Source organism: Schistocerca americana, chromosome 3 (genome assembly GCF_021461395.2).
Source record: "Schistocerca americana isolate TAMUIC-IGC-003095 chromosome 3, iqSchAmer2.1, whole genome shotgun sequence".
NCBI lineage: Eukaryota > Metazoa > Arthropoda > Insecta > Orthoptera > Acrididae > Schistocerca > Schistocerca americana.
This window is the reverse complement of record NC_060121.1, coordinates 722,257,476-722,401,654: the sequence shown is the minus strand read 5'-3', so window position 1 is coordinate 722,401,654 and position 144,179 is coordinate 722,257,476. Positions and strand designations below refer to the sequence as shown.

Genomic DNA, 144,179 nt, shown 5'->3' with positions numbered 1-144,179 from the left:
TAGTACACCTTCCTAACATCGTGTAGGGCCCCTGTGAACTCACAGAAGTGCTGCAACATGATGTGTCATGGACTCAACCAATGTCTGGAGTAGTGCTGCAGGGAATTGACACCATGAATCCTGCAGGGCTGTCCATAAATCTGTTAAGAGTATGAAGGGGTGGAGACCTCTTCTGAACAGCACATTGCAAGGCATTCCATATATGCTCAATATCGTTCATGTCTAGGGAGTTTGGTGGCCAGAAGAGTGTTCCTGGAGCCACTCTGTAACAATTCTGGGAATGTGGGGTGTCACATTGTCCTACTCGAATTGCCCAAGCCTATCGGAGAGCACAATGGACATGAATGGATGCAGGTGATCAGACAGGATGCTTATGTATGTGTCACCTGTCAGAGTCATATTTAGACTATCAGGGTTCCATACAACTCCAATTGTACATGAGCCACACCATTGCAGAGCCTCCACCAGCTTGAACAGTCCCCTGCTGACATGCAGTGTCCATGGATTTGTGAGGTTGTCTCCATACCCATACATGCCCATCCACTTGATACAGTTTGAAACGAGATTTGTCTGACCAGGCAACATGTTTCCAGTCATCAGCAGTCCAGTGTCAGTGTTGACAGGCCCAGGCAAGGCATAAAGCTTTGTGTCATGTAGTCATTAAGGGTACACAAGTACGCCTTCAGCTCCGAAAGCCCATAACAATGATGTTTTGTTTAAAGTTCACATGGTGACACTTGTTAATGGCCCATCATTGAAATCTGCAGCAATTTTCGGAAGGGTTTGCACTTCTGTCACATTGCACGATTCTCTTCAGTCGTTGTTCCTGTTCTTGCAGGACCTTTGACTAGCCACAGCGATCTTAGAGAGTTGATGTTTTATCGGATTCCCGATATTCACAGTACACTCATGAAATGGTCGTACGGGCAAATCCCTGCTTCATTGCTACCTTGGAGATGCTGTGTCCCATTGCTCATGTGCCAACTATAACACCACTTTTAAACTCACTTAAATCTTGTCAACCTGCCACTGAAGCAGCAGTAAACAATCTAGAAACTGCACCAGACACTTGTTGTTTTTATGTAGGTGTTGCCGACCCCAGTGCCTCTGCCTGTTTACATATCTCTGTATTTGAATACACATGCCTATACCAGTTTCTCTGGCACTTCAGCATAGTATTGTGTCCAAAAGGGACTGTCACACATTCAATATTTACTGTCCAATACTGAGTATTGCACAATAATATTGACTATATGAGTGGTCTTGATGGTTTGCCCAATATATTGAATGAGCTGCAGAGTTTTTAAAGTACTGATAAACGCTCAACGTATTTTGCCATGTAAGGGTAACATTGTGCAATAAATGGCAACTCCTGCCAAGACAAAGAGAAATTCAGTTCATTCCAAATAATTTTTTGATAAGAGCTGAAACAAGTAAATAGCAAAAATTCACAATGTGTGTTGAAGGATGCGTATTAAACCAACATGTTGTATACTTTGAGAAATGAAATTCCTGACTGTTTAGGAAATGCTAGATACGTTGTTGTCCACAATAGCAGAGCAAACTGAGGATCATGGTATCATGGCAGTAAGCAGGAACATTTATTTTACTTGTATCAGTTTTCTGAATTCCCAAATATCAGGCCAGTTGTCTGGTGAGCTTCTCTCTCTCTCTCTCTTTCTCTCTCTCTCTCTCTCAGAGAGAGAGACATAGGATCATGTAAGTTTGTAAGTTTCAATCAGTAATCAGTAAATAATTGGCTTGTTTCATTTACAACAACACAAAATTCAAGCTTTCGCAACAAACTGTTGCCTCATCAGGAAAGAGGGAAGGAGAGGGAAAGACGAAAGGAAGTGGGTTTTAAGGGAGAGGGTAAGGAGTCATTCCAATCCCGGGAGCGGAGCGACTTACCTTAGGGGGAAAAAAGGACAGGTATACACTCGCACACACCCTCATATCCATCCGCACATACAGGCAACAGTTTGTTGCGAAAGCTTGAATTTTGTGTGTATGTTTGTGTTTGTGTGTCTATCGACGTGCCAGCACTTTCGTTTGGTAAGTCACATCATCTTTGTTTTTAGGTGTGTGTGTGTGTGTGTGTATATATATATATATATATATATATATATATATATATATATATATATATATATATATAGAGGGAAACATTCCACATGGGAAAAATATACCTAAAAACAAAGATGATGTGACTTACCAAACGAAAGCGCTGGCACGTCGATAGACACACAAACAAACACAAACATACACACAAAATTCAAGCTTTCGCAACAAACTGTTGCCTCATCAGGAAAGAGGGAAGGAGAGGGAAAGACGAAAGGATGTGGGTTTTAAGGGAGAGGGTAAGGAGTCATTCCAATCCCGGGAGTGGAAAGACTTACCTTAGGGTGAAAAAAGGACAGGTATACACTCGCACACACACTCATATCCATCCGCACATACACAGACACAAGCGGAAATGTCTGTCCCTAAGGTAAGTCTTTCCGCTCCCGGGATTGGAATGACTCCTTACCCTCTCCCTTAAAACCCACATCCTTTCTTCTTTTATTTATTTATTTATTTAATTTATTTATTTATTGTTCCGTGGGACCACATTTAGGAGAAGTCTCCATGGTCATGGAACGAGTCAATACATGAAATTATAACACGATTGTAGAAACAGATAAAATGAAATATAAGAAACATATTCAGGCGACAAGTCGTTAGTTTAAATAAAGAAAATCAAGAATGTAACACTGGAATTTGCTTAATTTTTTTATCTCTTCCAGGAGCTCCTCGACAGAATAGAAGGAGTGAGCCATGAGGAAACTCTTCAGTTTAGACTTAAAAGTGTTTGGGCTACTGCTAAGATTTTTGAGTTCTTGTGGTAGCTTATTGAAAATGGATGCAGCAGAATACTGCACTCCTTTCTGCACAAGAGTCAAGGAAGTGCATTCCACATGCAGATTTGATTTCTGCCTAGTATTAACTGAGTGAAAGCTGCTAACTCTTGGGAATAAGCTAATATTGCTAACAACAAACGACATTAAAGAAAATACATACTGTGAGGGCAATGTCAAAATTCTCAGACTATTGAATAGGGGTCGACAAGAGGTTTTCGAACTTACACCATACATAGCTCGAACAGCCCGTTTTTGAGCCAAAAATACCCTTTTTGAATCGGAAGAATTACCCCAAAAAATAATACCATATGACATAAGCGTATGAAAATATGCGAAGTATACTACTTTTCGTGTTGAAATGTCACTTATTTCAGATACTGTTCTAATGGTAAATAAAGCGGCATTTAGTTTCTGAACAAGATCCTGAACATGGACTTTCCACAACAGCTTACTATCTATCCGTATGCCTAGGAACTTGAACTGTTCCGTCTCGCTTATAACATGCCCATTCTGTCTGATTAAAATGTCAGTTCTTGTTGAATTGTGGGTTAGAAACTGTAAAAACTGAGTCTTACTGTGATTTAGCATCAAATTATTTTCCACAAGCCACGAACTTATATCATGAACTACATTATTTGATAATGTTTCAATATTACACACAAGATCCTTCACTACCAAGGTGGTGTCATCAGCAAACAGAAATATTTTTGAATCACCTGTAATACTAGAAGGCATATCATTTACATAAATAAGGAACAGCAGTGGCCCCAGCACCGACCCTTGGGGAACGCCCCATTTAACAGTGCCCCATTGGGACTGAACATCATTACAACTCTCAATATTGCGGAGGATTACCTTCTGCTTTCTGTTCTTAAAGTAGGAGGCAAACCAATTGTAAGCTACTCCCCTTACTCCATAATGTTCCAACTTCTGCAGTAATATTTTGTGGTCAACACAGTCAAAAGCCTTCGTTAAATCAAAGAAAACACCTAACGTTCGCAACCTTTTATTTAATCCATCCAAAACCTCACAGAGAAAAGAGACTATAGCATTTTCAGTTGTTAAGCCATTTCTAAAGCCAAACTGTACATTTGACAGCAAATTATGTGAATTTAAATGCTGCAGTAACCTTGTATACACAACCCTCTCGATAACTTTAGCAAACACTGATGGCATAGAAATCGGTCTATAATTGTCAACATTATCCCTGTCTCCCTTTTTATAAAGTGGCTTCACTACCGAGTACTTTAATCGGTCGGGAAACCGACCACTCCTAAAGGAAAAGTTACAGATATGGCTAAGTACTGAGCTAACATACGTGGAACAATACTTCAGTATTCTGCTAGATACCCCGTCATATCCATGAGAGTTCTTGGTCTTTAGTGATTTAATTATTAACTCAATCTCCCTCTTGTCAGTATCATGGAGGAGCATTTCAGGTAACAGTCTCAGAACACTTTTTTCTAAGAGCGCTATATGATTCCCTGTTGGGACTAGGTTTCTATTTAGTTCACCTGCTATATTCAGAAAGTGATTATTAAGTACTGTACATATATGCGACTTATCAGTAACACGGACATCCCCACTACGCACTGATTCTATATTCTCGACCTGTCTCTGCAGACCAGCCACTTCCTTTACGACTGACCATATGGTTTTAATTTTATCCTGAGACTTAGCTATTCTATCTGCATACCACATACTTTTTGCCTTCCTAATAACTTTTTTAAGCACCTTACAATACTGTTTGTAATGGGCTGCTGCATTTAGATTTTGACTGTTTCCCTCTCCTTCCCTCTCTCCTGATGAGGCAACAGTTTGTTGTGAAAGCTTGAATTTTGTGTGTATGTTTGTGTTTGTTTGTGTGTCTATCGACGTGCCAGCGCTTTCGTTGGTAATTCACATCATCTTTGTATATATATATATATATATATATATATATATATATAGCACGTTCATTATAAATTACACATTTCACTTGTTTAATTTTGTTACTTTGTTGAAACAGTTTTACACCTGTACAGAGTTATTATAATGTCATTTTTAAATTTAATTTTCAAAATCTTTTGTCTTCTGACTTTGGTTGCTACCTGTGACTGAACAATTGACCCCCACTACTTGGGTCTTGCTTCTGTGTTTGAGGATAGAAGTATTATTTGCCATTTTTTTAAAAGCTGAATTTCTGTTTGATTTTAACTCGTTACATAGTTCTCTCTTTTTCGCACTAGGAATTTTTAGTCTTTGTAGTGTTCAAGTTTACTGCTTACTTTCTTTTGCCATGACCTAGGAGGAAAAGTCATTAAATTTATCAGAAAAACATTTTAAGAATTTGACATAGGTTATGTTACATGAACTGTAGGCATATACTACTTTCCCTGAAATCCCTTTATATATGCACATCTGGAGGTTTTAATTACTCCGCTTTTGGGACATCAGTAAACAGAGCTGAATGATCTGAAATACCTAGGTCTCCTTTGCATTTTCAATTTGGTAGTGACATAGTATTATCAGCGCAGGTCGTTCACCTGCTGTTTGCTCTAGTGCCTTCAGGAATTTCGACTTGAAACCATATTTCTTAATTAAGTTCCAAAATTTTGTGAAATCCACTTAACTCTATAAAGCAACTATCAAACACATTCTCTCCATAAAAAAATTAAAATTTTCTCGTATTTTATAATTTACCGAAGAATCAACAAGAATCCAGGAGTCTCCATGAGATTTGGTACTCCTACAAAAGCTGTTTGTTACCTTAAAATTACTAATACTATTTAACACTTGTAGACAATCTTCTGTTAACCAGTATTTATTCACATGAATTATTTTCATATTTACAGATTCTGAATGCAGAATTTTAAGTTCATCAATTTTAGACTATTTAAGTCAGGTAGGTCTGCTGTAAGCAGTTTATATTCTATTGCATCAATACATAATTTTTGTTTCTGACTGTGATTTTCACTGCATTCTCTTTGGTATACACACTTAATATTTTCAGTTTGTACCTTTGTTTTGTCACCCCTGTCAGAATGTATTGGTCTGTCTTGCTTTTAGAGGTTTCACACATGTCTATAAACATTTTCCTGAAGTTTATAGAGCCTAACATTTTGAGGTTTAGTCTTTCTTCCCCCAGACATTTATCATGTAAAAACTTCTTTCATTCAATGAATACTGCTCCAAGTCAGACGCACTGTTCCCTAATGCAGTTGTTTATTCTGTTGACGTAATTATCACTTGCTGATCTTCTGTGAATTATACCACCAATTACCACTAGAGGTTGTGCACACAGTTTTTGCTGATCTAATCAAGATTCTGTTGTTTTGGGCACTCCTATTGCTTTCTTTACACAGATTGCCTTCACTCTTTCGAGTGTCATTAGGTTTTTCTCTGTAAGGTGTGGTCCAATAATTTGTATGCCGGACATCAGTATTGGGAAGATTTTGGTTCTGAATAACACCATTGCTGTTTCTATGCTAAGGAATCTGATGTATTGTATTTCATGGATTGCCATTATTGCTTGCATTGCTTTCTCTGTTACATGTTTTGCGAAACATTTTGCAGTTGTTTTTATTGTGACCCCTAGGTACTTGAAGTCTGGTTCAATCTTCAGCTTTCTCTTCTGTATGAATATCTCAGCTGATGCAGGTGTTCTTCCTCCATTTCTGAGTACCATCATTTCTGTTTTCACCACATTCATTTTGAGGTCATGTTCACACACCAATCTTCCGTGTTATTTATCACTTCTTGTAACTATGCAGTGCCCTTTGCACCTATTACAATATTGTCTGCATATTCATGAGATTACTCTCTCCCTTTGGGGTATTCTTACAATTTCTTCTGCTGCAATGATAAATAACAGAGGCCCCAGTGAATCTCCCTGTAGTACTCGATTTGATTGGAGTATTGGCTCTGACAGGGAGATATCTGGGGCCCTTATTTTGTTCCATCGCAGTATTGCACTTATGATTCGTGTCCATATGTTGTTTTCTCATAGGGTTCCTCTATTTTTTGGTCAATTTTCTGTTTATAAAGTGAAAGGCTTTCATGAAGCCTATAAATAATAAATAAAACTTTTCTCTGTCTTCAAGGGCTTCCCATACTCTCTTTAGCAGGAGTTCTATTGCAGACAGAGTTTATCTTCCCTTCCAAGAATCCCATTTGGCTTTCGTGGAGGTGTTCGATTGTTTGCTCTATTATTTCTGTTGTTATTTTTGTGAACAATTTGAAAGGTAAGTTTTCTCTGTCTTCAAGGGCTTCTCATACTCTCTTTAGCAGGAGTTCTATTGCAGACAGAGTTGATTTTCCCTTCTAAGAATCCCATTTGGCTGTGTTTGCTAGGGGTCCTTGGGGGTCTCCTTTCCCTTAAATTATGTAGATTGTTTAGGAAGATGGAAATTGAATCATGGGGACTGGAATTGATATTGGAAAGAAAGAGAAGGAAAAATTGTAGGAGAATATAGACTGTGGCTGGGAGGGGGGGTTGGCAGGGGGAATGAACGAGAAAGTCACCTAGGAGAATTCTGCACAGAGTATAAGTTAATCATTGCTACTACTTAGTAAAAGAATCATGTAAGCAACCTGCGTATATGGAAGAGACCTGGGGCACTAGAAGGTATCATATTTATTGTTGTTGTTGTCGTGGTCTTCAGTCCTGAGACTGGTTTGGTGCAGCTCTCCATGCTACTCTATCCTGTGCAAGCTTCTTCATCTCCCAGTACCTACTGCAGCCTACATCCTTCTGAATATGGTTAGTGTATTCATCTCTTGGTCTCCCTCCACAATTTTTACCCTCCATGCTGCCCTCCAATACTAAATTGGTGATACCTCGATGTCTCAGAACATGTCCTACCAACCGATCCCTTCTTCTAGTTAAGTTGTGCTACAAACTCCTCTTCTCTCCAATTCTACTCAATAACTACTCATTAGTTATGTGATCTACCCAGCTAATCTTCAGCATTCTTCTGTAGCACCACGTTTCGAAAGCTTCTATTCTCTTCTTGTCCAAACTATTTGTCGTCAATGTTTCACTTCCATACATGGCTACATTCCATACAAATACTTTCAGAAATGACTTCCTGACACTTAAATCTATACTCGATGTTTAGATTTCTCTTCTTGAGAAACGCTTTCCTTGCCCCTGCCAGTCTACATTTTATATCCTCTCTACTTCAACCATCATCAGTTATTTTGCTCCACAAGTAGCAAAAATCCTTTACTACTTTAAGTGTCTCATTTCCTAATCTAATTCCCTCAGCATCATCCGACTTAATTTGACTACATTCCATTATTTGCTTTTGTTGATGTTCCTCTTATGCTTTTGTTGATGTTCCTCTTATGCTTTTGTTGATGTTCCTCTTATATCGTCCTTTCAAGACACTGTCCATTCCGTTCAGCTGCTCTTCCAAGTCCTTTTCTGTCTCTGACAGATTTACAATGTCATTGGCAAACCTCAAAGTTTTTATTTCTTCTTCATGGATTTTAATACCTACTCCAAATTTTTCTTTTGTTTCCTTTACTGCTTGCTCAATATACAGATTGAATAACATTGGAGAGAGGCTACAACCCTGTCTCACTCCCTTCCCGACCATTGCTTCCCTTTCATGTCCCTTGACTCTTATAACTGCAATCTGGTTTCTGTGCAAATTGTAAATAGCTTTTCACTCCCTGTATTTTACACCTGCCACCCTCAGAATTTGAAAGAGAGTATTCCAGTCAACATTGTCAAAAGCTTTCTCTAAGTCTACAAATGCTAGAAATGTAGGTTTGCCTTTCCTTAATCTAGCTTCTAAGATAAGTCGTAGGGTCAGTATTGCCTCACGTATTCCAATATTTCTACAGAATCTAAACTGATCTTCCCCAAGGCCAGCTTCTACCAGTTTTTCCATTTGTCTGTAAAGAATTCACATTAGTATTTTGCAGCCATGACTTATTAAGGTGATAGTTCGGTAATTTTCACTTCAGTCAACATCTGCTTTCTTTGGGACTGGACTTATTATATTCTTTTTGAAGTTTGCGGTCATACATATTGCTCACCAGATGGTAGAGTTTTGTCAGGACTGGCTCTCCCAAGGCTGTCAGTAGCTCTAATGGAATGTTGGCTACTTCTGAGGCCTTGTTTTGACTTGGGTCTTTCAGTGCTCTGTCAAGTTCTTCATGCAGTATCATATCTCCTCTTCCATTTCCATAATATTGTCCTCAAGTACATCGCCCTTGTATAGACCCTCTATATACTCCTTCCACCTTTCTGCTTTCCCTTCTTTGCTTAGAACTGCGCTTCCATCTGAGCTCTTGATATTCATACAAGTGGTTCTATTTTCTCCAAAGGTCTCTTTAATTTTCCTGTAGGCAGTATCTATCTTACCCCTAGTGAAATAATCCTCTACACCCTTACATTTGTCATCTAGCATCCCTGCTTAGCCATTTTTCACTTCCTGTTGATCTCATTTTTGAGACGTTTGTATTCCTTTTTGGCTGCTTTTTATATTTTCTCCTTTCATCAATTAAATTCAATATTTCTTCTGTTACCCAAGGATTTCTACTAGCCCTCGTCTTTTTTCCTACTTGATCCTCTGCTGTCTTCACTACTTCATCCCTCAAAGCTACCCATTCTTCTTCTGCTGTATTTCTTTCCCCCATTCCTGTCAATTGTTCCCTTATGCTCTCCCTGAAACTCTGCACAACCTCTGGTTTAGTCAGTTTATTCAGGTCCCATCTCCTTAAATTCCCACCTTTTTGCAGTTTCTTCAGTTTTAACCTACAGTTCATAACTAATAGATTGTGGTCAGAATCCACATCTGCCCCTGGAAATGTCTTACAATTTAAAACCTGGTTCCTAAATCTCTGTCTTACCATTATATAATCTGTCTGATACCCTCTAGTATCTCCAGGCTTCTTCCATGTATACAACCTTCTTTCATGGTTCTTGAACCAAGTGTTAACTATGAAAAAGTTATGCTCTGTGCAAAATTCTACCAGGCAGCTTCCTCTTTCATTTCTTACCCCCATTCCATATTCACCTACTACGTTTCCTTCTCTTCCTTTGCCTACTATCGAAGTCCAGTCACCCATGACTATTAAATTTTTGTCTCCCTTCACTATCTGAATAATTTCTTTTATCTCATTATACATTTCATCAATTTCTTCGTCATCTGCAGAGCTAGTTGGCATATAAACTGTGGTCGAGTGGGAGGTCGCCCCGGGGCGAAGCAGGTGGCGAAAGCCTTCCAAAGCGGCCGCACGTAAGGCCTCTCCAGTTTGTCTGACAAACAGGTTGTCTGTGGCTGACACTGTCGCCTGTCCTGTTTCAGAGGAAAACACTCAGCCTGCAAGATCCGGGCAGTTGCAGAGGTTGGGACTATTGGTGGATGGGAGCTCCAACGTTAGGCATGTTATGGGGCCCCTTAGGGACTTGGCTGACAAGGAGGGTAAGAAAACCAATGTGCACTCTGTGTGCATACTGGGTGGAGTCATTTCAGATGTGGAAAGGGTCCTCCTGGATGCCATGAAGAGCACAAGGTGCAGCCAACTGCAGGTGGTTGCTCACGTCGGTACCAATAATGCGTGTAGCTTTGGATCAGAGAGATTCTCTCTGGTTTTGAGTGGCTACGGCAGCCAGTCTTACTTGCAAGATGAAAGCAGAGCTGACCATTTGCAGCATAGTCGACAGGACCCATTGCGGACCTCTGGTACAGAGCCAAGTGGAGGGTCTGAATCAGAGGCTCAGACGGTTCTGCGACCGTGTACACTGCAGATTCCTCGACTTGGGGATGGGTTTCGGGTTCCGCTGAATAGGTCAGGTGTCCACTATACACAGGAAGTGGCTACACAGGTAGCACGGGCTGTGTGGCATGGATTGGTGGTTTTTTAGGTTAGAGGGTCTCGGGAAAACACAAGATGGGCTTCAGTCACAAAGGGTGCAGGCTTAACACAGGAAGAACATAGATACAGGAACCATTGGTATAACAGTTGTAAATTGTCGTAGCTGTGTTGGGAAAGTACCAGAGATCCAAACGCTAATAGAAAGCACTGATGCTCAAATCGTTATAGGCACTGAAAGCTGGCTAAAGCCAGATATAAGCTCAGCCGAAATTTTTGCGAAGAACCTAACAGTGTTCTGAAAAGATAGGCTAAACATGGTTGGCGGTGGCGTGTTTGTTGCTGTTAGAAATAGTTTAACTTGTCGCAAAATTGAAGTAGATACTTACTGTGAGTTAGTATGGGCAGAGGTCATTGTTGGCAACCGGAATAAAATAATAATTGGGTCCTTTTACCGACCTCCCAGTTCAGATGATGCAGTTGCTCTAAGGTTAAAAGAAAACTTGAGTTTGATTTCAAACACATACCCGACTCATACGATAATAGCTGGTGGTGACTTTAATTTACCCTCAGTATGTTGGCGAAAATACGTATTTAATGCCTGAGGTACGCATAAAATATCATCCGAAATTGTGCTAAACGCATTCTCTGAAAATTATTTCAAGCAGTTAGTTCACGAGCCCACGCGAATAGTAAACAGTTGTGAAAACACACTTGACCTCTTAGCAACAAATAATCCTAAGTTAATAACCAGCATCAAAACCGATATAGGGATTAGTGAACACAGCGTTGTCGTAGCAAGACTGAATATTGTAATCCCCAAATCCTCGAAAAATAAGCGAAAAATATACCTATTTAAAAAAGCAGATAAAAATTCACTTGACGCCTCCCTGAGAGACAATCTCCACTCATTCCAAGTTAATAATATAAGTGTAGACAAGATGTGGCTTGAATTCAAAGAAATAGTATCGGCACCATATGAGAGGTTTGTACCAAATAAACTAACAAACGACGGAGCTGATCCTCCTTGGTAAACAAAACAGGTTAGAACACTGTCGCAGAAGCAATGAAACAAACATGCCAAATTTAAACAGATGCAAAATCCCCAAGATTGGCGATCCTTTACAGAAGCTTGAAACTTTGCGCGGACTTCAATGCAAGACGCCTATAACAGTTTCCACAATGAAACTTTGTCTCGAAACCTGGCAGAAAATCCGAAGAGATTCTAGTTGTATGTGAAGTACATTAGCGGCAAGAAACAATCAATGCCTTCTCTGCAGTGTTGCCAACTCTAAAAAACCCGAGTCACTAGATTCAATATCAAAAGTCGCTAGAAAGTCGCTAAAACTGATTTTACTAGGGGTGTACTGAAAATTTCGTGCTGTGAATGGTGCAATAAGCCAGTGGGGGAGGGGGGGGGGGGGGGGGAATAAAATATTAATAAAAACTCTCATACGTAATTGCTATATTGTCTTAAATAAATGACGCATCGCTTGCAACAACATATATATAAAATACGCTAACGTTTAATTAAACTTGTTATCATAATTGACGCAACACATAAATTGTTGTTTCAACCACAGTAGTCAAATATACTATAAATATACAACTATATTTCTAACAAAAGAAAGCAAGAAAACAAATTAAGTTACAAAATATATAAATACCGGTATGTCAGCTATTCATCGTCGTCACTCAGAAGATCGAATAACTCTTCTGTTTCATGCTCTGACAGAACTGTAGTTGATGTAGAGGGTTGAACGTCGCTCAACAGATGATGCAGTTCGACTGGTTTTGTCGCAAAAGGGTAACTTTTGTTCGTTCCAACAAGGTCCGATACGTCTGACGGTATGTCAAAAGATGCACAATCTTTATTTTGTTTCTTCAGCTGGTCTCTCAATATGATCAAAGCATTAATTATCTTTAACTATAATCTGTTACGTTGTTCAGTTTTTATAATGTTCATAGAACTGAATATTCTTTCCATTTCTGCATTTTAATGCGGTAGTCATAGAACAGTCATTGCTAGCTGTGAAATCAAAGAAAAAGGATTCTCCCCTGTGGTATTTTCATACTGCAAAACCTCACTCCAAAATAAAACAGTGTTAGTAGTGTTATTCCACCTAATGAAGTTGATATTATGCCATTCTTGCAGCATACCGTCTATGAAATCGCTACTAAAACCCAGTTCTTTGGCTACATCCGCTACAGCATTATTTTTATTCACTTTTAGTGTTTCTTCAACATTCAGCATTGACATTTTTTTCAGGATCGTAACTTTACTTGGCAGTCTTTGTTGAATTTCTTTTATGAGTTTTAGGCTAAACTGAATGCATCTCTTCTTCAAGTAAACTTTATTTTCTTCAGACAAACTTGACTCAGACAATTTCTATAGTTAAAATCTTAGTTTTGTTAATGAAAATACTGGCCCAAAATTGTTTTGAGTCGTCAGTACTCCAAAAGTCGCCAGATAAGTCGCTAAATAATTTTTGTCGCTAAAATGTTTTTTTTGTCGCTAAGACGAAGGCAAAAGTCGCCATTTCTAGCGACAAAGTCGCTAAATTGGCAACGCTGCTTCTCTGCGTGAATGCAATGGATATACTATCGAAGACAGTGCTGCCAAAGCAGATTTACTAAACACAGCCTTCCGAAATGCCTTCACAAAAGAAGACGAAGTAAATATTCCAGAATTCGAATTGAGAACAGCTGCCAACATGAGTAACGTAGAAGTAAATATCCTCGGAGTAGTGAAGCATCTCAAATCATTTAATAAAAGCAAGTCTTCTGGTCCAGACTGTATACAAATTAGGTTCCTTTCGGAGTATGCTGATGCATTAGCTCGTTACTTAACAATCATATACAACCGTTCGATCGAAAAAAGATCCTTACCTAAAGACTGGAAAGTTGCACAGGTCACACCAGTATTCAAGAAATGTAGAAGGAGTAATCCACTAAATTACAGGCCTGTATCATTAATGTTGATATGCAGCAGGATCTTAGAACATATATTGTGTTCGAACATTATGAATTACCTCAAAGGAAACGGTCTATTTGTTGTGACTTGGCAAGACAGCCAAGTCACAATGAGAGGAAGCCGAAAGGCACGCGTTTAAGCTCACGCAGGCTGGCGTGAGGTCTGGAACATTACAAGGAAATGAGAACTTAGAAAAATGGACGCAGTTGCTGTAATACTTAACTTTAATCCATAATTGTAGAACATCTCTCTTGATGGTACATGTTATAACCACAATATAAAATAATATCAAATGCTATGGCGCCTTGCTAGGTCGTAGCAAATGACGTAGCTGAAGGCTATGCTAACTATCGTCTCGGCAAATGAGAGCGTAGTTGTCAGTGATCCATCTCTGGCTAAGTCGGCTGTACAACTGGGGCGAGTGCTAGTAAGTCTCTCTAGACCTGCCGTGTGGTGGCGCTCGGTCTGCAATCACTGACAGTGGCGACACGCGGGTCCGACGTTTACTAATGGACCGCGGCCGATTTAAAGGCTACCACCTAGCAAGTGTGGTGTCTGGCGGTGACACCACACTATTGACACACAGTCAACATGGGTTTAGAAAACATCGTTCCTGTGAAACACGACTAGCTCTTTATTCACATGAAGTGCTGAGTTCTATTGACAAGGGATTTCAGATCGATTCCATATTCCTGGATTTCCAGAAGGCACTGTAACACACAAGTGGCTCTAGTAAAATTGTATGCTTATGGAATATTGTCTCGGTTATGTGATTGGATTTGCGATTTCCTGTCAGAAAGGTCACAGTTCGTAGTAATTGATGGAAAGTCATCGAGTAAAACAGAAGCGATTTCAGGCGTTCCACAAGGTAGTGTTATAGGCCCTTTGCTGTTCCTTATCTATATAAACGATTTGGGAGACAATCTGAGCAGCCGTCTTCGGTTGTTTGCAGATGACACTGTCATGTATTGACTAATAAAGTCATCAGAAGATGAAAACAAACTGCAAAACGATTTAGAAAAAATATCTGAAGGGTGCAAAAAGTGGCAGTTGACACTAAATAATGAAAAGTGTGATGGCATCCACATCAGTACTGAAAGGAACTTGTTAAACTTCGGTTACATGATAAATCAGTCTAATCTAAAAGCCGTAAATTCAACTAAATACCTAGGTATTACAATTACAAACAACTTAAACTGGAAAGAACACATAGAAAACGTTGTGGCAAAGGCTAACCAAAGACTGCATTTTATTCGCAGGACACTTAGAAAATGTAACAGACCTGCTAAGGAGACTGCCTACACTACGCTTGTCTGTCCTCTTTTAGAATAATGCTGCATGGTGTGGGATCCTTACCAGGTAGGACTGATGGAGTACATCAAAAAAGTTCAAAGAAAGGCAGCATGTTTTGTATTATCGTGAAATATGGGAGAGAGTGTCACAGAAATGATACAGGATTTGGGCTGGAAATCATTAAAAGAAAGGCGTTTTTCGTTGCGACAGAATCTTCTCAAGAAATTCCAATCACCAACTTTCTCCTCCGAATGCTAAAATATTTTGTTGACACCGACCTACATAGGGCAGAACTATCACCACGATAAAATAAGGGAAATCAGAGTTCGTACGGAAAGGTATAGCTGTTCATTCTTTCTGCGCGCTATATGAGATTGGAATAATAGAGAATTGTGAAGGTGGTTCGATGAACCCTCTGCCATGCACTTACATGTGATTTGCAGAGTATCCATGTAGATGTAGATGTAAACTTGTACTACTGTAGTAGGCATGGGCTTCGTGCCTATCTTGGCCACAATAATGCATTCACTATGCTGTTTGTAGTAGCTTACCAGCACTCCTATTTTTTTTATTCATTATTAAGCCTACTGATGCATTCCCCTACTTGATTTTGTATTTCCAATCCTGTATTCACCTGACCAAAAGTCTACATCTACATCTACATCCATACTCCGCAATCCACCTGACGGTGTGTGCAAGTCTTGTTCCTCCTGCCATCGAACTTCAATAATTCCCACTATATCTGACTTTAACCTATCCATTTCCCTTTTTAAATTTTCTAACCTACCTGCCTGATTAAGGGATCTGACATTCCACACTCCGATCCGTAGAAAGCCGGTTTTCCTTCTCCTGATAACGACGTCCTCTTGAGCAGTCCCCACCTGGACATCTGAATGGGGGACTATTTTACCTCCGGAATATTTTACCCAGGAGGACGCCATCATCATTTAACCATACAGTAAAGCTGCATGCCCTCGGGAAAAATTATGGCTGTAGTTTCCCCTTGCTTTCAGCCGTTCGCAGTACCAGCGCAGCAAGGCCGTTTTGGTTAGTGTTACAAGGCCAGATCAGTTGATCATCCAGACTGTTGCCCCTGCAACTACTGAAAAGGCTGCTGCCCCTCTTCAGGAACCACATGTTTGTCTGGCCTCTCAACAGATACCCCTCTGTTGTGGTTGCACCTGTGGTACAGCTATCTGTATCACTGAGGCAGGCAAGCCTCCCAACCAACAGCAAGGTCCATGGTTCATGGGGGAGGGGGGGTCACATTTATTATACAGTTATAAGAAAGATATTCCAAAACTAGATTTTAAACTATGAGATATTTCCAAGGGTGGATGTGGACTCTGCCCATAATTTATTGGTTATGAACTGCAGATTAAAACTGAAGAAACTGTGAAAAAGTAGGAAATAAAAGAGATGGTATTTGGATAAATTGGAAGAACCAGAAGTTGTTGATAGTTTGAGAGGGGACACGAGGCAACAATTGCCTGAAAAAGAAAAAGGGATACAAGAAAAGATGAATAGGTAACTTTGAGATGTGAAATGGTGAAAGTAGCAGAACAGCAAGTACTGTAGGTAAAATGACATGGCCTAGTAAAAACCCTTACATAACACAGAGGGTATTGAATTAAATTGATGAAAGGAAAAAAATATAAAAATGCCAAAAATAAAGCATGCAGAAAATGAAATGCAGAGGTATAAAAAATGATATTCACGCAAAGTGTAAAATGATAAGTAGTAATGACTACAGAATACATGCAAGGCTGTAATAGCAAATGTAAGTAGGGGAATGATTGATGCCACATATAGAAAAATTAGACAGACCTTTGGAGGAAAGAGAAACAGTTTTATGAATGTAAGGAGCTCTGATAGCAGGTCAGTGTGAAGCGAAGAAGGGAAGGTACAAGAGGGGGCTATACAAGGGAGATGAACTTTGAGACACTACTTTTGAAAGGGAAGAGGAAGTAGATGATGATGAGATGGGAGATGTGATACTGTGAAAAGTATTTGACAGGGCACTGAAAGACCTAAGTCAAAACAAGGCCCCTTGATCAGAGGATGTTCCCTCAGAATCACTGAGTCCTTGGGAGAGCCAACCATAATAAAATTATTCTACCTGTTGTGGAACATAGAGGAGGCAGGTGAAATACTCTCAGACTTCACAAACAATGTAATAATTCCAATTCCAAAGAGGGCGGGTGCTGAATGAAGTGGGTATTACTAAAGCATCAATTTTAAAGCCATGGTTGCAGAATACTGGCACCAAGTATTTGCAGAAGAATGGAAAAAATGACAGAAATGAACCTTGGGGAACATCAGTTTGCGTTCCAGAGAAAGACAGGGATATGTGAAGCAGTACTGACCCTACCACTTATCTTAGCAGACAGGTTAAAGAAAGGCAAATATATGTTTATAGTATTTGAAGATTTAGGGAAAGTTCTAGACAACGGTGCCTAAACTATGCTCTGCCAAATTTTGAACGTACATGGACAAAATACAAAACAAAAGGTTATTCACAACTTGTACAGAAATCAAATTGCAGTTATAAGAGTCAAGGACACGAAAAGGTTGCAGTGATCAAGGTGAAAGGGAGACAGCGTTGTTGAGTATCCTTGATGTTATTCAGTTAGTACATTGAGAAAGTAGTAAAGGAAACTCAGGATGAATTTGGATAAGGAATTAAAGCCCAGGGAGAAGAAATAAGAACATTGAGGTTTACAGATGACACTAATTTTATCAGAAACAACAAAGAGCTTGCAAGGGCAACTAGATGGAATGAATAGCATCTTGAAAAAAGGTTAGAAATTGAACAACAAAAGTAAAATTAGGATAATGAAATTTAGCAGTATGATTTTGTTCTAAAATATTACTTTTATTGTGTTAACCGGTTTTTGGCTTACAATACCATCTTCAGACATTTACTGAGTATTATCACCAAAGAAGTTACAATGTTTGCAAACAACATTGGAAGAGAAGTAACACATCTAGACTGCAGCAGAAACATACAGCAAGTTACATTGCTTGTAATTCAATAAAAAAGGAAAAAATTGAACAGTAAATAAATAAAAATGGAGTAGACAGGAAAAACTTTATCACAAAATAGGAACAGCATGCCTACATAATAGTTTCTATTAATAAAATGAAATAAAATTAGTACTTGACAAGGCTTCACTTAGCAAACAAAGGCCATAGACTCAACCTGCTGGAAGCCCTGGAAATTAACAAACATCTTGCTCACAGTCCAGATCTAATCCTAAATGATTAGACACAGCTCAACACTACCCCTCTCCTAAATTTCATATAACCGTCTCTGTTGTTCATTACTTCCAACACTGTCTGTTCCTACATATTCCCATTTTCCTGTATTCATTAAGTTCTTTTGTTTTATTGAAGTTGTCTATGTATTCCATATAGACTGTAGTTTCAATTATTACGGCTTTCTTGTAACTGGTACTTGTATTACTGTCATTTCAATTATTAAGGCTTTCTTGTAACAGGTATTTGTATTACTGTTTATGTTTGACACCTCTTGTAGTTGTCTCATCAAATATTGTTTATATTTTTCTTGGTTGATTTATTTAATGCAAACTGTTACATAGCCACAGTTTTGAATATAATGTTAAAATGCAGTACCACCACACTCTCAAAGATTGTATTTACTGTTATTTTCCCTCAAATGCCTCCATTTTTTTATTTATGTTTATTGTATTGATATTGCTTATTTCCTTATGTATTCTGTAGTTACATTTATAATTGTTTCTTTTAATTTAATTGGTTTGTGTATCACACTCCATGTTTTATACCTCCTGATGTAGCCTTGTCAAGTACTAATTTTATTTCATTTGTTTTCTTTATTAAGAAACTATTATGTAGGCATGCTGATTCTATTTTGTGTTAAAGTTTTTCCTGTCTACTCCATTTTTATTTATTTACTGTTCAATTTTTACTTTTTCATTGAATTACTATCACACTACCAAAGATGTTACTTACTGTATGTTTCTGCTACCGTCTAGACCTGTTACTTCTCTTCCAATGTTGTTTGCAAACATTGTAACTTCTTTGGTGACAATACTCAGTCAATGTCTGAAGATGGCCTTGTGAGCTGAAAACTGTTTACACAATAAAAGTAATATTGTAGAACAAAAGTAAACTGGTGCTTTTCATTTATTATAATGTTATTCTACCAAGAACCAACAGAAGATTCTGTTAACATGATAATGAAATTTAGTCCAATTAAATTAAGTGATGGTGATGGAACTAGATTAGGAAATGTGATACTGAAAGTGTATGAGATTTGCTACCTGGTCATCAACATAACTCAACATGTTAAGTATAACCGTTTCTCCATTCCATCTCTGGTCTGTTCAGCAACAGTGACCCAATTTTTAAATGAAAAGGAATGTCTATGTTGCACATATTTATTTTAAAATTGATGCATTTCACACTAAGGACACATCTTTAGTGTTTCTGTAAATTAACAATAATATGTGCATTCCATAAAGTTGGGACCTTAAGCCTATCTCACTCCTGATAAGTAACTACTGACTTCAGTAAATTATTAGAACAGCTCACCTTAGCTGGTCCCCACCAAGACAGCATAATTCCCATGAGTCATTAAGTTAATGTGAAGTAGAAAGGATATAAAATGCATTCTGGCTATTGCAAGAAAAGCTTTTCTGAAAAAGATATCTGTTAACAACTAATATAAATTTAAGTATTAGGAAGTCTTTTCTGAAGGTATTTGTCTAGAGTGTAGTCTTGTACGGGAGTGAAATGTGGGCAATAAGCAATTCAGACACGAGCAGAATAGAAGCTTTTTAAACGTGGTGCTACAGAAGAATAGTGAAGATTACATGTGTAGATCTGGTAACTAATGATGAAAATTGGAGAAAAAACAAAATTTGTGGCACAGCCTGACTACAAGGAGGTGTCAGTTGATAGGACACATCGTAAAACATCAAGAAATAGTCAGTTAAGTAATGGAGGGGGAGGTGTGTGTATGGGGGGGGGGGGGGGGGGGGGGGAGTAAAAATTGTAAGAGGACACCAAGGGATGACTACAGTAAGAAGTTTCAAGCAAGTATAGGTTACAGCAGTTACAAAGAGATGAAGGGGGCTCACCAGGTTTAGACTAGCATGGAGAGCTGCATCAAACCAATCTTTGGACAGAAGACAATAACGTCACTAACATTAAAAAAGAAGGCAATGGAAACAAGTGCCGGCTTTTGCGTGCTCAATCGGGTGTGGAGTAATGTCTAATGCCAATGCTGAGCAAAATGATCCATTGCTCCTTTAAGAATGTTACCATCCAAACTCATTTTAGGATTCATATAACAAAGGAGTATTTCCTTCAATGTTTAAAGTATCACACCTAAAGCAATACTCACCGTGTGTTTGGAAGTATTTCCAATCTATTTGTTCCTAGTAGCAAATCCAATTGGCTGCATTCTTATGGCTGAAGAGCCATTCTCTCTGACAGCCTGTTTGTACAATCACCTGCTACCCCTATTTATATCTTTTGTTCTGTACTACTTATGAATTTTGACACACATCAATCAATCTTCCACAAGAAATTTAAGTCATGGATATCTAAGTAATCATCAAATAAAAAGGCAGTCTTTGTTGCAGGTATTTATTTTAAAACTGGCATGTATTACATATAGTTGTCACCATGAGCCTCTCCAACACCTGCTAACTATTGACTTAAGTAACTTATAAAAAGAACATGTCTTAGACAGCGCAAACCACATTAGTCAAAAAGTGAACACGAGATGGAGCATAACCACAATCAAATATAAAACTGGAAGCTTGAAAAGCTAAACAAATGTTTTAAAAATTCCTTATGAAACAGGGAACTACTAGAATGGACTTTCTGTATCTATGGGCACAAAGAACCTAACTGGGAATTATTATAGTTCCCAGTTAGGTTTTTCATGCCCAGAGATATGGAAAGACCATTTAGCAGTTATCTATTTTGGAAAGAATCTTTATAAAAATTTATTTAGCTTTTCAGGCTTCTGGTTTTATACACTCCTGGAAATGGAAAAAAGAACACATTGACACCGGTGTGTCAGACCCACCATACTTGCTCCGGACACTGCGAGAGGGCTGTACAAGCAATGATCACACGCACGGCACAGCGGACACACCAGGAACCGCGGTGTTGGCCGTTGAATGGCGCTAGCTGCGCAGCATTTGTGCACCGCCGCCGTCAGTGTCAGCCAGTTTGCCGTGGCATACGGAGCTCCATCGCAGTCTTTAACACTGGTAGCATGCCGCGACAGCGTGGACGTGAACCGTATGTGCAGTTGACGGACTTTGAGCGAGGGCATATAGTGGGCATGCGGGAGGCCGGGTAGACGTACCGCCAAATTGCTCAACACGTGGGGCGTGAGGTCTCCACAGTACATCGATGTTGTCGCCAGTGGTCGGCGGAAGGTGCACGTGCCCGTCGACCTGGGACCGGACCGCAGCGACGCACGGATGCACGCCAAGACCGTATGATCCTACGCAGTGCCGTAGGGGACCGCACCGCCACTTCCCAGCAAATTAGGGACACTGTTGCTCCTGGGGTAACGGCGAGGACCATTCGCAACCGTCTCCATGAAGCTGGGCTACGGTCCCGCACACCGTTAGGCCGTCTTCTGCTCACGCCCCAACATCGTGCAGCCTGCCTCCAGTGGTGTCGCGACAGGCGTGAATGGAGGGACGAATGGAGACGTGTCGTCTTCAGCGATGAGAGTCGCTTCTGCCTTGGTGCCAATGATGGTCGTATGCGTGTTTGGCGCCGTGCAGGTGAGCGCCACAATCAGGACTGCATACGACCGAGGCACACAGGGCCAACATCCGGCATCATGGTGTGGGGAGCGATCTCCTACACTGGCCGTACACCACTGGTGATCGTCGAGGGGACACTGAATAGTGCACGGTACATCCAAACCGTCATCGAACCCAACATTCTACCATTCCTAGACCGGCAAGGGAACTTGCTGTTCCAACAGGACAATGCACGTCCGCATGTATCCCGTGCCACCCAACGTGCTCTAGAAGGTGTAAGTCAACTACCCTGGCCAGCAAGATCTCCGGATCTGTCCCCCATTGAGCATGTTTGGGACTGGATGAAGCGTCGTCTCACGCGGTCTGCACGTCCAGCACGAACGCTGGTCCAGCTGAGGTGCCAGGTGGAAATGGCATGGCAAGCCGTTCCACAGGACTACATCCAGCATCTCTACGATCGTCTCCATGGGAGAATAGCAGCCTGCATTGCTGCGAAAGGTGGATATACACTGTACTAGTGCCGACATTGTGCATGCTCTGTTGCCTGTGTCTATGTGCCTGTGGTTCCGTCAGTGTGATCATGTGATGTATCTGACCCCAGGAATGTGTCTCTAAAGCAAGATGTTCTAATAATTTAGTTAAATCAATAGTTACTTATCAGCAGTCAGATAGGCTCATGCTCACAACTTTAGGGAATGTGATTATTATTGTTAATTTACACAGTTCCTAAAGATGCATTACTAGCGTGAAATGCGTCAATTTTAAAAATAAATACCAGCAACAGAGACATGCTGTTTTATTTGAAAATTGGGATACTGTAGCTGAAACAGGCTGGAAATGGAATGGAGAAACATTTATACTTAATACGTTTCGTTCTCAAGACTCAGTTCCTCCATTGCACTATTTTATATTCCTCCCCATTTGTCTTGATGAATGAGTGGATCCTGTCAGCTGAGAGACAGAAACACACATTCTACACCTTACTTAATAGCCGTATATATATTCCTACGCAAAGTCTCTACAGCTTGATGGGTCTCTTTCTTGACCTTCCACCTTTATGTCTCCCAGTTTTTCCCTCGAAGTCATCAACTATACACCAAAGCTGTCACTGTTTGTATCATCTACCCACAGCTATAGGGGCTGTCAATCATGTGGGACAAGAAACAAAATGTTTCTGTCCATGTCAGTGCATTGTGACACATTGTGAATGGATGTAAGTTATAGTGTGCCTAGCTACTGGCTATGAAAATTCTATGTCCATAGCTACACAAAGAAAAATGTTTCCTCCCCCTTTCAGAAACTCAGATACATGGTGTATCATCAGTTAATGTAACAGAAGCATTAGCAGGCAGGGGCTATATTGGGTAGGCACTGAGTGACATGCTTCAAGCATTACACACGATACTCACAGTATTAGGCATTTCTTTGTGTTGAAGTAATGGTTTTCATGGCTGATTTCGCAAGAGTAGACACACTACGAGAACAGGCTGCACTGCCTTGATAACATGTTGGCTTCAGCAGTCAGCAAGAATTTTTTTAAACTTCTCAAATTTCCCTCTCTTCAGTGAGGTCTGAGCACTATCAGAAGTGTATAATTACAGATGCATTAACACATTACAGTTGGGCAGTCAAGTTTCTGGGTTGTTGTTCTACACATTCCACAGTCTTCAGGATATTTAGATAGAAAGATAATGTGGCATTATTTCTGACATCTGAAACACTGCATAGACTTTAAGGCATATGTTATTTGACTCTAAGTAAAGTTTTCTTCAAAAAGATTCATCAAATTTCACATGACTATCATCTACATGAACTTTGAGTAAATTTTAACACATACCAAAACGAAGTATTCACCTTAGTGCCTCTTGTAAACTGATTGTTGACACAATTGCTGGTAGAGGCCTCCATGGAGCAGCTAATTCACTCCATTACCCACTGAGCATTGTGTTGAGATGGCAATACCCAACAATAAAAGACGTTTCTGCACTCTCCAGTTCAACAGGTGCCATTCAGTTACTATGCAGCATTTTTTGAGTATGGCACGACACTTCCTACACGTTGGCTGTCGTGAGGCTACAGCAGAGCTTTACACCAGAAGCTGTAGCCCAGCTTAGTGGTGAAACCTCGTTCACTATGCATGCAGAAAGCAATTGTTAAGGGGCATACAAAGCTTCCATTGCATCAGTGTCCTCTAAGGTCATTTATCTCACAGTATGTGATGGTTTATATGAGTGGGCTTATGAAAGACCCCAGGGTACATTGAACATTTGTGGATGGTACCTTAAAACTTTGGTCCTAAATATAATTGTACAAAGTACTCCAAGGTCGTGTATGCACCAGATACACCCTTGTAAAATAGAATGGTTCTTTTGAGCACAAAAACTTTGTACTCCTGTGTGTGTCAAAATTTACCTTAAGTTTGTACTCTCATTCGTGACGAAGAAGGTCTTGTGAAATTGCATGAATCTTTTTCAAACACCTTGTAAATTGAAAGCTGAAATAAAAGTGACAGTTTCTTCCATCATGTCATGATTTTTTTTTTCCATTACATCTTTTCTTTTCATTTAAAGTCTGAATTCTTTCTGCAGGGTCACTGAATCTATATTGAAACTGTCGAGTATAGTTTGAACAATTCGGTACTCTTCAGGCTCTTTACTATCGATTAAATTAGTAACAGTATGAATTTTTGCAGTTTAGAAGACTGTACAGGTACCACTTAGTCTCTCAACTGATTACAATGGACCAATCAAAGCCTACAAATATGTTCTCTCATAAATATTTGATAGTTTCTCAAAGTATGGTGCTTCCTTCACATTTTATAACTATCAACACATTCCATACAATGGGAGATATACTGCTCCCATCAGTAAATGAAATCTTGTAAGGAGCTTTTGTGCATTTCAGTTTCAATCAATGACAAATCTATCCCAATCAGAACACTGTTTGTAAATTAAGCACCAGGAGGTTGTCCCCATGAAAAGCTAAGTATTTTACAGCACATCCATGCAGAATCTTACAAGCCTGGGTAAGCCTAAGAGAACTGAGGTAAAGCACATACACCAAAGACTGCTAGCTATTAACTGCTTCATTTGTTTCAATAGATAAACCATTCCGTTTGCACACTTCAAGGGTCAAGTTTTCCGATCTTTGAGACCCACATACCTGGTGTGATGGTATTTCACCCTCACAGCCAGTAATGTTAACTGATGCCCATCTATAAGTGGTGGCGATAAGCATCCTGCACCTAGTGAACCACGGATTCACCAAACCTGAACCGAACCATTGCTGGCAGCAATCTGAAGTGCATATTCTTTAGTATCATCCAGGAAACTAAGAGCATACCAAATACCACAAAATTGTAGGGCACTATCTACTATGAACCCGTCTCCCTCATATGTAATTCTGTTCTCCAAATGAACACTATTTGTAAAATTCTGGGATGTGACATGATAATATACAAAAAGCAGCTCATTCTGGCATGTCTCGAACTTTATGTTACCTTCCATTGTGGTGACTAAGGAAATAGTGTTGACTTATTTCACATACTACCCAACCACTCCCTGCTGCCCGAAAGCTTTTTCTTCTGGGAAAGTGCAGCTAAAGTAATGTAAGCATTAGTCAACAAAAAGAATACGAGCAAGTGGCAATGGCCACTTAAAAGGTCTTTGAAATGTTAACACTCATTTCATAGTACCTTTACTTCATATTCTCACAGCAGAAGCTGAGTAGCAAATGGGGTGAAGTGGATATGATACTTAACTGTTGCATTGAGGGTCCTGAGTACAAAACTCACCTGGACTATACAATTTTAATTTCTATATTCGGTTTGAGTACATTCTAGAAGTATCCACAAATGGCAAGAATCATTGTACTGGAATGTTCTGTAGGTGTATATATATTGTATGTGTTCTGGCCAGAAGCAAGTTTGCTCCGCGCTCTTACACATGCAAGTGCTGAATGAACCTTCGATAAGTGAAGTTAGTGTTCGTCATTCATCTACTTACACCTTCCCCTATGTGAGATTATTCTTGTGGAGGCACTGGGTATTGGAACTTGTAATACCACACATTATTGACAACACTGGCTCCCATCAGGCCACGACAGAGCCTCGTTTACGTGGCTAGAAACCAGAGTTTGAGCCATATTCAACAATCGCAATCTATCAGAGACAGAAGAAGAAGAGGATGTCACAATGACAGCAATGTATGCCACTACATGAGACATCCTTCTGGGTTCTCTGGTGACGATGGCCAAGATCCAAACAAGTGGCTGAAGGTATATGAGCTTATAGATAAATTTAACAAATGGGATGACACTGTGTGTTTGGCTAACGTATTTTTCTACTTGGAGGGCACTGCCAAGCAATGGTATGAGAACAATGAGGAGAAGTTCACAAGCTGGGAAGTATTCCAGGCGGAACTGCGCACGTATTTCTGCGACACACGACAGAAGTGCAAGGCTGAAGATAAATTAAAGTGCAGTGCACAGTGTCCACGAGAAATGACAGCATCCTACATTCAAGACGTCTTGGAGCTGTGTTAAATAGAAGATCCTTGAATGAAGGAGGAAGATAAGGTTGCACATCTCATGAAGGGTGTTGCTGAGGATGTATGTCAAGCCCTACTCCTGAAGGAGGTTTCGACAGCAGATGACTTCATAAAATGGTGCCAGTATATCGAGACAATGCATCAAAAAAGAATTAAATGCAAGAAGTTTGAACGGCTTCCGAACGTCTTATCGATGTCTGTGATGGAGGAAGAAACTGATTTCACAAGTGTTCTTCATCAGATAGTGAGAGAGGAAGTTCAGAAGTCACTTGGATTGCACGGCGAACAGAAAAACCAAGACGCTTCAATAGGCCATAAGGGAGGAAGTGGAACAGACATTGAACCCAATCTCTCGTCCTTCATTTCACTTTAAAATGATTAAAAAAAGTCGAGACACCGACGAAGTTACCTTCCTACAATGCCGCATGAGGAACCTGTTTTGACACCAAGGAAGACTGGTGTCTGGAGGACCTAGGATAACAAACCAGTATGTTTCCACTGCGCCTGACCAGGACATGTGGTGCACTATTGTTGAGAAAGGCAGCGGATATTTGACGACACCCACGCCAGTAGACAGCAGACTGATCTTAGCCGACTCCAACTCCGGGATGATGAAGATGAACAAGAAGATGTGGGTGCAGGACAACATAGGTCACCATCGCCGCAAGCTAGCCACTGGAGAGGACACTCCCCAACACGCCGATCAAGGTATCCATCGCCGTTTAGAAGCTCCAGCCAATCACCTAGCCACAACAACCTGGAAAACTAAAGGGTGCGGTCTTCCTCGGAGGTGAGACCACTGAAGAGAAAAATCCTCCGCCATCGATCACTACAAAAATGATAGGAAACTAGGTCGATGTCATCATGGATGGCCGACCAGCCCAAGCTCTTGTGGACTCTGCAGCATCATATTAAGTCATTTTGGAGAAGTACCGTTGCCAGTTGCAGAAAACCGTATTCGTCAAGAACAAAACATCTCTGCTGAAGGTGGCTAATGGGAAATATGTTAAACCTACAGGAAGACGTGTCACTTGTGTGGGTATAAGTGGCCATACATAGCCCTTAGAATTTATCATCTTACAGGAGTAGTCATGATGTCATTCTCGGATAGGACTTCTTGAAAGCTTCTCAAAGAAATTATAGATTGTGGTCGCATGAAGATTATGCTAGACGAGATGAGATACTGTGGACAGGAAGATGCACATCTGAGTGTGTGGAGACTGTGTGCTGGACGAAATGATCATTCCTGCAGTCAGCACTACATAAGTAGCTGTCATGTGTCATGCCATGCATCAACCCATGGATCTTTTAGTGGAATGTAAGAAAAGCCTACGACTGAAGAATAACTTGGTCATCCCAGCTTCTGTCGTCTCATTTAAGAATGGATTCGGTTAAATGTGGATAGGCAACTGTCGCTGATAACCACAGATCCTTCCGAGGCGCATGTGCCTGCATGAGCCGTAAATTGCAGAACAGCTGAGCATCATAGAAACCTCCCATGCCGGGTCTGTGGGAGAAATTAGTACTACCACTAAAACACGAGATCTTCTAGCTTGACTATCACCAGAGTAACAACAGAAGAAGCTACTTGCCATTCTTTAAGAACTCTCTGAATGCTTCAATCCACAGATGAAGAGCAAATTACACAAACTGACAGTGAAGCACCGGATTAGCACTGGAGACCATCAACCAATAAGCCAGAGCGCATACCGTGTGTCAGCAACGGAATGTCTAATAATTTGCGACTAGGTAGAGAAAATGATGGAGAATGTCATCATTCAGCCTTCGCAGAGCTCATGGTCGTCACCAGTGGTTCTAATCAGGAAGAAGGATGGCAGTTGGCGCTTTTGTGTTTATTACAGGAAGCTTAACAAGATAACTAAAAAGTACGTTTACCCTCTTCCACGAATTGATGATACACTACATTGCCTGAAGGGGCTAAATTTATCTCAACCATGGACATGTACTCGGGACACTGGCAAATCGAAGTAGATGAGGCCGATTGTGAGAACTGCATTCATCACCTGTGAGGGCATGTATGAGTTTAAGGTAATGCCGTTTGGTTTGTGTAATGCACCAGCAACTTTTGAACGAATGATGGATAATCTTCTAAGTCACCTGAAGTGGATGATATGTCTTATTTAGATGACATTATAGTGTTCTCAGAGACATTTGATGAACATATAAAAAGACTGAGGGCTGTTATTAAGTGTCTCCAACAAGGTGGGCTGAAACTTAATCCAAGAAAGTGTCTCTTTGGAGCAAAAGAAATCAAAATATTTGTTCACCTTGTGTCAAACAAAGGTGTGCAGCCAGACCCAGAAAAGGTGAGAGCTATAATGGAATTTCCTATTCCTAAAAGTATTGGAGATGTGAGAAGCTTCCTCAGATTGTGTTCTTATTACCGTCATTTTATCAAAGACTTTTGCATCAAAGCCAGGCCATTTGAAGAGTTGTTAAAGGCCAATGCTAAATTTATCTGGGGGTGGTGCTCAACAAGATACTTTTGATGTGTTGCGAAAAGCTCTGACGATTGACCCTGTACTTGGTCTGTATTATGAGAGAGCACCTACAGAACTACACACAGATGCCAGTGGATATGTGCTCGGTGATGTTCTGGTTTAAATTTCGGATGGAAAAGAGAAGGTTAGAGCCTATGCTTCTAGGACACTTATGCTTCTAGGACACTTACAAAAGCCGAGAGAAACTGCTCAACTACAGAAAGAGAAGGTCTTGCTGTGATCTGGGCCATGTGCAAATTTCGACAGTCTCTCTATGGAAGGCCATTCACAGTTGTTACAGACCATCATTCACTTTGTTGGTTGACAGGTCTTAAGGATCCAACACGATGACTCGCCAGGTGGGCGCTACATCCTCAAGAGTATGACATTACTATAGTGTACAAAAGTGGAAGAAAACACCAAGGTGTCAACTGTCTCTCAAGAAACCCTGTGCAAGACCAAGACTTTGATGAAGATGTGACTATCTTGCTGCACTCAAGGATCTCTCTGCTGAGCAGGAGGATGCCAGGATCTCAAATTATGCTTGCCTTAAATCGGTCAGAGGATGTGAAAGGACGATTTAAGGTAGGTAGTGGATTACTTTGCAAGAAAAACTTTGATCCGTTAGGAAAGAGGTGGCTACCATGATTGCTAAACACATGTGCTTAGACGTTCTACAGAAATTCTATGACACACCTGAGGCCAGACATTTAGGATCTATTAAAACATATGATAGGATCTGCAAGAGATTTTTCTGGCCAGGTTTATTTAAGAGTGTGTCACTATGTGTCGCACTGTCGAGATTGCCAGAGGAGAAAGGCAGTTCCTCAGAAACCACCTGGCCGACTCTTATCAATTCCACCAGCCGAAACGCCTTTCGGGCATGTTGTGATTGACCTTCTCGGATGATTTCCAACGTCTGCTAGTGGCAATAGATGGCATGTCAGATAATCAGTGCAAACAATAAACCTTTACAAAAGCTGTGTAAACAGCTGAAGCATTAGAGGTAGCCAAATTCATCATAGAAGACACTGTATTAAAACACGGTGCCCCAAGGTGGTTAATTATGGATCGAGGGAAAGTTTTTCAATCAAATCTTGTGAAAGAGAAACCGTCGGTACAACGTTACTCATCACATGATGAATGCATACCATCTGCAAACTAGCAGGCTTACTGAACGCCTTAATAAGACCTTGGCCGACATGCTATCAATGTTCGTCAATGTTGAGCAGAGCAACTGGGATGAGGTGCTACCTTTCGTGACGTTTGTCTACAACACCACTAAACATAACACCACAGGATTTACGCTATTTTTCCTGGTGCATGGGCGTGAGGCGACGCACACTGTTTTTGTTACATCCTGATGACGTGGATGACTACTACATTGGCCAGGTCTTAACCAGAGCTGAGGAAACACTCAGCAGTTAGCTCGACTCCGCATGTTGCAGGCTCAAGAAAATGATCGCCGAGGGTATGACGCAAGCCACTGCCCTGTTGTCTACCAGCACGGTGACCTTGCTGGATCTTCACTCCTGTTCGGAAGCTCCTCAGACGCTGCTTTGGACCTTATAAGGTTGTAAAACATGTCTGATGTCACTTATGAAGTTGAAGATTTCGACCTTGACGCAAGACGACGAAAGATCAGAGATACAGTCCATGTCCTTCGAATGAAGCCCTATAAGGATCCTCTAACCCAGGGTACATTTGAAGCTCCAACGACAGGCAACAAGCAGAAAGGTACCGAAGAATGTAGCGGCAAGGGAAGTTCTAAGAAGATCACCACCAGGGCGAACATAAGTCAGCAGGAGTTGGAGTATGCAGGAACGATGACTCATTCCCGGACTATGAGGATGTAACACCAAGATGCTATTTTCTTAAGGAGGGAGCAATGTCACAGAAGAAACTAAGTAGCAAACGTGATGTAGTGCATATGATACTTAACTGTTGCATCGAGGGTCGCAAGTTCAAAACTCACCTGGACTGTACAATTTGAATTTCTATATTCGGTTCAAGTACATTCTAGGAGTATCCGCAAATGGCAAGAATCATTTTACTGGAATGTTCTGTAGCTGTATACATACCGTATGTGTTCTGGCCAGAGGCAGTTCACTCCGCGCTCTTATATGTGCAAGTGTTGAATAAATATCTGTTAAGTGAAGTTAGTGTTCATCATTCATCTACTTACACCTTTCTCTAAGTGACAATATTGTTAATTAGTACTAATAATAATAATCTGTTTCATTGGTGCTATGATTTAAACAACTACAACTACAACACAAGACAAAAATAATTTCCAGGTCTAGTCTATGATTCATCATTGTGTTCCATTTTCTAGTGCAACGGTGTTTACCAAGCTCCCATCTGACAAACTGAACACAGACCTTAGGATTTCTGTAGAAAATTGAAAATGTACCTTATTAGCTGCTCCTACAAATTACCCAATTTCAAGGACTGAAGATTTCTTTTAGCTGCAATGCTCAATGCAAAAGAACATGAAATAACTTTTTGGGCGATAAATGTTGATCATGTAGATATAAATATAGCAGTGCATCCACAACAATTATTTAATAAATGAGAAGCAGCTGCTTTTGTTTCAGTGTCACAAGTTTTCTGTAATTATATTATGAAATATTTAGCCTGTGTTATCACAATGTAGTGGCACAGTATTGTTTGGAATCCACATCTTTTCTCATCCTTTCACCATATTCTTCCGAAAGACTCTAGTAATATTCAGCAAATTAATCAGTAAGAAGGGTATGTTTTGTGTTCCACAAAACTGGCTGTAGCTTTTCTGGCACATGGAATGAACTTTCATCTATGCAGAACCACATTTTCCTATCAAATACTGCTTCATTTCTGGCAGTAAGTGGCAGTCTCAAAACTCATCCTTTAGGTCCATTCAAAACATAACAGCCATTTCCTTACATTTAAATGTTGGCTATTCTACACAAGGAAAAAGAAAAGTTTAGTAAAATTGTTGCTCCCACAAATTTTCAGTGCATGTGCACAAGGTTCTACAGCTGCTCAAATTCAGAGATCTTGTGTTTCTAGTAATGAGTGAAGGAAAAGTTAGAGTTCAATAATAGTGGTAAAAAAAGTGCACATTAAGACAGGTGGCAGACTCAGTATTTAGACTGATGAAATCGTGGAACAAGTACATCTAAAATTTACATCAAATTGGTGATTGTTTTGGCACAGAATATTGTGAAATGACCTTTTCAAAACCCAAAGAAATTCTGGTTGTATGTAAAGGCTGTTAGCAACCAAAAAGTTATAGTGTCCAGTTACTGTCAAATGTGACAGGGACTGAAACTGAGTAGCAAAGCAAAAGCTGAAATGCTTAATTCTACACTCCTGGAAATTGAAATAAGAACACCGTGAATTCATTGTCCCAGGAAGGGGAAACTTTATTGACACATTCCTGGGGTCAGATATATCACATGATCACACTGACAGAACCACAGGCACATAGACACAGGCAACAGAGCATGCACAATGTCGGCACTAGTACGGTGTATATCCACCTTTCGCAGCAATGCAGGCTGCTATTCTCCCATGGAGACGATCGTAGAGATGCTGGATGTAGTCCTGTGGAACGGCTTGCCATGCCATTTCCACCTGGCGCCTCAGTTGGACCAGCGTTCGTGCCGGACGTGCAGACCGCGTGAGACGACGCTTCATCCAGTCCCAAACATGCTCAATGGGGGACAGATCCGGAAATCTTGCTGGCCAGGGTAGTTGACTTACACCTTCTAGAGCACGTTGGGTGGCACGGGATACATGCGGACGTGCATTGTCCTGTTGGAACAGCAAGTTCCCTTGCCGGTCTAGGAATGGTAGAACGATGGGTTCGATGACGGTTTGGATGTACCGTGCACTATTCAGTGTCCCCTCGACAATCACCAGTGGTGTACGGCCAGTGTAGGAGATCGCTCCCCACACCATGATGCCGGGTGTTGGCCCTGTGTGCCTCGGTCGTATGCAGTCCTGATTGTGGCGCTCACCTGCACGGTTTAAACACGCATACGACCATCATTGGCACCAAGGCAGAAGCGACTCATCGCTGAAGACGACACGTCTCCATTCGTCCCTCCATTCACGCCTGTCGCGACACCACTGGAGGTGGGCTGCACGATGTTGGGGCGTGAGCGGAAGACGGCCTAACGGTGTGCGGGACCGTAGCCCAGCTTCATGGAGACGGTTGCGAATGGTCCTCGCCGATACCCCAGGAGCAACAGTGTCCCTAATTTGCTGGGAAGTGGCGGTGCGGTCCCCTACGGCACTGCGTAGGATCCTACGGTCTTGGCGTGCATCCGTGCGTCGCTGCGGTCCGGTCCCAGGTCGACGGGCACGTGCACCTTCCACCGACCACTGGCGACAACATCGATGTACTGTGGAGACTTCACGCCCCACGTGTTGAGCAATTCGGCGGTACGTCCACCCGGCCTCCCGCATGCCCACTATACGCCCTCGCTCAAAGTCCGTCAACTGCACATACGGTTCACGTCCACGCTGTCGCGGCATGCTACCAGTGTTAAAGACTGCGATGGAGCTCCGTATGCCACGGCAAACTGGCTGACACTGACGGCGGCGGTGCACAAATGCTGCGCAGCTAGCGCCATTCGACGGCCAACACCGCGGTTCCTGGTGTGTCCGCTGTGCCGTGCGTGTGATCATTGCTGGTACAGCCCTCTCGCAGTGTCCGGAGCAAGTATGGTGGGTCTGACACACCAGTGTCAATGCGTTCTTTTTTCCATTTCCAGGAGTGTATTTTCAAACATTCCTTTACAAAGGAAAAACCAGGAGACCTGCCCCAGTTTATTCCTCACACCACTGAAAATGTGAGAAAAAACTGAACAAAGCTTCAGCGCCCAATAGAATCACCATTAGATTATATGCGGAATTTTTGGCTGAGTTAGCTACTCCTATAACTATAATCCATTGTAGATCCCTGAAACAAAAAACAGTGCCCAGCAGTTGGAAGAAACCACAGATAGACTCTTCAACAATAAGACTAGTAGAAGTGTTACACGAAACTACTGTCCAATATCTTTGACAGCAATTTGTTCAGGAATCTTAATTCTGAGCTCAAACATAACGAGGTATCTCAAACGGAATGACCTCATCCATACGAACCAGTTCGGATTCTGACAACATCGATTACGTGAAACCCAACTCACTTCTCACTTGGAAGCTTAGGATCGAGTCAGACAGGTACAGGCAGTATTTCCCAATTAACAAAATCATTCGACTCAGTATCACAACTACGCTTATGTCTTAAGTATGATATGGTATGTCAAGTGAAATTTGTGATTGGATAGGGGAATCTGTGGTAGGGACTACACAGCATGTTATTATCTTGGATGGTGAGGGAGGATGCAGCATGTTATCTTGGATGGAGAGCCATTGTCAGATGTAAAGTAACTTCAAGTGTACCCCACACTGTATATTAATGACCTTGATGACAATTTTAACAATACTGTCAGACTTTTGGAGGTGATGCAGTTGTCTATAATGAAGCTCTTTTTCAAGCTGCTCACAATTGATCCCAGGAAAGCTAACTGTACTTCATGAAAATAAATTCTATCAATCTGTAATTTTGAATCATTATAATTCTATTACTTCATTTCATAATTTTATACAGCCCAAAATCATTTTTGCTTACAACATGTCTTGCCACAATAAACTGGATGAAGCCTAAGTACCTAATTTGATTTTTTTTCTGTGAGATTTGGTTGAGACCAAATTATATAATTAACTCAGAATTTTAACTGTGGTATCAGTCAAGTAACTTTTGAATTACTGAACCAAGCTACCAACAGATATTTAGTACAATAGAATATCAAAGCTTTCCTGATTATGCAGCATCTGCTTCTTATGCACATAAATATCATTAATGAATTAAGGCAGCCATCCTATCAAATGCCAATCCAGTACTGTAACCATCACATCACGTCACCTTTCTCACATTTTAATTAATGTTGAAAACAATCAGTTTATTATTTAAAAAGAGGCCATTTCCATATGGGCCAGCAAACTGTCTTCCGTTACAACGCACATTCCTTGATTACATCCTACTTTTCTGTGTATTATCTAACCACTGAAGTGATCTACAACATCAATTTATCACAAGCTGATGTTAATTTTAAGCAGTAAGTGAAGAGTGATTAGATAATGTACATGCTACCCTTGTGTATCTTAAGTATGGTTCTTGTGTACCACCATACATTCCATCATTTTATTTCATTTAACTATCACTTATTTCCCATGTCTTCTTTTCTATAAAAGTAGTTGCTTTTTTATTTATGGTACAATGTTTTATGCCATTTTCAGATCTGTGATATCTGCACCACACACAATACTTTAAGGAGAATTCACAATAACATGTACTATTAACATTAATTAAGAACACATGTAACATAACAAACACTTTAATCTTTGAGCCAGTAACAAAGTGAAAGGTTCGAAACCATTCGGACTATAGGCTCAAACTTCACACACATACAGTACATAGATTCCATCTATTTATAATGGTATACAAAAATGGCAACAATACATAGTATGAGTATTTCATTTTAGTCCATCCATATTATTTATACAGCTTACTTTCACTACTATTCCTAAGCATTTACCCCCACAGCAAGAATTCTGAATTCACTAAAGCATAATCAAGCAAGAAAGCTTAGGTGCTAAAACATATTTGACGTAACAGTAGCAGATCATATACAATGTTAGAACAGAATCAACATTTTCACTTTTTACTGATAGCAATACTACATACAATTCTGATTTTTCTGTAGGTTTATCCATAATATATTTCAGAATATCACTTATGGAATGTATTATATATTAAATTTATTCCACTAATCATTTGAGAAATTTAATGAGAATTTTAGCACCGTGTTTCATACAGGCCACTGCGGCCAATGTATCTAACCCATTTTATAACATCATGGTCTGAATAATTCAGCTTTGGTTCAAACACTTTCAAGTACCGAACTTTGAAGCCAGAAGGAGCAAATGGGACCTGAAAATGAAGACAAATAAGTAACTACAAGGAAACTTAAATAACTTATTGTTAATTATGATTTGTATATAAACACAATACCTCAAAATTCATGGATATAGGTGGTCTTGTCCACTTCTTTTTTGTGTCAGTTTCAAGAAGTTCTATTTCTGCAGATAACTGTGTTTCTTTCATACCTGCCATTCTCTTGATCCTTAAAAGGAGAAAACATGAAATACTTTAGCAAGTCTTGACAGATAAAAAGAAAAAGCTTGACTCTACACAGTGGTAACCAGACACACAAGCATGTAAATTCCTTTCACATTATGGAGGGTATCATTCTGTACTGAGAGGAATGTGTAACCATGCTATGAGGAAATTTAATTTTGTTTACAAATAAATGTTCTGCTTCACAGCAAGATTTTGCCAATGTTGGCCACAGAACATAATAACGAACTGTTGTTCAAGTCCTCCCATTTCCTTTTCAGCAATTTCTCTTCTTCAGGTAACCAACATTTATGTCTTAAATCAAATAGTGCATTCTAAAGAAATGTTTTAGAACCATGAATCATCTATTTTTTTTTCCTTTTTCCAATATTAAGTGACAAGCCACTGATCTTCATCTGTACTGTGATAACAGTTCACAATGTGAAGTTTCTTGAGATTCAGGCATTTATTATGGATGCAGTTTACCTCAACTCTTGTAAAAACAACAACTACCACTTAGTCAATTGTTATAAATTGACTAAGTTCTACTTTTTTCATCGTTAGAGAACACTGTCTTAACATCACTGATAAGTTCACAGTTTTTGTTTTCAATAACATGAACTGTTAAGACAATACTTTCTTATATTCACAACCCGAAACTGCTTTCTATTATATTCTTCTTGACATAAAATTTTTCCTTTTTCCTCCTCTTCATAACCAGGCCCTTATAATCAAGTTTCTCATTTTTACAACTGTGAAGTTCTTACATTAGTTGTAGTACATAAATAATAAATGGTTCTCATCGCAACTTCAATTACTTGGTACCTTTTCTAGTGTCCTGATCATGTCTAATTTGAAGTATTGTAATATCATTCAAATTCTCTCTAAACATAGCATTGCTTCTCATAGTTCTCAGATATCACTTAAGCTCTCTTTACCCACAGTGTTGGTTTGAACACTAAACTGCTTCAATAACCATAGTCATGTGATAGGTGATGTGCACTATACTTAATCCAGCCTTCTAACTGACTGACCCACAGTTTTCGAGGACATAATGTTAAACGAGGGCTCTGAACTGATTTAAGAAAAATGTCCTGAGTAATTATGGTCATCAATCAGGACTAGCTTGATGCAGGCTATCACTGTTTCCTCTCCTGTTCTAATCTTTTCATCTTAATCATAGTATCTAACACACAACATCTTCAATAATTTGCAAAATAAGAGAAAGTCAATCACATTCTTATAGCAGACTGATGTTTGGAGAGAGAGAGAGAGAGAGAGAGAGAGAGAGAGAGAGAGAGAGAGAGAGAGAGAGAGAGAGAAAAGTGTCACTTTTGAGCTCTCTGGCTCTTCTAATAGGAAATACACTCATTCCCACACAATCACATGTACACACAAATGCAGACTATCAGAACGACACCGATTACAGATGATCAATTACACAGGTCTGCAAAAACATTTTTGGAAGTTGTTTGAAATTTGGTAATTGACTTATGTACTTTTCAGTGCCGATTTCAAAAATGCAATCCATTTTTTTCTATCACGTCATATTTTATCACAAAAAAGGGAGTATTTTAGGGTATAACAACAATATTTAAGCAATTTATCACATTTTTTCCAATGTTATAAAATTTTATTTTATTTATAAATCATGTTCTAAACTACATTTCCAGTATACTTCCATTTCTCTTTAAGCTCAGAAATCACTATAACAACGCTTTCACTTTCTGCCGAAGATTCTTTTACTGCTTTTCCAGCTGTGGACACATTGAGGATGATCTCTTTTTATCATCCAGCAGTAGTCCGCTATCATGTTGACATTCAATCTTCCTTGATATCTTTTTTCCATTTCTTTGATGTCTTGGCGGAATCTTTCCCTCTGCTCTTCACTTAAATCACCAACGTTTGCAGGGAAGTAGTCAAGATGTGGAGAAAATGAACTTTAATGATCATGTTACAGCCCAGCATTTTAAAGTTGTCGAGCAAGTCTGCCATGAACGTCTTTTAGTTTGGATCTCTTGTTTCCTAGGAATACAGTAACAACTAATTTAAAAGATGTCCATGCTGCCTTTTCTTTTGTTTCCATTTTGTCCACAAAGCTGGGATATGTCAGTTTTCTGTCTGGTCCAACAAAAATTCCTTCCTTTAGCTTTGCCTCAGATAAACCAGGAAATTGCCCACAAAGATATCTGAATCACTCCCCTTCTTTTGGCAATGCCTTAAATTGTTTCATCAGCCCCAACTTAATGCAAAGTGGTGGACGTAACACCTTTTTGGGATCCACGAGGCTTTTCCTCTTAACATTTTTAACCCCTACCAGTAAGGTTTTTCTTATGGGCCAAGCTTTTTTTATGTAGTATTGCTTTCTGTCTCTACTGTCCCATTCACAGAGAAAGCAAGGGAACTTTGTATAGCCACTTTGTTGACCAAGCAGCATTGAAATCACTTTTAAATCACCACCTAGTGTCCATTTGTGGTCTGAATAGCAGTGTTTGCTTAAAACCAGTTCAAGGTTTTTGTAACATTCTTTTAAGTGAACCGAGTGTCCAACTGGTATAGAAGTCTACTCATTGCCATTGTGTAGAAGTAATGCTTTAAGGCTTCTTTTTGAAGAATCAATAAAAAGTCTCCACTCATCACAAGTGTATTCTATTTTGAAACGTGCCATAAGTCCAGGAACATCACTGCAAAACACCAGGTCACCTTCTTGAGAAAAGAAAGATACAAACTCCTTTTCCCACAATCGATACCAAGAAAAGGATGTTCCCGGAGACAACATATGTTCATCTTTCAATCTAGATCCTAAAACCTCTGCAGATTCTTTAGAAAGGCCTAGGTCTCTCTAACTAAATTGTTCAGTTCAGATTGTGAGAATGGAATGGGATTGGTTGTGCTGAGCCAATGGCTCGTGATAATCTATATCATCCAAAGACTGGAGGAGAGAGTATTGGTACGGTCCACGAGGAACAGGGCGAATGGCTGACTGAATGTTAGGGTAAGAAATTCCTTTTTGTTTTTCAAATTGAAACCTCGTACGTTGCAAGAACAAAAATAACAGTCATCACTATGATTTTGGGCTCCATTGGTATTCCAAAACATAAGGACTGCTTTTTACGTTGACACCATTGCCTTGGTTCTTCAACACACACTGAACAAACTGTGTGGGGGGCCAAGGCTTATCTTTATTGCCTAACTTTATACCAAAATAGGCGAAATATACTTTTTCAACAAAATCTGAAATGTTTCTTTGTTGCTTTTTAATGGTATAGTTACCACAAATGTAGCAGAAGCAATCTGGCAAGTTTATACGTCCTCTGGTAGCCACTGTCCATTGTCAATAAAAAACTTCACAACACAAGAAAACAGTCACTACTTTAAAGCACTAGTAACGACAACACATGAACAGCACAGAGTGAAGAGGTACTGTGAACTGAAGGACCATAGCAGAAGCTCACTGCTTGATTATGGCGGGGGAAGGGACAGCGTGACAGACAGGCATCGACATGAAAATACTGCTGGTTTCTCCTAATTACTCTTTATTTTACGCGTATCTAGTATAAAAATGACTAAATAACATTTTATGCAGATCCTAAAAACCAAAATTCAAACTCACTAGAGTGCTAATCCTTCACCTACACATCAACTCAGCAAATGAACACACCCGTCAACTCCTATCCCTAATCAAAGTCCTCAATCTTTCCTCTCCCACATCCACACCGACTGTTCAGAGCATCCTCCTACAGGACAACCGCAAAATAGAACAGCATGCCACCCTCCACCTCAAACTATCTAATCTCCTGGTTTCCCATCTCTGGAAAGGCAACTCACTCACCCTCCACAACCTTTCCAACAAACCTCAACCTCCTCTCATTGCACACAGACCCAGTCTCTCCCATCTACTCAACATCCCACTTCCAGCTCCACTCCCCCCAAAACCTCAAAACTCTAGTCATCACAATCTGGAGCCACAACACCCCAATTCAGTAGTTAACCTCTCCTCCAAACCTCTCTCCCAATCCGAAACCTCTGCCCTATCCAAAGGCCTCACCTTCAGCCCTACTCCCAGATTCAACCAAACAGTCCTCGTCAAAGATTTACTGACCTACACTCGTAGTCTCTGCTGGAAATATCACTTTGCCACGAAGAAAAATAATCCTAATCCTACTCCTAATGATCCAACTCCCAAGACACTATCCAAATTGAACCCTGCCTGAAACAGTTCCGTCCTCCGTCACAGCAGGACCCACCTCTTCCTCAAAATCACCCTCTCCAAACCTTCCAGGAATTTCTCACTTCCAGCCTTGCATCTCAATCTTTCTTGGAAAACCTTAATCCTACTCCAACATCACTACAGCTGAAGCCCAGGCTATCCGTGATCTGAAGGCTGACCGATCCCTCGTCATTCTTCCGGCTGACAAGGGTTCTACATCTACATCTACATCCCACAAGCCACCCAATGGTGTGTGGCAGAGGGCACTTTACGTGCTACTGTCATTACCTCCATTTTCTGTTTCAGTCGCGTATGGTTTGCGGGAAGAATGACTGTCTGAAAGCCTCCATGCGCTCTCGAATCTCTCTAATTTTACATTCGTGATCTCCTCGGGAGGTATAAGTAGGGGGAAGCAATATATTCAATACCTCATCCAGAAACGCACCCTCTCGAAACCTGGCGAGCAAGCTACACCGCGATGCAGAGCGCCTCTCTTGCAGAGTCTGCCACTTGAGTTTGCTAAACATCTCCATAACGCTATCACACTTACCAAATAACCCTGTGACGAAATATGCCGCTCTTCTTTGGCAACCCCACCTGGCACGGATCCCACACTGATGAGCAATACTCAAGTATAGGTCGAACGAGTGTTTTGTAAGCCACCTCCTTTGTTGATGGACTACATCTTCTAAGGACTCTCCCAATGGAACTCAACCTGGCACCCGCCTTACCAAAAATTAATTTTATATGATCATTCCACTTCAAATCGTTCCGCAGGCATACTCCCAGATATTTTACAGAAGTAACTGCTACCAGTGTTTGTTCCGCTATCATATAATCATACAATAAAGGATCCTTCTTTCTATGTATTCGCAATACGTTACATTTGTCTATGTTAAGGGTCAGTTGCCACTCCCTGCACCAAGTGCCTATCCGCTGCAGATCTTCCTGCATTTCGCTACAATTTTCTAATGCTGCAACTTCTCTGTATACTACAGCATCATCCGCGAAAAGCCGTGGTACTTGATCGTCGGGAGTATGTGGCTGAGGGACTGCATCCGCTTTCAGACAACATTACATACAAAGTTTGCCAAGGTAATCCCATTCCTGATGTCCAGGCGGAGCTTCAAGGAATCCTTAGGCCCCCTACAAAACCTTTCACCTGACTCCATCAACCTTCTAACCCCACCGACACCCCGCACCCCTACCTTCTACCTACTTCCTAAATTTCACAAACCCAAAAATCCCGGCCACCCCAATGTAGCTGGTTACCAAGCCCCCACAGAACGTATCTCTGCCTACACAGATCAACACCTTCAACCGAATACATGCAGTCTCCCATCCTTCATCAAAGACACCAACCACTTTCTCGAACACCTGGAATCATTACCCAATCTGTTACCCCGGAAACCATCCTTGTAACCATTGATGCCACTTCCTTATACACAAATACCCCGGACGTCCAGGGCCTCGCTGCGATGGAGCACTTCCTTTCACGCCGATCACCTGCTACCCTACCTAAAACCTCTTTCCTCATTACCTTAGCCAGCTTCATCCTAACCCACAACTTCTTCACTTTTGAAGGCCAGACATACCAACAATTAAAGGGAACAGCCATGGGTACCAGGATGGCCTCCTCGTACAACAACCTATTTATGGGTCGCTTAGAGGAAGCCTTCTTGGTTACCCAAGCCAGCCAACCCAAAGTTTGGTACAGATTTATTGATGACGTCTTCATGATCTGGACTCACAGTGAAGAAGAACTCCAGAATTTCCTCTCCAACCTCAACTCCTTTGGTTCCATCAGATTTACCTGGTCCTACTCCAAATCCCATGCCACTTTCCTCGACGTTGACCTCCATCTGTCCAATGGCCAGCTTCACACATCCGTCCACTTCAAACGCACTAACAAGCAACAGTACCTCCATTATGACAGCTGCCACCCATTCCATGTCAAACGGTCCCTTCCCTACAGCTAAGGTCTTTGTGGCAAACGAATCTGCTCCAGTCCTGAATCCCTGAACCATTACACCAAAAGCCTGAAAACAGCTTTCACATCCCGCAACTACCCTCCTGACCTGGTACAGAAGCAAATAGCTAGAGCCACTTCCTCATCCCCTCAAACTCACAACCTCCCACAGAAAAACCCCAAAAATGCCCCACTTGTGACAGGATGCTTTCCGGGACTGGATCCGACACTGAATTTTGCTCTCCAGCAGGGATACAACTTCCTCAAATCCTGCCCTGAAATGAGATCCATCCTTCATGAAATCTTCCCCACTCCACCAAGAGTGTCTTTCCGCCGTCCACCTAGCCTTCGTAACCTCTTGGTTCATCCCTATGAAATCCCCAAACCACCTTCCCTACCCTCTGGCTCCTACCCTTGTAACCGCCCCCGGTGTAAGACCTGTCCCATGCACCCTACCACCACCACCACCACCACCACCACCACCACCACCTACTCCAGTCCTGTAACCCGGAAGGTTTACATGATCAAAGGCAGAGCCACGTGTGAAATCACCCACTTGATTTACCAACTGACATGCCGACACTGTGAAGCCTTCTATGTGGGAATGACCAGCATCAAACTGTCCATTCGCATGAACGGACACAGGCAGACAGTGTTTGTTGGTAATGAGGATCACCCTGTGGCTAAACATGCCTTGGTGCACAGCCAGCACATCTTGGCACAGTGTTACACCGTCAGGGTTATCTGGATACTTCCCACTGACACCAACATATCAGAACTCCAGATGGTTGGCTGGTTTGGGTTTAACGGACCAAACAGCAAGGTCATCAGTCCCTTGTTTCAAATGTGGTCCATTTTGGTAGTGTGACATCTCAGAGAAGTCAAAACAATAAAAGGGAAAAGGCTAAAAAAATGTAAAAGGGCAGTAATGTTGTCAATGGTAAAAACAAAATGAGGTAAGTCAGCAAGAGAGCGAACCCAACGCTATGCTGAAGCAGCAGAGGAAAAAGACCACCTGCGATTTAAAAGATGCAACCGCTAGAATGTAGAACTACGTATGGGAAAAGAAGACTAACCAATCCTTAAAAAAAAGATAAAAAAGAGTAAAAGGGGAAGAAAAGAGGATCTCTGTCAGGGAGGGGAGTCAGGAATCTCCCAACACGGCTTACAGTGGGAGATACCCCAACACTCACCGCCCTGCCCCAACACCAGAGAGAGATTAAAAACCTTAAAAGTGAGAATAAAAACCATTTTTCCGGAGGAAACCGAGAACCAGGGTGACCATCTGGGAATCGTCAACCAACATCAAAGGTAAACTGCGGGGGAGTCTGTACTTAGCACGCAGAGCCAAAAGAAGGGGACATTCAACCAAAATGTTGGCTGCTGACTGGAAGGCTCCACAACCACAAAGTGGGGATGGCTCATCACGTAAAAGAAAACCATGGGTCAGCCTGGTATGGCCAATGCGGAGAAGACGAAGTGTGGTCGAGTCCTTTCAGGAGAGGTGAAAGGAAGAATGCCACGGGCCTGGTGTCACCTTAATCACACGAAGTTTATTAGACTGGAAGTAGCCTCCCAAGAGTTGGCCCATGATTGTGCGAAATGGGATTTGATGTGAAGCCGTAAATCCGCTGCAGGAGGGGTTACAGAAAATGGGTGGTAAGTGACCGCTCCCCCAGCCAAACGATCAGCGAGCTCATTACCCGGCATACCCACATGGCCAGCGACCCAAAGGAAGTCAACAGAACAAGCAGAACAAGCAGCACAGTGAATATCAGCGAGATGGTCATGGATGGCAGAGACCAAGGGATGGCGTGAAAAACACCAGTCAATAGCCAGAAGGCCACTCATTGAGTCCGTACACAACAAAATGCGATTGTGTTGGGACTGTCTAATACAGGTAAGGGCCTGGGAAATTGCCATCAATTCCGCAGTAAACACCCCACATGTAGGTGGCAGCAGATGATTTTCCGTTCCAACAGAGGACGTGAAAGCATACCCCACATGATCAGCAGATTTAGAGCCATCAGTGCAGAAAACAACAGCATCCCGGAACTCCCATAAAATTCACCATCGGGGCGGGGGGGAAATCTTTTGGACCTCGGCGGAGATCCATCCGAATTCAAGGCCGAGGAACTAACCACGGGGGGTTGGAGGGGAGGGAGCGAGGAAGACAGGACGAAGAAGGAAGCTGAAAATCACAGCAAAGAGACGCAAGGCAGAGCCCAACTGGTAAACTCGCCCGAGGGCGGGAATCAGGTGGGCGACATCCATGGTCTTGGAACAGGATAGAATAGGAAGGATGAATGGGAGAGGAACAGACAGCGAGTGCATAAGACACCAGAAGCTGGGACCACCGAACAGAAAGGGGGGGGGGGGGGGGGGGGGGAGATCCCAGCTTCAACCAGGAGACTATCAACAGGGCTAGTAGGGAAGGCACCAGTGGCCAAACGGATACCACGATGGTGGACTGGATCCAGTACGTGTGGAAGGAGCAGCTGAACCATAAACTTTACAACCATAGTCCAAGCAAGACAAAACAAGAGCACGATAAAGACTGAGAAGGAGGGAGCGGTCAGCACCCCAAGAGGAGTGGTCAAGGAAGCGAAGGACATTGAGTTTATGGAAACATACTACCTTCGGAAGTCTGATATGGGGCAACCAAGTGAGCTTGTTGTCAAAAAGAAGACCCAGGAAACGAAACTGTGGGACCACAGGCAATCGTTGTGCATCAAGATAGAGCTCTGGAACAGGGTGGATCATAGTAAGGCAACAGAAGAGGACCACCCGTGATTTTAAAGGAGAGAATTTAAACCCGTGTGAGAGGGTCCATGCAGAGGCTTGTTGTATAGCTCCCTGTAGCTGCCGCTCTGCAGAGGCAATCGAAGAGGAACTAACCCAAATGCAGAAATCATCCACATACAGGTCAGGGGCGACCAAAGGACCGACAGAGGCCGCAAGTCCATCGATAGCAATGAGGAAAAGGACACTCAAGACAGAACCCTGTGACATGCCCATCTCCTGGGTCCGTGGAGAACTAAAAACAGTACCAACCTGAACCCTGAATGACCGATGGAGCAGGAACTGGCGGATAAAATTCGAGAGTGGGCCCCAAACACCCCACTGATGAAGGGTAAGTAAGATGTGATGGCGCCAGGCCGTGTCACAGGCCTTGCGTTGGTCAAAAAATATTGCAACCAAATGGCGGCACTGGGAAAAAGCCTGCCGAACTGCGGATTCCAAGCGAAGTAAATTATCGATCAGAGACCGTCCCTCTCGGAAGCCACACTGGTAAGGGTACAATAGATCCTGACATTCGAGGACCCAATTGAGCCGACGGGCTACCATCTGTTCAAGTAACTTGCAAACAACATTTGTCAGACTAATTGGCCAATAGCTGTCAACAAATAGGGGGTTCTTACCAGGCTTAAGGACAGGAACCACAATGCTATCCCTCCACTGATAAGGGAAGTCACCCTGGAGCCAGATATGGTTAAACACCCGAAGATGATGTTGCCATTGTGGAGCACTGAGATGTTGAAGCATTTGGTTATGAATGGAGTCTGGGCCAGGGGCCGTATCATGAGAAGAAGAAAAGTGCGGAAAGAAATTCCCATTCAGTAATAGGTTTGTTGTAGGATTCTGACTGACAAGAGGTAAAACATAAGGTGGAAGCTTCGGCCTGCTGTTTCCGGTGAAGGAAAGTAGCCGGATAGGAGGCTGATGCTGATGCCATTGCAAAATGGGTCACAAGATGTTCTGAGAGAATCAACGGGTCCGTACAAAGGCCATCTGGGAGGTGAAGGCCTGGGAGGGCCTTGGAGAGAGCGAAGTGTAGCGCATACCCGTGACATAGGGACAGCAGAACCGAGGGAAGAAACAAATCATTCCAAACATATCTGTTTGCTCTGTTTGATTGGGGCTTTAGCACGAAGGTGCTTAAAGGTAATAAGGCTGGTAACGGATGGGTGCCTCTTAAGGTGTTGCAAAGCTCAACAGCAATCACGGATGGCAATGGCAATGGCTGTACTCCACCACGGGACTTGCCGGTGACGAAATGGTCCAGATGAGCGTGGCACAGCAAGGCTAGCAGCACGGACAATCGCGTCAGACACATCACGTAGGACGTCATCAATACAACGTGACAAAGAGGGAGGAAACACGACCTGTGCAGTGTATAGAGGCCAATCGGAATGTTGGAAAGACCAACGAAGTAACCTGTCCATCGGGGAGTGGGAAAGGAGAGAGAGAATCAACGGGAAATGGTCACTATCACAAAGGTCGTCGTGTGGCGACCAGTGTAATGAAGGGAGGAGAGAGGGAGAAGAAAGAGAAAGATCAATGGCAGAAAAGGTACCATGACCGGCACTGAAATGAGTAGGGCAGCCATCATTAAGAAGGCACAAGTCGTGGTCTGTAATAAAGTGATCTAAGAGAAGATGTCTTCTAGATGGAAATGCACTGCCCCACAAGGGGTGATGAGCATTAAAATCCCCGAGAAGGAGGAAGGGAGGAGGAAGTTGCTGAAGAAGAGCAGTTAAGGCAGCAGGTGTAAGAGTCTTGTCAGGAGGGAGATAAAGATTGCAAACCATGACCTCAGGGTCCTGGTGTACCCTAACAGCAACGGCTTCCAACGTAGTTTGAAAGAGGAATCCACGTGCTAGCGATGTCTGTACGGATCAATGTACAAACGCCACCGAAGCCCACAGGGGTCTCACCCGATTTTGACAGAAAACACAGAACCCACAGAGGGTCGGTGAGTTATCATCAGTAAAATGAGATTCCTGTAGAACCACACAAGCTGCAGAGTAAGACGAAATAAGGGATTTCAATTCCGGAAGGTGACGGTAGTATCCATTACAATTCCATTGGATAACCACAGAACAATGATGCAAATGGGGGTTGAACAGGCTAAAGCCAGTCATACCACCGGGTCACCACCCGTCACCGACAAGGAGGGGGCGACATCCATGAATGACAGGTCAGAATCTGGTGGTGAATCCGGGGATGGGACCTCTGGTGACACCAGAGGTTCTTTGTCCTGGGACTTATGTTTCTTCTTCTTTTCTGGTTGAGATCGAGGAGGGCTGTGTGGCATAAAGGAGCCAGCTGCAGCAAGATCGGAAACAGAAAGAGATCGGGTGACCCGGGGGCCGACAGACTGCAGTTCTCGCGGTCGTCGCGTGGCAGCAGACTTTTGGCCTGGAAGGTGCCGGGAAGTGGCATCCCAGGAGGGGCGCCCTTGACTGGCAGATGCCAAAGGAGTGGGACACTTCTCCGGCTGGGGAGGGGGAGCAGCACCTAGAGGAGAAGGTGTGGGAACCACAGAGGAGGGGGGGGGTGGGGGGGGGGGGAGGAGAAGGGTCCGGGATTGGGGTAAGGAAGGGGGAGGAAGGGCTGAAGATGTAACTAAAGCATAACTAGACAACATGGACACAGGGTAAAGACGTGTGTACTTCTTACAAGCCTCTGTGTAGGTTAAACGATCAAGGGACTTCTACTCCTGTATCTTCTTTTCCTTCTTATATACTGGGCAATATGGTGAACATGGAGAATGATTGCCATGACAATTAACACACACAGGAGGGGGAACACAGGGACTCCCCTCATGGAGTGGACATCCACAGTCACCACAGAGACGGGCCTGTGAACAGCAGGAAGACTTGTCCAAAACACAAGCACTTAAAACACCTCATAGGAGGTGGGATGTACGGTTTCACATCACATCGATAAACCTTAATCTTTGGTTTCTCAGGGAGGGTATCCCCCTCAAATGCCAGGATAAAGGCACCAGTATCAATGTGATTGTCCTTAGGACCCTTCTGAACACGCCGAACAAAGTGAACACCCTGCCATCCGAGATTGTCCAAAAATTCCTTATAAGTTTGAAGGATGAGGTCCCTGTGAAAAATCACACCTTGAACCATATTGAGAGACTGGTGGCGGGGTAATGGACACAGAAATTGTGCCAAAATGGGTACAGGCACGAAGGGCCGCAGACTGGGCAGCTGAAGCACTTTTGATCAGCAACTAACCCGACCGCATCTTGCTCAGGGAGTCCACTTTGCCGAACTTGTCTTCAATATGTTCCACAAAGAATAAAGGTTTGGTATTGGTGAAAGTATCCCCATCAGTCCTGGTGCAAACCAGATAGTGGGGGAAAGGTTTCGCCCCTAACTGACTGGCCTGACCCTCTTCCCAGGGGGTAGCCATGGAAGGGAAGGCCGAAGGGACAGGAGAAGCAGCACTAGAAAAATCAGTTCCACACAGAGAGACGGCTTTAGAAGAACGGCCAGAGTTCTGGACTCATATGCGTTTCATTTGCATAGCGTCCGCCCTGATACCACCCACTCCGATCAGGGGCTCTCCTCACGGGCACCACCCAGCCACAGCAAGGGCCGTCTGGCACGGTGGCCATTGCCGGGAGTTCTTATGCTCCAGGATGACTAGCAACCACTCCAAGGCTTGCATGAGGAGGTCACAGCTCAGGTATCAGAAGTGTGATCCCTGTGTGTTCAGGGGGCTCAATCAAAAGGGTACATAGCGACCCCACTACATGGGCTGGCTATGAAACCTAGCATCAGACAACGACGTGAAAGAAAAGGTGGAATGTACTAGGAGGGCACACGTCTGAGACACTAGGTAAGGTGCTCTTCCCCAAATGGCTCACACTATGGAATAGAAATTTAGTAATGGAGGTCAAACCCCAGAGGGGGACCAGGGACTGCCAAAAGGAGGTGATTATGCAACAAAGCTAAATTGCAAAACCAACATAACCAGGTGGATAGCGGGGGCCAACATAATCTAGGACACCAAGAGAGGGAGAGGAGAGGGCGAGGGCTAAGGAGCAAGGAAAGGAAAGGAGGGGAAGGGGAAGGAAAGGAGGGGAAGGGGAAGGAAAGGAGGGGAAGGGGAAGGAAAGGAGGGGAAGGGGAAGGAAATGCAGCCCTGGAAAGAAGGAAGGCTGCAATAGCTCGGGGCCCCGTGCTCGCCACGCATATATCCACAAAAGAGTTGTGGACCCCCGGGGGGGGGGGGGGGGGGGGCAGAACTCTGGAGATGGGAACTTGCCCTTCAATATATCCTCTCTTCCTGTTACCCACCAGGCCTCAAACTCTGCTAATTTCAAGTTGCCACCGCTCGTACCTCACCTGTCATTCAACAACATCTTCGCCTCTGTACTTCAACACTGACTGACATCTCTGCCCAACCTCTTTGCATTTACATATGCCTGTCTCTCTGTGTGTGTGTGTGTGTGTGTGTGTGTGTGTGTGTGTGTGTGTGTGTGTGTGTGTGTGTTTCATCAAGATATGCTAATATTTTAATGTGTTAGTCTAGAAGTAAAACTGAACAAAAAAGTTCATATAAACATAGGTCCATAAATGTTTAGTTATGGAGTTACGGCAAATAAAAGATTTTGCCTGAAATTTAGTAACTTCTCTGATATGAAGCCACCACAAAACTGTACGAGGTTGAAGTAAAGCAAGATTTCCATTTATTTTGTTGTTATTGGTCTGATGAATCTAATAAAACATGTCCCACTCTTTTATCTGCAGTAGTTTTCCAGAACATGCAGAGAAGCAAAGATTATTATAGAAGTAAATTTGTTTACTTTTACTTAAGAATGTAGAAATATTTATGTCATTGTTGGCAACCGTTCGTGAGTTGTTTCAGTAGTTTTCTAACCTTGAAACAAGTTAAGTTTTCTTTATTGTTCAGTGAAAGAACATAACAACAGCGTATTTAAGTGAAACCACATAGTAACTGTGATTATGAATGCAATAGACGAAATTAAGATCATCCCTATGAAACTGAAACAAGCAACAATATCTGTACATGATAGATTATATACGAAATAGGGATGCCTTTCAGATTTACACCAGAGAAATACGCCAATATGGCATTTATTTATGGCAACTGTGATGGTAATGCTATGGCTGCAATTAACGAATATCGGGTATGTTATCCAACTTAGAGGATTCTGAATGCATAAAACATTAGTGGAGTATTTTGAATTTTACAGGAGACAGGTTCTCTACCTAGTGTTCATAATCTGTACGAGTGATCGATACGTAAGGATGATGATGATGATGATGATGAGGATATTATGGTTACTGTTCAATGAAGCCTGGGTACCAGTACACAACATATCTCTCAACGATTAGGCATTTCACAATCTAAGGTATGGTGTACACTCAAGTAAAGTAATCCGTATCATTATCATAAACATAGTGCATCATTTACACCTGGGAGATCCTGCCCTTTGCTCGAAGTTGTGTATTTGGTTAAATACTAATCGGCAGTTACAGAGATACATTTTATTTACTGATGTGAGACAGTTTAGTCGAGATGGTATAAATAATTTACGTAACAAGCACTTATGATCTGAAGCAAGCCCACATGCAACAGTGCAATGCAATTTCCAGCAGCAATTTAGCATAAATGTGTGGCGTGGTATCCTCAACACACACTTTATTCAACCATTCATTTTCCCAGGACATCTAACTGGTGAGACATACTTACAATTCCCTCAAGAAGAAACGCCCCACTTGCTCCAAGATGTTCCACTTGCTATGCAATTGCAAATGTATTTTCAACATAACGGCGTGCATCCACATTTCACTGATGCCATTACTACGCATTTAAATGGACGTGTTCCCAGAAATGGATTGGTCATGGTGCACACTTCTGTGGCCACCCAGATCACCTAATTTAACGCCAATGGATTTTTGTGTATGGGGATAGGTGAAAGACATAGTTTAAAAGGATAAAGTTAATACACCCGAGGCATTACCCGCTCGCATTATGAATGCAATAGATGAAATTAAGATCATCCCTATGAAACTGAAACAAGCAACAATATCTGAACATACATGTGCATCTAAATGCAATGTACTTGGTCAAGACATCTTTGAACATTTATTGTGAATGTATTGTGAAATTGTATGTACATTGTACAACATCCTTAACACTGAGCTTTGTTTTTTTTCCAGTTTTACATTAATTCACATTTACTATGGTATTAATAAGAGCAGAAGATCTGCACATTCATACAGTTTTAGTTAAAATTATTACCACCATTTTCCATAATTAAATTCTCTACAACTTCTGTTGCAAATTTTGTGCAATTGTCAAATTTAAAAAACAAATTGGGCAAAGTTGTAAATAAATTAAAATTTTACAAAATTACTTCTTTGCTTCTCTGGATGTTCTGGAAAACTACTGGAGATACACGTTTGGGACATGTTTTATTAGGTTCCCCAAATCAACAACAACAACAACAACAAAATAAATGGAAACTGTGCTTTACTTTAACCTCTTACAGTTTTGCATTGGCTTCATATTAGCGATGTTGTTAAATTTAAGGCAAAATCTTTTACTAGCCGTAACTCCGTAACTAAACATTTGCAGACCTATGTTTATATGAACTTTTTTCTTTAGTTTTACTTGTAGAATAACATATTAAAATAACTGCATATCTTCATGAATCACCCTGTGTTTTCTTTTTTCTTTCTTTTTTTTCCTTCTTTCTATCAGTACTCAGCAGTTTGTTCATTCCACCCAACAAGTCTGCTGACTATTCCTCTCATTCACAGATGATGGCAAATACAATGACAGTGTTTATTTTAATATTTGTCCAGCATGTTTAAGATGATAATTCAGGATCCACAATTGTCAATTATTGAATACAAGAAACAGTACCTGCTGCACTTTTCATTTTAATATGATGACAGGTTTCAGCCACGAAAGACATTTTCAAGTGGTTATGAGCTTAGTGTCAAGTAATGGGTGCTATTATTTTTTCAAGTTTTTATTTTTCTTTAATCTTGCTTCCATCATCAATCATAATGTCAGAATCACCTTTTTTCTGTCCTTTACCTTTCCCAGTCAAACAGCTTAACAGGTAATAAATCAAAATTTTTCTGTTTTATTCTTCCATGCAGAACTCTTGTCTGAAAGTTTGCTGCATGAGCTATCAAACTGACTGTACAATAAGTCTCACATTTTTCTGCTCTGACCATCTTCCAGAATTATCAGCTGCAGCTATTTTTCAGGAGTGTGTAGATGATATTCTACCCTAATGCCAGTGCCATGTCTCGTCTCAGATTCTACACAATAACTTTAACAATGTTATGAGTGCCATTTCTTATAAGGGCTTCAGGGAGGAAATATCATTTATCCCTTTTGCCTATTTTAATACGTGGATCCTCATAACTCCCAAATTGACACCCATTTCTTTCTTCAAGTTACCAGCCAATTTTTACCCCTCATAGTGGCTCCCGATTAATCTTTCCGCCTATCCACACTACTCTGTTTAAAAAGAATAATTCCTTTAGCACTCTTGGCATTGATGCCTTTGCTTCTACTGTCATCAAATGTTCTTTTAACTTTTTTATATGGTGAATGTCTTTCTGATGATAATTTCATTACTTACACCTTCTTCCTACAGCCATTTTACTTTGCTTCCTTGCATTTCCAATCAGTTTCATTCCCAAGTGATTTGTATTACTCCATTTCTTAATATTTTCATATTTTCCTCTTATCAATCAACTGAAATATTTGTTGTGTTCCTTGCAATTTATCTGCTGTTACTTTTCTCATACGTTTATGTATCTGTCCAACTTTATTGAGTACCCATTACAGATCTATCCATTTCTCCTCAATTTAGTTTTCCCCTATGCCATTAGTAATTGCTTTATGTACAGCCTCAGCAAACACTGAATGCACATCCTCAAATAACAATAATTTAGTATCCCACTTCCTTGTTAGCTCATTCTTCCCAAGTATTGTCCAACTTCACACAAATCTTCACAACTACTAAATAATATTCTGAATGTACATCTACTCCTCAGTATACTTTATAGCTAAATATCTGATTCTGAAGTATCTCTCACCATGATGTAATCTAGTTGGTATTTTGCTATGTCTCCTGGTCTTTTCCCAGTATGGTATATCTCCTCCTGTAATTTTTAACCACCTATTTGCTATTACTTATTGAAATTTATTGCAGATCTGAAGAATATCTTCAGGTTCCTCACATATTAACTATTTTTTTCTACTGTCTGCAATGCAGGCACTTTTGTCTGAACAGTAGCTGTTGGCCCTTGTTTTATTTTCATTCTGGTGAGAAACCTATTGCTGAACCATCCTCTCTTTGCCCTATGGTCCTATTCATAAACTACTGCCGTTATACCTTTTCTGATCCACGTGATATTTTTACCTTCCTTCCATTTCACTTCACTGGCCTCTTACTACATATAATTTCAGCATTTACATTCCATATTTTCGATTTTCTAACTTATCTAGTGCATTCAAACTCCTGACATTCCAAGTCCGAAAACTTGTTACACTTTCATTGGTTTTAAAAGCTTTTGCCATGGTCATCTCCCAACTGGCAGTGCCCATCCAGAATCACAAATTGGGGACTTGTGAGAAATTACTTGGTAATTTATGTATCATCAATGGTTTTGTGGACTTCAGTCTCACGACTAGTTCGGTACAGCTCTCTGCACTCCCCTATCCCGCTTACTGTAGTTAAGCCTTTGTCTCCTCTTACAACTTGCAACCCTTACACTTACTTCCATTATTTAAATGATTATTTTTGATGCCTGACAATGTGTCCTATCAATTGATCCCTTCTTTTAGTCAACTTATGCCATAAAATCCTTTGCATGCTATTTTGTAAGTACCTCCTAATTTCAAGCACTTCTATTTTCTTTTTGTCTAGTACACTTTACGTGTCTTTCGCACAGTGATTTCCATTGTTTTCTGCATTCTGATGGTATTTATCATTATCAACTACCATCTTTAAACGCAGTTTCCCACCTAATGGGTCAGAGGATATATTTAATCTGCTCCTTCAATCCTTTTCATAAGGACACTGGCAGGACCTGATTCCTTAAAGAACAATGTAGGGAAAAAAAGATTGCTACTTACCATAAAGAAGATCTGTTCAATTACAGACAGGCACAAATAAAACACAGTTGTTGGCTACAGCCTTCAGCAGCAAAAGAGAGAGACACACTGTACACACAAGCAACCAGCACCTCCGGTGTGCTTGCTTGTGTTTATGAATATTAGTATTTTAAACATAGCTGCACGACAGCATCGGTTCCACGTAATAAAGTTGTAAACAGCCGACCAGTTGCAAAGGATAAAGAATTCTTTACCTAGGTTTCAACAAATTTAAATTTGTCTTCTTCAGAAGGCGGCAATTTTACATTAGTATGGACTGATGTATCATTGCCGTTTTTACAAATGTCTGCATAGATCCATTTGTCAAAATTAAAATATAGCCTTAAAAATAGGGTTTGTCATGTAAATATAAATTAGTACATGGATGTTGCAGAGCTCACAACATGACAAACCCTATTTTTAGGGCTATATTTTAATTTTGACAAATGGATCTATGCAGACATTTGTAAAAACGGCGATGATACATCAGTCCATACTAATGTAAAATTGCCACCCTCTGAAGAAGACAAATTTAAATTTGTTGAAACCTAGGTAAAGAATTCTTTATCCTTTGCAACTGGTCGGCTGTTTATAACTTTATTTATGAATATTGTGTGTGTGTGTGTGTGTGTGTGTGTGTGTGTGTGTGTGTGTGTTTTTCCCTTTTGCTGATGAAAGCTGAAGACAAAAACTTCAATTAAGTGTCTTATTTGTGCCTGTCTGCAACTTAAAATGTCTTCTTTACAGGAAGTAGCAATCTATCTTTTCCTACATTGTTGATATTCCTATCTGGAGCTTCAACTGTGACTCCTTATACAGGAACCCTTGGCTGTTATAGCTAATTATTTTTATTAAAAGCTAGTTAAGTACCTAAAGTTTCCCTGGAATGTATTTATTTCCAGTTCCCCCACTTCCTCCTTACCCCTCTCTGTCCACCTTCTTCTGCCCCCTTTACCTGATACTTACTTCCCCCCCCCCCCCCCTCTCTCTCTCTCTCTCTCTCTCTCTCTCTCTCTCTCTCTCCCTCCCTCCTTCCCTTTCTGTCGATCTCCTCCTTCCCTTACTTCCCTTACATCTCCTGAAATATCTATCATACAATGATATAATTGTGTAGGTACATTCAGCAGCATGTATGGATACTATCAGACAAATGCATTGTGACTAGAGTAGCAAAGAAGTGATCAGTGTAATGTGATGCCTAATGTAACCGTTTTACTGCATGAACAGCAAAAATGTAGCAAATGATAAACCTTTTTCTTTTCATCATTATGTGGGGGATGTCAGTGACAAAGTTTCATAAAGGTTTGAAGTTGTTGCTAAGTTTATTGCAAGTTACTAAGTGCTCTCACTCTTTAGTAACATCTGAGTATTCGTGCATGGTGTCCTACACTATTTTCACACACCCCCTCTTCCCCCAACCAACCCACTGATAGGTGGGGTTCTTAGTTTCACAGTCATTCTTCCCACAGTGTAAGTGATGTGGGCCAAGTTTGGTTGAAATCAGTCCACTGGTTTTGGAGGAGAAGTGGAACATACATATGTACATACATTTTTATAATAGGCATGAATATTTTTTTCCCTGATCCGATTTTGATGAATTATAGCCTATATAGTAATTCTGCCTACGCTGAAGTTACAATTGAAAACCTTATGGAAATCTGTCTAGCAGTTTTGGAGATTAGCATGTTCAGACTGATGGACAACATTTTTACACATTTATTACTAATATAGATTGAAGCAGTTGATTGATTGACTCCAAACCAGAGCCAGAACCTTTGGATCAGTAGTTACAGTATTTATGTTTTGTATTTTAGCATTCTTATGAACCAAAATTCTAACACTTACTTCCACACAATTGCATTTTCTGATGCTTTGTACTTAGCCTTCCCTTTCAGGCAAATTAACTGTACACCTGATGTATTCAGGGGTGTTGGGATTTTAACTTCAATCTTCTGACCCAGAAGGGAAGGTTTGAAGTTAGATTTCAGAACAACTTTCACTTCCATCTTTGTACGTCCCACTTCTCTCACAAGAGGAATAACTCTGAATGGCAATGAGATATCTTTTGTCGTACGGTACCTGAAAAGAACCACCAAACCAGTCAACAAACATATCTAAAGCAATTTTACACAAATAAATAAAAATATATTCATTAGTTTCACAAAAAAAGGGCACAATATAATCATGGCTTCATGAAACTTATTTATTTTAACTACAAAGTTTATTTTGTCGCGTTACTGAAGTACTATAATTAAGCTCATTAAAATATATTAAGACACTGTTAATACTCTTTCCAAAACAAATAATTTGCAGACTATGGAATATACCTTTTCCAAGTCAGTAGGCGAAGTTGCTAGAATAGTAATTTGATCCACAGTTTAATTTCAAGAGTATTTTTGTATACAATAATACTCATGAGGCACTTCACAAGTCAATGAGATAGGTATGAACATTAATGTGATTTTCTCAAGATTTCCGTACAAAATCTGGGGTACCAGTTTATTGTTTGGCTACCCCTGCGACAGGATATAATAAAATATGACAAGGTCACGACCATCCCCATATCACAGACAGTAAAGAGAACTTCTCAGTCTCAACTAAAACACAGTGAAATTGATTGCAATAGAATATTGCAAAACTGTCGTGCGCGTGCGTGTGGGGTGGAGGGGAATAGCCCACCTGGAGATATGTATTGGTAGAGTTGGCTCTATTATAAGAAAACTTCATTACTTCTTTGTAGAAAAGCTGCGTCCAGTAGTAGTGTGTGCATTGTGAAAGTTAAAAAATGATGCTAAAGATTTCCCCAGTGAGTGAAAGAAACAACACTATTGGCATATTATCTCTATAGGTGATTTCCACAAAACTGAGTTTATGTGGGGATTTTTTATAAACACTACAGCAGGAGGAAGACTTTAGTGCTGATAAGGGAATAAGTGCTTCCCAATGACATCCTTCTATAAAATATTCGAAGTATTTTTGCTATATCGAATTATAGAATAAAAATTCAAGCTTATGATGGTAGCCTCCATCTTCAAGATGAAAAATTGACGTATTATGTTGCCAGAAATTGTATGACAACGTTGGTGTCTTTTGGAATGTAACTAACTTGACAAATTTCACTGCAATCTTTATGTTGAGAAACTGCTAATGCTTCTTACAATAACTTCTTGTTTGTTATTTTTACACATTTCTGCATGTATGGTACCTTTGATGGCATTTGGTAAAGAAAATATCTAGATTGCCCATTAAAGTTTCTTATTTATTACAAGATTTGGGATACTGCCATCCTTGGGTATGGAAAGTGTGGAATTTTGAAAGAGAATGCTATGTCAGTACTAAAACCTATATCTATTCCATTAGGCATAGGTTTTAGTACTGACAAATCCTCTTCTGTTAATTCTAAGCTTTTGATATCTGATGACGGCAGTAGCTGAAACCTCGTAACAAAGAAAGGAGCTTTAGAGGTCCTTAAGGATAAATAAGCTTCGCATTTAGACCGAATGTCAAATACTGCGTTACTGGTATGAAAGTCAATCCATTAGAGATCCAATGCCCATACATTCACAGATGGTTTTAATTCACTTTTGTAAGAGGTTCTGCTTCATCATATTGAAAGTATAGACCTCTCTGACAAAATTGCATTGTTAGTTTTGTTACCCCAGTGGACAAACAAGACTGTAGTACATTAACAGGTTATGATATTTTGCATAAAGACTTTCTTCCAAAATTTCACTGCACTCTCCTCTCTTAATCCTCTCAAATGTCCCTCTGTTTACACACTGAACTTCATCCTGGCATTACTACTCATTATGTAACTGCTGACAAACGCCTTACCCTCAATGGATAAAACTCTTGAGACAAAATATCTAGCAGAAAGAAGGACTGTCACAACTACAACACTGTTACTGTTAATAATAAATTTCACTCCCATAAAAACTGTAAACCATAGTAAACACACAGTTTCTGAAAGTCATCTTCCTGGTGGATCTATATACATATTGATGTCCACCACCACCACCACCACCACCACCACCACCACCACCACATCGCCGTCACCTAGAACAGTCACAATTATGACACCTACATAGAAAATACCAAAGTGGCATAAACTAGAAGAGCTTGCACCTTGCTGTGAGCCACAGGCCGTACACATGTTAAGTATGAGAAAGTGGCAAATATTTATGTGAAGCGTCCACTACATTATAAACCTGTAATAAATGAATATTGTGTATTGATCTTCAATTTTACCTCATCAGCTCAAATTCTCCGTCAGGTGGAATGAAGCTGATGGAATGTTCCGTCTCAAATTTTGATAGCTTCACACATTGATGAAACTGACAATCATCTATGACAACTACAGGCTTCCCTGAACGTGCTGGATCATCACCACCTGCAGTCAGACCCTTTCCTTTGGCTTCCATGACTATCTTATCATTGATCCCAAATTTACATTCTGGCATACCCGAGAGGTAAGATTTCATGACTACTTTACCAGCAACATGTGCTGACAGTACTTGACCTGTAAGAAATTTAACACACAAAAATCAACATTAATTACATGAATATAGTTTTGTATAATACTTCAAATCAGGTTTTTGTTTTACTAACAATCACAATCACATTTCCACTAATATCTTGTTAGCTGTGATTCCAGTAATATTAAAAATTTAGGAGGCAGCTATTGTGAGAGCACAATCAACAAATATTCAGCTGACAATTTCATTTGTGGACTTAACATTCACAGTTTTTTTTTTTTTTTTTTTTTTTTTTTTTTAGTATCAGCATTATTCACTATTCGTGACTGAAAAGTAACCTAAGAAGAAAGTTGCGGTGAAGTGCTTAAATTTTTTTTTTAACTAGCAAGAATGAGCCTAGTCATATGAAATGAATGTAGAGAATATGACAGATGTCTTGAAAAACTGTTTCTCTCTAGAAAATTTTGTGTTAAAATTTGGTAGTGCCATAGGGTTTGGACTGAGAAACTTCACTATGTATTAGGGAAACTGCAGCAGGACTCAATATTACATATTACTTTCAGGGAACAATTGCACCAATGAGGTGATTACATTAAGGTAGTACAATTTCAGTTACGACCACAATGCGTATACCTGATCAAGGAAAAAAAAAAATTGCTGGATTTTCCAACTTCCCAGTCAAAAACACATTTTTTCCCTGGGTGAAAATAACACAATGACAATGACAATATACTTTCCCTTGGAGCTGTAGAAGTTATCAATCATTTGAATGGTCAAGGTTTTATACACTGGGGTATAACTTTCTGGCACTTTAGGAAACTAAACACAGGGGGGAAAAAAAGTTTTGAAAAGTTCTTTGATGTGCAGCAACATGTGTACTGCATATTTTATTATTATAAAAGTATAAATATAAATTTCACCAAATTCTGCATGGTAGCTTCCGAAACGCTGAAATTGAAATTGTGAGGTGGTTTTGTCAGCCAATCATAGCTCATGTCACATAGTCTAGCCAGCCAAAGACAGCACAACATAGGACAAGCTGTAGTCAGTCAACAGCAACATCACTTAAGTAATGTTAACCAATAAACAGGAAAAGTTAATGTTTTAAATTAATAAAAATACAGTACAGCTACAAGAAAAGCTAAGCTTTCACATATAATATTAGTCCTTTTATTGTGTGTTACCCTTTAAGAAATATAAAAAACAACTGTGCCAGTAAAATTTTAAATTAAGGCATAAAAAGCTGATATTCTGGAAGCTTTAAGTTTTGAAAGAGTCGGATGCTCCATAATTTATGAAAACCAGTGCACATTCCATATGTAACATAATTTGTCTTCTGTAGAAGGAAATTTACTTGGAGAACAACGCATCTGAGACAACCATTTGCAGCCCTTATCTGTGACCTGTTAAAGAGTTGTGAACGTGAGTGACAGATCGCAGAAATCCACTGAATGGAGTATTGTCTAATCAGTCACCCGCCTTGACAATGTGATATTGCCTGTAATTGGTCGCTCGTCTTCATGCCCTACACATAAGTGATTTGCCAAGTAATTTCAAACAGTATCTTAAATGTCACTTTCTCAAGAAGGTCTGCTATGAAAATTGAATTGCTATGTTTAGCAGCAGTTGCAGCTGATTTTTGTATCCCCAAGATTACTTTGGTGGTTTAGAATTATCTATAAAAACTGTTTTGAGATGAGGGCAAAAGAAATTTTTGAATAGAAACACTATCACCGCCGCTATCAACTCCGTGCTGTTGATAATTGTGAAACCTAATTGTTCTTAAACTGCTTGCACTCATTTAACAATTTCCCAGCTTTAACATTGAGACAGCGATGTAGGTATGTCAAAATAGCCAATTTTGTAGATACATCATTGTGACTAAAGCCCATGCTTACAAAACATAAATTTATAATAAATGAGAATTATAATTTATTAAACTTGTTTCGAAACTGTAGGTTACTTAAAAGAATTTATTACATTTTTCACCAACACTGAATGGGTTGTGTATATGTTTCCAATGAGCCAATATGATTCGTATTCTGTTTATTAGTCCTCAATTCCTTTTTATTCACAAGTCATAACTGAACTGCAAGTATTTACACAATTTACTTGATGCGTATATAGAGATGTCAATGCACTACTGATTACTGCAACTTGTTATAAACTGTAAGGAGGAGAGTTAAGATTGTATGAAATGACAAGGTTTTTTTTTTTTTGGTAGGGTTTAAGGGCGCTCAACTGCTGAGGTCATTAGCGCCCAGTCACTGGTGTTAGAGCACACAGAATCTGCTAAAACTCAAGGGGATGGGGGGACATCAGAAGGACCTGACAAAGATGCGGATAAAATAAGTAAAAAGGTTAAATGTCTTTGGACAAGCCAGTTAAAGTTATAAAACGCAGAATACGAGCAGCTGCTCGAGCGTCATCAGCTAAAACATCTGGTAAAGTAGATGGCAGGGACAGGATAACACGAAATTGACTAAAAGGGGGACACGACAATAAAACATGGCGCACTGTTAATTCCTGACCACAAGGGCACTGCGGGGCTGGGTCACCGGAGAGCAGGTAGCGGTGGCTAAACCGGCAATGCCCAATCCGCAACCTGGTCAGAAGGACCTCCTCACGCCAAGATGATCGGGAGGATGTTGTCCAAGCAGTTGGGAGCGGTTTAACTGCCTGGAGCTTGTTTCCTTGGAGGGATGACCAAGCATCCCACCACAACGACACAAGCCTCTTACATACATCCCCACGAACGTCAGATGACGGGACACAATGGGAGGCTGGCCGAGGCAGGAGGACTGCAGCCTTGGCTGCAGCATCCGCAGCCTCATTCCCAGGCACTCCTATATGTCCGGGAACCCACAGAAAGCTGACAGAACCACCATTATCAGCGAAAGAATGGAGGGACTGCTGTATCCGTTGAATCAAGGGATGGACCGGATAGGGAGCTACAAGGCTCTGAAGAGCACTGAGTGAGTCAGAGCAGAGTACATACGATGAATGGCGGTGGCGGCGGGCATAATGAACGGCCTGATGGAGAGCAAAAAGCTCGGCCGTAAAGCTGGAACATTGGTCGAGGAGCCGGTATTTAAAGGTGGCGGCCCCGACGACAAAGGCACAGCCGACACCGTCGTCAGTTTTGGAGCCATCGGTGTAAATAAAGGTGTGACCGGCAAGTCGAGCACGAAGTTCGACAAACCGTGAGCAATACACTGCAGCCGGAGTACCCTCCTTCGGCAGTGAGCTGAGGTCGAGATAAATAGGGACCGGAGCCTGGAGCCAAGGTCGTGTCGGGCTCTCACCCTCTCTGAAGGTGGTAGGGAGGGCAAAATCCAATTGTCGAAGCAGGCGACGGAAGCGAACTCCGGGGGCAGCAGGGCAGACACATACAACCCGTACTGACGGTCGAGAGAATCAGCGAAGAAGGACTCGTAAGAGGGGTGGTCGGGCATAGACAACAGCCGGCAGGCATACCATACAGCAGTACGTCGCGCCGGTAGGTCAATGGTAACTCGGCAGCTTCAGCATAAAGACTCTCGACAGGACTAGTGTAGAAGGCTCCGGTCGCAAGACGTATCCCCCGATGGTGGATGGAGTTGAGCCGGCGTAAGAGGGATGGCCGAGCGGACGAGTAGACGAAGCTCCCATAATCCAGCTTCGATCGGGCTATGGACCGATACAAGCGAAGCAGGACAGTGCGATCCGCTCCCCAAGATGAACCGCTAAGAACTCTGAGGACATTAAGGGAACGTGTACAACGGGCCGCCAAATAAGAGACATGTGGAGACCAACACAGTTTCCTGTCCAACGTGAGCCCTAGAAACTTAGTTGTGTCCACGAATGGGAGAACAACGGGACCGAGATGTAAGGATGGCGGAAGGAATGCTTTATATCGCCAAAAGTTGATACAAACCGTCTTCTCTTCAGAGAACCAGAAGCCATTTGCCACGCTCCATGAGTAGAGGCTGTCTAGACAACGCTGAAGGCAGTGCTCTAGGAGGCATGTTCTCTGGGCACTGCAGTAGATCGCGAAGTCATCGACGAAGAGAGAGCCCGAGACATTAGGTGGAATGCAATCCATAATTGGATTGATCGTGATGGCAGAAAGGGCTACACTTAAGACGGAGCCCTGAGGCACTCCGTTCTCCTGGAGGAAGATGTCTGACAATACGGAACCCACACGTACCCTAAACTTTCGATCCGTTAAAAAGGAATCGATAAAAAGGGGCAGGCGACCGCGTAGGCCCCACCTGTGCATAGTGCGGAGGATACCTCCTCTCCAACAGGTATCATAAGCCTTCTCCAAGTCGAAGAACACGGCTACCGTTTGGCGCCTTCGCAAAAAGTTGTTCATGATGAATGTCGACAAGGTCACAAGGTGGTCAACAGCGGAGCGGCGGCGACGAAAGCCGCATTGGACATTAGTAAGTAGTCGTCGAGATTCAAGAATCCAGACTAACCGAGCATTAACCATGCGCTCCATCACCTTACAGACACAGCTTGTAAGAGAAATGGGGCGGTAACTAGAAGGAAGGTGTCTATCCTTCCCGGGTTTGGGTATAGGAACAACAACGGCATCACGCCAACGCATGGGGACGTGACCTTCGGTCCACACGCGGTTGTAGGTACGAAGAAGGAAGCTTTTGCCCGCCGGAGAAAGGTGTGCCAACATCTGAACGTGAATGGCATCTGGCCCCGGAGCAGAGGACCGGGACAGTGCAAGAGCACGTTCGAGTTCCCGCATAGTAAAGGGGGCATTATAAGTTTCCAGATTCAGCGAGTGGAAGGAAGGTCGCCGAGCCTCTTTCCTGGGAAGGAAGGCAGGATGGTAATGGGCGGAGCTTGAAACCTCCGCGAAAAAGCGGCCAAAGGCGTTGGAGACAGCCACAGGATCAACAAGGACCTTATTACCTGAGGTCAGGCCAGGTACTGAGGAGTGGGCCTTAATGCCCGACAGCCGGCGCAGGCTACCCCATACGACAGAAGAGGGAGTAAAACTGTTAAAGGAGCTGGTGAAAGAGGCCCAACAAGCTTTTTTGCTGTCTTTGATGACTCTACGGCATTGCGCTCGGAGTCGTTTGTATTCAATACAATTCGCCAACGTAGGATGGCGGCGAAAGGTGCGTAAAGCACGTCGTCGAGCACGGATAGCATCCCTACAAGCCTCGTTCCACCAGGGGACGGAAACGCGACGTGAAGAAGAAGTAGTACGAGGAATGGAACGTTCGGCAGCAATGATTATAACAGCCGTGAGGTATTCGACCTGACTGTGACAACTGGGAAAATCGTGGTCCGGAAAGGTCGCCAGGGAGGAGTAAAGTCCCCAGTCAGCTTTCAGTATGTTCCAGCTCGAAGGACGTGGGGATGGGGTGTGGTGCAGGAGACGAACGACACAGGGGAAGTGGTCGCTCGAATAGGTGTCCGAAAGGACATACCACTCGAACCGACGGGCAAGAGTGGTAGAACAGATCGAGAGGTCCAAGTGGGAGTAGGTATGAGTAGAGTCCGAGAGGAAAGTCGGGGCGCCGGTATTGAGGCAGACAAGATGGAGATGGTTGAAGACATCCGCCAAGAGTGAGCCTCTTGGACAGGATGCAGGAGAGCCCCAAAGGGGATGATGGTCATTGAAGTCGCCAAACAATAAGAACGGCGGGGGAAGCTGAACGATCAGGTGCATCATGTCAGCCCGACTAACAGCAGATGACGGTGGAGTGTAGATGGTACAAACTGAAAAAGTAAAAGCAGAAAGAGTAATGCGGACAGCTATTGCTTGGAGTGGGGTGGTCAATGGGATGGGATGGTAATAAACATCGTCCCGAACGAGCAACATGACCCCACCATGAGCTGGGATACCGTCCACAGGGGTGAGGTCATACCGCTCCGAGGTATAGTGGGTAAAGGCAATACGGTCAGTCGGGCGCAACTTGGTTTCCTGGAGACCAAGGACGAGCGGACAGTGCAGGCGGAGGAGCAGTTGTAATTCCTCCCGATGAGATCGAATACCTCTTATGTTCCAATGAAACAACGTCATCGCTAGTCAAAAGGTTGGGGGAACGAGACGGGGGAAGAGCTGGTCACCTCGACGGCCGCGGAGGGCCAGGTTGCGAGGGAACAACGCTACAACCGACGGGAGGCGGATCCGGTTCCCTCGACTCGTCGCCAGCCGCGGCCGCTGTCTCTGGTTGTGTAGGAGGGGCCGCATCATTTGCCGACGAAAGGCCGGCGGAGCGCCTGGCAGCAGAGCGTCCCGGCGAAACTGAGGACGGCCGGGAGCAGCGAGTCACGGATGGAGCGTCAGACGAAACGCGCCGGGGTGGAGAGGGGGATAGAGACTTCTTCTTGGAGGCCTTCTTTGAAGGCCGAGGAGGCACAGGGATGGTGGGCTGGACCCGAAGAAGGTCCTCACGCGCGGGGTCCGTTTTGGAACGCCGGACCTCGGAAGCTGGGGTCCGGAACGTTGCCCCGATGGACGCCTGAGAAGAGGATCGCTTCTCAGGTGGCGTGGGGGAGGAGGAGGAGGAGGAGGAGGAGGAGGAAGGGTGGCCCCTGGGGCAGAGGGGATGGGGGAGGAGGATTTGGAAGGGAGGGATTTGGGAGGCGGAGGCAGAGCCCCCTGATAGGCGGAGGAGGCGGAGGGGGGACAGGAGAGGGGTGAGGATACCGCGGAAGGAGTGGACACAACTGAGGCGAACGAAGTGGTCAATGACACAGGATGGAGGCGGTCGTACTTCTTCCGGGCCTCAGAATAAGAGAGCCGATCCAAAGTTTTGATTTCTTGTATCTTCCTCTCCTTCTGATAGGCGGGGCAGTCTGAGGATCTAGGCGAGTGGACGCCAGGACAATTAACGCACCGAGGTGGTGGGGTGCATGTATGTTCCTCACGAAGAGGACGTCCACAATCGCCACAAAGGGGCTCAGCCTCACACCGTGATGACATGTGCCCAAAGCGCAAACACCTAAAACAGCGCATAGGAGGCGGGACGTAAGGTCGCACGTCACACCGGTAGCACATCACCTTTACCTTCTCCGGGAGAACGTCCCCCTCGAAGGCAAGGATAAAGGCCCTGGTGTCGATGCGACGGTCTTTGGGGCCGCGCTGGACTCGCCGGACGAAATGAACGCCTCGGCGCTCCAGGTTGGCCCTGAGCTCCTCATCAGATTGTAGCAGGAGGTCACGATGAAATATAACCCCCTGCGTCCTATTTAGTGCCAGATGTGGGACAATGGAGACTGGGATGTCCCCTAGGCGGTCGCACGCCTGGAGTGCCGCCGACTGTGTGGCGGAGGTGGTCTTGAGAAGAACGGACCCTGAACGCATCTTGCTGAGAGCCTCGATTTCCCCGAAGACGTCCTCAATGTGCTGAACAAAGAACATGGGCTTGGAGGTGGCGAACGTCCCCCCATCGGTTCGAGAACAGGCCAAATAGCGGGGGAAGTACTTCGCCCCAAGCCGGCGGGCCTGTCCCTCCTCCCATGGAGTGGCCAAGGGGGAAAGGGCAGGAGAACCAGAACTAGAAACGGTACCTTTTCTTTTGAAAGACTCGGCCGCAGAGCGACCTGATACATGTTGACGTTTCATCTGCGAAACGTCCGCCCCGATACCACCCACTCCGACCAGGGGCTCTCCCCACGGGCGCCACCCAGCCGCAGCAAGGGCCACCTGGCAGGATGACCATTGCCGGGAGTCCTGATGCCCCAAGGAGACTGGCATCTACTCCTTGGCCGACGTGGGGAGGGTGCAGCTCAGGTATCGGCAGTACGATCCCTGTGTTGTCAGGGGGCTACAACCTAGAGGGTACATGACGACCCCACCACAACGGGCTGGCTACCGTGCTGGATTTCTGGTGCCATGGAAAGTCCATCATGATCGCTGGTGCAGATGGAGACGCACTATGGGCGTAACTTGGACAACCCATCACGCGTTGAGGCCCAATTTGAGGAATAGTGGGTATGGTTACAACGCCAGTGCAATGCTGAGTGCCAAGGTCTTAGTGCACTTAGGACCAGTGGTACACCATGTAAGGTGTCCTTCCCCAAAAGGCTCGTACTTCTGTGGAATTTGGAAAAAAGGAGGTCAAACCCTAATGGGGACCATCTCATTAAGGCCAAAACGTTTGAGACTCCTTTTAGTCGCCTCTTACGACAGGCAGGAATACCGCGGGCCTATTCTAACCCCCGAACCCGCAGGGGGGGAAATGACAAGGGATTTGAGTGAAAAAATGAAATGATCGTATGGCACTAATGGTTGGAAGCCCCACCTGGGGAAGTTCAGCCACCAAACTGCAAGTAATTTGAATTGACACCACACTAGGCAACTTGCATTTTGTTAATGAAATGATGGTGGGGTCACCCAACACCCAGCCCTGAGCACAGAAAATCTCCGACCTGGCCGGGGATCAAACCTGGGTCTACTACTGGCAGTCACACACACTGACCATTCAGCTAAGGGGTCGGACAAGGATTTGGATTTAACTATATCAGATTTACCCTGAACATTTAAACTGAAATGTACCCTCAACATGCCTGGGTACATATGTCAATCAGTTTAGAAGTAGAAACTTTACCAACACACAATTATTTCATAAATACCTCAACATCAAAAGAGGGAGCCCATTGGACCATAACTATACACTTCCTATCAATTCTACTTTTACAGCACAAGCTTCAAAATGCTAATCGTTGCAAAATGTGGGAGTGTATTTGGTATTACTTCTTGATGGCAACTCTGGCTACCCCCTTCGCTTCTCAAAACCTAATGTAAATTTCTTATTCAACATGGACAAGGTGGAACTAAATGAAACCGCACAACCAAGCTTAATGAATAGAGAGAAGAGCTGCAGCCATAATGTCACACACAGCTGCATTAGCCAGGCAGTCATATTGTGTGACTGAATTGCATGAGATCTGTCAGTTTGCTTGGGATTTCCAGGCAACCAGCAATCAGTGACTGACTGCTGCAATCTGCCCACACATGCGCAATCTACAAAGTAATCAGCTGCTCATGCGATGGGTCGCTGTGATATGTTGTTCACGTGTGGAGACCTTTTGAAATGTACACGGTTGGGATGTCACACTCATCAAAAGCAGTTTTTTTACGAAGTAGTGCACAATCTTCATTCTGAAGCCTCCAACACACTTTGCTGTTGGCAGATGCTTGTGCATGAACTGGACTCTATTGCAAATATCCCACTTTCTTTACAACTTAAGTTTAAGTTTGTCATTATTATCTTGTTTATGTTTTATTGCTGCAGTAGTGGGCTGAAGTAAAAATCAGCATTAGATTACCAGTCAAAGCTACTAAACTTTAACTGCAAACTAAAAACATGAAAAATTCCTGGACTTCTAAAAAAGTTCCTGTGATTTTCCCCGAATGAAAGAATTCCCAGCTTTTTCATGGGGCTTATACACCCTCGACTACCAAAAGCAGACAATATGTTATTTGCTCCACAATTTTGCATAGAGATCATAGAAATCTTAGTGTGCCAACTGCCTAGCGTGCACCAATTTCAAACTTCCTGAAAGAGTAAAACTGTACAAACTCAAACCCAGAAATTTTGCCTTTTGCCAGCAAATGCTCTGCCAACTGAATCATTTTTGTGGCTTTACTTTCATCAATAGCCGTCTCCTACCTTCCATACTTCACATAAGTAATCCTGTATGCCTTGTAAGAAGCTCTAGTTCCACAAGGTATGCAGCAAACCTTCTGTGAAATTTGGAAGGAGAGAGGTACTGACAGAAATAACACTGCAAGGTTGAGTCATGAGATACGCCCAGAAAAATTTGGAAATTTGTAAGTTCTATGGGACAAAACTGCTGATGTCATAGGTCCCTAGGCTTACACACTACTAAATCTAACCTAAACTAACTAACACTAAGGACAACACACACACCCATGCCCAAGGCAGGACTCGAACCTCCAACGGGAGAGAGAGGGGCGAGGGGAGGGCCAAGCGAACCATGGCAAGGCGCCATAGGCCGCACAACTACCCCGCGTGGCGATGTGCCCGGGTAGCTTGGTATCTGGAAACGCTCTTGTTTCCACTTAATTGGACAGTAGTTCAGAATGCACAACAACAGGAAGTACAGCACACTAGATTATATACATTATTTGGAAGAGGCTTTATACCGAACATTTAAAAATATCATGAGATAAAAGAACATATCCCATCTACAATGGCCAATATAAATGGAAGACAATTGATATGCCATGTGGTTTACTTTGTGATGGCTAACTGCAGAAACTTTACCTCATTATCGTGATCCATGAAAGTTTTCAGATGAAAAGGAGAATATTTATCCACTTTCAAGAACAATAAGAACTGTTGCAGGTATGACAAAGTCCAAATGGAGATTACTACCAAAGGAAGAAAATGTGGAGAGAATTACCAGATGGATGTGTTTACTACGTGTACGTGTGCAAGTTTTCCTATCATACAGTGGAAATACTTTACAATAAAATGTAAATTTCATAACATTTTAAAAACTTATGTAGTTGTACCTGTAAATGAAACAAAAGTAACAGCAATGGAAGGGAAACACACAAGAGGAGCAGAAACAGTGAAAAATAAAACAGGTAAACTTGTTTTAAATATTAAGGACAGAGCAATCAATATCCAAAACTAATTCAGACGTGGTTTGAAATATACAAAAATATTACACCACAAAAGGTTTTTTAAAGAGGAATCTGTAGAATTACAAGGAAAGAGCGAACAGACTACACAATGTGGTGGCTAAGCCTGCTCTCATTTATGGTCATAAAAGGTGGGTCCGAAGAAAAGAAGCAGCTGAGATGAGGTTTCTGAGGTCACTTCTTGGGTAACGGTAAGAGAGAGTGCGGAGTGAAGATACAAGACAGCAAATAGTTGCAAAAAAAAAAAAAAAAACAAAAAAAAAAAAAAAAGAAACAGTAATGACAGATCTGTTGTTGCTGTTGCTGTCATCTACAGTCCAAAGACCAGTTTCATGCAGCTCTCCAAGCTACTCTATCCTGTGAAAGCCTCTTCATCTCTGAGTAACTTCTGCAACCTATGTCCTTCTGAATCTGCTTACCATATTTATCTCTTGGTCTGCCTCTATGATTTTTAACCCCCCCCCCCCCCTCCCCCCATACTTTCCTCCAGTACTAAACTGGTGATCCCTTGCTGTCTCTGAATATGTCCTACCAAGCAATCCCTTCTTCTAGTCAGGTTGTGGTACAAATTTCTTTGCTCCTCAGTTATATTCAGTACTTCCTCATTAGTTACATGATCTAGCCACCCAATCTTCAGCATTCTTCTGTGGCGCCACATTTCAAAGGCTTCTATTTTCTTCTTGTTTAAACTGTGTCATCCATGTTTCACTTTCATATATGGCTACACTCCATACAAATACTTTCAGGGAAGACTTCCTGACACTCAAATCTATACTCTATGTTAAATTTCTCTTCTTCAGAAACACTTTTCTTGCCACTGCCAGTCTACATTTTATATCCTCTCTACATCCACTATCATCAGTTATTTTGCTGCCCAAATAGCAAAACTAATACTACTTTAATTGTTTCATTTCCTAATCTAATTCCCTCAGCATCAGTTTACTTCATTCTACTAAATTCCATTATCATTTTGCTTTTGTTTATGTCCATCTTATATCCTCCTCTCAACACCATGTCCATTCTGTTCAACTCTCCATTTATTTAATTACTTTCCTCGTGCATGTGATTTTGCCTGTATATAATAGCCAACTCGGGGCCCCACACTTCACTCAGCAGTTAAGAGAAATTATAGGCGTTCCCTGAACAGTAGTTTTTCTTGTTTCAACCCAATGCACACAATTTGTCATTCTTAATGAATGATAACTAAGAGGCTTGCCAAATCAAGTAGCAGCTGGAATGTATAGTATTTGTAAGTTTAGCACTCAAAATGAGAAAGATGCAGTAAAATATCTGAAACCTCTTAGCAATTTACTTTACAACATGTGATTAATATTATATGTAAGTATCACATAGTGGAAACAATTCTAAAATTTGAAAGGAAAACCTATCAGATTTATGCAATATCTTTCAATCAGTTTGGAAGATAAAATGAGCCTTCTTTACAGCCACTGAAGAACGTGACTATTTGAAAACGCTTTCTGTTCCCTCCCCTAAAAGTATTTTCCTTGAAGAATATATCTTAAGCGTCAAGAGAGAAAAAGCCATGCACTGACTACATTCAATTCAATGAGTGATATGAAAACAGCATAAGGCTTATAAAATGAATCTTCAACACCCACTAACTTACAAGTGAAAATTGATATGACACTCATTTTTAACTCTAAGAGAAACAGATTGCGTCCAAACCACTGAAGTATAATTTCTTTTTAATCTTCTCAGTTTGGCTAGTCTTTCCACTATTAGGTACTCTATTTTACACACACCTTGTGGTGACATCAGAAGATTAACATATTCAAGGACATCTAGGAACAATTCGTTCCTTCTGTATTTTATACCCTCTCGACGCCATCCGATCTGTCCAGTAACTTGTGATGTTATCTGTGCTTGTTCTTCCTTAGTCTGAGATTTTATTCCCTGTTGTGTTATGAAAGTTTTCAGAACACCTGTGTCTGAATTCTGAGGATAACCAAAGTCCAAGATTTCTGCAAAAAAGTTTGTAGCAAAATTATCAATTAATTCCCTTGGTCAAATGATTTTTCACGTATATGCATTTTGCAACATATAACAATAAATATATGCCTATTGACATTAATAATGAGAAAACTTATTTTACAATAAGAAATATTTGTATGTACAAAAATTAATTGTTCAGTAATTATTAAAGCAATACAAATGTACAATTTCACAAAAGAAATAAAATTCCAAGAGATACTACCATAAAATGCTTTCGAATGATTGTGCGTGTTTAATATCTGCATTTCCTCAAAGAGTTAACTGTATGAAAAAATAAGCAAGTTTTTATGTCCTCACCATCAAGTAATTCATAAATGAGCACAAAGTTGTTCTTGATATTCTCTTCTGAAATCTTTCCAAAATACGACTGCATAACATCTATTATCTTCAACAGAAATTCGAACACCATGGCAGCATTCACATTCTGCTTTGTTACTGCGGCAAGCCATATATTTGCTCGCTGTCAAAATAAAATGGAAATTTAAACAAAAATTTCTTTATGGGCTCACTACAGATATTACACAAGTGAATGTGAACACACTAGGGGGGGGGGGGGGGGGGGAGAGAGAGAGAGAGAGAGAGAGAGAGAGAGAGAGAGAGAGAGAGAGAGAGAGAGAGGCTGGGTGGCAGGGACTGTTCACAGTCCAGACCTGTCTGACTTATGTTTTGAATCTCCGCGATTTTCCTAATTATTGTCTGAATACTTCAAGTTACTGCAAATCATTCCCTGAATGACTGAATATGGATTAATGGGACTTAATAACATGGTTAAGTATCACACAATCCCCTGAACCCCTGCAGGAAGGAGATAACAGTGGCATGAGAGGTGACTTATCAGCCAGAGAAAGATGCATCAAAAGCCCCTCCCCTCTCGTGGTTACATGGATACTAAATAATTAAGTAAACGAAATTAACAGTTTCAAAGAATTAATTTGCACAACAAAGAAGCATTCTGACAATGTAACAATGAACAGAAGTGATATAGAATGTCAAAGATCAATTTTTTGCTTTAAGGAAGGAAAACTGACATTTTGCCACGGGGTGAACACAAATCTCTAAAATATCGATAAATATGGTAAAGTGCTGTAGAAAATGCAGGCTGTATCAGTTAATTGCATAAAGGTATACATTTGAAAATAAACAATACTAGAAGCAAAATGTCTCAGTAAACATGGCCTCTAAAGTGTGTTCCTTAAGAGCTATCCACTTTGCTAAACTTCGCTACTGTGAAAACATCTGTTCTACTGAACAAGCACTCACAGCTCTTAAGGTGTGCCCATCTTTAATGGACACTGTTTTCTTGTTTCGATCCCTACTGCTTTGTCCCCAAATATGAAAAGCAAACTAGTGTAATATCCTCTAGTCTCTATAACTAGACTCTGCAATTGCAGTAACATTGTAATTATTTTTGTATTGGCCTCTTTTCCTACTGTCTCACCACAATAGCCTTCACTGTAGTTATTACTTAACATTAGTTACCGTCAACATCTCCATTCTTCCTTTTGCCTTTGAGTTCTCTACTTACTTGTAGTGGTAGCAGCAGCAGCAGCAGCAGCAGCAGCAGCAGCTGCAGCAGCTGCAGCACTGTGTTCTTTACCTTGTTTACATTTCTTACACCTTTTCAATTATCTCTTAACCACTAATCAGAAAAATTAGAACCTGTCTCATTACAGTAATTTCTAATTGAATTGGAGCTACCTATGCTAGTCTTTTAGTTATTATATTTACTTTTCTCTGCTGGCATCATTATCCCTGCTAAGTACCTCACTTTTTTCTTTCCCCTCTGAACTGTACAACATATTAATTATATTTTATGTTTGAAGACTAAGTGTTAATTGTTTCACAATCACCATTACCTCAACCATACCGTCCTCACAATGGACAACCTTCTTATATCTGCTATCTCTTCTTCAGCGACCGTAACTCAGAAGCACCCCAAGAGTACGAAATTCTAACCATCACTGAGCTATGCAACTTCACAGGAGTGTGGGTAAGTCTCCTTTGCCACATGTAGAAGCAAACTTGCCTAACAGCTTATTGCAGGCTGCCCTGAAGCATGTGTTAGTTAGCTGTAAATAGCCCACTGTAACATGCAGTCTTTGTCAGTACATTACAAAGAACTCAGTCTTTCCTCCAGCAACTACACACTGTTATGCAATCCTGTGTCAAACTTTGCTAAAACCACACATATCACCAGTAACTGTATCTCCCACTACATATGTTTCTTAGGACTGATACTAAGCAAGACACACATACTATTTGATCTCAAACAAAAGCTTAGAGAGAATTGAGCCCTGGCAAAGTAAGACAGGCATAATTTATGGTCAATGAAGTAAGACTACAGTGTTTTAAGCACTTTATGTGAGTTGCCTATAAGCCCCCAAAAATCAGCTCAATGACTTCCACTCAGCCGGAATTATATTCTCTACAGCGACAATACGAACACGTCATAATGGGAGACATGAATACAGACCTGAGCATTCTCCCATTACAACCCCTACACTACACAGTGCAATCACACTCAGAGATGTAATGGCAACAAAAAAGACAAAGTAGCTACTGAGACATAACGAGTTGGAATTGAATTCACCTGCTATGTTTTCTGTTCCCAAGAACAGCTAAAATTTTTAACCTTTTCACTGTCTAGTGCAGTGTTCATGTGATATATCACATCTACAGGAATAATTAAAATTGGTTTTTTGTCAAAATCTCGAATTTGTAGCTCAGCTGTTTACGTTCATGAGTATGATTCAATTAGCTTTACAGAAAACATTGGTAATCAAAAGATACAGATACCTGAAGTTACAAAAACATCATATAACAGCAAAAATACAGGGTGTTTCAAAAAGGACTTTACAACTTTGAAAATTCATATAAATTAATTCAAAGTACCGGGAGAGGTGATTGTAATATTGCAGGAAAATACATCAAGTTTTGTCTCGTGTAGTTTGCTAGCGCCGAATCGCACCGTAACGAACGCTAGCGGCAGTTCCATTAAAGATGGCTGCCTTCACTGGACCCGAGTGTGCTAGCAGTACTCTTTGGTTTGAAGATTCGAAGTCGGCGACAACAGTTCATCATAATTTCCACACCATGTACGCTAAAGATCCTCCTAGTAGCCCCACAATTTATGAGTGGCATAAATATCTGGAGAAACAGTATGCTTGGTAAGACATGGGAAATCATCACGTCGTCCAAGCACATCTTGACTATGCCGTTGAGCAAGTGAGAATTTTATCAACAGACCTATGAAATCAGCACGACGTGCATCTCACGAACTGCAAATCTCAGATACGTCTGTTTGGCATGTGTTAAGAAACCGTTTGCATTTGAAACCGTACAGATTGACGACCGTACAAGCAATAAAAAGACACTGATAAAATTGCTCACAAGGATTTCTGTGCGGATATGTTAAATCAATTACATGAGGATCAATATTTCTTGAACAAAATCATCTTTTCTGATGAGTCGACTTTTCACTTACATGGTAAGGTTAACAAACACAACTGTTTGATTTGAGGCAGCGAAAATCCACAGCAAACATTGCAACATGTTTTTGAAAGCCCTAAACTGAACTTTTTTTGTGCACTGAGCAAGAACAAAGTGCACAGCTCCTTTTTTTGCACGAGAACCATCAATGGAATGGTGTACCTGGATATGTTACAAGTTTTGATGCCACAGATCGATGTGGATGACCAAGAACAAAATGTTTACTTCATGCAAGATGGTGCACAACCCCACTATCTGGCTGACATCTAGGATTTTCTCAATTACCGCTTTCCAGGTCAATGGACTGGCCATGATGCACCAACTGCATGGCCCCCACGTTCCCTGGACCAGACACCATATTTTTTTATGGGGATTCATCAAGGCTATCAAGTTTGTACCACCTATGTCGGCTTCTCTACCTGAAACTGGAGCAAGAATTTATGCTGCCACTGAGCAAGTTTGGGAAGAAATTGACTACCAATGGGATGTGTACAGGATAACCAACAGAAGCCACATACAACATCTTTAGTTTAAGACATAAAACCTTTGTGTGTTTCCCTACAAAATAACACTAAACCTAGCTCTGTTTCTTCTATCAATAAATTTATATGAATTTTTAAAGTAGTAAAATCTTTTTGAAACACCCCGTATTGTTACCACTCACTCAAAAGCAGGCATTGCCAACTTTTCGAAAGTTACCTGAAAGTATCTTATGAAATAATTGACATTAAAAGTTCAGGCCCGCCAAAATCTGTGATGTTGCTTAGTAGTATGGTAATTTTCCTTCATTATGGAATTACAATATGGAATATGCACTTCCATTTACATGTGTACACTGGATTGTGAATTGTGCAACTGGAACTGAGCAACTTTAATACAGTGCAAATATATTGGAATGAACCACCTTTAAAACAAATTTTTTGTCCAGTTCTCATCTTCTGAATCTCCCCCACCTGACAGTTCTCAATATATGATTTCAGGTCAAAGACACGAGACTTGAAGACGCTTCAAAACTTAGTGAGAAAACTATAGGTAAGCAGAATGACACAAGATAAAGGTCAAATCTCGGCTCCAGGGCTCTACATGTGACATAATATACCTGTTCTACTCCTCACATCCTGCAAAGCTCAAATCACATCACAAAATTTGTAGGAATATTAAACATATTGATTGTTTCGCTAACTGCTGAATGCCCAGGAGCCCACTGGCATCAAATACGAGAGGTAGTTGAAAAGTTTCTAGCCCGAGATAGTTACAGTTAATGTATCGCACAAACACCACCATCTACTTTTCTAGTGACCGTTAGTGAGTATGAAAGTCAAATTTCGCGGCTCCAGCTTCATTAATTTGGCAGCTACGATGCATCGTATACCTTAGGGTAAGCAAAATCGCGAATATTGAGAGAATCGAGAACCATACTGTGATTGAATATCCTCATTTGAAAGGAATGATGTCCAAGGAAATTGAGTAGGACATGTGGAATATACTTGAGGACAGTGCTCTGTCACGTGCAACAGTAAAAAACCGAGCGTCCGACTTCAAATGTGGAAGAATGAGTGTGGAAGGTGCGCCAAGGAGCAGAAGGCCTATCACCATTGCCACTGATGAAACAGTGACTGCAATTTATGCTATGATTTTGCAGGATTGTCTAACAATGTTGCAGCACATTGAAACCACATTTGGAATCTCCCACGGGTGTACTTATGACATTGTTGTGTATATTTTGGAATGCAGGAAGTTTCATCTTGGTGGGTCCCAAAAGACTTGAATGCAGATCAGGGACAGGAGCGTGTGCAGTGTTGTCAAGAAATCATCCACCAATTTGAAACAGATGAACATGGCTTTCTTGCAAGTTATGCTACACTGGACGAAATGTGGATTCACTACTTTGATCCCGAGACAAAACAACAGTCACAACAATGGAAAAATCCATCACCTACCCCAAAAAAATTCCAGGTGCAAAAATCAGCAGCTAAGGTGATGGGATTGGTCTTCTGGGATGAAGAAAGGGTAATTATGGTGGTTTACTTGCGAAAGGGAATAAATATCAATGCATCACACTCCTGCACACTCCTGTGCCATTTGAAAGAAAAAAAAAAAAAAAAAAAAAAAAAAAAAAAAAAAAAAAAAAAAAAAAGGTGCAGAAAATTGGTGCACAGACTTCTTTCGCATCAGGAGAATGCACTGCCACATGAAGCCCTCACAACACTGTAAACTCTGCATGACCGAGTTAGAATTGTTATGTCATCCGCCATATTCTCCAGGTTTGGCTCCACCAGACTTTTCTTTTCCCAAACCTAAAAAAAGACCTCAAAGGATGACGAACTGACGATGATGCAGTGACTGATGCTGTGAACGCTTGGTTGGACTTGCAATCTAAGACCTTTTCTTTGAATGGTTTACAGAAGTTATCTGAGTATGCCCACAAGTTTATTAATGTACATAGGTATTATATTGACAAATATATTCGTCTTCTGAAATTTCTATCATTCTTTATTTGTTAGGCTAGAAACTTTTTGATCCCCTCATAATTAGAGTCTCCACAACTGATGACGAAATTCATGAGCTTACTGATAGCCTCGTAGCTCTCTTTGATGAACATGGTCCTATACATACAATTCCATGTAAGAAAAAATCTTTCTCCTCAGACGACAACTGACTTTTGTCCAATGATGAACAAGAATACTGTGCACAACGAGGTGGAATCCAAAATTTTCAGGGGTGGTGCTGCCAACTGGAAAGTAGTAGTAGTAGTCGATCTTTGCACCGCTAGGTGGTGAGAGCTGCATATCTGATGAGTCAGAGTACAGAGTGGCATTCAGCTGGGAGGACATGTGTGTCCCCAGTGACTTCCGTAATACTTGGTGTCTGGTGTGTGGCGAGCAGAAGGCACAGCGTGTAAGTATGCACGGACCTTCGTCAGACAGCATCTGACGATCCAACCTTCTAGTCGCAGGTTGTCACTGGTGATGAGGGCTGGATTTGCAGTTATGACCCAGAGACAAAGCAACAATTGTCCCAGTGGAAGGGCCCGGGCTATCCAAGACCCAAAAAAGTGAGACAGGTGAAGAGCATGATCATCGTTTTCTTCGATACCAAGGGAATTGTGCACAAAGAATTCGTCCCACCCAACCAAACAGTGAATTCCCCTACTGCGGTCTTTTGCGACAGCTCCATGAAAACGTGTGGCAATGATGTCCCGAACTTTGGCATCAAGGGAACTGGTTGCTGCATCACGACAACGCGCCCTGTCACACGTCCTTGCTCACCAGGACCTTTTTGGCAAAAAACAACAAAGGTTGTACCGCACCCACTGTAGTCACCAGATTTGGCACCTTGCAACTTCATGCTATTACCAAAACTGAAACTCAAGTTGAAAGGCCGTCAGCTCGACACTCTAGAGAGGATTCAAGAAGCATCGCTGGTGGTGATAAACACCCTCAAAGAACAGGACTTCCAGAAAATGTCTGACCAGTGACGGAAGCACTGGGACCAGCGTGTATGAGCGGATGGGAACTACTTCGAGGGTAATCTGTAGCTTGGAATGCCAGTAAGGTAAAACTAGAAACTGTTTTTCTGGTCTCAGCTGATTGAATTTTTCCCAGGACCAGTCAACCATCTTGCGGCAAAGAACCACTGCGCACAAGAAACCTCAGACTACATAACTATGACACTTTCCACCTAACTTGCATTACAATATACACAAAAATGAGAATCTCTTCTAATGCGATAAGAAATGGCAACCAGCACAACTGTGATCAAGAATGACACAGATACTTTACTACCTGTATTCCTCTCTTGTGAAAGGAGCATATCTCAAGACATGGAAAAGAAGTGTACTCCAACCTATCCCTAATAACAAAACCTCATAATCACCTTGTGATTATCATTCAATCAACATCTTACACTGTATCCAAAGCACCGGACTTTGTTGTTCATGGCTAAATTAATGAATACTGACCCAAGTTCAATATTAGGACAAATACCAGTCTGGTTTACATAAACATCATAACATTAACACTGCATTATGCCATGGATGACCGCAAGCTACATTGACAATACTAGACTTCAGCAAAGCATTTGATGCCATCAGCTTTGACATACTGCTCAGAAAAATGTGACTTAAATTTTTTAGATGGTACACTAAAATGATTTAAAAATAATTTGGAAAACAGACAGCAATATGTTGTCTGTGGGAATAAAAAGTTGTCCTGGAAACATGTCCTCTCAGGAGTACCACAGCAGTCAGTCCTGCACCCACTACTGTTTTCGTATTTTGTTGATCTTATTTGATCTATCTTACAAATATTGTTAGGCCTACCCAAGTGCTACACCTGAAGTCATTAATACTACCATCAACATGAACGATATGTCTTCAGTGGTGAGAGGGAGAGGAGTGCAAAACCTAGGATGTAAACTAAATGCAAAGTCCCAAGTAATTTTAGTATCCTATCAAAAGTCAATAAGTTCTGAATTCTGCAAACAACAGCCTTTTATCCTTCTCAGTCATATTCCAATACCTTACCAAAATACAGTGAAGAGCTTGGGTCTAACTTTGTACTAGCATCTCAATGGGGCAGAAAATTTGCCACATGCAGGAAGACTTCCACTTGCCGCTATGCCCTCAACAGTTTTGAAATGTATTTCCACATAATCTGAAACATGAACTTGCACAATCAATTGTTGTTCTAACCCGCACCGCTGTGATGTAATCCAACTTGTCACGAATACTGAGAACACTAAACACTTAGAACCAACCGTGACTATTGCATGCCACGTTTACCTGATCTGCTGCTCAGTGCACAAGCATCTCAGCAACTTGCATCAGAGATTAAAAAAACTGTCCTAGGGTTCACATATCTAGCACCCTACATTTATAACAAAAAAACATTCGTAAACTACTACTACTATGCTACTGCTGTCTACCATCTGGAACAAGCTACCCTGCACTCTGCGCAGAAATGCTGTTTTAAGAAGATTGTGAAACACTTCCACCCGTCACCCTCATAGTGGTTTCCCAAAAATTAACATGCATGGTTTGTTTTTCCAATATCAAACAGTAAAGAAAATGCTCGCGTTATCTCCCATTTTCACTTGCTCGCCATTTCTCAGTCAGTCTCATCACTTCACTTTTCCCTTTGTTCATGACATGTTTTATGAAGTTTCCCTTTCTCTCTTGTTGATTCCTTCTCATGCCTTTTGTTGCTAGTGCTCAGTTTAGAACTACCTCTGTCTCTTGTCTAATGTTTTACTCTTTAAGGAATGTAAACTGTCGTTTTTTCTGTTTTGTAGTAAACCTCCAACACACAATTTTTCCAGCTTTGGGAATGAATGAAACTCAAGATTGCCAAATGTGGTGAATAGTATGCACATTTATTGGTACTTCAAATACCTTAGTTGTGCCACTGATAATTTTTGATTGCCGAAGGTCAAGGTATAACAGCCTTAAGAAAGATGATTCTTTTTGGAATGCAGTTTTTTTTCCATTTCTAATGTAAGAGGGATTATTCTAGAGATCAGATCACTGGCCCAACTTTGAAGTAGATGAAACAAATTTAATCTAGAATGAAATTTTCAGCCTGCAGCGGAGTGGGTGTTGATATGAAACTTTCTGTAAGATTAAAACTGTGAAGATTGGAAAACAAGGGATGAGGTACTAGCAGAAGTAAAGTTGTGAGGACAGGTCATTATTTGTGCTTGGATAGCTCAGTCTGTACACCATTTGCCTTTGAAATGCAAAGGTCTTGAGTTCAAGTCTTGGCCTGGCACACAATCTGCAAGGAATTTTCAAGTTTCAGTAGCTTTGGTTCAGGGCTGTTTCCATCCCCTGGTTTGACTACTATTTAATTTCAGGCACAAGGCGGTGGGCACAGGTCTCATGGATAATAACAAAAATGCTTGCAACATCTGTTTGATCCTTTATAAATGGCCCATATACTGCTGAGAAATTTCTTCTCGCTTTCGGTCAGTGTTCAATGAACAACAATAATTGTGCATGAGGTCTTAATAGTTAATTCTTCATGTGAAACACACTTGCTTTAAGAAGCTATGGCATCAGCTATTTCACACAGCTATAATTACCTATTGTCTAATACCATATTGCACATTTCATGGAGGTTTTAATCCGTTGTTTCAGTGTTGGGGATCATCAGAAACTGAAGTACATGACTTCAGCTCATTGCCATTTCCAAATTGTTAAAAATTATGGTGCAGGCTCCATATTAACCTATTTCTTATGAATTTCCACTGGTTATAATCACGCAAAACTGAATTACATGATGGCAAAGTACTTCATTTAATCCAGCTGAATGAAATAACTACCTGACTACATGAAGTTATCCTGCAGATCTAAGCTGACCCTTATTGTATGAAAATTTGTACAATGTCAGTACCATTACTATGATAGACTTGCATTATTTCCTTGTCCTTTCATAACCATATTTTTAATGATTTTTGGGAATGAGATAGAATCTGACATGTCACAATATCCAATGATGAAACAGTGGCATTTTTCACTGCAATATGCATCTCTTACATTTCACTATGTCAACAAACAGATTGCACTATTCATTTTATTCTCTGTATTTGTGCCAGCTAACAGCAATCATGGAAACAAGTTAGGTTTTTCAATCGTTAGAGCACACATATAATTTAATATCATTTTAGATACCCTTAAAAAAAAAAAAAACACCCACGGTGGACAGGCACTTTTTTGAAGCAATACCTTAATGTGAAAGAAAGATGTTCTTGCTATATTAGTTACTGGTGATCTGACTTGCTGCCTGGCATGTATAACATTGACGCGGAAAGCATCAACAGCATTTCGTCCAATATCATCTCTATACACTCTGGAGATCAGTACTTCACCTTTATGGTTATATACAAATAGCCCACCGATCATCTTGTGGGCAGAGGTACCTGCAAAAAGAAACATTTTTTCATGAAGTACAGCGTAAATTAAGTTATTGTAGAAGGAATGTGGACACAAATGTGTACGCATAGTGGAATGTCCCCTCCTTGGAACTATCCGAAAATTCATTTGGAGGACAGAGACACACCATTCACTAAAATATATTTTAAGAAATTTTATTGCTAGCAGCATTGCCACTACTAATGTCATTAAACATATCATTAAACAAATGTTTCACATCATGAGTACAATGTATTAATATTTTACACCGTTTATCTGGAGGAAATATATAGCATAAATTACTGACTTATTATATTTCCATCATAACCCCTGAAGACTTGGACATAGAAAAAGGCGAATGAAATAGAAGTGAGTAAATTAATCACAAACAATGTAAACTGGGGTAAACCACATTATAAGTCTAAATCCAGCTATGAAATTACTCTCCACTTCTGTAAACACTTTCTATGCATACAATACCTTTAGGTAAAACCTCAAGAAAATCAGAGAAAACCATCAGTTAAATGTGACAAACAAATTACACATTTAACTAATCAGACCAACTTCTACATTGTAGAAACACACACAAATTTAATGAACAGTTTTAGCAATATAAATCATCATAAACACTAATATGACATGTATGCATCCCTATGCTGGCAAAGAAGAAGGAAATACCAAGCCCACAAAAATTGTAATCAGAAATGAAGAGAAAACTTCTTACAGTTTCAGTATAACTTGCTACATAACGTAGCACCTTAATCAGCACGGGGATAACGTATCACAGGAAGCTCCCATCCACTGCCATTTAATCAGTGATATCACACACAAGACATCCGGCACATTCACTCACGTGATGAACTGCTTCATTTAACAAAGCACAGATTAAATCTTTACTGTCCTCACTTTCACAGCCAACATAACGTAGATAGGAAATACAGAAGCGTCCGATCCCACCCGTCTGCTTTGACCCATGACGTCACAAATATGGCGGAAACAAAAACACACACACACACACACACACACTTTCCACAAGAAGCCTAATGACACTAACGGGACAAGCGTGGGAAATGGGGTGTTTTGGGTGGGGGGCAAACTAAATATAAACAAATTTAGACGCCTTGCGTAGCTACAATGTGTAAGTGAAGACAGCCATGCATGAATACCCACCCACCTCCCCAGGGGTCGTAACCCCTGCAACCCATAGAAGATAAAGATGCTTCAGTAGCTGATTAGTGTTTTTTGTCTTAAAAAAAAAAAATCTCACGGGATAGAACGAACAGATCAGAAAGATAAATATAATAAACTAAAACAGAAATTCGAGGAAACAGATAATTAAAATAAGTAATAAGTGTTTTTAAATTAAAAAAAAAAATAGAATGAACAGATCAGAAAAGTAAATAAAATAAGATAAAACAGAACTGGAGACACTCAAACCAAACTCCGCGCCGTCATGACGTCACACACGACAACACCCTTACGTCACGGGTCAAAGCCGACGCGTTGGATCGGATGCTTCTGCCGACCCCGTAGATATATAGCAAAGAGAAATCCAATCTATCTACATCTGGATTAACAACTTCCTTAAAGTTGCCCAAGTCCCTTTCATAATGTTAATAAGATTTAACAATTTTGTTATTTGTTCAGTTTTTTAGCACTTCCCATTACACAAGCCTTACTGCACCACTCCCTGAAGGATATAGAAAGCAGCAAAAGATGTATATTTTATATGGACTAAGCCTATGACAATGCCTTAAATGTATGAAATTTTTTAATACTATTACTATGTTAATAGGAATTTTATCAAAAGTAACCCATCAAATTGTTTTTTGTTTTTTAAAACTTAATCATGTTCTTTCAGGAGGTCTGTGTATTTAATATATTGCCTCTTTCTCTCAAGTTACAAAAAGTGTGATTTTAAATCAAAGGGTTGCAAGTTGTTTTTCTGTTAATGACTACTGTGAAACCCTGTAAACTTTCACAATATTAAATCAGGAAACTATGAGCAATATGGGGGCCAATGTGCCAGCAAAAAGGGAACAGACGAGAACAGCAGAAATGGCAAAGTGTCTAACTTTGTTCTATATGTAGTTTACTGATAAATACTAAAAATTATATTGGTATCCCAGGAAAACTCAATCAAAAAGTTTAAAAATTATGTGACAGAATTGTTGACCAGTATTTACAACCAAGAGGTGAAGTGTTTAGTGAATCAGTGGTACAATGCATTTTGCCTCCTGGAGCCAATTCTTGGCCAGAAATTCTTTAGCCACAGTTCATGGCCTAGCAGTTAGTGTTGCTGTGTCCAGATCATAGGTTCAATTCACAGTTAGGTTGGAGATTTTCATCACTTGGGGACCGGTTAGTTACGATGTCTTAATCATTTCATCTCATCTTCATCAATGCCCAAGTCATTGTAGTGGCATCAAACAAACAACTGCATTATGCGGCCATACAATCATTTTATTTATTAGAAAAGTTTTTCAATTACGAGTATTTTTTCAGCCTAATAAAATAGGTTTTAGTATGTCAAATTGTAACAGTTATTACATTTAAAAAGATACATTTAAGACCTTAGCTGCTATTAAGGAAAACACTTCTGGTACAATTTAAGCATACACACTCCAACAAGGAAAACTATTGATAAAATGTGTTTTATACAATAGCTCATCAAACTGAGCTATTGCTTAGGCAAACTGTTATTGTCAGACCATCAGCCACCACACAGTATCAGTTAGGACTCCGCAAATAATTACAAGGCTCTGTTGTGTATTTGTGCATACTGAGTTACTTTTTATTCAGCTTTAAATGTTCATATGTGTTTGTAAATTTGTAATATTCTTTTTAAGTGCTATATGTCTGGTGCGGGATATGTACCTAGAGGATTGGAGAGAAGTGTATTAATGAGCCACAATCGTACATTACTGGCATCAACATTCCATAGGCACCATAGAAGAAATCTGGAAGAATAATGATTGTTACAGAGACTCCACAGCTTTTTCCTGGTAGTTAGTCATTCATTCTTCAGTGAAGCACAATCTTACCTACTGAAAGATATAGGGTACCCATATTCAATTTCTATTCATTTACACTGTAATTTCTGTGTATTCATTTCCATACAGTAATTCTTTTCCTCATTCTTTTTCTTACACTATGTGCTTTTTACTGCATTAACAAAGACACTTTGCCAAATCAGTTCATTTAAGCTGCTTCATTTACAGACTTTAATATTAATTTTAATAGGAATGATTCAGTGTTTGATGCAAAATATTTGATAGTAGGAATCAACAGATTACTTGTCTACAGTGAATGTGTTAAGCATACTACTTGAATAAGAATGGGTGATAAGATGCTTAGGGCAGAGACAAAGTTCACACACTTGGGCCAAAAGATGATGAAATTCGTCATCTAAAAGAAGTGAAGAAATACACTGCGTGGCAGTATTATACAGATGATGACTGACAGAAAATTGTCAAGTTAAATCTGTAGGAGGCTACATGGTACGAGGAATTAAAATTGTTATTTAATAATACATGTATAGGGTTTAAGGCAACTGTGAATTAGCAGATGAAATTATGTGTAATGTGTCATAATAATACGACTAATGTCACAGAATAATTAAAGTCTTGTTTCCACTTGACCCATGTTTGGTTGTGGGGGTTGGATACGTTAGCACTGTATCCCAAAAGCGTCTCGAACTTATCTGCTTGGCTGTATGTGACACACGCTTATCTTGACTGCTGTACGCCGTGATTTTGGCTGTAACATTCTATCAGTGTTTCAAAACATTTTCCTCCTGGTCGAGGATTTGTTCATTTCCGTCTGAAACTATGTATTTCCGTGCACCAAACGGCTTATCTGGTTGTGATAAAATCTGAGTTATATTCTATTGTGTGTCTCGAATGACCCCACATTAATCAATTTATTTCCTAACTCTCTCCAATGAACTTCATACTAAATACCATTCAGTAACTTAGCTCTACTGTTCGCTGTTTCTACACGGTAAGTTTTCCTGACGCCAAACTTAAGTACACATGAGTAATACTAGCACCTACCAGCTTCACAGCTCTAAAACAGCAGGCCGACCCCCTTCTTCTACTACTCCATCACCATTTCTGCCTTCGGGATTCAGCCCCCTTCTGCCAAACAGCCATACACCCACAACATGGCCCCTTGAACTCAGAGATAACATTCATTAATTTGTGTCTATCGACAGATGAAAGCGAATTATGCCGCTGTTGTTTTTATGGCAATTGAGTAAAGCCACTGCTTCATACTTAAATTTGTTGTATCTTTGCGGCTGCATTTACAGGAATTGGACAATAAATTGAAATTCTAAAATTTTAGGTCGTACAGTAATAGTTGTGAGTTTTATGTTTCTTTTCTTTGTTTTTACTTCACTCCCATTACAAACTGAAAACAACATACTCAGGAAAATATGTCGCACTTATAAGCCTAAGTAAACGTGCTGAATGTGAAGAATCAGGTCCCAATTAATATCCAAGATACACGATACACGGTTTTTATTAGTGTTCGTTCGTTTTAATCTCTGAAAGTATAAAGATGACATTTATGTTTTGAATTGTTGATAATGCGCCGTTCGTACTAGTGACGGTGAAACGTGTTGATTTTAAAGACCCGTCCAGTGTTATGTAATCATGCGTGTGCCAGACAATAACAATTTACCGAACTTCAACGATGAATCTACGAAACCCCGAGAGGAGCTCGTAAGTTAAATTCTACGCATGCGATGTCAGCAACTTGCCTTAGATAAACAGAATCCAGTTTTAAACACACTAATTTAAAAGAATATAATCTTCTTAACTGGCAGCACAACCTTGTTGAGCTCTTCCAATACCATGATTAGCCTTAGCTGTTAAGTTAATGCGAAGCTGGGAATGGCACTGATGACTGCTGATCAAGTGCACATTACATTAGTGCCGGTTGGGGGTGTAGGGAAATCGGGTTTCACTAGACATGGCCTGCATATGTATAGGATAGGGAATGGAAGGGAAGGGGGGTGGGGCCACATGGGGTCAAACCCATTTTGTCACAAACTAGGCTCTTTGCAGGTAGGCCTATATCATGACAACAGGCTCCACAGTTTAGACTTATGCAACAGATACATAGAAGATAGAATGTACCCCACTGGAAGGCATATACACCAGAAATAGGAAATAAAGAACAATCAAAATGAGGAAGCTTTCAGAAATGATGGCCTATACAGGTATGTCAGTCCTTCATCAAAATATACAGTCTATTAAAAGTAAAGGAGAGTAAATAAAGCTAAAAGCTCGTATAGTGCCAGCTGCTTTTGTGTTGCCTGCTGCAGCTGGTGCAGTGAATGACCAGGGAGTTAACATGACAAAAAATGAGTCAAATGATTAGACAAGATGGTGGAACCACTGAAAAAAATAGTCCTTCGTAAATGTTGTCACACTGTGGAGTGCATGAAATTATGTAGCGATGTAGTGGAATATATTTTGCAGAATGTAATATAAACAGAATATTCCGTAAAACTGAAACTGTACTCGCATGTTCCTGTGTAACCACAGCCTCAGAAATTGGAACATTTCAATAACCACTCACAATTTTTTTGAAATGATTATTAGCTACGCAAAAGAACAGTCCATCACCACTGACATTTTTCCTCCTGTCACATTCATTGGCATCACCAATTCAGAATTAAACTATAACATAGGAATACAAAACAATCTCCCATGAACCCTTCCGCAGGGGGCTCACTGCTCTTTGGCCAGTTTGTGTGTGGCTACCATGGGGTCCCAGCCTTTGCAGCATAGTTTTTCTTCTGTGGTGCGTGTCTATCCTCTTGCTATTCTTTTTCTCCTCCCTTGGGGAACACACTTGGGATGCTTTTGGAAATGTGTTCTACATTTTCAGTAGCCAATATCAGAACAGTCTCTCCACCGTTTATCGTTCCTTTTTTTCTTTCCTAATTCCCTTTCTCCTATCCTCCTTCTGCTTCGACCTTTGAAGTGCGTCTTTTTCACTCTTCCTTGCTGTGCGCTCGTGTAGGCCTGCCCATGGATGTGATGTGTAACAGGTGACTCATAAACACATAATCCCCTGCTTCTGGTTGACAGGTAGGATTTGCACGTATCACGTGCTACAGGCCAGGCCCAGGAAGGGATGATTTCCTGAGCTGCTACCTTCCCAAATTGCCGATTGGTCCCTGTGCCAGCTGTTCGGGAGGTGTGAACAGTCACCTAAGGTGGGTGCGTCCCCTTCTGAAGGGCCCCCCTGGTTGGAAGGAGCACTGGCAATTGTGGGGGATTTTCTCACAATGAAGCCAATCACCTCCACAGCCAATGTCTATGAAATGTAAATGGTATGAGGTTAATGGTTCAAAGACCCTCCCAGTTGCACCACAGAGCCTTGTGGTTTCACATACTGAAGTCAGTCAGTCCTTCACTACAGTAGATGTGTTTATCATTCAGAAAGGTGTTCATTTACTAGCTGGCCCTACGAAGTCTTGATCTTGTTTACGCAGTGGTGCTTTGCTCTTGGAGACTACTTTTGATTCTCAAGCACAACAACTGCTTGCAGTGTCACCCTCCAGAAATCCGAACATAGTCTTCTGATCAGGGTATTATTGCAGTCCATTGGGTGATGAGAAAGATAGATGCCTCCTTAGTGTCTACACACACTCTTTCTCTCACTTTTGATAGAGTGGTGCTTCCGTCAAAGCTCACAGCAGGTTATGAAGTTATCACAGTCAGACCATACATTCTGAACCCAATGCGGTGTTACCTGTGTCATCGTTACAACTACACTCAAATGTCCTCCAGAAAACCGGCCAAATGTGGAACCTGTGGTAGGGATGCTCATGAGGGCAATTGTCTGCCTCCTTCCCCCCACCGTATCAAATGCAATGGTGACCATGCTGCCTCCTCCTGAGATTTTCCCGTGTACCTCGATGAGTGGGCTGTCCAGGAGATCCAGGTGATGGAAAAAGTGCTTTACCCGGTTGCTTGTAAGTTGTTGGTTAGTTGGAAACCCTGGGTTCAACCATCTGGCACTTACAGAACTGTTTTGCTGCTTCTTTCTTCATGAAGGACTCAGCCACGCAGACATGTGACCTCAAATTTGACACTGCAGATGTAAAATCGCCCAGGGTCATGGTAGCATTCCCGTGTCCTCTTCCGCAAGCTGTGCAAATAGCTACCAAACTTCCCCCTGCCAGCGTGCATCCCCTGCTACACAACCAGCAGGCCAGAAAAGACAGAAGGAATACTCCCATGAAGACTTCCTATGTCCCTACAGCCAACAAACATCAGAGTCTTCCTCTGCCAACCACAAAGGCTGAAAAAAGTTAAACAAAGGCAAATGGTCTTCTTCTTTGCCACATTGGAGATCATCTTCAGTGGTGTTGCCATGTGATACCCTTGCCTGGCTGACTTCCGTGTTGCCTGGACTCCGCAGATCGGCAGAGGAAGAATGCCGACGCCACTGTTGATTTCTTGGAGCAGGATCCTCCAGCCTCTGTGCCCTGTAGCTGAGTGTCTTTGAATGCTGGCACTCGGCAGCTGCTGAGGTGACACCCCCATTTCTTTTTTTTTCCTTTTTTTTTTTCCTCGTCTTGGCTCTTCTCCAATGGAATGTTCGCGGCCTTCAATCCAACAAAGAGGACTTATGGCCACTCTTAGAATGGCAGAGCCTGCTTGTTGTCTGCCTTCAGGAAATAAAATTGTGTCCTCACGACCGTTTTGAGCTCCTGAAATTCTCCCCGATCTGCTTTGATGTCATTCCCCCACCCCTCTCCCCCGAGGACCGCATTCCGTCTCATGGGGGAATCATGCTGTTGATCCTGGATGACTCTTTTGCATTAGCAATGCACAGGAAGCACCCACATTCCTTTCGGATTCCAGGTACACCTATTCCCATTTGGACCTCTCCTTCTGACTGCCCAGCTTGCTCATCATATAAGTGATCCGTTCTCTCTGACACATGCTTGTGTGACCATTTCCTGTGTGGTGACGCCTACCCCACCTCCATGCACACTCAAGTGGCTACTTTCCAAGGCTGACTGGAGGATTTACTTCTCCCTGGCAACCTGCGACAAACCACATTTCCCCAGTTGCAAGGACCAAGTAGAACAAATTACAAACGTATCCTTACTGCCGCAGAAAGTTTCGTACCTCACACTTCCCCTTTACCATGCCATGTCCTGGTCTCTTGGTGGACAGAGATGTGCTGTGACACAGTTCGCACATGCAGAAATGTTCTCTGCGTTTTTAACAGTCATCCTACTATGGAAAACTGAATTCATTATAAACAGTTGCATACACATTGTCATCGCATTCTTTAGGATAGCAAAAGAGCTAGCTGGATTTCATTTCCTAGTTCTTTCAACAGTTCCACTCTCTTTCGCCATGTCGGCCAACCTCCACCGGCTCTCTGGAACAAAGGCCCATTCCCCAATTTCTGGTCTGACGGTAGCAGATGATGTCATAGTGGCACTATTGCTATCTCCAACACCTTGGCTGCTATTTTGCGGAGATTTCGAACTTCTCCCACTATCGCCCTGCCTTCCTCCATTGGAAACGAGTGGAGGAGACTCACATGATACCCTACACTTCTCAGAATTGTGAGTGCTACAATGCTACCTTTACTATGCTCTCATTTCATTCAGATCCTGTACCCCAAGGTCGGATGATGTTCACATTCAGATGTTGAAGAACCTTTCTCTTGCGGGCAAGCACTTTCTCCTTGATATGTCCAATTACATATGGTCGAGGGCCCGTTTCCCAGATGCTGACGTGAAGCTACTGTCATACCTATACCTAAGCCCAGTAAGGACAAATACCTTCCTTCTAGTTATTGATGTATTACTCTCACCAGCCGTGTTTGCAAGGTGATGGAACGAATGATTCATCCCCGGCTGGTATGGTAGTTAGAGTCTCACAATTTACTGACCACTGCATAGGGTGGATTTCGAGCATCCTGTTCTGCAGCTGACCATCTCATCACCTTGTCAGCCCTTGTCGCGAACGGCTTTCTGTGGAAATACCAGACTGTGGCCATGTTTTTCGATTTGGAGAAAGCCTACTATGTCTGCTGGAGGGCTGGTATTGGTTCTGCCTTGTCAGACACCTTTATCGAGGAAAATAGTGTGCCTCAGGGTTCCGTCCTGAGTGTTGTTCTTTTTGCTCTAACCATTAACCCTATTATGGTTGTCTCCCACCGGGCATGTCGGGCTCCCTTTTCATTAGTGATTTTGCCATCTATTGCAGTTCTCCACGGACTTGTCTCATTGAGTGGCATCTTCAGCGATGTCTCACTTGTCTTTACTCATGGAGCATTGACAATGGCTTTCACTTTTCCACTTACAAAACCATTTGTATGAATTTCTGGTGGTGCAAATGGTTTCTTCCACCGTCTTTGTCTTGCGCCTTTTGCTCTTCTGTTCATCGGAACTACGAAATTCCTGGGGCTCATGCTCCATAGGAAACTTTCTTGGTCCTCCCATGTGTCTTACCTGGCCTGCCCGCTCCGTGGTCTCTCAGTGTCCTATGTGTCCTCATTGGTACTACCTGGGGAGTGGATTGGACCACCCTTGTCCATTCGAAACTCAAACATGGGTGTTTCATTTATGCTTCTGCATGCCTGTCCATCTTACGCCATCTCAATACACTACACTATCTTGGCATCCGTCTGGCCACTGGTGCCTTTTACACTAGTCCGGTTGAGAATATGTATGCAGAAGTTTGCGAACTACCGTTGTCCTACTGCTGTGACTTCCTCCCCAGCAGATACGCAAGCCATTTGTCTGATGTGCCTGGCCACACATCCTATGTCTTCTTCTTCGATGACTCCTTTGATCGCCAGTATGGGGCGCATCCCTCTTCTGTTACCTCCTGAAGTTCACTTTCAGCTTTTGGTCCAGAATCTTAATTTCACTGATGGGTGTGAGCCCTTCATCACCTTGGCTTTGTGTAGTGGCCTATGTTCACCTTGGCCTTCATTCGCTTCCTAAAGCCACTACTCCAGCCTCACTTTATCGCTGGAATTTTGTGATAGTACTTTTGTGTACACTGATATCTCTTGGACTGATCGTGATGCTGGGTGTACCTTCATCATTGTCACCATCGTTTTTCAGTATCGGCTTCCAGAACACTGTTTAGTATTTACAGCAGAGCTGTTTGCCCTGTAACAGGCCGCGCAGTACATCCGGAGACACAGACTTTCAATTGCGTCATCTGCTCTGACTCTCTCAGTGCCCTTCAGAGCCTCTGTGTGCTGTACACCGTCCATCCCTTAGTGCAACAGATCCAGGAAAGTCGTCACTTGCTCACTCTTGATGGAGCCACTGTGATGTTTATGTGGGTTCCTGGTCACGTCGGTCTGATGGGAAACGAGGCGGCGGCTGCTGCTGCTGCTGCCAAGGCTACTACAGTCCTGGTACTTTGGCCCACTAGTTCTTCCATTCACTCTGATGATCTCTGTGTTGCTGTCTGTCGGCAGGTGATGTCACTTTGGCATTACCGTGGTCCTCCCTTCATGGGAGCAGTCTCCGGGAAATTAAACCTCTCCCAGCAGCTTGGATGACCTCCTCTCGGCCCTCTTGCTGTGAGATCATTTTAGCTATGTTGCATATTGGGGACTATCTTTTTAGCTATCGGCATTTGTTAAGTGGTGCTCCCTCCCCCATTTTGTGTCATTGCCCTCAACCTTTGACGGTTTGCCATTTCCTGACGGACTGCCCTTTTCCTAACCATTTACATTCCAATTTCTGTTTACTGTCTGAATTATCAATTGTTTTAGCGAATGATGCGTGGACTGTCAACTGCATTTTACTTTTCATCCATTGTAGCAATATGGTGAGGGACATTTAATCTTTAGTTCAGGATCTGTTTCTCTATGGCGTATTTAATGGACCCTTCTTCAAGCGCCTGTCTTTCCTTCCATTGATTGTGCCTTGACTCGCAAGTCGCCGCTGTGGCGTCACTTAAAAAGGACTTGCAATACTGTGGCCGAACTCCCCCGAATGGGGCCTCCTGGCCAACAATGCCATACGATCATTTCATTTCTAGATTCAACGATTTTCATCGGCGATTCTGTTCTAATACCCATATTGGCTGTGGCCAAGGAAAACAAATTGCCAACAGCAGCATGCAGTGAAGAGGCACTGACACCTCAAGTGGGCTTTAACCCAACTAGAAGTTGAATTAGTCTGTCAACAGTGTAGTGGTACACATTTCAGAATACTGGTTACGTAGCGCTATCGTCATATGAATGGGTATTCTGCTACTGTAGAACTACCATATAGAACTACTGTAAAGGGCGAGAAATCGTATTTATATCACAAAAAATACATTTTCAGAATATGCAGCTTCTAATCATAAGTAGTGTAGAGAAACATTTTGAAATTCAAGAGGTTGAAATAACAGTATGACATTAGAAAAAGTTAACTATTTTGTGTGCATACCTCACACCTAGTGGCAATATGGACAACTTTCTTTAACAAATTAACTGAAGCCCTGGACAGTCTCAGTTTCCAAAGCTAACGAAATCTTATGTGGAGGTGTGAACATAAACACAATTTAGGCATGAAGCTAATAACAACTTCCTAAATAATGTGAATACTTTTGGCATAGCACAAATGGCAAATACTTCTTCTAGAGGAGTCATAAATCCATCAGTCTTAAAACAAGTACTTTCACATATCGTAAAAGAAGATTGCAAACTGTACATCAAATATCTTGACCTCATGGACCATTGCTGCCAAATAATTAATCTGAAGATAGGCTTGAAAAAATCCCACAACTACAAAAGAATCTTTTCTGTGCTCAAAATATATATACCTTTTCAACAGTATTGGCAAACCAACCTGGGGACAAGTATGTAAAGAAAACAATGTAGGTGTAAAATTCCCCAAATTCTCCACATTATTAAAACCAGTTTTTAAGAAGACATTTTCAAAGGTGACCACTTGATGAGGAGGAAGAGGCGGAAAAAATGGGCAACTGTGGACCTTTAAGACACCTCATCTCAAATGGGAATGGTCTCAGCCTGTTAAAACCCACCCTGAAACTTTTCATGTGGGAAGAATACACTGAAAGAAAAGCACTGTCAAGATTTTAGCTTCTAAGGTGCACTGCAATTTTTAAAAAAAATTAAAGTTATTATCATTTGCCACACAAAGAATTGCTTATAACAGCGGCTTGTACAGCCCTTCGTACCTAGCATGTGAGTTGGCGAATAAGCAGACGTAGCCACGACAAGAGAACATAGCGGGCAGCCAAAAGTGCACACATGAATTTTAAGAACTTAAATGTTGCCAAAAATGTCCCTAACCCTTAATTTAGTGAATAACTTGCAATTCACGTTTACAGCTAAACTGCTGCAGAGATGTAACCGTTACACAAGTGACTAGTAGAGGAAAGAAAATCAAGACAGTGTATGATGTTACATTACAGAAGACTTCCATCAATTGAAAGGGTGAAGTGCAATTTGCATGCAACTTGAGTGCCCAGTTATATACTCAGCTTTTAGGGCATAAGAAGCAGCTTCATCTTCATGTCAGCTACAAATTTCTATGTAGTATTACCTATAAATGACATCTCTACACATTTACTTGAAGTAAACTTCATGATTTTACGACTTCCATTTCCGTATAATTTCCTGAATCTGTTTAACTAAGTTGAAGAAACCTGGAAATCAGTAGCGTTCATTTCACTTGCAATACAGAGTGCCCTGTCTCAATGGTGCACTGACTCTCATGATCAGTTCTAAATCTTTTGAACAGTTAGTTTTTTTGGAAGTTTCACTGTGGCAAATACAATCTTACCTCTGTGATCAGGGTGTCATTGCTGTCCGTCGTGTAATGGAAAAGGTCGATTCCTCCTTGGTGCCCACCCCCACTCTTTTCCTCACCTTTGATAGGGTGGTACTGCCATCCAAGATTAAAGCAGGTTATGAAATCATCACAGTCCGGCTGTACATTCCGAATCCGATGCGCTGCTACCAGTGTCACCGTTTCAACCACACTCGAACCTATTATTGACACCCATCCAAATGCGTAACCTGTGGCAGTGAAAGGGCAAATGTCCATCTCCTTCTCCCTGCTCTATCAACTGCAATGGCGACCATGCCACCTCCTTCTGGGATTGTCCCATATATCTAGATGAGCGGGCTGTTCAAGAGATTCGGGTAAAGGGAAAAATACCTTACCCAATAGCTTGCAAGTTACTAGCTAGTCGCAAACCCTGTGTTCTCCTGTCTGGCACCTAAAGTTCTGTTCTTGTTACCCCTCGCTCCATGAAGGACATGACCATGCAGACATATGACCTCAAATTTGGCTCTGAGGTTGTGAAGTTGCCCAGTGTCAAGGTAGCATTGCTGTTCCCCCCTCCCACTGTGCAACAAACTGTCAAACTCTCACCTAAAGGGGCGAAGCTACCCACTACAGAACTGGCAGGCAGGAAAGGACAGAAGGAGAACTTCAGAGAAGACTTCTTCTGTCCCTCCAGCCAAACAACACACAAATTTTCCTCCAACCAGAAGTACTCGAATAAGTTCGCTAAAGACAAACGGTCTTCTCCTTCACCAACTCGAAGATCTTGCTTGATGCTGTAGCCACGTGGTCACTTAGCCCAGCTGGCCTTTGACTCGACGGTGCACACCACCAGCTGTTTTTTAGCGTTGACTCCAGAGACCGAGCACACAAGCATGCTGATGCTCCTGTGGACCCCATGGAGCAGGATCCTCCTGCTTCTGTGCCCTGTAGTAGCAACTCTACACCAGCTGTCCCTCAGTGGCCGCCAACTTGACACCCCTACATCTCTTCCTCCTGATGACTGTCCTCCAATGGAACATTTGTGGCCTTCGGACCCACAAAGGGGATTTATGGCTGCTTCTAGTATCGCAGCATCCCCTTGTACTCTGCCTTCAGGAAACGGAATTGCGCCCTCAAGACTGCTTTGAACTGTCACATTACTTACCAATTCATTTTGGCCTCCCCCTGAGGTCGGCATCCCATCTCATGGGGGCATTATGCTGCTCGTATGGGATGACCTTCATAGTCAACCCATCTGCCTGACTACCCATCTTCAATCCATTGCCGTTCACCTTTCCTTCCCCACCTGACTTTCTCCCTCTGTACCATTTATGTACCTCCCTCCTTCGATGTCGCCAGGGCAGACTTCCTTCAGCATATAGGGCAGCTACCTCCCCTGTTTTTGCTACTCGGTGACTTTAATTCACATCATCCCCTTTGGGGTTCTCCCAGGACCTGCCAGAGAGGTGCCCTCTTGGCTGACCTTCTTAACCAACTCAACCTCTTCTGCCGTAACACTGGAGCACCCATTTTCCTTTCTGACTCCTCACACACCTATTCCCATTTGGACCTATCCTTTTGCACTGCCCAGCTTGCCCATCGTCTTGAATGATCCGTTCTTTCTGATGCCTACTCGAGCGACCATTTCCCATGTGCTCTCCATCTGCTGACTCCTACCCCATCCACATGCATGCCTGAATGGTAGATTACTAAGGCTGACTGGCAGCTTTACTCCTCCCTGGCGACCTTCGCAGAGCAAGATTTTCCCATTTATGCTGACAAGGTGGACTATCTCACCAACGTTATCCTTGCTGCTGCAGAACGTTCCATTCCTTGCACTTCCTCTTTACCATGTCGTGTCCCTGTCCCTTGGTGGACTGAGGCATGCTGCGACGCAGTTCGCACGTGGCTACGTGCTCTCTGCATTTTTAACCACCACCCTATGCTGGAAAACTGCATTCATTATAAACAGGTGCTTGCAAAGTGTCGTCGAGTTCTTCGGTATAGCAAAACAGGTAGATGTATTTCATTCACTAGTTCTTTTAACGGTTCCACACCTTCCTCTGTCGTGTGGGCCAACCTCTGACAGCTCTCTGGAACCAAGATCCACTGCCCCATTTCCAGCCTCACAGTAGGTGCCGATGTCATTGTGGATCCTATTGCTATCTCCAACACCTTGGGCCGCCATTTTGCGGAAGTTTCGAGCTCTTCCCACTATTGCCCTGCCTTCACCCATCGGAAATGAGTGGAGGAGGCTCGAGCAATACCCTTCTCTTCTCCGAATCGTGAGTGCTACAATGCCATCCTCACTATGAGGTAGCTAGATCATGCTCTCAGTTCATCACGGTCCTCTGCCCCAGGGCCAGACACTATCAAATTCAGATGTTGCAGCATCTCTCTTTTGTGGGCAAGCACTTTCTGCTTAACACATACAACTGCATCTAGGATGAGGGCACATTTCCTGGATGCTGGCGTGAAGCCACCATCATTCCCATACCTAAGCCCGGTAAGGACAAAAACCTTCCTTCTAGCACCCCCTGCGGGTCCGGGGGTAAGAATAGGCCTGAGGTATTACTTCCCATCATAAGAGGCGACTGAAAGGAGTCTCACACGTTTCGGCCTTTATGTGATGGTCCCCTGTAGGGTTTGACCTCCATTCTTCAAAAATTTTTCCACCATGCCTTGAGATCTGTAGCCCACTTTGTCGTTGTCGCATTGCCGTCCCGCTCATTGTCCATCTCTTGGGCGAGGACACTTTCCTGGGTGCTTTTTCCACCAGGCACTATGCAGTATTGATTTCTGTGCTGACGATGACCATGGACTTGTTTGCACTTGATACCCAGCACGGTAGCCAGTTCGTTGTGGTGGGGCCACCATGTACCCTGTTGGTTGTAGCCGCCTGACAACACAGGGATTGCTCTGCTGATGCCTGCGCCATTAACTCCCCACGTCTGCCAAGGAGTAGAAGATGCGTGTCATCCTACGGCATTCGGACTCCTGGCAATGGCCATCCTGCCAGGTGGCCTTTGCTGCAGCTGGATGGTGCCCGTGGGGATGGCCCTTGGTTGGAGTGGGTGGCATCAGGGCAGATGGTGTGTGATGAAGTGTACCACGTCATCACTTGCTGGTGATCAAACACCAGCAGTCACTAAGCTTTCTAAGTCGCAGTACAATGCAAGGAAGTAAGACCCTAGTTCATTCCCCTCTCTGGCCACACCATGGGAGGACCGCCAGGCTAAGGATGGCAGCAAACCTTATTCACACCAGTACCTCGTATGTACAAGAACTGCTGGGGACTCCAGTGTTCCGTAGAGCATTTAGAGGGCAAGTTTGGGGAGCTGGAGGGCTTGTCCAAAATGTGCTCTGGGTCAGTCTTGATAAAAACAGCTTCCTCTGCCCAGTCACAGGCTTTACTCACTTGTAACAAGTTGGGGAATGTTTCTGTTACCATCACACCACATAAGAGCTTAAATATAGTCCAGGGTATTATATTGCACAGGGACCTTCTTTTGCAGTCTGACGATGAGCTGTGCGCCAATTTAGAGCGGCGAGGTGTTCATTTCGTGTGGCGCGTCCATTGGGGTCTGAGGGATAATCAGGTTGAGACTAGTGCCTTCATCTTGTTCTTCAAAGGTGACACCTTACCCGAGAAGGTCAAGGTGATGGTCTACTGCTGTGATGTCAAGCCATATTTCCCTCCCCCCGATGCAGTGCTTTAAATGCTGGAAGTTTGGCCATATATATTCCCGCTGTACTTCCAGTGTCACATGTCGAGATTGTGCATGTCCATTACATTCCAATACTCCATGCGTGCTGCTTCCCATCTGTGTCAACTGCGGAGAGCATCATTCACCTTGCTCGCCAGACTGCGGAATTTTACAGAAAGAGAGGAAAATCATGGAATACATGACTGTGGACCAACTGACCTACACTGTGGCTAAGAGAAAATACGAGCACCTTCATCCTGTGGCTACGACCTCCTCATATGCTGCCGCTGCAAGAACAGTTGTACCCCCATCAGTTCCACGAATTTCAGTCGGCTCTCTGAGCCAGAAGGGTACACCTGCCCCCTTGATGGTACAGGGCAATTTCCCCCCCCCCCCCCCCCCCTTCCTGTTGCTCCCACACTACCTACCTCGGGACCATCTGGGACACCAGTCCCCACTTCTCAGCCAGAGAAGCATAAATCTTCTTCGGCTCCTCTTGCCAGGAAGGGATCTCTTGGGTCACTCCCTTCCCAGGTTTCAGCTAGTGGGAAAGATGACTCCCACCAGTGGCTGAAGTGCCCAAAAGCAGCTGGCCTTAGGGCTTCATGATCCTCCTCAGTTCCAGAGACTGAATCAGTGAAGCTCTTCCAGTGAGAAAAAACCCAAGGAGCAGGGAAAAGTTCAAAAAGAGGCTTCCTAAGACTAAGGAAATTGTGGTGACACTCACACCACCACTACCTACAAGCTCTGCGACTGGGGATGAGGTGCAGATTCTGGCATCTGCTGTGGACCTAGATCTCACCAGACCCTCAGACACAATGGGTATATACTGCTCAGGCAATAAGTAGGTGGCAGCAGGTGACCCTTAGATGTAGTCCACCTCATTGAATGTTCCATGCTTCCCAGTCTCACGATGTCATCCTCCAGTGAAATTGCAGTGGTCTCTTCCACTGCCTGGCTGAGCTACAGCAACTGTTAAGCTTTATACCTGCTTTCTGCATTGCCCTCCAGGAAATCTGCCACTTCAAACCCCTCTTGAAGCTGTGGCAGTCAGAATAAGGACGACAGGAAATAACTGTCTGCAATGTATATCTTCTTCCAGATTGTGCAGTACCCCTGAATGTATAAGCTGCACTGATTGATCAGCTCCCTAAACCTTTCCTACTTTTGGGAGGTTTTAATGTCCATAGCCCTTTGTGGGGTGGCACCGTGCTTACTGGCAGAGGCAGAGATGTCAAGACTTTACTGTCTCAGTTTGACCTCTGCCTCTTAAATACTGGGGCCGCCACACATTTCAGTGTGGCTCCTGGTAGCTACTCGGCCATTGATTAATCCATTTGCAGTCCAGGACTTCCCCCTCTATCCACTGGAGATCACGTGACAACCTGTGTGGTAGTAACCACTTCTCCATCTTCCTGTCACTGCCCCACCATCACGCCCACAGACGCTTGCCCAGATGGGCTTCAGCAAGGCAGACTGGGAAACTTTCACCTCTGTGGTCACCGTTGACTCTCCCCCTCATGGTAACATCGATGTGATGGTTGAGCAGGTGACTACAGGAACCGTTAATGTGGCAGAAAACATGATCCCTTGCTCTTTAGGGTGCCCCCAGCGATCGTGAGAGACCCAACTCGCTCTATTTGTTCATGAGACCCAGAAAATATTAGATACAGGCTCTCAGGCAGATGCCGTTTTCCTTGACTTCCGGAAGGCATTCGATACAGTTCCACACTATTGCCTGATAAACAAAGTAAGAGCCTACGGAATATCAGACCAGCTGTGTGGCTGGATTGAAGAGTTTGTAGCAAACAGAACACAGCATGTTCTCAATGGAGAGACGTCTACAGATGTTAAAGTAACCTCTGGCGTGCCGCAGGGGAGTATTATGGGACCATTGCTTTTCACAATATATATAAATGACCTAGTAGATAGTGTTGGAAGTTCCATGCGGCTTTTCGTGGATGATGCTGTAGTATACAGAGAAGTTGCGGCATTAGAAAATTGCAGCAAAATGCAGGAAGATATGCAGCAGTTAGGCCCTCGGTGCAGGGAGTGGCAACTGACCCTTAACATAGACAAATGTAATGTATTGCGAATACATAGAAAGAAGGATCCTTTATTGTATGATTATATGATAGCGGATCAAACACTGGTAGCAGTTACTTCTGTAAAATATCTGGGAGTATGCGTGCAGAACGATTTGAAGTGGAATGATCATATAAAAATTAATTGTTGGTAAGGCGGGTGCCAGGTTGAGATTCATTGGGAGAGTCCTTAGAAAATGTAGTCCATCAACAAAGGAGGTGGCTTACAGAACACTCGTTCGACCTATACTTGAGTATTGCTCATCAGTGTGGGATCCGTACCAGGTCGGGTTGCCAGAGGAAATAGAGAAGATCCGAAGAAGAGCGGCGCGTTTCGTCACAGGGTTATTTGGTAACCGTGATAGCGTTACGGAGATGTTTAGCAAACTCAAGTGGCAGACTCTGCAAGAGAGGCGCTCTGCATCGCGGTGTAGCTTGCTGTCCAGGTTTTGAGAGTGTGCGTTTCTGGATGAGGTATTGAATATATTGCTTCCCCCTACTTATACCTCCCGAGGAGATCACGAATGTAAAATTAGAGAGATTCGAGCGCGCACGGAGGCTTTCCGGCAGTCGTTCTTTCCGCGAACCATATGCGACTGGAACAGGAAAGGGAGGTAATGACAGTGGCATGTAAAGTGCCCTCCGTCACACACCGTTGGGTGGCTTGTGGAGTATAAATGTAGATGTAGAAGGTGGGATGGTGGTCACCGGAAGTTGCTGAGGCAGTTAAGGAGTATCAGCGAGCTCTACAGCGGCATAAGCGGCACCCTTACCTGGAGAACCTCATAGCCTTTAAGCAGCTTCATGCCCACGTTCACCAGCTTATCAAGTGACAGAAACAGGAGTGTTGGCAGAGCTATGTGTTGACTATTGGATGCCGTACATCACCTTCCCAAGTCTGGATGAAGATCAGACCTCTTTTTGGGTACGAGACCCCAACAGGTGTCCCTGGCATTAATATCAATGTGTTGTCTGACGATGCAAACGCGATTGCTGAGCACTATACTTGAGCCTCTGCATCGCAGAACTACACCCCAGCCTTTCGCACCCTTAAATGGCGAATGGAAAGGAAAGTCCTCTCATTCGCTACATGCCACAGTGAACCCTATAATGCCCCATTTACAGGGTGGGAGCTCCTCAGTGCCCTTGTACATTGCCCCAACACAGCTCCTGGGCCAGATCGGATCCACAGTCAGATGATTAAACATCTCTCATCTGACTAGAAGTGACATTTCCTCATCATCTTCAACCGGATCTGGTGCGATGGCGTCATTCCATTCCAGTGGCGGGACAGCACCATCATTCCGGTGCTTAAACCCAGTAAAAACCAGCTTGCTGTGGATAGTTGTCAGCCCATCAGCCTCACCAGTTGATGTTCTTTGTAAGCTTCTGGAACATATGGTGTTTCTGCGGTTGGGTTGGGTCCTGGAGTCATGTAGCCTACTGGCTCCATGTCAGGGCGGCTTCCGCCAGCGTCACTCTACCACTGTTAATCTTGTGTCCCTCGAATCTGCCATCTGATTAGCCTTTTACAGACGCCGACACCTGGTTGCCATCTTTTTTGACTTACGAAAAGCATATGACACCACCTGGCGACATCATATCCTTGCCACATTATATGAGTGGGGTCTCCGAGGCCAGCTCCCAATTTTTATCCAAAATTTCCTGTTGCATCATACTTTTTCATGTCCAAGTTGGTGTCTCCCATAGTTTGCCCCATATCCAGGAGAATGGGTCCCGCAGGGCTCCGTATTAAGTGTCTCTCTATTTTCAGTGGCCATTAATGGTCTAGCAGCAGCTGTAGAGCTGTCTGTCTCACTCTCTCTGTATGCAGACGACTTCTGCATTTTGTACTGCTCCACCAGTACTGGCATTGCTGCATGGCATCAACAGGGAGCCATCCACAAGGTGCAGTCATGGGCTCTAGCTCACAGATTCCAGTTTTCGGCCGGAAAGTCATGTGTTATGCACTTCTGCCGGCGTCGCACTGTTCATCAGTAACCAGAACTTTACCTTAATGACGATCCACTCACTGTAGTGGAGACATACCGAATCTTAGTACTGGTTTTTGACACCCGATTGACTTGGCTACCTCACCTCCGTCACCTTTAGCAGAAGTGCTGGCAGCACCTCAGTGCCCTCCACTGCCTGAGCAACACCAACTGGGGTGCAGATCGCTCTATGTTGCTGCAGCTCTACAGAGCCCTTGTTCAATACCTCCTTGACTATGGGACTCTGGTTTATGGTTCGGCGGCACCCTCAGCATTGCGTTTACTCGACCCAGTGCACCACTGTGGTGTTCGCCTAACGACAGGAGCTTTTAGGACGAGTGCGGTGACAATCGTCCTGGTGGAGGCCGGAGTCCCTCCATTGCAGGTTAGGTATGCACAGTTGCTCTCCATTATGTTGCTCACTTTCATAGTTCTCCTGCATATCCGAATTACCATCTCCTTTTCCTACCCACGGCAGTTCATCTCACGCATTGGCGGCCCAGGTCAGGGCTTACAATTGCAGTTCGTGTGCGATCCCTTCTCTCCGAGCTGGAGTTCTTGCCTTTACCACCCATACTTCAGGTTCATTTACGAACACCTCCATGGTGTAATCCTAGGCCGCAGCTTTGTCTGGACCTTTCACATGGCCGTAAGCACTCAGTTATCCCTGAGACTCTCCGCTGTCACTTCCTCTCAGTTCTTGACATGTACTGTTGCCAAGGAGTGGTTTACACCGATGGCTGATGGTCACGTTGGCTTTGCCTATGTTCGTGGAGGACACATAGAACAGCACTCCTTGCCAGATGGCCGCAGTGTTTTCACTGCAGAACAGGCGGCCATATCTCATGCTCTTGAGCACATCCGCTCATGCTCAGGTGAGTCATTTCTCCGGTGTACTGACTCATTGAGCAGCCTACAAGCTATCGACCAGTGCTGTCCTTGTCATTCTTTGGTAGCGACCATCCAGGAGTCCATCTATGCCCTGGAACGGTCCAGTCGTTCAGTGGTGTTTTTCTGGACCCCAGGTCACATCGGAATCCCAGGCATCGAACTTCCCGGCAGACTGGCCAAACAGGCTAAGCAGAAATTGCTTATGGAGATCGGCTTCTCTGAAACTGACCTGCGTTCAGTATTATGGCACAAGGTTTTGCGGCTTTGGGAGACGGACTGACATAATCTCAGTATGCACAGCAAGCTGCGTGCCATTAAGGAAACTGCAAATGTGTGGAAGACCTCTGTGCGCGCCTCTTGCAGGGTGCCTGTGGTGCTCTGTCGCCTCCGCATTGGCCATACGTGGCTGACACATGTTTACCTCCTCCGTTGTGAGAACCCACCTCGGTGTCGCTGTGGCTCACGAATGACGGTCGTCCATCTCTTGCTGGACTGCCTAGTTTCCACCACTCTGCTACGGACTTTTAACCTTCCCAGCACCCTACCATTGGTGTTTGGCGATAATGCCTGAACAGCCGTTTCTCCCACCATCTCTACATCTTGGGCCTGTTACCCTTCCATTCGCTGACACTACAAAATTCCTGGGACTCATGCTCGATAGGAAACTCTCTTGGTCCTCCCATGTCTCTTATCTGGCAGCCCGCTGTGCGCATTCCCTCAATGTATTATGTGTCCTCAATGGTACTTCTTGGGGTGCCAATCGAACCACCCTCCTCCGTTTGTACCGGTTCCTTGTCTGTTCGAAACTCGACTATGGGTGCTTTGTTTATGCATCTGCACACCCATCCCTTTTACGGCGTCTCGAAACTATCCATCATCATGGCATCCGTTTGGCCACGGGTGCCTTTTACAGTAGCCCGTTTGAGTGTCTGTATGCTGAAGCTGCTGAACAACCAATGTCCTATCGCTGTGACTTTCTCCTCAGCAGGTATGCATACCATTTCTCTGCCATGTGCAGCCACCCCTCCTATGCCTCCTTCTTTGATGATTCCTTTGATCTTCAGTATGGGGCTCGTCCCTCTTCTCTGTTACCTCCTGGAGTCCACTTTCGCCACCTGCTATGGCGGCTTAACTTCACGCTACCTGCAACTTTCCCAGTGGGTGTGAACCCTTCACCACCTTGGCTTCGTGAAGTGGCCCATGTTAACCTTGGCCTTCATTCGCTTCCTAAGGACACTACTCCAGCCTTGGTCTATCGTCTTCAGTTTCACGACCTTCACATGGAACTTAGTGATAGTACCTTTGTATACACTGATGGCTCCTGGACTGACTGTGGGATTGGGTGTGCCTTCGTCATTGGCACCCATGTCTTTTGATATCGGTTTCCAGCATACTCCTCAGTATTTACAGCCAAGCTTTTCGCCTTGTATCAGGCCACAGAGTCCATCTGGCGACACAGCCTTCCCAATTGTGTCCTCTGCTCAGACTCACTCAGCACCCTCCAAAGTCTCTGTGCGCTGTACACTGCTCATCCCTTAGTGCAGCGGGTCCAGGAAAACTGTCACTTCCTCACTCTTGGTGGAGCCAATGTCATGTCTCTGTGGGTCCCTGGTCACGTCGGTCTGCCAGGAAATGTATTTACTACCAAGGCTGCAGTCCTCATACCTCAGCCCGCGAATACCTATATTTCCTCCAACGATCTCTGCATTGCTGTCTGTCAGGAGGTGGTTTCCCTTTGGCATTGCCAATGGTCCTGCCTTCACGGGAAAAAGCTTCAGCTTATTAAACCTCTCCCGGTGCTTTGGACAACCTCCTCTCAGCCCTCCCACTGGGAGAGATTATTTTAACTCCGCTGCATATTGGGCATTGCCTTTTTAGTCCTGTCTGCTACTTCATGCTGGAATGCCCTTTTTTTTTACCAATTTACGTTCCAGCTTAGGTTTGCCAACGGATTTATCAGCCATTTTAGCGAATGATGTGTGGACTGTCGACCGCATTTTACTTTTTATCTGCCAAAGCAATTTGGCGAAGGCCATTTAATTTTTGGTTTTGGACCTCCATTTTTGTATGGTGGTTTTTTAGCCCTTTTTCCACATGCCTTTTTTAGCTGTCTTTTGTTCTGTCCATTGGGACTGACATATAGTTGTTTCCCTTGTCTGTGTTTGTTTCCATGGTTTTGACTTGGGCGCGTCTGACCCCAGTTGTTTTTTGCGCCCTAAAACAAAACAAACAAACAAACTGACAGTAGAAGACGAGGAGAACAAAATCCTCTTTGCTGATGACAGCAACATTGTAGTCATGATAAAACACCAGAACACCAGTGTTTATTATCAAATGTATGATCATATGGAGCATCATGTAGGAGTAACTTCAGGTGGACCCTAAGGAAGTGTGTTAAGACATTTGCTGTTTGTGTTCTGTATTAATGACCTTGGAGGTAATAGTAACTTCAGATCTTTTTGTGGTGGTGCAGTTACCTATAATGAAGTACTTTCCATGCAAGGAAATGTTTTTAAAAAGTGAGTATCCTTAGTTTGCCAAGTGGGTTCATCTACCAATTTGATGTGCTCACCAGGATAGGAAAATCGTACACTCCATATGTGCAGTGCATAATAGAGAAGCCTCTCTATCGTCCAAAGCTCAACATCTTGCTTATCATGTAGGGATGCTGATTCAATTTTTCAGGTTGGAAGAAGGGAAGATATGATGATCTAACAGAGGCATGGCAGCGTGGTTGTGGTTCTGAAATCATCTGCAAGTGTGTGTGATTTATGAAGTGATATCTTTTGAGATATGAAATGGACAGTGTAAAACTATTTTCCACTGCACCAAACTAGTTTGTTCCAAGTATATATAAACGTAAGTGTGTTGTACATTTGCTATAAAATGAGTGATGTTCTGCATTTGTTAAGGAACTGGCCTCAGTTCTGGGATAATTGAGCCAGGTGCTCTGCCTGGCCTCATGTTTTAACTTTTCCGTGATTTTTCTAAATCACTTCTGGTAAATGCTTTGGTTTTTTTCTTAACAAAGCCATGACAAACAGCCCTTTTGCTCTTCTGTAAACTTGTGTGTGTGTGTGTGTGTGTGTGTGTGTGTGTGTGTAAAAAAATTCCTCATATTTAGTCGTTAGGTGAATATATTTCTACACTGTACCAGAGTACATAACTAGTATAGTCCATAGTCTGTGTTATGCTGGAAAGAGAGAATTTGTTGGTTAGTGAGGTCAGTGAATGTGATTATACTATTTTAATTGTTGTTCCTGATTGATCTGCAGCATAGGTCTTAACTCTTATAGTACAGCCCTGTATTCTGAAAATGTATCTCTAAGTTGAACTTCCCAAAAATTATTCTGTAACTCCTTAGTGAATAGAAATATATGAAATAAATAAGTTTCTTCATTTTTAAATTACCTGTAGCAGTAATTGTGAAATGCAAATGTTCTGACCTAAGGCACTGGAGAAGAATCAGTGAGAGAGGTGGTCAAGTGAAATAGCAGTTTTCAGATCATTACACCAGAAGTTTGTAGCCCAGATAATGACAAAATACTTGGAACAAATTACATATACTGTCCACGAAGATCCTATGTTCCAACACAGATGGAAACTAGCAGAGAGGACATGGTTGATCTTGAGCCCCAGTAATACAACCACCCCTTTTGTGACAATAGCCATTAACAATTTAGTGTCCTCAGTCAGGATCTCGCAGATCAGTTACAGTCACAGATCAGAGGTCTGACACCAGCCAGCAGCTGAAGGAGCCATGAACTGTGGGTCGCAGGGCTACTTGCTCTGCTTTCATTCTTACATACACAGTGGATAAACCCACATAAGAATCTTAACTGCCAAAAGCTGTGAAAGAGAACAAGAAAAAATACCAGCAGAAGGCTACTCTGGTGACCTTTGAGGTGCCATATCCTTCCATGTCACAGGATTTCAAACTAATGTTAATCATCAATCTTTTTCCATCCCCACCAGTAACTGACATTGATCCTGGGGCACAGCCTGTCCTCCTGGCCTCTGACGCCTAACCAGAACACTCTCAATAGGATGATCCAGTGGAAGTGCAGTGGTTGTTACTGTCACCTGCTGGAAGTACAGCCGCTAATTTCCTCTTTTTCTGTCATCTTTGTTGCTCTCTGAGGACGACATTTCATTTACGACTGTTCCGCATCTCTTAGACATTATTGTTCATTCTGTCAGAAGTACAGAGAGGCCATAGAGAGCACCTGGAGGACACTGTACATTGGTTTGCACAGATGTCATCAGTGGATTTCCCCTCCATACCACATTCAAAGCAATCAGAGAGTAAACAACCCCAACGATAACCAGATGTAATGTTTATTTACCTCCAGGCAGGGTATTCGCTTACCTTGAGATGTCCACATTAATTCGGGCAATGGTGTGCACCACTTCCAGTGGGGAAGTATGACTTCACCTGGTAGGGGCCTTCCAATTGACCAGCTTCTTTCTGATCTGGACGTATCTCCTCAGTGATGGTACTCCTCTCCACTTCAGTGGCACGTATGGCATCTTTTTGGTTGTCAACCTTACGATCTCATTCCCCAGTCTTTGCTACCATGCTGACACATGATGATCTTTGTCACAGTAACCATTCCCCATTGATCCTGTCACGTACCTGTCACTGCCCAGCAAACCAGTTATCATGATGGGCTCTTTGAAGAGCCAACAGGCAGTTGTGCTGTCACCTTCATCCCCTTTCTGTCTGAATGTATTAGTGAGGTTGTGAGATGTTTCCATGATCACCTGCCACAATGGCACTGCTATTCCACTTTCTATAGGCCTTCCATCACCAGTAAGTGCCATGGTGGATCAAAGACATTGCAACAAGTTTTCAGGCCCATCAAAAGGCCCTACATTGTTTCACATGACATCATACGTAGACAATCTTCCTGACTTTTAAGCAGCTTTACACTAAGGCTCACTATATAATTAAACACAGTAAGAAGTAATTCTGGGAATGATATGTCTCGTCCTTGGGAATATATGTCTCGTCCTTGGGAATATATGTCTCGTCCTTGGGAATATATGTCTCTGTAGCCTAAGTGCCTCCCAAGCTCCATAGTCCTCTGGGCCACCAAAGATCAACAACTGTTACAGGTCACATCCTTCAGTGTGATATTTGTGCTGATATGTTGGTTCTTGCTGAACTTCTTGCGTTAGTGTTGTTTTCATACCTGACCGCCTTTTGAATGCGTAAAAGGCGAGTTAAAGACACCCCCCTACCATTTACTCCCACCATGACAATTTATATAATGAATCTTTTGCTGACTGGGAACTGTTTCAGGCTCATGACTGGTCTTACAATATGACCCCAGGCCAGGACTCAATTCATAATCAGATGATCCAACATTGAATGTTACTCAAAGACACTTAGATACTCAGTGTTTTCAACCATATTTGTCTCGAATTTGTTTTCCCTTCACAGTGGCGAGTATCATCGTAGGTAGCTAGATAAAAATCCAATGTCCATTGACATTGACAGCTACTGGCCATTTGCCTCATAAATGTGCTCCAGAAAATGCTTGAAAGGACAGTAGCCCACCGATTATCCTGGGTCCTCAAGTCATGTGGCCTTTTGTTTTAGAAGTGTTGTTTCTGTGAATGACGATCCACAACCAACTGTATCATTATGTTGGAAACAGCAATACTCAGCCTGTTTCTAAACATCAACACATCATTGCAGTCGTTTGTTACCTATATAAGGCCTGCGACATCACTTGGCCTCACCACATTTTACTTACCCTCCATGACTGGGCCTTTGAGGCTCCCTACAGAGGCTTCCTACAGATTTTTATTCATCAGTTTTTATCCCACCTGTTGTTGGTAAATTAGTCATCTCCCCACAGGTGCAAGAGAAGGGCATCCTAAGGGCTCTATGCTGCTTTTACACTCTTCCTCGTCACCACCAGTGTGCTAGTTATTTCCGTTAGACCACTGCTCATCCCTGCGCTGTACGTAAATGACTTTTGCATTTGCTATAATTCCCACTCTGTAGCCTTGGCTAAATACCAGCTCGAAGGTGCCACCTGGAGTGCCTTTGGTTGGATGCTTTACTGTGGCTTCCAGTTTTCTTCCACGAAAATGGGAGTCAGGGATTTCTGCTGTCTTATCATAGTCCATCCTGAACTCTACTTGGGTGCCGTGTTGTTTCAGTCATGATTTTTTTTGTGTCCCTTCTGTGATGAAAAGCTAAGGTGGCCCCCTCTTATTCATTAACAAGAGACTAGCAACATGTGAAAGCTTAATACACGCTGCGTCCTTACCCACACTTATTGGGGTGCAGATCACACTAATCTCTTCCATAATTACCTGTGTTGGTCTCATTTCAAATGGACTATACTAGCCAAGTTTATGGATCGGTAGCTCCTTCAGCTTTGAAACTGTTAGATCCAGTCCATCCTCGTGAAGGATGACTGGCCGCTGGCACCTTGTGGCCTATTCCCAGAGACAGCCTCCTTGCTGAAGTGGGGATATTCCCTTTTCAGTTTCAGAAGTACAAACTCCTGCTCATTAAAGTGAACACTATTAAACACTTTCATAATCATCTGACTTATCAAATTCTTTTAGTGGACAAGGGGACATCAACCACCTGACACTCACCCTAAGGTGGATTACCACTTGTAATGCACCTAGAGACCCTCTGCTGGGACTTCTCACGTAATTGCCTTACAATGTGCTTCCTGTGTTTCGCCACACATTGTCACCCTCAGACATTGGTTAGTACTCAGATTATAAATCAGGACCGATTTATTTCAAGGACCTAAAGTTTCACTCACCCACATGACCTTTCAGTGTCAGTTCCTCTCAGTTGTTCAGGAGTATTAGAGTACTACTGTCATTAAGACTGACATCTCTAAAACATAGATTGGATGGGATATGCTTTTACATCCCCTGCCAGTCAGGAACAACATTTGTTGCTGGGAATGTGTAGTGTTTTTGACAACTGTTGACACTGCTGACAACCTGTGACTTCTCAGCACTTCTCTAAGGACATTGTGGGGCTGCATCCCCATTGAACATGATTGCACGCCTTTGGAGTGCAGTGCAACTGCAGTTTTTGCTCTTGTGTACAGGTTGGAACACTAGAGACCATTCAGAACAATTTGACAAAATTGTAATGTGATCCAAAACACTGAAGGGTACTTACATGGATTGTTTATTAGTGCCTGATGACCGCTGCCTTAACACTCCCTTATTAGATTGGTGCAGATATTCAGTCTTTCAACTCTTGTGATTTACCTAGTGTCCAGCTATGCTGTGGCATGTTCTTCCTCGGCATCAAACTACTTCTTCCATGCAGATCTCTATAAGTGAAGTGTCTATAAAATAAAACACTGCTTCTCTGTGTAAATGAAGGGTAGATTGATTCTAATTTACTGTGTATATTCTCACAAACTTTCACAAAAGATTACATGTTTCATGGGAACCAATTAATATTATTGTCTCAAAGGCCTCCTGTTAACATTCTGTGAGTAGTGTATAACAACAGTCGCTTATGTACATCATATTCATCTTCCATGGTGCCAGGATTTTTCCATGGGACCAGAGCTCCTTCTTGCTTCACGGCGATTACAAATGCTATCTGGCAGATAGACTCTGCACCTGTTGAGTAATAATTTCCCACAGTATGTGGCTGATGTTTACAAAGTAATTACAGCCACACACATCTTTGCTCTGAGCTCTATATTTGACATACATGATACATGACCTTCCATGAATGACATGGATCACCTTACATGTGTTTTTTCAACCCTCCTGTTTTCCACCCTCTTATGGCATGATCATGCAGAAGTGCAAATTGAAATGCATGTGAATAAAACAGCAAAGGTTCCCTCTAAGACACCCTCAGTTTAGCACCACCCTCAGTGTCACACACACACACCTTTGTTGAGTAATGTTAGGAATGTACCTTCAGAAATTTTGATAACGAATCAGCTTGATGGCTGCCCCTTTGACACCCCTTGCATGAGGTTTGCTACCTTCAGGTGCTAGAGTAGCTGTGAAGCTGATTTGGCATGGGTGGCACTGATGGTTTTGTGAAACTGCAAGTTCTTGGAATGATCCTTTGCCATTTTATTCATGTGCATGTTAAAGCTGCAGTCCTGCATGATTGCGTCACAGGAGGGCTGAAAAAGCGTAAGCAGCAAAGGGTTCGTATGCTGCTTCTGATAACTTTCAGATTTTGTTGAATGGTTTTTGACAGTCCCTAATAGTTCCAACCTGTACACAAGAGCAAAAGTTGCAGTTGCACTGCACTTTAAAGTGGTGTGATCATGTTCAATGGAAACGCAGCACCACAGTGCCCTTAGAGAAGGGTTGAAACATCAAAGGCTGTCACCGAGCGAGGTGGCGCAGTGGTTAGCACACTGGACTCGCATTCGGGAGGATGACGGTTCAATCCCGTCCCCAGCCATCCTGATTTAGGTTTTCCGTGATTTCCCTAAATCGTTTCAGGCAAATGCCGGGATGGTTCCTTTGAAGGGGCACGGCCGATTTCCTTCCCAATCCTTCCCTAGCCCGAGCTTGCGCTCCGTCTCTAATGACCTCGTTGTCAACGGGACGTTAAACACTAACCACCACCACCACCACCACCACCACCACCACCACCATCAAAGGCTGTCAGCAGTGTAAAAGGTTGTGAAAAACATCTTTCTGTTTCTCATCACAATGGAAACTGTAATTTTCAACTATGAAATATGTGGGAATCAATGTCTCAGGGAAATGGGTGGTTTCATTGAAGCCATTTTTGCCACCTTGAGACCTTTCTGTGTCAATTCTGAGCAGCAGTGTATCTCAAATATTTCCTCAGCCCTCTATAAGAAAACTGCATTATTTCAACACAGGACGTCACGATTGTGACCCTCGCAGCAGACACATCAGAAGAAGGAGTGAAATATGGATAAGAGGGGCCGTGACAACCTTCTTATCATGTGACACATCCACAGTGGCATTAGGCAGAATTGTGGTGAAATCTGATGTCATTGTAACATCATTAATCTACCTTATAGCTCACATGAACTTCTGAGCTGTGGCCTTTTCTTAGTGTGTTGACAACTTGCTGTTCAAAGTGTTGCTGAGCCTGAGGGTGGTATCACAAGTGGTGTGGTTTTGCACCATTACAGACGAAGGTTGTAGGCACCTTCATACCAAATTTCAAACTTACACATGTCAAAGCACTCATTATGTGATACTTTTGTGGGAAGATGTAATACGTCGCCAGACTCTTCCTGATGCATACATCTTACGGAGCTTCAACAAAAACCTCTCTTTGATGTGCAGCACCTGTCTTGGAGCCCACCCACAAAGCTGCTGATACAGCGATTCCCACAGTGGGACAAAACTTGTGATTTTGTGGTGATGAACAGGAAAGTGGCACTGTGAAGATCGAGGAACAGCTTGTGTGCAGAAAGTAAAATGTCAGATAACTGAGGCTAAAGCTAGGAAGATTTTCAAGGAGAGCATTTTCAGGTTAGCCGAAGTCTACATCCACATCAATGTCCTAGTCCAAAGACACTGTATGATGTATGGTGGAGGGTACCGTGTACCACTACTTGTCATTTCCTTTCCTATTCCACACACAAATGTTGTTGTTGTTGTGGTCTTCAGTCCTGAGACTGGTTTGATGCAGCTCTCCATGCTACTCTATCCTGTGCAAGCTTCTTCATCTCCCAGTACCTACTGCAACCTACATCCTTCTGAATCTGCTTAGTGTATTGATCTCTTGGTCTCCCTCTACGATTTTTACCCTCCACGCTGCCCTTCAATGCTAAATTTGTGATCCCTTGATGCCTCAAAACATGTCCTACCAACCGATCCCTTCTTCTAGTCAAGTTGTGCCACAAACTTCTCTTCTCCCCAATTCTATTCAATACCTCCTCATTAGTTACGTGATCTACCCACCTTATCTTCAGCATTCTTCTGTAGCACCACATTTCGAAAGCTTCTAGTCTCTTCTTGTCCAAACTGGTTATCGTCCATGTTTCACTTCCATACATGGCTACACTCCATACAAATACTTTCAGAAACGACTTCCTGACACTTAAATCTATAATCGGTGTTAACAAATTTCTCTTCTTCAGAAACGATTTCCTTGCCATTGCCAGTCTACCTTTTATATCCTCTCTACTTCGACCATCATCAGTTATTTTACTCCCTAAATAGCAAAACTCCTTTACTACTTTAAGTGTCTCATTTCCTAATCTAATACCCTCAGCATCACCCGATTTAATTTGACTACATTCCATTATCCTCGTTTTGCTTTTGTTGATGTTCATCTTATATCCTCCTTTGAAGACACTGTCCATTCCGTTCAACTGCTCTTCCAAGTCCTTTGCTGTCTCTGACAGAATTACAATGTCATCGGCGAACCTCAAAGTTTTTACTTCTTCTCCATGAATTTTAATACCTACTCCGAATTTTTCTTTTGTTTCCTTTACTGCTTGCTCAATATACAGATTGAATAACATCGGGGAGAGGCTACAACCCTGTCTCACTCCTTTACCAACCACTGCTTCCCTTTCATGCCCCTCGACTCTTATAACTGCCATCTGGTTTCTGTACAAATTGTAAATAGCCTTTCGCTCCCTGTATTTTACCCCTGCCACCTTCAGAATTTGGAAGAGAGTATTCCAGTTAACGTTGTCAAAAGCTTTCTCTAAGTCTACAAATGCTAGAAACGTAAGTTTGCCTTTTCTTAATCTTTCTTCTAAGATAAGTCGTAAGGTTAGTATTGCCTCACGTGTTCCAACATTTCTACGGAATCCAAACTGATCTTCCCCGAGGTCCGCTTCTACCAGTTTTTCCATTCGTCTGTAAAGAATTCGCGTTAGTATTTTACAGCTGTGACTTATTAAATTGATAGTTCGGTAATTTTCACATCTGTCAACACCTACTTTCTTTGGGATTGGAATTATTATATTCTTCTTGAAGTCTGTGGGTATTTCGCCTGTCTCATACATCTTGCTCGCCAGATGGTAGAGTTTTGTCATGACTGGCTCTCCCAAGGCCATCAGTAGTTGTAATGGAATGTTGTCTACTCCCGGGGCCTTGTTTCGACTCAGGTCTTTCAGTGCTCAGTCAAACTCTTCACACAGTATCTTATCTCCCATTTCATCTTCATCTACATCCTCTTCCATTTCCATAATATTGTCCTCAAGTACATCGCCCTTGTATAAACCCTCTATATACTCCTTCCACCTTTCTGCCTTCCCTTCTTTGCTTAGAACTGGGTTGCCATCTGAGCTCTTGATATTCATACAAGTGGTTCTCTTCTCTCCAAAGGTCTCTTTAATTTTCCTGTAGGCAGTATCTATCTTACCCCTAGTGAGACAAGCCTCTACATCCTTACATTTGTCCTCTAGCCATCCCTGCTTAGCCATTTTGCACTTCCTGTCGATCTCATTTTTGAGACGTTTGTATTCCTTTTTGCCTGCTTCATTTACTGCATTTTTATATTTTCTCCTTTCATCAATTAAATTCAATATATCTTCTGTTACCCAAGGATTTCTATTAGCCCTCGTCTTTTTACCTACTTGATCCTCTGCTGCCTTCACTACTTCATCCCTCAGAGCTACCCATTCTTCTTCTACTGTATTTCTTTCCCCCATTCCTGTCAATTGTTCCCTTATGCTCTCCCTGAAACTCTCTACAACCTCTGGTTCTTTCAGTTTATCCAGGTCCCATCTCCTTAAATTCCCACCTTTTTGCAGTTTCTTCAGTTTCAATCTGCAGTTCATAACCAATAGATTGTGGTCAGAATCCACATCTGCCCCTGGAAATGTCTTACAATTTAAAACCTGGTTCCTAAATCTCTGTCTTACCATTATGTAATCTGGCTGATACCTTTTAATATCTCCAGGATTCTTCCAGGTATACAACCTTCTTTCATGATTCTTGAACCAAGTGTTAGCTATGATTAAGTTATGCTCTGTGCAAAATTCTACAAGGCGGCTTCCTCTTTCATTTCTTCCCCCCAATCCATATTCACCTACTATGTTTCCTTCTCTCCCTTTTCCTACTGACGAATTCCAGTCACCCATGACTATTAAATTTTCGTCTCCCTTCACTACCTGAATAATTTCTTTTATCACACAAATGTAGTGAGGGAAAAACAAATGTTTGTGTGCTTCCATATGAGTCCTAATTTCTCTTATCTTGTCTTCACAGTCCTTAATCAAAATGTATTTTGGTGGCACTAGATTTGTTCTGCAGTCAGCTGCAAATGCCTATTCTCTAAACTTTCTTAACATTTTTATTTTTGTTTTTATTTTATTTATTTATTTTATTTAATTATTTATTTTTTTGTGACAAGAATGCTGTCTGCCCTCCAGGGATTCCCATTTTTGTTCATAAAATATCTCCATAACACTAACGTGGTAAGTGAACCTACTAGTAACAAATCTAGCAGCATTTCTCAATTGCTTCACTATCTTCCTTTAATCTGATCTTGTTGGTATTCCAAACACTTCAGCAGTAGTCAAGAATGGCTGACACAAATGTTGTATGTGTGGTCTCCTCTGTAGATAAGGTACACTTTTCTAAAACTCTCCCAATAAGCCAAAGCTGACCATTCACCTTCCCTATTACCATCCTTATGTGTTTATTCCATATCATATCCCTTTGCGACATTACACTTAGATATCTAATCAATGTGACTTGCACATAGTTGCTGTGTCAAGAGTTCTTGTGATGTATAAGCAATTCCACTCTCTCACCAAAGGCACATGAGATCTAGTACACCATTCTGTACATCTTAGAAACATCCATTGCTGTGTTCATCAGAAATTTCACTGATGACCATTAGCCTGAGTCATTGAAATAAGCAGTCTTAATACGGTATCTAAAAGCAGGAAAAAGAACTATCCGTAACTGATGCATCATCTTATCTTGTGCGTTGTTTAAATTTCATGCACTAGTTTCTTACTATCATTAATTATGTGGCTTATGAACTGTTCATTGACCATTGCCTTGTTGGTGTTCTGGGGTCCCTGAATTCTTCTTGAATAAGTACATTTTAACAATGCGACTAGATTTCTAATTGAAAAGTGTGTCAGGTTGTAATAAGTCACTGATGAAGAGCAGATACATTACATAGACCTTTCAGTCTTTTCAGAAGTTTACTATCTCTTGCTTACAAGTTTATATGAAAATGGGAAAGTAATTCATTGATTGACATTCCACAACCTTCACAGCCCTTCACCTTAGGCTACAGAAGAATCATATTCCTTGCACCACATTTTTTATCAAATGACGGTATATTTCATATCTGCTTCCTGTAAAACTTCATGTAACTTTTTCCTGAAATTTTCAGATTTCCATTGCTACAAGGTTTTTGAGTAATCAGAAGATACAACAGAGCCCTTTAACATACAGGCAGAAATTCCTAAAATCTAAAGGACTGACAGATGAAGAAATCAGCATTGCCTTTGAGCGTAGCTTCACTCCATTGGTGAGTAAATAAAGTGGGAACCCACTAAGCATTGATGCCCCCATGATTGTAATGCATTCTGAGTAAAGGTGTTGAAATTGGTAAGAAACAGATTTGTTGCAGATGCAGAAGCAAGTAGCATTTGAACACTTAATACTTCATTAATACATTATTGACCTCGTAAAAAGATATAACTTTCTTAATTGAGCTTTCAGTGTATTTTGCTCACATGTAGCAATAAATCAAAGATAATGGTTAATGATATAGTATCTAAATTTGTGTGTTCTTTATTCTGGAAAAAAGCTTAGAAAAGAGAAAATGATGGAAAGGAGTGACGAGTTACTCAAAGCTTTGTTAACAACCTTGTGATGAAAGAAACACTGCCTGCAAGCACTGAATTTATAACTGCAGTTCACTTTTGTAGCTTGCCTCTCTTGTAATGCAAAATTAGTAATGGCTTCATTCTTCAATTCAGAAACTTATTATGGTAATAAAGTTCAGATTAGCATTTCTCCTCTTTACTTAATATAAGGGAAAGGCAACCATTTACCTGCAGAGAGGCTAATGCATTGTGCATGATGCGCCTAACAGAAATATTTTAACAACAGCTTTCGAGATCCTACCCTTTTTCCAGTGAGAGTACACACATTCACACATACAACCACACAATCACTCAGATGCGATGTACTTTTGGGTGTCTGTGTGTTTTTAACTGTTTCCTGTTACGTGCTTAATGAACAGCCCTCTACATCTACAGGTGAGTGGTTGTCTTTCTGTTATTTTATGTATTTTTCCATCCAGGAATTTCCATTATTGTTAGGAATGCAGGCTTTGTCTAAATTGTTATTTAGACAAAGCCTGCATCCTGGAACCTCTAATTTCTTTGTCATTTTGCTGATGGTACACTAACCTCTAATTTTACAAATTGCTTCCTGATGAATTGCAGTTCACCATATGAGACTTTATTGTAGTAAAATAGTAAAACAATCCACAAGCTGAAAGGGGGGGGGGGGGGAGATGCTTACCAGAGGCTGAGCTTTGGTCTGTAAACTGAAGAGTGAGCTGTTGAGTCCCCACTCTGTAATGTTGCAGGGAACACCTACAAGTTCACAAACTTATAATATGTCATATGAATCATTGGTTACATAGTGTGCAATATGTGTTCACTTCCCATTAAATATGTTCACGCTAAACAGAATACAGAAATTAGAAAATGATGTAACTAATGCAATAAATGCACATGCACAGAATCTACACAGCCACTGCTAGGTGGGAAATTGATACATAGTTATAATGAGCAGCAGTTGTAGTGTTTTTCCAGGAAGGGCCACTTCTCCCTACCACAAGCTGTACTTGTTCTTCAATTTACAGACAAGACTAGAGCTGTGTAGAGTAAACTGTAATGCATGTTTTTATTACATTAGTAATTCCCGGGGGAAAAAAAATACTTTCTATACTTCAGTTTCAATTTCTGTAAGAGTATGCAGGGTTTCTCTCCTAAGTGTCATCAGGTGCATTTTCTTTGGTGTTTTGGTAGATATTTTTTTGCAATGGGGAGGAAACCATTGCTTTCCTTCAACATTGAGCATCACATGAAAGATGAGATGAGTGATATCTCCCGAACAGGCCATGAAGGCCCAATGGTACCGACTGGCTGCCGTGTCATCCTCAGCCCACAGGCATCACTGGATGCGGATATGGAGGGGCATGTGGTCAGCACACCGCTCTCCCAGCTGTATCTCAGTTTCCGAGACCAGGGCCTCTACTTCTCAATCAAGTAGCTCCTCAGTATGCCTCACAAGGGCTGAGTGCACCCCGCTTGCCAACAGCGCTAGGCAGACCGGATGGTCACCCATCCAAGTGCTATCCCAGCCCAACAGCGCTTAACTTTGGTGGTCTGACGGGAACCGATGTTACCACTGTGGCAAGGCCGTTGGCATTACAAAAATAACATTACAAATATCTGCTGAAATACAAGAGAAAATGCACCTGATGACTGTTCGGAGATATACCCTGTATATAATTTTATTCCTATTTTATCACCGAGCGAGGTGGCGCAGTGGTTAGCACACTGGACTCGCATTCGGGAGGACGACGGTTCAATCCCACGTCCGGCCATCCTGATTTAGGTTTTCCGTGATTTCCCTAAATCGCTCCAGGCAAATGCTGGGATGGTTCCTCTGAAAGGGCACGGCCGACTTCCTTCCCTGTCCTTCCCTAATTCGATGAGACCGATGACCTCGCTGTTTGGTCTCTTCCCCCAAAAAACCAACCAACCAACCATCCTATTTTATCACTTTCTTTTCATACCTAACATTGTCCCTTCTACTGCATAGTCTTCCAGTATTTAAAAGTGAAAACTGCTATAATCTGTTAAAATGCAATGAAGTCTTGTTGCCTGCTATTACTTCTCTTACAGCCAGACACTCAGACATCAATAGCAATACCTCCACAACAGATAATTCTTCCTCGGCCAACATTCTGGAGCAGATTTAGAGATATTGGCAACAGTATAGCACTAATAGCAGGTGCTCTCTATGCTTTATATCTGTTCTATAAGGTAAGTGTTCCTTATGATGACTGATGCAAAATTTTTGGAAGCTGTGTTTCTTGATGGTAAATTATTTGGAATATGTTTATGCTTCCTTTTCTAAAATAAATTAGATTTGACATTCAACGTTTTACTGTTTTGCAGGTTCATTAAAATTTTTCTCTGGCTACTGTACCACTATGATTATTTATGAGATCAAATAAATAAAATACGAGGGTCACTCCAAAAGAAATGCACACTATTTTTGTAAAAATACAGTTTTCATTCTGCATGTGTAAAAGTTCTACAGTGTGTTGATACATCCTTCCCGCTTGTTTTCAAACTTAGTTCAACCTGTTCCCGTGAGTGACGCTGCCACAGCATGTCTTCGAGATGGCTGCTGCACTTGACGTTCATCAGAAGCAACGTGCTGTCATAGAATTCCTGTGCTGTGAAAACGAGACAGTGGGAAACATCCGCAAGAGGTTGAAAAAGGTGTATGGAGATGCTGCTGTTGATAGCGGTACCGTTAGTCGGTGGGCAAGCAGATTACGTGATGAAAGCGGGCACGGCAATATTGAGGATAGTCCTCGCAGCGGCAGGCCTCATACTGCACACACTCCAGACAATGTGCAGAGAGTTAATGAATTGGTGACTGCTGACAGACGCATCACAGTGAACGAATTGTCACACTACACTGGGATAGGGGGAGGAAGTGTTTGCAGAATACTGAAAGTGTTGAGTGTTTGCAGAATACTGAAAGTGTTGGCGTTAAAAAAGGTTTGTGCCAGATGGGTTCCCAGGATGTTGACAGTGGCTCACAAAGAAACAAGAAAAATGGTATGCAGCGAACTTTAGGAACAGTACAAGAATGGTGGAGATGAATTTCTTGGAAGAATTGTGACAGGTGATGAAACATGGCTCCATCATTTTTCACCAGAGATGAAGAGGCAATCAATGTAGTGGCATCATGCAAATTCATCCAAAAAAAAAAAAAAAAAAATTCAAAACCACACCTTCTGCTGGAAAAGTTAGGGCTATGGTGTTTTTCGATTCCGAAGGACTCTTGCTTGTGGACATCATGCCAAGTGGAACCATCATAAATTGTGATGTATATGTGATGACACTGAAGAAACTTCAAGCTTGACTGAGTCGTGTTCGACCACAACGGCAAAAGCAGGATGTTCTGCTGTTGCACGACAATGCACGGCCACATATCAGTCAAAAAGCCATGGAAGCGGTCACACAACTCAGACGGACAACACTGAAACACCCACCTTACAGCCCTGACCTGGCTCCATGTGACTATCTTCTCTTTGGGAAACTGAAAGACACTCTTTGTGGAACAAGGTTTGAAGATGGACTCCCTTGTGCACGCTGCCAAACAGTGGCTCCAACAGGTTGGTCCAGAATTTTACTATGTGGGTATACAGGCGCTGGTTCCAAGATGGTGTAAGGCAGTTGAGAGGGATGGAAATTATAGAGAAATGAAAATATTGTTCCTAAAGGATGTATCTACACAGTGTAAAACTTTCAAACATTTAGAATAAAAGATGGATTAAAAAAAAAATTGTGCATTTCCTTTGGAGTGACCCTCGTATAACAAAGCACTGTGAAGGTGATGAAATGTCTAGTCGTATCATTAAATATAATAGATGGAAACATTCCACATGGGAGAAATATATCTAAAAACAAAGATGATGAGATTTACCAAACAAAAGCGCTGGCAGGTCGATAGACACACAAACAAACACAAACATACACACAAAATTCAAGCTTTCGCAACAAACGGTTGCTTCATCAGGAAAGAGGGAAGGAGAGGGAAAGACAAAAGGATGTGGGTTTTAAGGGAGAGGGTAAGGAGTCATTCCAATCCCGGGAGCGGAAAGACTTACCTTAGGGGGAAAAAAGGACGGGTATACACTCGCGCGCACACACACACACACACACACACACACACACACACACACACACACGACGGTTCAATCCCGCGTCTGGCCATCCTGATTTAGGTTTTCCGTGATTTCCCTAAATCTTTCCAGGCAAATGCCGGGATGGTTCCTCTGAAAGGGCACGGCCGACTTCCTTCCCCATCCTTCCCTAATCCGATGAGACCGATGACCACGCTGTCTGGTCTCCTTCCCCAAAACAACCAACCAACCAACAAACGTCTCAAAAATGAGATCGACAGGAAGTGGAAAATGGCTAAGCAGGGATGGCTAGAGGATGTAGAGGATTATCTCACTAGGGGTGAGATACATACTGCCTACAGGAAAATTAAAGGGATCTTTGGAAAAAAGAGAACCACTTGTATGAATATTAATACCTCAGACGGAAACCCAGTTCTAAGCAAAGAAGGGAAAGCAGAAAGGTGGAAGGAGTATATAGAGGGTCTATACAAGGGCAGTGTACTTGAGGACAATATTATGGAAATGGAAGATGATGTAGATGAAGATGAAATGGGAGATATAATACTGCGTGAAGAGTTTGACAAGCACTGAAAGACCTGAGTCGAAACAAGGCCCCCGGAGTAGACAACATTCCATCAGAACTACTGACAGACTTGGGAGAGCCAGTCCTGACAAAACTCTACCATCTGGTGAGCAAGATGTATGAGACAGGCGAAATACCCACAGACTTCAAGAAGAATATAATAATTCCAATCCCAAAGAAAGCAGGTGTTGACAGATGTGAAAAATTACCGAACTATCAATTTAATAAGTCACAGCTGTAAAATACTAACGCGAATTCTTTACAGACGAATGGAAAAACTGGTAGAAGCGGACCTCGGGGAAGATCAGTTTGGATTCCGTAGAAATGTTGAAACACGTGAGGCAATACTAACCTTACGACTTATCTTAGAAGAAAGATTAAGAAAAGGCAAACTTACGTTTCTAGCATTTGTAGACTTAGAGAAAGCTTTTGACAACGTTAACTGGAATACTCTCTTCCAAATTCTGAAGGTGGCAGGGGTAAAATACAGGGAGCGAAAGGCTATTTACAATTTGTACAGAAACCAGATGGCAGTTATAAGAGTCGAGGGGCATGAAAGGGAAGCAGTGGTTGGGAAAGGAGTGAGACAGGGTTGTAGCCTATCCCTGATGTTATTCAATCTGTGTATTGAGCAAGCAATACAGGAAACAAAAGAAAAGTTCGGAGTAGGTATTAAAATCCATGGAGAAGAAATAAAAACTTTGAGGTGCGCCGATGACATTGTAATTCTGTCAGAGACAGCAAAGGACTTGGAAGAGCAGCTGAACAGAATGGACAGTGTCTTGAAAGGAGGGTATAAGATGAACATCAACAAAAGCAAAACGAGGATAATGGAATGTAGTCGAATTAAATCGGGTGATGCTGAGGGAATTAGATTAGGAAATGAGACACTTAAAGTAGTAAAGGAGTTTTGCTATTTGGGGAGCAAAATAACTGATGATGGTCGAAGTAGAGAGGATATAAAATGTAGAATGGCAATGGCAAGGAAAGCGTTTCAGAAGGAAAAATTTGTTAACATCGAGTATAAATTTAAGTGTCAGGAAGTCATTTCTGAAAGTATTTGTATGGAGTGTCGTTATGTATGGAAGTGAAACACAGATGATAAATACTTTAGACAAGAAGAGAATAGAAGCTTTTGAAATGTGGTGCTACAGAAGAAATGCTGAAGATTAGATGGGTAGATCACATAATTAATGAGGAGGTATTGAATAGAATTGGGGAGAAAACGAGCTTGTGGCACAACTTGACTAGAAGAAGGGATTGGTTGGTAGGACATGTTCTGAGACATCGGGGGATCACCAATTTAGTATTGGAGGGCAGTGCGGAGGGTAAAAATCGTAGATGGAGACCAAGAGATGAATACACTAAGCAGATTCAGAAGGATGTAGGCTGCAGTATGTACTGGGAGATGAAGAATCTTGCACAGGATGGAGTAGCATGGAGAGCTGCATCAAATCAGTCTCAGGACTGGGACTGAAGACCACAACAACATAATACTCTGTTAGTGGAACTTGACACTAGTTACCATTCCTTCACCTTTACAGTATTCTCTTATTGATTCATATGTGATAGATCCACTCCCAGTGGAAATATCATGTGAAAATATATCAGAAGTACCATTGAATAGTTTTATTGTAAGCAGGGTATATGTCACATAAATAATGCCAAAAGGTTAGGTGTCTATTAATTGTTGGGAGTTCAAATGTATGCCGAGTGATGGTCCCCTTAGGGAAATGGCAGCAAGGGACAGGAAAGGACACCAGGCGCACTCAGTGTGTATGTCTGTGGACCTCGCTCAATATGTTGAAGAGGCTATTTCAGCAGCCATTGGGGAACAGGGTGCAGCCAACTACAGATTGTGGCACACATTTGAACAAGTGATGCATGTCGTCTGGGCATTTTTGGGTCATTTCAGCGACTCTCAAAACTGGTTGAGAAGATCAGACCTGTGCGTGGAGCCTCAATGAAGCTCACAATTTGCAACATTGTCACCAAAACTGATTGTGGCCGTTTGGTTCTAAGTTGAATGGAAGGACTGAACCAGGGACTTCAAAAGTTCTGTGACAAGCTAGGCTGCAACTTCTTGGAGTTAGGCCATAGGATTTAGAATTGTAGGGTCCCCCTAAATAGGTTAGGTGTGCACTGCACATCAGATGCTGGTAGTCAGCTAACTGTGTGTGGTGTGCACACCAGAGTTTTTTTGATTAGGCGACTCTCCATCCAGTCCAGATAATGATAGCTGTAGAAAATCCAGACGTGTCAATGTAAGATCTAAAGAAATGCCTCCCACAGGCGAGTGTGTTAAAACCTTAATGGTAAACTGCCAAAGCATTCGCATCAAAGTGCCAGAGTTTGAAGCACTCATGAAAAGCAGTGAAGCTCATGTAATACTAGGTAAAGAGAGCTAGTTGAAAGCTGAAATTGATAGCAGTCAGATTTTTGGGGAAAATTTAAAGGTATATCAAAAGGATAGGCAAATGGGAAACGGAGGTGGTGTATTTGTCGCAGCAGACAAAAAACTCGAATCCACCGAGATAGGAATTGAAGCTACATCTAAGATTGCTTGGGCAAGACTCAATATCAGGGATGGATCCTTCTATCACCCACAGACTCATCTCCTGATGTAACAAAAAACTTCAGAGAAAATCTCAGTTCACTTCTGTGTAAGTCCCCCAGTCATACTGTAATTGTGTGTGGAGACTTCAATCACCCAACAGTTAATTGGGATAATTACAGTTTTGTTAGTGGTGGATGTGATAAAACACCCTGTGAAACTTTACGAAATGCCTTCTCTGAAAACTACTTAGAACTACTCATGATGGAAATATATTTGGTCTAATGGCAACAAATAGACCTGACCTCGCTGAGGGTTTACACATTGAAAATGGTATCAGTGACCATAGTGTGCTTGTGGCAGCAATGATTAACGAAGTCAGTTATGTCATATGTCAATGAGGAACCTGAAATCTTCAGCACAAGTCAGGAGCTTGTAGAGGAACTGTGGCGCAAGTTCAGAAGAATAGTTGACCACACAGGATAGATATGTACGCAGTAGAACAGTCCACGATGGGAGGGAACCTCTATGATATACAGTCAATGGAAATAAACTTCTAAAGAAACAGAAATTACTGCATAATAGGTCTAAAACAAAGAGGAGGGCTACAGATAGAGAAATGCTGAATGAAATGCGTTTGACTGTCAAGAGAGCAATGTGTGATGCCTTCAATGACTTCTGTAGCAGAATATTACCAAATGATCTTTTACAGAACCCAAAGAAATTCTGGTTGAATGTAAAGGCTGTTAGTAGCATCAGAGTTAGTGTCCAGTCCTTAGTGAATGTTGACAGGAATTAAAATCGAGGATATCAAAGCAAAATCTGAGATGCTTGAAATGGTTTTCAGATGTTACTTTACAAAGGAATACCCAGGAAAATTGCCCCAATTTAATCCTCCTATCACTGAAAATGTGTGTGAAATATGTATTAGTGTCTGTGGTGTTGAGAAACAGCTGAAATCATTAAAATTGAATGAAGCTCCTTGCCTTAGTGGGATCACTGTCAGATTCTATGCAGAATTTGAGGCTGAGTTAGCTGCTCTTATAACCATAATCTATCATAAATACCTCAAACAAAAACTATGCCTAGTTCTTGGAAAAAGATGCAGGTCACACCCATCTACAAGAAGTGTAGTGAAAGTGATCCATGAAACAACTGTCCAATTTCCTTGACAGCAATTTATTGTAGAATCTTAGAACATATTCTGAGCTCAAACATAATGAGTATCTGGGACAGAATGAGCTCGTCAATGCCAACCAGCATGGTTTTTGATAATATCGATCATGTGAAACCCAACTCGCACTTTTCTCACAAGGCATACTAAAAGCTTTGGATCAGGACAACCGTGTAGACGCAGTGTTTTTTTTTTTAATTTCTGAAAAGCATTTGACTCAGTACTGGACCTATGCTTATTGTCAAAAGTACAATCATATAGGGTAGCAAGTGAAATTTGTGACTGGATTGAGAACTTTTTGGTAGGTAGGACACAACATGTAATCTTAGATGGAGAGTCATTGTCAGCTGTAGAAGTAGCTCCAGGTGTGCTGCAGGAAAGTGCATTGGGTCCCTTGCTGTTTGTATCGTATATTAATGACCTAGCATACAATATTACAGTAAAATCAGGCTTTTTGCAGATGATGCAGTTACCTATAATGAAGAACTATCTGAGAAGCTGCATAAATATTCAGTCAGATCTTGATAATATTTCAACCTGGTACAGAGATTGACAACTTGCTCTAAATGTTCAGAAATGTGAAATTTTGCACTTCACTAAATGAAAAAATGTAATATCCTATGACTGCAATATCAAATGTTCACTGTAGGAATTGGCCAAATCAAATATCTGGGTGTAGGATTTTGTAGGGAAATGAATTGGAATGATTACATAGTTTCAGTCATGGGTAAAGCAGGTGGTAGACTTTGATTTGTTGGTAGAATACTGGGGAAATGCAATCAGTGTACAAAAGATATTTCTTACAAACCACTCGAGCAACTGTTCTAGAGTATTGCTCGCAGACGAAAGGTCGCATGTCGGTGTAATCCACGGGAGAGTATCATAGAGATTCTGAAGGAACTGAAATGGCAGACTCTTGAAGACAGATGTAAACTATACCAAGAAAGTCTATTAACAAAGTTTCAAGAACAAGCTTTAAATGATTTCTCTAGGGATACACTACAACCCCATACGTATCACTCACACAGGGATTGTGAGAAAAAGATTAGAATAATTACTGCACATGCAGACTCCATCAGTCGTTCTTCCGGTGTTCCATGAGTGAAGGGAACAGGCAGAAAACCTAATAACATGTGCAATGAGACATACCCTATGCATGGTGGTTTACAGAGTATAGATAAAGAACAAATATCAGTAGTTATAGAGGAAGATTAGTGGTTTTGTTGTAAGGTTGGAGCAGGGTTGTATGATAGTGGTTCTATTTGCCCCCGCTTTAGGTCTGACATTAATATACAAAGCAGATGTGATAAACACAGTTGGTAACTTCCAAAGAAACGAACTTAGGTCTTCTTTGTGTGAGCAAACAACAAAAATGGTTTCAGAGTCCTGCAAAGTTACAGTTCAGAAGTTTGACCAAATTTGCAGTCTTAAATACAACATAAAGTTTTCCAATTACTTGAACAAGTTAAGTTCTAAAATAGGAACCAAAGGTTAAAGTCCAGAATTTTAAGAGTTTTTGGCAGACTTTCCATTGCAAATGGAGTCCTGACAAGAGAACCAGAGAAGTTCTCTAATATTGTGTGTATACTACCAGCATTAAGTCACACTCGCTCAAAGTGGAAGAGAAGTAGTGAAGCACAGTAATAGCAAGGCCTCCCGGTGTGGCGCTGTTACATTGACTAAGTCTGGCCCCTAAGTGATGTGCAGAGTGGAGAGAAATCCTCATTATAGTGAGTGATGTCCTGGCGAAGTCCTTTTACGGTCTCGCTGTGCTGGAACTGACTTCTAAAGTCTAAGTGCAAACGTAAATAATTGCCTCGTGGAATGATGCTCCATGTGTGACTGGCTCCAGTTGATTTCCGTTAAAGTACAAAATAGTTTGGCCTACACATGCTGATCATAGCTGTGCACATGTCTGTGTCCTAACTCAGCTGCTAGTGCCACCCTTTGTTGGTCTGGCTGGATGGCTTGCCAGGTTGAGTTGCTGCGGCCTCTGGTCTGTCAGCATGCAGGCTGTGATACAGCAGCTGTGATATTTGTTCTGTGGGTAGATGTTGGTGCCTGCTGTTCATGTCGCCACAGCAGTATGCTTTGACATACTCTATGAATACTAGAGCATGGGTTGATATTAATTGAAAAGTGACTGCCATTTCTGATTCTTGTATGAAAACTTCTCATATCAAATCAGTGTTGCTCCCCATGGATATTTCGCCAACTAATGTTCAAAAGTCTTGTAATTGAATTTCAACATTCACAAAATATAACTTTATTCTCTAATTTCTGTAAGGTATTTAAAAAGTTGGACAATGTGCGTTCAGATTGTACGTTTTAATGGATAGTGCCTCTCTGAACCAGTGATTATATAGTGCTATGCTGTTTGAAACCTTCCAATACATGATCTATTGTCGGCAGCTATATGAAAAGCCTAACAGTGAATGTTAAATAATCTTTTATGGTGTGTTGTGTTATTAAATACCAGTACACAAATTACTAGTCTTTAAAACTCCAAATCTGTATGTAATCCTTAATACATTTTTACCTTTCACAGAGATTCTTACATTCATTTTTCTTTGGGAAGAAAAAGAAGAAATCTCTTGAAGATTCTATTGTGGACTTAGAGAAATCATTGACAGGGAAAGTAAAGAGTGTGCAGGATGATGTGAAGAAAACTAGTATTGAAGTTGGACATTTAAGCAACCTAGTACAAAATGCAGATACAACAAGTAGGCACATCCAAGATCTCAAGGCAGAGTTCTCCTCACTCAAGAGTGTGCTTCTTAGTGGGTAATGTATCGCATAACATACTATTCTCTTATAACAAATTTGTTATGTTGCTAAAGGATTTACTAGAATATTACTAATCTGCACCAGGTAAAGTAATGAAATCTGCTTATGTGTTTCATATGATCTGAAACTTTGTTCTTGGATATTTAATCATTGATAATATCATTGGTTCTTATAGTGGTGCTGGTATTCTGATACTGCAGAGTAAAATGTACAATATCTATTACCCTACCTACCTTTCTGTGGTGCTCTCTGGTGCTGCTGCTGCTGCTGCTGCGTGCATTTGTGTGGTAGCAAATGCTGACCAGTCAGAGATAATTGTATTGTTAGCACATACAATATTCTATCAAAATATAATAAAAATGATGCATATCTAGTGTAAATACAAGACACTGAAAGAAAAAAAAAGTAATATCATCAGATGACATGGAAATCGCTGAAATTAAAGACTAGATGGATACAAGGTAATATGGTACTGTTTTGGAAGTGATAAAATGTGTCAGACTGGCTATATCCTCAGAAATTGGAGGTAATTCTCAGGGCCTTCATATTAATGAATACTGTACTGAATAGCTCTTTGAACGCTAGACCACAGTAGTGTATCTGGAGACACTCAGTCCAGTAGTACAGGCACTGTGCACCCTGCCACAAGGAACTATCTTCAGTTTCATCATGTAGTTCGAATATTAATGAGTTTGTTATATTATATTAGTCATATTCCATACATCCGTGGGTGCTAAAGACCTCAACGATGTGTACCCAAAGAATTCTAGCATCATCATCTACCTCATCCATGGATCTCTGATATATGTAAAGAAGTTACATATGTACATTTAATGCAGTGTATGTGCAAAACCCCCCATGAACCATGGACCTTGCCGTTGGTGGGGAGGCTTGCGTGCCTCAGCGATACAGATGGCCGTTCCGTAGGTGCAACCACAACGGAGGGGTATCTGTTGAGAGGCCAGACAAACATGTGGTTCCTGAAGAGGGGCAGCAGCCTTTTCAGTAGTTGCAGGGGCAACAATCTGGATGATAGACTGATCTGGCCTTGTAACATTAACCAAAACGGCTTTGCTGTGCTGGTACTGCGAACGGCTGAAAGCAAGGGGAAACTACAGCCGTAATTTTTCCCGAGGACATGCAGCTTTACTGTATGATTAAATGATGATGGCGTCCTCTTGGGTAAAATATTCCGGAGGTAAAATAGTCCCCCATTCGGATCTCCGGGCGGGGACTACTCAAGAGGACGTCGTTATCAGGAGAAAGAAAACTGGCATTCTACGGATCGGAGCGTGGAATGTCAGATCCCTTAATCGGGCAGGTAGGTTAGAAAATTTGAAAAGGGAAATGGATGGGTTAAAGTTAGATATAGTGGGAATTAGTGAAGTTCGGTGGCAGGAGGAACAAGACTTTTGGTCAGGTGATTACAGGGTTATAAATACAAAATCAATTAGCGGTAATGCAGGAGTAGGTTTAATAATGAATAAAAAAATAGGAGTGCGGGTTAGCTACTACAAACAGCATAGTCAACGCATTATTGTGGCCAAGATAGACACAAAGCCCATGCCTATTACAGTAGTACAAGTTTATATGCCAACTAGCTCTGCAGATGATGAAGAAATTGATGAAATGTATCACGAGATAAAAGAAATTATTCAGGTAGTGAAGGGAGACGAAAATTTAATAGTCGTGGGTGACTGGAATTCGTCAGTAGGAAAAGGGAGAGAAGGAAACATAGTAGGTGAATATGGATTGGGGGGAAGAAATGAAAGAGGAAGCCGCCTTGTAGAATTTTGCACAGAGCGTAACTTAATCATAGCTAACACTTGGTTCAAGAATCATGAAAGAAGGTTGTATACCTGGAAGAATCCTGGAGATACTAAAAGGTATCAGATAGATTATATAATGGTAAGACAGAGATTTAGGAACCAGGTTTTAAACTGTAAGACATTTCCAGGGGCAGATGTGGATTCTGACCGCAATCTATTGGTTATGAACTGCAGATTGAAACTGAAGAAACTGCAAAAAGGTGGGAATTTAAGGAGATGGGACCTGGATACACTGAAAGAACCAGAGGTTGTAGAGAGTTTCAGGGAGAGCATAAGGGAACAATTGACAGGAATGGGGGAAAGAAATACAGTAGAAGAAGAACGGGTAGCTCTGAGGGATGAAGTAGTGAAGGCAGCAGAGGATCAAGTAGGTAAAAAGACGAGGGCTAATAGAAATCCTTGGGTAACAGAAGATATATTGAATTTAATTGATGAAAGGAGAAAATATAAAAATGCAGTAAATGAAGCAGGCAAAAAGGAATACAAACGTCTCAAAAATGAGATCGACAGGAAGTGCAAAATGGCTAAGCAGGGATGGCTAGAGGACAAATGTAAGGATGTAGCGGCTTGTCTCACTAGGGGTAAGATAGATACTGCCTACAGGAAAATTAAAGAGACCTTTGGAGAGAAGAGAACCACTTGTATGAATATCAAGAGCTCAGATGGCAACCCAGTTCTAAGCAAAGAAGGGAAGGCAGAAAGGTGGAAGGAGTATATAGAGGGTTTATACAAGGGCGATGTACTTGAGGACAATATTATGGAAATGGAAGAGGATGTAGATGAAGATGAAATGGGAGATAAGATACTGTGTGAAGAGTTTGACTGAGCACTGAAAGACCTGAGTCGAAACAAGGCCCCGGGAGTAGACAACATTCCATTACAACTACTGATGGCCTTGGGAGAGCCAGTCATGACAAAACTCTACCATCTGGTGAGCAAGATGTATGAGACAGGCGAAATACCCACAGACTTCAAGAAGAATATAATAATTCCAACCCCAAAGAAAGCAGGTGTTGACAGATGTGAAAATTACCGAACTATCAATTTAATAAGTCACAGCTGTAAAATACTAACACGAATTCTTTACAGACGAATGGAAAAACTGGTAGAAGCGGACCTCGGGGAAGATCAGTTTGGATTCCGTAGAAATGTTGGAACACGTGAGGTAATACTAACCTTACGACTTATCTTAGAAGAAAGATTAAGAAAAGGCAAACTTACGTTTCTAGCATTTGTAGACTTAGAGAAAGCTTTTGACAACATTAACTGGAATACTCTCTTTCAAATTCTGAAGGTGGCAGGGGTGAAATACAGGGAGCAAAAGGCTATTTACAATTTGTACAGAAACCAGATGGCAGTTATAAGAGTCGAGGGGCATGAAAGGGAAGCAGTGGTTGGGAAAGGAGTGAGACAGGGTTGTAGCCTCTCCCCGATGTTATTCAATCTGTATATTGAGCAAGCAGTAAAGGAAACAAAAGAAAAATTCGGAGTAGGTATTAAAATTCATGGAGAAGAAGTAAAAACTTTGAGGTTCGCCGATGACATTGTAATTCTGTCAGAGACAGCAAAGGACTTGGAAGAGCAGCTGAACGGAATGGACAGTGTCTTGAAAGGAGGATATAAGATGAACATCAACAAAAGCAAAATGAGGATAATGGAATGCAGTCAAATTAAATCGGGTGATGCTGAGGGTATTAGATTAGGAAATGAGACACTTAAAGTAGTAAAGGAGTTTTGCTGTTTAGGGAGTAAAATAACTGATGATGGTCGAAGTAGAGAGGATATAAAATGTAGACTGGCAATGGCAAGGAAATCGTTTCTGAAGAAGAGAAATTTGTTAACACCGATTATAGATTTAAGTGTCAGGAAGTCGTTTCTGAAAGTATTTGTATGGAGTGTAGCCATGTATGGAAGTGAAACATGGACGATAACCAGTTTGGACAAGAAGAGACTAGAAGCTTTCGAAATGTGGTGCTACAGAAGAATGCTGAAGATAAGGTGGGTAGATCACGTAACTAATGAGGAGGTATTGAATAGGATTGGGGAGAAGAGAAGTTTGTGGCACAACTTGACTAGAAGAAGGGATCGGTTGGTAGGACATGTTTTGAGGCATCAAGGGATCACAAATTTAGCATTGGAGGGCAGCGTGGAGGGTAAAAATCGTAGAGGGAGACCAAGAGATGAATACACTAAGCAGATTCAGAAGGATGTAGGTTGCAGTAGGTACTGGGAGATGAAGAAGCTTGCACAGGATAGAGTAGCATGGAGAGCTGCATCAAACCAGTCTCAGGACTGAAGACCACAACAACAACAACAATGTGCAAAACTGTGAAAGGACATTAAATTACTGTATTACAGTACTGATTCTAATTGCACATTAAGGTAAACATTAGTAAATTTAAGTGTTTATGTGAATATACTCTTCAACAGAGTGGAAGGAGTTGTCCAATAAAAAGTACCTTAATTCAGTCTTAAATGCCACTTCATTATCTACATGACATTTAATGTGCTCAGGTAGTTTGTTGGTGCATATGTAGCCATTTATCTCACACCTTTGTCTGTTAACGTTAACTCCTGGAGGTCTTTGTAGAGGTTATTTTTAATCCTAGTATAATACTCGTGCTTTGTGAAAATAGAAATGGTAATGATGAGAGACGTTAATGGATATGTCGAGTGGAAATGTCAAACATTGTAAGTGGCTTCTTCTTCTTCTTCTTCCTTTTTTTTCCAGTGCTATTGTGATGTTGGTTCTCTGTTGCACATCCCTAGACTTGTTCCATGTGCCAAATGTAAGTGAAAATGTTTCAGACATAACGTTACTAGATGACACAAGTTAGAAGAAAGGTAAGCAAGACCTTCGTTCTGCAAGATTTACACAAGATTGTTGAGCCAACTGAAACTATGAACCCATTCCATGTAATTCCAGTGCATACAACTGACTTCTTTGGGTTTAAAGGTGCTGAGAAACATGGTTGTGAATGAAGGCATGTGAGATCTCCAAATGAAGTATATTAAAGTGTCTTGTACTCATCCATCTTGATCTGAAACAGAGGAATGGAAAAATCTTAATGTATTTAAAAGAGGAAAGACTATGGCTGATGTACTCCATGCTGTACTTCATCTGAGAGAGACCAGCTATGTAAAAAAAAAAAAAGGGGGGGGGGGGGTAGGGGGAGCTCAGGAAAAATCTCATTTTATGTCTCAGTAGATGAAGTGGTTTGTTTACTGAGATGTAATGCATCGTCAGAGGCTGAGCACAGCTAAGAATGTGCACCATTTTCCTATTCCCTTATTCTTACTGCTTCTCCTCTTCCTACCACTCCACTCAGCTTGTAGTCAGTGCTGCCACCACTTCTTGCCGCTAGCCTATGTGAGTTAACGAGCATTTCACTCTCATTTAAGTATATGGCTGAAAGAGTCAGCCTTCAGGAATTGTGAAACGAACCCTGTCATCTAGGACCATGTACTACAAAGAGCGCAGATTCACCATGAGATGGGGAAATTCACAGGCGTCCATTGTGCTGAACGAGGCCTAAGCACTGTAGTGTGAGACTGAGACAGATGAGAACCTGCATCACAGGGAAACCCCGTAGAAGCCGTTTGTGGCCAGGGAGACGTAGCAGTGTTAAATGTGGCGGACCTAAGATTGGCTATAAAGGGACACATTTATGAAAACTATTTAATTTTCAGGGAATCAAGCCACAGTAATTTTAATTTACCATCCTTCATAAATTTTCATGGTGATCCCAATAAAACTTGAATATTGATAATATCTGTAATAGTTTAGGATTTACTGCTAAAGTGAAATTAACAAGTTTTGTAACAAAGACCTGAATGCTAAAATCTGAACGCTTTGGTCAATCTTAACAATTGACATTTCATATAGAAGCGCATCATTAAAATGGCAAATGTTGTAAATCTCAACTCTGTAATTTTATTTGTTTAAAAGATATAGTAAATTTAAATTATCAGTAATTTCAATTACACATCAGATCATCATTTCCTCCACACAAAACATATTGAACAATGACAGTATGACACCTTATTGAATCATTATGTAATAGAATATTTGTTGTAAAGTTTAGTATGTAATAGTTACCTTTGTTCTTTATTTATTTATCAGAAAGCACAATGGTGCAAGACTACTGGCCATGACATTCAGAGTTAAGAAGGAAATTGTATTGGTTTTATGTAAAAGAATTTAACATTTATTATGTATTGGATATTATTGTTACTTTATTTAGAATGTGAAAGTGGCCAAGCTGTGAATGTTTAAATATGTTAAAATGTAAAATAATGTAGAACAAGCCGTAGTCCATCAGATGGATGGCTTCAGGAAAGGGAACTGCATTAGTCACTTGAGTGAGGATGTTCAACGTGCGGGAAACGTGGCTGGGGACGGGCAGAGGGACAGTGCTGGTGGAGATACGAAAGCAGATGGTCAGTCTTTAGGTAGATAGGAAGTGAAATGACGTAGAAAATTTTGCATTGTGTGGTATCGCGGGACATGGTCTCTTGGTGGTGAGCTGCCGCGCGCCTGGTGTGCACTCTAAACTTTTCACATAGTTAATGAAGTGGAGTATTGGACTTGTAATTCGCGATGAGATTGTGAATGATCAAACTGTAACAAATGGATATGTGCTCGAGTGTAATAGTAATTCTAAATATGACAATGTTGGCTATTAGTTTGATTTATGAATAAACATTATTCTAACCAGAATGAGATTTTTACTCTGCAGCGGAGTGTGCGCTGATATGAAACTTCCTGGCAGATTAAAACTGTGTGCCAGAACGAGACTCGGACTCGGGACCTTTGCCTTTCGTGGGCAAGTGCTCTACCAACTGAGCTACCCAAGCACGACTCACGCCCCGTCCTCACAGCTTTACTTCCACCAGTAACTCGTCTCCTACCTTCCAAACTTTACAGAAGCTCTCCTGCAAACCTTGCAGAACTAGCACTCCTGAAAGAAAGGATATTGCGTGAGTCGTGCTTGGGTAGCTCAGTTGGTAGAGCACTTGCAAGCGAAAGGCAAAGGTCCCGAGTTCGAGTCTCGGTCCGGCACACAGTTTTAATGTGCCAGGAAGTTTCATTATTCTAACCAAATCGCAACTGTGTGGCCTACATCTTTTATGGTTGTTAATTTAACTCCTGATATTATTATTACTGTTGTTACACGTTATATTAATGTTGTATGTTTCATACAATTTCGCAAAGTTGCCATCAGCCAGACAATTTTACCAAAGGGGCACAAGTGTCTAATTTAGAGCATGTAATGCGATATGTGTGGTTCAACCCCGACGAGTTTCAGCCAAGACATTTCGATGAAGAGGAACTGCATGTGAGCCCGAACATCTTTGGGATGTTAGCTCGCACATAGCAGCTACTGACAAGAGGCTGGGAGGTGTGAGGAGTCGTTTGTTTGGATCTAATTCTCAGGGAACGTCCTCCCATTCACTGGACGCTGCAGTGGATCCTATAGCGCCCCATTTACAGAGTGGGAGCTCCTCAGTGCCCGTGCACATTTCCTCGACACAGCTCCTGGGCCTGATCGGATCCACAGTCAGATGATTAAACATCTCTCATCTGACTGCAAGCGACATCTTCTCGTCATCTTCAGCTGGATCTGGTGCGATGGCATCTTTCCGTCACAATGGTGGGAGAGCACCATCATTCCGATGTTCAAACCCGGTAAAAACCCTCTTGATGTGGATAGCTATTGGCCCATCAGCCTCACCAACGTTCTTTGTTAGCTGCTGGAACTTAGGGCATGTTCATTCAGGAGTCCATCTATGCCCTGGAACAGTCCTGCTGTTCCGTGGTGTTTGTGTGGACCACAGGACACGTCGGAATCCCCAGAAACTAATTTGCTGAGAGGCTGGCCAAACAGGCGATGCATAAACCGCTTCTGGAGATAGGCATCTCCGAAGCTGACCTGCATTCTGTCTTACTCCGTAGGGTTTTCCGGCTTTGGGAGACGGAATGGCATAACAGCACGCACAACAAACTGCTTATCATTAAGGAGACTATGAATGTGTGGAAGTCTTCCATGCAGGCCTCTCGCAGGGAATCAGTTGTCCTCTGCCGGCTCTGCATTGGCCATATGTGGCTAACGCATGGTTACCTACTCCATCAAGAGGACCCACCTCAGTGTCACTGTGGCTCCCAAATGACAGTCGTTCACCTCTTGCTGGACTGCCCACTTTTAGCTGCTCGGCAGCAGATTTGTAACTTTCCCAGTACGCTGCCTTCGGTGTTGGGCGACAATGCCTCCACGGCAGCTTTAGTTTTAAATTTTATTTGTGAGAGTGGGTTTTATACTCCTGTGTTGGTTTTAGTGCATGTCCTTTGTCCCTCCGTGTCCTCCACCCTAGTGCTTTTAGGATGGAGGTTTTAATGTGTTGCAGAGTGGCTGGCTTTCTCTTTTCATTCTCGTGGTTGGCCAGCCACTGTAATATGCTTTCATGTTTTACTCCCTTCTGTTTCTAGCTTCTCTCTGTTTTCTTGTCCTTTTGTTCCTTTTAGTGTTCGTTGCCTTCCCTTTGTTATTGTGGCTTTTCCTTTGTTTCCATTTTGTGTTATATGTTTCGTCTGTTTTATTCTCACCCTTGTGGCATTGTTTCCTTAGGAACAAGGGACTGATGACCTCATAGTTTGGTCCCTTCTCCTGCCTTTAAACCAACCAACCAACCAACCTTGTTTATTGCTTTGTTTTGTGAGGAAACTGATGAATTTACATATTTTTCATTTTCTATGTAATTGTGGATTTTGGCACCACACTGTCACTTACTTTGTTGTAAATCTCATGGGCATTGTTCTCCAAAAGGTTGAAAGTTGCTGTACAACTCCCAGTGACAGCATTTTTTGTGTGTAGACTATTCTCAGTGGTGTGGAAATGAAAGTGTAAGGAAAAGGTTTACATGCCCATGATGGTAAAGTGTTAATAACAAAATGTATTGTGAAATTAGGTTATATCGTAAAAGAAGAAGACTGTGTTACAGAGTCATAAAAATTGTGGGCAATCAACTTGGAGAACACTAAGGAGGTTTCAGCGCAGATTGCCCGTACCGAGCAAACCCTGAACAATAAAACAGTACTACTTCACTCCAAAAATCAGAAACCCCAAAATAATAGTCATAAATGTAGACATTAGGAAGTTGTAAAACTCCATGAACCGACAACCTTTCAGTAAAATCATGAGGGATCAGGACTAGACAACAAAATACTCATATCCGTTCTACACCTCTGACTGATGTACACTCCAGAGTAAAATTTGCAAGGCAAAGCTCTGATGGTTTTGAGACTGAAACAAAGATAAGACAAGGTGGTGTGCTTTCTCCATTTCTCTTCAGTTGAGTCCTTGAATAACTGCTTAGAGAATGGTGCTGGGAATGACTGACTGCACACTTTTACTTGGCCTGTCTGTGATCTGTGGCAGTCAGCTGATTACGAGCCGCTCTGGAATGTTAGCAGACACTGCCAACATTAGCTACATAAACGTATTGTGTGCCATAACAGTAAGTAGCCATTACGGATATAGTGTTGATTTATGTGCAGTGTTTTGTGCAGTGTTCGTTAATATTATTTACCAAAATGAACAAAGAGACTACCTGGTACCTGATCCTTCAGGTGACTCACCATGAACTATTGTCACATCTACAATGCTTATGCATTCATTTCTTTTATAAGCTGTGAGCTGGCTGCTCTGGGAGGAGGAGGCAAGGCTTGTCTCAGAAGTTAGTGTGATGCGAGTCGATCATGAGCTTCTGCTTCCAGCATCCTCTGCTCAGGGGCCAAGTAAAAGTGTGTGTGATCAGCAGACTGCTTTAACGTCCAGAGGAAGCTCCAGTTGTATCACAAGAGAGATGGGCCAGAAGTAGGCTGTTAAGCTTTTTAGACAATATGGTACTAATTGCTGACTTTTTGGAAACTGGTAACCCAGGTCAGTAGCCTTAATTGGAGTTATTCTTGAACCTGAAATAAATTCATGTATGTAATGCCCCCCCCCCCCCCCTCTCCCCCCTTCCCACCTGACAGTGGTGCAGGGATTGGAATGCTGCTTACTATATAACCTTGATCGTTTTTTTTTATGTAGTATGACGAAAATATTTTATTTAATATGTTACGTAAAACAATAATTCCAACTGAAATGAAATTCTGGCATACACCATAGCCTACCATATTATCTTAATACACACTTTAACATACCAGGAACATGATAAGTATATTAAGAAAAGGTACAGCTCAAACAATGGGAAATCCAGGATGGAATGTAACAATATTATGAGAAGGAAAGTTACTGCTCTCTGTGTGGTTTCAGTTGCCTGATACTTCTGTTGCACTTGCGCGCGTTTGTGTGTGTGTGTGTGTGTGTGTGTGTGTGTGTGTGTGTAGCAGCTTTCCTTCTTGTAATATTGTTAAGAAAAGGTACATTTTACAGTAGTTAGTTCTTTATTTTGAAAGTCGATATTGTGCTAATAAAATAAAAGTATTTTTGATCACATCTGTTCAATACAGTGCCCATCTTCACAGGAATTACTGAGATACCTTACCTTACCTTACCTTACCTTATCTTCTTAAGTGCAATGAACAACCAGGTACTTTTCCAAATTCTCTGCAGTTCATAGAATGTTGCTGATCAGCAAGAAAGTTTCTGTAGGAATATGATGATCACTCCACATCACAGAATGTTGATGGTGCAAATTTTTGGAGATGAAATATTCCTGGAGAGATGTCTTTTCTGACACGGGGGATATTGTATATCTTAGCAACAGTTGAGTAGTCTGGATATTTTGCCAAAACAGCATAATACTGATATACTACCCTCTCCTCATTATCAGCTTTAATGACAGTCAGTTTCCAGTTGAAATTCTCTACAATTTCTACAAAAGCAATGCTGGACTCTAATGCTTTAATGCTGTTGGCAAGGAAGCCAAAGTTGCTTTGAATGTAGATTGAGCATTTTCGGCTTTAGGTTCAGTGAAAGAATTTTGTCCCTCCCATACTAAAAGTGAAGATTGTCTCAGAAATTAATTAATCACAGTTTTCATGGCTTGAAAATGTTAATTATAAAAACAGGATAAGGCAGCAGTTTTGTATACAGTGACACATGACTTGAGGCTTTGAGAAAGACTTCTTGAAGTATGAAATTATTTTATTTATATCTGGGTATCTGCTGTGCACTTTTGACAATATGTTACAGTAGGTAGGCCAGATAGATGAAGTGGGTTAAATGTGGATAGAACCTTTGTAGGCCATTTGGTGCCCTCAGCATGTAGGCCCTGGCACTCAAATACGTAACAAGAACTTTTTCTTCTTGAATTCCCTCAGGCTGCAGCACTTTTAAGACAGTAATTCACAAAATGAGTTACTGTTGAATGATTTTTGTATTTCCAACACTTTACCGGAAATCAATAATGGCTTTGAGGGTTATTTCCCATCAAGTTTGTCAACAACGAGACTGCCATTGAAATGTCCATGTGCATCCATTACTTTGTTGATGGCTATCCATATATGGTGGTTATTTGTATGATGCCACATGCTTTTTAGGGCCTCCTGGTAACAAAACTCTAAATAGTTTTTCCATGCAGCTGATTCATCAGGAATCTGTGGCTCACAGTACTTTTGTGGAAATATGCGAAATTCAGACAAGTGAAGTTTCTGCCATGGAATGTTCGAAGAAACCATAGTGGTTGCTATTTAGACATTTCACTGCTTTGTTCTTTGTGTACACATCACTATGTGTATGTTCCTGAAGTTGTGATTTCATACAGCATTCAATGTGCTTATTGCACACTCACTATAGAACAATCCCACCATCAGTAGTGAAAGCATTGCCCATTATAACCAAAATAATTTAAGTGATAATTTTGGATGCCACAGGAGTCATCATGAAAACTGACAGTTATGAGCTCTTAAGAAATACTACTTTGCAAACTTTTCTTGGTGCACGTTCTTTCTTGTTCAATTTGGTAGAAGTGCTACTAGTTGAAAAACTCTCGGCCACTAGTCATTTTTTTGGTCTACTGCCAATGTTGACAGCACATGAAGCCCTTTACTACACTCAGTAATGGCTATTATATATGATTTCCTTTTAAGAAAAGGAATTCTAAATCATAGAAAATTAAGCATAAGCACGTCTTTCATAATGCAATGCAAAGCACAGATAGCCCTATTTTATTGAACTAGAATCTGAGTTTTAGAAATAATTTATGGTCGGTTGCATGTGCAATTTTTGTAAGTGAGTGGTCTTGTGAGGATGTGTGGAAATATGAAGGGTAAAAATGAAATAATAATTAATTTTATCCAGCATAAAGGTAAAATATGTAACAGTGTGTAATTATAGTGAACTATGTAAAATTATGTAATTGTAAAATGAAATATATTGTCATTGATTACACAGTTTGTGAACATTTACTCTTTCTACGTGCATTCAAGTGAAAGAAAAGATGATGTAATTACATAAAAAATTGGTTTTTGATGATTAATGAGCTGCGAAATCTATGTACTCTGAAGAGTAGATGCGTAACCAGTCTGGGACAATTGGTACCGTGGTTGACATGGGTATTTTTGATTTAATGAAGATGGCAGTGATACAGACATGAGGAAACATTTCTGGGTGAAGATAATTCTTTTTGCTGAAACGACCAGGAACTCTTAAAAACATGATTATGACATGATTTAGTAAATGACCAATAATATTGACAACAGGTATTAAGTAACTAAGGCTTAAAATAATTATTTCAATAATTATGATAATAAATTTGGATGAAATTGCAATAAAGGAAGATGAATGTATATTTCTTTTTATTACAAGGCTGTCACATAATAGCTATATTTAGGAATATTGGTCATGGCATTACTGCTGTAGTTCATCATTCATTAGTTTGGAAGAGTGGAAGCTTTGGTGCCTCTTGATAGTGTAACATTTCACAGAAGTTTCCAAAATTATGGTTTGAGTCTGATTGCATGTGTCAAATTCGAGGCAGTTTCTTTTCCTATTGTGAATTGAGAGTGAAGAGTTCATGCACTCCCAGCTAGGAGGACAAAAGCCCATACCAAACTAACACCAGTATGTCACAATTGGGAAAGAGATTTAAATAATAGGAAAATTATTAACTTCTGTTTATCCTAATCAGATGGCTTTTCTTATTTAGATCTTCAGTGGTTTTCATATTTGTACCCAGAAGATGATCTGGACATTGCCTTCTGTCTCTGAATTTGTTATTAATTCATTGTTCAGTTTTTGTTGATGTACCATGATTATATTGCTGATAGAAATTTCTAATAATGTATGAAGGTGTTGTCACATTGAGTTGTTGTTGTTGTTGAGTATTAGTGACACTTGATAGGTTGAATGTGTCAGATTGTAGATTCAGGTTAAAACGTAGCTTGAGGCTCAATTTGTTTAATCATTGAAATATTTTAGATCCCTCTCTTCTGTGAAAGGAGTACAATTCTCTTATGCTTTTCGTGAATTATTGTTAGGTCAAGTCCTATCCTTATGGCTTGGTGGCTGAGTGTTAAAGTGCCACACATCCAAAGATCGCAAGCTCAGTCGCCAGTTAATTGTAAGATTTTTATCAGTCACTTACCACTTCTTTCACCTCTGGCAATGTTTATTGATGTGAAAAATGCCAAGTTGCACTGTGGTACAGAAACTATGGGTCCACCTATAACTAGGTGGATAAATCAGTTCAAAGGTTGGAGGAAGGCATCAGCATACCACCTCCAACAGGACCATGCCTAGTACACCACTGTGGTGTTCAAAACAATCTTTGGATTGATGACTGCTTTACTTTATTCCTATCCTTATAAAAGCATACTTATATATTCTGTGTATTTGTATATTTTTGAGCTACTTATTTTCATTGTATTATGATGACAAATCCTATATCATTTTAAGATGATTCCTAGATGAATAAGTAACTAAGTTAGTGGTGTAACTGATTTTATAATTAAAATTTGTATTTATATGTTAATATTATTCTTACATGAACCATATTTTTTTACTATATGAGCTACTCCTGTTATTTGTCTCCATCTTTGCTTACAGTGACAGTTAATGGTCTGCCCACTTTAGATCATTTTGAGCCATTACCTCATTAAAAGGGTATGTATTATAGTACAGATGTTTCTGGATCTTTTTTAGGTCACAGTTTCCTGTGCCAAAACAGACCCCATTAGTATCAACTGCAATTCCTTCTTGGCAGATGCCTCAAAAAGAGGAAGGTGGTACAGGAGTGCAATCCAAGACTGAAGGCGTCAGTGATGAGGCTTGTGGATCAGGCTCAAGTGAACCTGAAATGATAAATAACAATGGAAGTGATAGCAGTATGGAGTTAATCAGAGAATAACATCTCGTAACGATGTAGTAATAAATGTGGCATCTTGTAGTTCAGAATCACTGTAATTTGCCATATTTTATAGTGACACATTATCAATACTTTAAATGACTGCCATAAGCTAAGTCGTTGCTCAGTGATTTTGTAAAACAAAAGTTTTCAGAGCACCAGCAGTGCAGATTTAAAAAAAAAAAGCTATTTTTTTTTTAATATTTTGTAATGTTGCTATATTTGTTATAGCTCATGGGCATTCCATTTCATTATTTCCATTGTGGCTGACTGCAATGGTTTGTAATATTTGAATTTATTTTATATCAATTTCAAGCAGTGTGTTGTGATATTTCTCATGGCAGGTAGTCATTAGTACATATAAAAACAAAGGTATCTTGAACCAAACTTCATTTGTTGTTTCTGTATGGTTCTAGATATCACAGGTGGGGGAAAATAAATTTTATTGATTACATTAGTGTGAATTCCATATGCTGCATTTAAGTCTTGTAATCATCTGTTCAATTTTGAGGAAGTGCAGTGTCAGATTAATGAACTGATAGCTGGCATTTCACCGATGCTCAATGCTTGCTCCTTCTCCTGCCATGTTCCCCTTTGAGAAGTGACAATCTGTAATCTACCTGTTAGTCCAGTTTCCTCCATCTTTTTATTTTCCTTTAATCAAGCTCAGTAATATTTGGTTCCACTAGCTAGTGTTTTTACTATCTTTTTGATTATTTGTGTTCCGTCCTTTAGCCTGGTAAATACTTTAAAGTTGTTTTAACCATTATCTGACCACAGTTCCACTTAGGAGATTGTATACAGAGTAAACAAAATTTTCATCTTGCAGTAAAGTTTTTGCCAGTTGGGCTGTTAGTGAAGTGTGAATCAAGTATTGTATCTTGTACAAAATATAATTTGTAAATAAAATGGAATTTAATGTGGAGTATGTTAAACTGTTGCTTTAGTATATCCCTTATTTCATTTTGCAGCTTCTCAGAAAATATTTTGCAGATTGAAGATGTTGGAGAATCCTCTTCTGATGGCCATAAGAGACCAAAGTTAAATCTATAGTACTATATAAAGACAAATCAGTGTTTAACATTCTTACCATAAACCTCAAAGTTGTTGACTGATTTGCTTCAAATGATCAGACAGGCATAGGCTATGTTTCCTTTTTAATATTTATGGTACATAAAAAGAAAATCTGTACTATTACTATATAAATACAGTTTGTTGTTCAAGATTGTTACCAAACATCTCAAAATGTTCTTCACAAATTTACTTAAACTTTTTACATGATACTCTAATAAACCTACAGATGCACATAGGCTACACATGCTATATAAACAAATATATATTACACGAATGGGGAAATGTTAGCAAAAATACCAAGAAGTTCTTGACTGATTTACTTCAACTATTTACATGATACTCTATTGAACATTCCAACAGATACAGGCTGTTGCGGGTTGATATTTGTAATTATAGACACTCTGGAAATATTGATTATCCTTGAATTAATGTTTTATATTCCATGATGTACATGCCTTAGAGAGAAAATAAAATTAATGTTGTATTGGAATCACGGTGTTGTGTGTCCGTAATATTTTGGTGCCGAAACCCGGGAAGAAATTGCGATTTCCTGCATGATTTCAACAATTAACGGCTTACTTCACGCTGTAGGAAACAAGAGATGACATCGGACCGCAGCACAAGCTAAGTCCATTCCAATATAATATGATAGCATGAACTGGTTGCTTCAAAACAATTTTTGCGGCTTTGTATTGCAAGCCTGAAACTTGCACTCAGAGTAGCTAGTTTTATTAAAAGGTTTTCGTTCACTTACGTTTGCACATACGCTGCGTGTTAAACATTTAAGCTATTCACAAG

At 41.7% G+C, this 144,179-nt stretch overlaps 2 protein-coding genes and 1 pseudogene across 2 annotated transcripts; 1 reads left to right on the top strand and 2 right to left on the bottom strand.

The window, feature by feature from the left end:
* Positions 1-35,218: 35,218 nt before the first annotated feature.
* Positions 35,219-85,873, bottom strand: LOC124607503 (AP-2 complex subunit mu). The gene is made up of 8 exons (XM_047139889.1): positions 85,726-85,873; positions 81,485-81,678; positions 71,569-71,731; positions 71,022-71,240; positions 58,399-58,669; positions 55,996-56,229; positions 35,912-36,023; positions 35,219-35,830 (listed from the first exon to the last, which is right to left on the bottom strand). The coding sequence occupies exons 2-8, from the start codon at positions 81,659-81,661 to the stop codon at positions 35,696-35,698; spliced, it is 1,311 nt and encodes a 436-aa protein (XP_046995845.1). The 5' UTR covers positions 81,662-81,678; positions 85,726-85,873; the 3' UTR covers positions 35,219-35,695.
* A 224-nt stretch (positions 85,874-86,097) lies between these two features.
* Positions 86,098-142,480, top strand: LOC124607504 (peroxisomal membrane protein PEX14). The gene is made up of 5 exons (XM_047139890.1): positions 86,098-86,397; positions 116,473-116,610; positions 119,009-119,149; positions 127,889-128,124; positions 142,106-142,480. The coding sequence occupies exons 1-5, from the start codon at positions 86,329-86,331 to the stop codon at positions 142,308-142,310; spliced, it is 789 nt and encodes a 262-aa protein (XP_046995846.1). The 5' UTR covers positions 86,098-86,328; the 3' UTR covers positions 142,311-142,480.
* LOC124607880 lies at positions 118,410-118,527 on the bottom strand (annotated as a pseudogene).
* Positions 142,481-144,179: the final 1,699 nt, after the last annotated feature.

What these genes read in the sequence shown, in the direction of transcription:
- LOC124607503 (XM_047139889.1), bottom strand. Translation starts at nt 81,661, where the DNA reads ATGATCGGTGGGCTATTTGTATATAACCATAAAGGTGAAGTACTGATC. An exon ending in CATTTATGAATTACTTGATG is followed by an intron (nt 71,241 to 71,568) that starts GTGAGGACATAA and finishes ACTTTTTTGCAG; the next exon opens with AAATCTTGGACTTTGGTTAT. An exon ending in GGAGAATTTGAGCTGATGAG is followed by an intron (nt 56,230 to 58,398) that starts GTAAAATTGAAG and finishes GGTTCTTTTCAG; the next exon opens with GTACCGTACGACAAAAGATA.
- LOC124607504 (XM_047139890.1), top strand. Translation starts at nt 86,329, where the DNA reads ATGCGTGTGCCAGACAATAACAATTTACCGAACTTCAACGATGAATCT. An exon ending in AGCGTAGCTTCACTCCATTG is followed by an intron (nt 116,611 to 119,008) that starts GTGAGTAAATAA and finishes CTTCTCTTACAG; the next exon opens with CCAGACACTCAGACATCAAT. An exon ending in CTTTATATCTGTTCTATAAG is followed by an intron (nt 119,150 to 127,888) that starts GTAAGTGTTCCT and finishes TACCTTTCACAG; the next exon opens with AGATTCTTACATTCATTTTT.